At 48.7% G+C, this 121896-nt stretch overlaps 2 protein-coding genes across 3 annotated transcripts; both read left to right on the top strand.

The window, feature by feature from the left end:
* Positions 1-306: 306 nt before the first annotated feature.
* On the top strand, positions 307-98622 carry LOC143793382 (gastrula zinc finger protein XlCGF66.1-like). The gene is made up of 7 exons (XM_077280298.1): positions 307-512; positions 71223-71369; positions 71683-71862; positions 73540-73663; positions 98081-98178; positions 98257-98335; positions 98618-98622. Exons 2-7 carry the CDS (start codon positions 71280-71282, stop codon positions 98620-98622), a joined length of 576 nt encoding a protein of 191 aa, XP_077136413.1. The 5' UTR covers positions 307-512; positions 71223-71279.
* Positions 98623-98801: 179 nt separating this feature from the next.
* Positions 98802-117166, top strand: LOC143793554 (uncharacterized). Of its 2 annotated transcripts, XR_013220149.1 has the most exons (4): positions 98802-98897; positions 99020-99137; positions 114764-116522; positions 116920-117166. XR_013220149.1 is itself a non-coding variant. In XM_077280624.1 (3 exons), the coding sequence occupies exons 2-3, from the start codon at positions 99071-99073 to the stop codon at positions 116461-116463; spliced, it is 1767 nt and encodes a 588-aa protein (XP_077136739.1). In that variant the 5' UTR covers positions 98802-98897; positions 99020-99070; the 3' UTR covers positions 116464-116800. The 2 variants fall into 2 exon arrangements, 1 of the variants encoding a protein (XP_077136739.1); XM_077280624.1 differs by lacking the exon at positions 116920-117166 and having other exon boundaries at positions 114764-116800.
* Positions 117167-121896: the final 4730 nt, after the last annotated feature.

Here is a 121896-nt window from a genome sequence, read left to right as displayed (position 1 = left end):
CCACACAGTACTCTACTGAGCTCCGCCCCTGATCACATGACAGTGACGTCACCACAGGTCCTTCACCCCACAGAGTACTCTACTGAGCTCCGCCCCTGATCACATGACAGTGACGTCACCACAGGTCCTTCACCCCACAGAGTACTCTACTGAGCTCCGCCCCTGATCACATGACAGTGACGTCACCACAGGTCCTTCACCCCACAGAGTACTCTACTGAGCTCCGCCCCTGATCACATGACAGTGACGTCACCACAGGTCCTTCACCCCACAGAGTACTCTACTGAGCTCCGCCCCTGATCACATGACAGTGACGTCGCCGAAGGTCCTGCAGATCATCCACCACAACAAATTGGTCCTAAAAGAGCAAAAATTACTCTCCCAGATATCAACCAATAACCTCAGCAGTGCGCCCAGCAGAGGCCGAATGTACAGAGAGCGGGAGGCGGCTCAGTACTGAGCGTGTACCAGCACCTGAGTGACGGCAGCACCGAGGAGCGACAGAGACTCCGGTACAGGATCCATCAGTCACTGACGTCTGTAGATGTGATCGGAGCCTTAGTTACTGGATCCATCGGTCGTGGTCGGTGACGTCTTGTAGATGTGATCGGAGCCTTAGTTACAGGATCCATCGGTCGCGGTCGGTGACGTCTTGTAGATGTGATCGGAGCTTTAGTTACAGGATCCATCGGTCGTGGTCGGTGACGTCTTGTAGATGTGATCGGAGCCTTAGTTACCGGATCCATCGGTCATGGTCGGTGACGTCTTGTAGATGTGATCGGAGCCTTAGTTACAGGATCCATCGGTCGTGGTCGGTGATGTCTTGTAGATGTGATCGGAGTCTTAGTTACAGGATCCATCGGTCGTGGTCGGTGACGTCTTGTAGATGTGATCGGAGCCTTAGTTACAGGATCCATCGGTCGTGGTCGGTGACGTCTTGTAGGTGTGATCGGAGCCTTAGTTACAGGATCCATCAGTCACTGACGTCTTGTAGATGTGATCGGAGCCTTAGTTACAGGATCCATCGGTCGTGGTCAGTGACATCTTGTAGATGTGATCGGAGCCTTAGTTACAGGATCCATCGGTCGTGGTCGGTGACGTCTTGTAGGTGTGATCGGAGCCTTAGTTACAGGATCCATCAGTCGTGGTCGGTGACGTCTTGTAGATGTGATCGGAGCCTTAGTTACAGGATCCATCGGTCGTGGTCGGTGACGTCTTGTAGATGTGATCGGAGCCTTAGTTACAGGACCCATCGGTCGTGGTCGGTGATGTCTTGTAGATGTGATCGGAGCCTTAGTTACAGGATCCATCGGTCGTGATCGGTGATGTCTTGTAGATGTGATCGGAGCCTTAGTTACAGGATCCATCGGTCTTGGTCGGTGACGTCTTGTAGATGTGATCGGAGCCTTAGTTACAGGATCCATCGGTCGTGGTCGGTGATATCTTGTAGATGTGATCGGAGCCTTAGTTACAGGATCCATCGGTCGTGGTCGGTGACGTCTTATAGATGTGATCGGAGCCTTAGTTACAGGATCCATCGGTCGTGGTCCGTGACGTCTTGTAGATGTGATCGGAGCCTTAGCTACAGGATCCATCGGTCGTGGTCGGTGACGTCTTGTAGATGTGATCGGAGCCTTAGTTACAGGATCCTTCGGTCGTGGTCGGTGACGTCTTGTAGATTTGATCGGAGCCTTAGTTACAGGATCCATCGGTCGTGGTCGGTGACGTCTTGTAGATGTGATCGGGGCCTTAGTTACAGGATCCATCGGTCGTGGTCGGTGACGTCTTGTAGATGTGATCGGAGCCTTAGTTACAGGATCCTTCGGTCGTGGTCGGTGACGTCTTGTAGATTTGATCGGAGCCTTAGTTACAGGATCCATCGGTCGTGGTCGGTGACGTCTTGTAGATGTGATCGGAGCCTTAGTTACAGGATCCATCGGTCGTGGTCGGTGACGTCTTGTAGATGTGATCGGAGCCTTAGTTACAGGATCCATCGGTCGTGGTCGGTGACGTCTTGTAGATGTGATCGGAGCCTTAGCTACAGGATCCTTCGGTCGTGGTCGGTGACGTCTTGTAGATGTGATCGGAGCCTTAGTTACAGGATCCATCGGTCGTGGTCGGTGACATCTTGTAGATGTGATCGGAGCCTTAGTTACAGGATCCATCGGTCGTGGTCGGTGACGTCTTGTAGATGTGATCGGAGCCTTAGTTACAGGATCCATCGGTCGTGGTTGATGATGTCTTGTAGATGTGATCGGAGCCTTAGTTACAGGATCCATCGGTCGTGGTCGGTGACGTCTTGTAGATGTGATCGGAGCCTTAGTTACAGGATCCATCGGTCGTGGTCGGTGACGTCTTGTAGATGTGATCGGAGCCTTAGTTACAGGATCCATCGGTCGTGGTCGGTGACGTCTTATAGATGTGATCGGAGCCTTAGTTACAGGATCCATCGGTCGTGGTCGGTGACGTCTTGTAGATGTGATCGGACCCTTAGTTACAGGATCCATCGGTCGTGGTCGGTGACGTCTTGTAGATGTGATCGGAGCCTTAGTTACAGGATCCATCGGTCGTGGTCGGTGACGTCTTGTAGATGTGATCGGAGCCTTAGTTACAGGATCCATCGGTCGTGGTCGGTGACGTCTTGTAGATGTGATCGGAGCCTTAGTTACAGGATCCATCGGTCGTGGTCGGTGACGTCTTGTAGATGTGATCGGAGCCTTAGTTACAGGATCCATCGGTCGTGGTCGGTGACGTCTTGTAGATGTGATCGGAGCCTTAGTTACAGGATCCATCGGTCGTGGTCGGTGAGGTCTTGTAGATGTGATCGGAGCCTTAGTTACAGGATCCATCGGTCGTGGTTGGTGTCGTCTTGTAGATGTGATCGGAGCCTTAGTTACAGGATCCATCGGTTGTGGTTGGTGACGTCTTGTAGATGTGATCGGAGCCTTAGTTACAGGATCCATCGGTCGTGGTCGGTGATGTCTTGTAGATGTGATCGGAGCCTTAGTTACAGGATCCATCGGTCGTGGTCGGTGATGTCTTGTAGATGTGATCGGAGCCTTAGTTACAGGATCCATCGGTCGTGGTCGGTGATGTCTTGTAGATGTGATCGGAGCCTTAGTTACAGGATCCATCGGTCGTGGTCGGTGACGTCTTGTAGATGTGATCGGAGCCTTAGTTACAGGATCCATCGGTCGTGGTCGGTGACGTCTTGTAGATGTGATCGGAGCCTTAGCTACAGGATCCTTCGGTCGTGGTCGGTGACGTCTTGTAGATGTGATCGGAGCCTTAGTTACAGGATCCATCGGTCGTGGTCGGTGACATCTTGTAGATGTGATCGGAGCCTTAGTTACAGGATCCATCGGTCGTGGTCGGTGACGTCTTGTAGATGTGATCGGAGCCTTAGTTACAGGATCCATCGGTCGTGGTCGGTGAGGTCTTGTAGATGTGATCGGAGCCTTAGTTACAGGATCCATCGGTCGTGGTTGGTGTCGTCTTGTAGATGTGATCGGAGCCTTAGTTACAGGATCCATCGGTTGTGGTTGGTGACGTCTTGTAGATGTGATCGGAGCCTTAGTTACAGGATCCATCGGTCGTGGTCGGTGATGTCTTGTAGATGTGATCGGAGCCTTAGTTACAGGATCCATCGGTCGTGGTCGGTGACGTCTTATAGATGTGATCGGAGCCTTAGTTACAGGATCCATCGGTCGTGGTCCGTGACGTCTTGTAGATGTGATCGGAGCCTTAGCTACAGGATCCATCGGTCGTGGTCGGTGACGTCTTGTAGATGTGATCGGAGCCTTAGTTACAGGATCCTTCGGTCGTGGTCGGTGACGTCTTGTAGATTTGATCGGAGCCTTAGTTACAGGATCCATCGGTCGTGGTCGGTGACGTCTTGTAGATGTGATCGGGGCCTTAGTTACAGGATCCATCGGTCGTGGTCGGTGACGTCTTGTAGATGTGATCGGAGCCTTAGTTACAGGATCCTTCGGTCGTGGTCGGTGACGTCTTGTAGATTTGATCGGAGCCTTAGTTACAGGATCCATCGGTCGTGGTCGGTGACGTCTTGTAGATGTGATCGGAGCCTTAGTTACAGGATCCATCGGTCGTGGTCGGTGACGTCTTGTAGATGTGATCGGAGCCTTAGTTACAGGATCCATCGGTCGTGGTCGGTGACGTCTTGTAGATGTGATCGGAGCCTTAGCTACAGGATCCTTCGGTCGTGGTCGGTGACGTCTTGTAGATGTGATCGGAGCCTTAGTTACAGGATCCATCGGTCGTGGTCGGTGACATCTTGTAGATGTGATCGGAGCCTTAGTTACAGGATCCATCGGTCGTGGTCGGTGACGTCTTGTAGATGTGATCGGAGCCTTAGTTACAGGATCCATCGGTCGTGGTTGATGATGTCTTGTAGATGTGATCGGAGCCTTAGTTACAGGATCCATCGGTCGTGGTCGGTGACGTCTTGTAGATGTGATCGGAGCCTTAGTTACAGGATCCATCGGTCGTGGTCGGTGACGTCTTGTAGATGTGATCGGAGCCTTAGTTACAGGATCCATCGGTCGTGGTCGGTGACGTCTTATAGATGTGATCGGAGCCTTAGTTACAGGATCCATCGGTCGTGGTCGGTGACGTCTTGTAGATGTGATCGGACCCTTAGTTACAGGATCCATCGGTCGTGGTCGGTGACGTCTTGTAGATGTGATCGGAGCCTTAGTTACAGGATCCATCGGTCGTGGTCGGTGACGTCTTGTAGATGTGATCGGAGCCTTAGTTACAGGATCCATCGGTCGTGGTCGGTGACGTCTTGTAGATGTGATCGGAGCCTTAGTTACAGGATCCATCGGTCGTGGTCGGTGACGTCTTGTAGATGTGATCGGAGCCTTAGTTACAGGATCCATCGGTCGTGGTCGGTGACGTCTTGTAGATGTGATCGGAGCCTTAGTTACAGGATCCATCGGTCGTGGTCGGTGAGGTCTTGTAGATGTGATCGGAGCCTTAGTTACAGGATCCATCGGTCGTGGTTGGTGTCGTCTTGTAGATGTGATCGGAGCCTTAGTTACAGGATCCATCGGTTGTGGTTGGTGACGTCTTGTAGATGTGATCGGAGCCTTAGTTACAGGATCCATCGGTCGTGGTCGGTGACGTCTTGTAGATGTGATCGGAGCCTTAGTTACAGGATCCATCGGTCGTGGTCGGTGTCGTCTTGTAGATGTGATCGGAGCCTTAGTTACAGGATCCATCGGTCGTGGTCGGTGACGTCTTGTAGATGTGATCGGAGCCTTAGTTACAGGATCCATCGGTCGTGGTTGGTGTCGTCTTGTAGATGTGATCGGAGCCTTCGTTACAGGATCCATCGGTCGTGGTCAGTGACGTCTTGTAGATGAGATCGGAGCCTTAGTTACAGGATCCATCGGTCGTGGTCGGTGACATCTTGTAGATGTGATCGGAGCCTTAGTTACAGGATCCATCGGTCGTGGTCGGTGACATCTTGTAGATGTGATCGGAGCCTTAGTTACAGGATCCATCGGTCACTGACGTCTTGTAGATGTGATCGGAGCCTTAGTTACAGGATCCATCGGTCGTGGTCGGTGACGTCTTGTAGATGTGATCGGAGCCTTAGTTACAGGATCCATCGGTCGTGGTCGGTGACGTCTTGTAGATGTGATCGGAGCCTTAGTTACAGGATCCATCGGTCGTGGTCAGTGACGTCTTGTAGATGTGATTGGAACCTTAGTTACAGGATCCATCGGTCGTGGTCGGTGACGTCTTGTAGGTGTGATCGGAGCCTTAGTTACAGGATCCATCGGTCGTGGTCGGTGACGTCTTGTAGATGTGATCGGAGCCTTAGTTACAGGATCCATCGGTCGTGGTCGGTGACGTCTTGTAGATGTGATCGGAGCCTTAGTTACAGGATCCATCGGTCGTGGTCGGTGACATCTTGTAGATGTGATCGGAGCCTTAGTTACAGGATCCATCGGTCGTGGTCGGTGACGTCTTGTAGATGTGATCGGAGCCTTAGTTACAGGATCCATCGGTCGTGGTCGGTGACGTCTTGTAGATGTGATCGGAGCCTTAGTTACAGGATCCATCGGTCGTGGTCGGTGATGTCTTGTAGGTGTGATCGGAGCCTTAGTTACAGGATCCATCGGTCGTGGTCGGTGACGTCTTGTAGATGTGATCGAAGCCTTAGTTACAGGATCCATCGGTCGTGGTCGGTGACGTCTTGTAGATGTGATCGGAGCCTTAGTTACAGGATCCATCGGTCGTGGTCGGTGACATCTTGTAGATGTGATCAGAGCCTTAGTTACAGGATCCATCGGTCGTGGTCGGTGACGTATTGTAGATGTGATCGGAGCCTTAGTTACAGGATCCATCGGTCGTGGTCGGTGACGTCTTGTAGATGTGATCGGAGCCTTAGTTACAGGATCCATCAGTCACTGACGTCTTGTAGATGTGATCGGAGCCTTAGTTACAGGATCCATCGGTCGGTGACGTCTTGTAGATGTGATCAGAGCCTCAGTTACAGGATCTATCGGTCGTGGTCGGTGACGTCTTGTAGATGTGATCGGAGCCTTAGTTACAGGATCCATCAGTCACTGACGTCTTGTAGATGTGATCGGAGCCTTAGTTACAGGATCCATCGGTCGTGGTCAGTGATGTCTTGTAGATGTGATCGGAGCCTTAGTTACAGGATCCATCGGTCGTGGTCGGTGACGTCTTGTAGATGTGATCGGAGCCTTAGTTACAGGATCCATCGGTCGTGGTCGGTGACGTCTTGTAGATGTGATCGGAACCTTAGTTACAGGATCCATCGGTCGTGGTCGGTGACGTCTTGTAGATGTGATCGGAGCCTTAGTTACAGGATCCATCGGTCGTGGTCGGTGACGTCTTGTAGATGTGATCGGAGCCTTAGTTACAGGATCCATCGGTCGTGGTCGGTGACGTCTTGTAGATGTGATCGGAGCCTCAGTTACAGGATCCATCGGTCGTGGTCAGTGACGTCTTGTAGATGTGATCGGAGCCTTAGTTACATGATCCATCGGTCGTGGTCGCTGACGTCTTGTAGATGTGATCGGAGCCTTAGTTACAGGATCCATCGGTCGTGGTCGGTGACGTCTTGTAGATGTGATTGGAGCCTTAGTTACTGGATCCATCGGTCGTGGTCGGTGACGTCTTGTAGATGTGATCGGAGCCTTAGTTACAGGATCCATCGGTCGTGGTCGGTGACGTCTTGTAGATGTGATCGGAGCCTTAGTTACAGGATCCATCGGTCGTGGTCGGTGACGTCTTGTAGATGTGATCGGAGCCTTAGTTACAGGATCCATCGGTCGTGGTCGGTGACGTCTTGTAGATGTGATCGGAGCCTTAGTTACAGGATCCATCGGTCGTGGTCGGTGACGTCTTGTAGCTGTGATCGGAGCCTTAGTTACAGGATCCATCGGTCGTGGTCGGTGACGTCTTGTAGATGTGATCGGAGCCTTAGTTACAGGATCCATCGGTCGTGGTCGGTGACGTCTTGTAGATGTGATCGGAGCCTTAGTTACAGGATCCATCGGTCGTGGTCGGTGACGTCTTGTAGATGTGATCGGAGCCTTAGTTACAGGATCCATCGGTCGTGGTCGGTGACGTCTTGTAGATGTGATCGGAGCCTTAGTTACAGGATCCATCGGTCGTGGTTGATGACGTCTTGTAGATGTGATCGGAGCCTTAGTTACAGGATCCATCGGTCGTGGTCGGTGACGTCTTGTAGATGTGATCGGAGCCTTAGTTACAGGATCCATCGGTCGTGGTCGGTGACGTCTTGTAGATGTGATCGGAGCCTTAGTTACAGGATCCATCGGTCGTGGTCGGTGACGTCTTGTAGATGTGATCGGAGCCTTAGTTACAGGATCCATCGGTCGTGGTCGGTGACGTCTTGTAGATGTGATCGGAGCCTTAGTTACAGGATCCATCGGTCGTGGTCGGTGACGTCTTGTAGATGTGATCGGAGCCTTAGTTACAGGATCCATCGGTCGTGGTCACTGACGTCTTGTAGATGTGATCGGAGCCTTAGTTACAGGATCCATCGGTCACTGACGTCTTGTAGATGTGATCGGAGCCTTAGTTACAGGATCCATCGGTCATGGTCGGTGATGTCTTGTAGATGTGATCGGAGCCTTAGTTACAGGATCCATCGGTCACTGACGTCTTGTAGATGTGATCGGAGCCTTAGTTACAGGATCCATCGGTCGTGGTCGGTGATGTCTTGTAGATGTGATCGGAGCCTTAGTTACAGGATCCTTCGGTCGTGGTCGGTGATGTCTTGTAGATGTGATCGGAGCCTTAGTTACAGGATCCATCGGTCGTGGTCACTGACGTCTTGTAGATGTGATCGGAGCCTTAGTTACAGGATCCATCGGTCGTGGTCGGTGACGCCTTGTAGGTTTGATCGGAGCCTTAGTTACAGGATCCATCGGTCGTGGTCGGTGACGTCTTGTAGATGTGATCGGAGCCTTAATTACAGGATCCATCGGTCGTGGTCGGTGACGTCTTGTAGATGTGATCGGAGCCTTAGTTACAGGATCCATCGGTCGTGGTCGGTGACGTCTTGTAGATGTGATCGGAGCCTTAGTTACAGGATCCATCGGTCGTGGTCACTGACGTCTTGTAGATGTGATCGGAGCCTTAGTTACAGGATCCATCGGTCGTGGTCGGTGACGTCTTGTAGGTTTGATCGGAGCCTTAGTTACAGGATCCATCGGTCGTGGTCGGTGACGTCTTGTAGATGTGATCGGAGCCTTAATTACAGGATCCATCGGTCGTGGTCGGTGACGTCTTGTAGATGTGATCGGAGCCTTAGTTACAGGATCCATCGGTCGTGGTCAGTGACGTCTTGTAGATGTGATCGGAGCCTTAGTTACAGGATCCATCGGTCGTGGTCAGTGACGTCTTGTATATGTGATTGGAGCCTTAGTTACAGGATCCATCGGTCGTGGTTGGTGACGTCTTAAACATGTGATCGGAGCCTTAGTTACAGGATCCATCGGTCACTGACGTCTTGTAGATGTGATCGGAGCCTTAGTTACAGGATCCATCGGTCGTGGTCGGTGACATCTTGTAGATGTGATCGGAGCCTTAGTTACGGATCCATCGGTCGTGGTCGGTGACGTCCTGTAGATGTGATGTTACAGGATCCATCGGTCATGGTCGGTGACGTCTTATAGATGTGATCGGAGCCTTAGTTACAGGATCCATCGGTCGTGGTCGGTGACGTCTTGTAGGTGTGATCGGAGCCTTAGTTACAGGATCCATCGGTCGTGGTCGGTGACATCTTGTAGATGTGATCGGAGCCTTAGTTACAGGATCCATCGGTCGTGGTCGGTGACGTCTTGTAGATGTGATCGGAGCCTTAGTTACAGGATCCATCGGTCGTGGTCGGTGACGTCTTGTAGATGTGACCGGAGCCTTAGTTACAGGATCCATCGGTCGTGGTCGGTGACGTCTTGTAGATGTGATCGGAGCCTTAGTTACAGGATCCATCGGTCGTGGTCGGTGACGTCTTGTAGATGTGATCGGAGCCTTAGTTACAGGATCCATCGGTCGTGGTCAGTGACGTCTTGTATATGTGATAGGAGCCTTAGTTACAGGATCCATCGGTCGTGGTTGGTGACGTCTTAAACATGTGATCGGAGCCTTAGTTACAGGATCCATCGGTAACTGACGTCTTGTAGATGTGATCGGACCCTTAGTTACAGGATCCATCGATCGTGGTTGGTGACGTCTTGTACATGTGATCGGAGCCTTAGTTACAGGATCCATCGGTCACTGACGTCTTGTAGATGTGATCGGAGCCTTAGTTACAGGATCCATCGGTCGTGGTCGGTGACGTCTTGTAGATGTGATCGGAGCCTTAGTTACAGGATCCATCGGTCGTGGTCGGTGACGTCTTGTAGATGTGATCGGAGCCTTAGTTACAGGATCCATCGGTCGTGGTCGGTGACGTCTTGTAGATGTGATCGGAGCCTTAGTTACAGGATCCATCGGTCGTGGTCGGTGAGGTCTTGTAGATGTGATCGGAGCCTTAGTTACAGGATCCATCGGTCGTGGTCGGTGACGTCTTGTAGATGTGATCGGAGCCTTAGTTACAGGATCCATCGGTCGTGGTCGGTGACGTCTTGTAGATGTGATCGGAGCCTTAGTTACAGGATCCATCGGTCGTGGTCGGTGACGTCTTGTAGATGTGATCGGAGCCTTAGTTACAGGATCCATCGGTCGTGGTCGGTGACATCTTGTAGATGTGATCGGAGCCTTAGTTACAGGATCCATCGGTCGTGGTCGGTGACATCTTGTAGATGTGATCGGAGCCTTAGTTACAGGATCCATCGGTCACTGACGTCTTGTAGATGTGATCGGAGCCTTAGTTACAGGATCCATCGGTCGTGGTCGGTGACGTCTTGTAGATGTGATCGGAGCCTTAGTTACAGGATCCATCGGTCGTGGTCGGTGACGTCTTGTAGATGTGATCGGAGCCTTAGTTACAGGATCCATCGGTCGTGGTCGGTGACATCTTGTAGATGTGATCGGAGCCTTAGTTACAGGATCCATCGGTCGTGGTCGGTGACATCTTGTAGATGTGATCGGAGCCTTAGTTACAGGATCCATCGGTCACTGACGTCTTGTAGATGTGATCGGAGCCTTAGTTACAGGATCCATCGGTCGTGGTCGGTGACGTCTTGTAGATGTGATCGGAGCCTTAGTTACAGGATCCATCGGTCGTGGTTGGTGTCGTCTTGTAGATGTGATCGGAGCCTTCGTTACAGGATCCATCGGTCGTGGTCAGTGACGTCTTGTAGATGAGATCGGAGCCTTAGTTACAGGATCCATCGGTCGTGGTCGGTGACATCTTGTAGATGTGATCGGAGCCTTAGTTACAGGATCCATCGGTCGTGGTCGGTGACATCTTGTAGATGTGATCGGAGCCTTAGTTACAGGATCCATCGGTCACTGACGTCTTGTAGATGTGATCGGAGCCTTAGTTACAGGATCCATCGGTCGTGGTCGGTGACGTCTTGTAGATGTGATCGGAGCCTTAGTTACAGGATCCATCGGTCGTGGTCGGTGACGTCTTGTAGATGTGATCGGAGCCTTAGTTACAGGATCCATCGGTCGTGGTCAGTGACGTCTTGTATATGTGATAGGAGCCTTAGTTACAGGATCCATCGGTCGTGGTTGGTGACGTCTTAAACATGTGATCGGAGCCTTAGTTACAGGATCCATCGGTAACTGACGTCTTGTAGATGTGATCGGACCCTTAGTTACAGGATCCATCGATCGTGGTTGGTGACGTCTTGTACATGTGATCGGAGCCTTAGTTACAGGATCCATCGGTCACTGACGTCTTGTAGATGTGATCGGAGCCTTAGTTACAGGATCCATCGGTCGTGGTCGGTGACGTCTTGTAGATGTCATCGGAGCCTTAGTTACAGGATCCATCGGTCGTGGTCGGTGACGTCTTGTAGATGTGATCGGAGCCTTAGTTACAGGATCCATCGGTCGTGGTCGGTGAGGTCTTGTAGATGTGATCGGAGCCTTAGTTACAGGATCCATCGGTCGTGGTCGGTGACGTCTTGTAGATGTGATCGGAGCCTTAGTTACAGGATCCATCGGTCGTGGTCGGTGACGTCTTGTAGATGTGATCGGAGCCTTAGTTACAGGATCCATCGGTCGTGGTCGGTGACGTCTTGTAGATGTGATCGGAGCCTTAGTTACAGGATCCATCGGTCGTGGTCGGTGACGTCTTGTAGATGTGATCGGAGCCTTAGTTACAGGATCCATCGGTCGTGGTCGGTGACGTCTTGTAGATGTGATCGGAGCCTTAGTTACAGGATCCATCGGTCGTGGTCGGTGACGTCTTGTAGATGTGATCGGAGCCTTAGTTACAGGATCCATCGGTCGTGGTCGGTGACATCTTGTAGATGTGATCGGAGCCTTAGTTACAGGATCCATCGGTCGTGGTCGGTGACATCTTGTAGATGTGATCGGAGCCTTAGTTACAGGATCCATCGGTCACTGACGTCTTGTAGATGTGATCGGAGCCTTAGTTACAGGATCCATCGGTCGTGGTCGGTGACGTCTTGTAGATGTGATCGGAGCCTTAGTTACAGGATCCATCGGTCGTGGTTGGTGTCGTCTTGTAGATGTGATCGGAGCCTTCGTTACAGGATCCATCGGTCGTGGTCAGTGACGTCTTGTAGATGAGATCGGAGCCTTAGTTACAGGATCCATCGGTCGTGGTCGGTGACATCTTGTAGATGTGATCGGAGCCTTAGTTACAGGATCCATCGGTCGTGGTCGGTGACATCTTGTAGATGTGATCGGAGCCTTAGTTACAGGATCCATCGGTCACTGACGTCTTGTAGATGTGATCGGAGCCTTAGTTACAGGATCCATCGGTCGTGGTCGGTGACGTCTTGTAGATGTGATCGGAGCCTTAGTTACAGGATCCATCGGTCGTGGTCGGTGACGTCTTGTAGATGTGATCGGAGCCTTAGTTACAGGATCCATCGGTCGTGGTCAGTGACGTCTTGTATATGTGATAGGAGCCTTAGTTACAGGATCCATCGGTCGTGGTCGGTGACATCTTGTAGATGTGATCGGAGCCTTAGTTACAGGATCCATCGGTCACTGACGTCTTGTAGATGTGATCGGAGCCTTAGTTACAGGATCCATCGGTCGTGGTCGGTGACGTCTTGTAGATGTGATCGGAGCCTTAGTTACAGGATCCATCGGTCGTGGTCGGTGACGTCTTGTAGATGTGATCGGAGCCTTAGTTACAGGATCCATCGGTCGTGGTCGGTGACGTCTTGTAGATGTGATCGGAGCCTTAGTTACAGGATCCATCGGTCGTGGTCGGTGACGTCTTGTAGATGTGATCGGAGCCTTAGTTACAGGATCCATCGGTCGTGGTCGGTGACGTCTTGTAGATGTGATCGGAGCCTTAGTTACAGGATCCATCGGTCGTGGTCGGTGACGTCTTGTAGATGTGATCGGAGCCTTAGTTACAGGATCCATCGGTCGTGGTCGGTGACGTCTTGTAGATGTGATCGGAGCCTTAGTTACAGGATCCATCGGTCGTGGTCGGTGACGTCTTGTAGATGTGATCGGAGCCTTAGTTACAGGATCCATCGGTCGTGGTTGATGACGTCTTGTAGATGTGATCGGAGCCTTAGTTACAGGATCCATCGGTCGTGGTCGGTGACGTCTTGTAGATGTGATCGGAGCCTTAGTTACAGGATCCATCGGTCGTGGTCGGTGACGTCTTGTAGATGTGATCGGAGCCTTAGTTACAGGATCCATCGGTCGTGGTCGGTGACGTCTTGTAGATGTGATCGGAGCCTTAGTTACAGGATCCATCGGTCGTGGTCGGTGACGTCTTGTAGATGTGATCGGAGCCTTAGTTACAGGATCCATCGGTCGTGGTCGGTGACGTCTTGTAGATGTGATCGGAGCCTTAGTTACAGGATCCATCGGTCGTGGTCACTGACGTCTTGTAGATGTGATCGGAGCCTTAGTTACAGGATCCATCGGTCACTGACGTCTTGTAGATGTGATCGGAGCCTTAGTTACAGGATCCATCGGTCATGGTCGGTGATGTCTTGTAGATGTGATCGGAGCCTTAGTTACAGGATCCATCGGTCACTGACGTCTTGTAGATGTGATCGGAGCCTTAGTTACAGGATCCATCGGTCGTGGTCGGTGATGTCTTGTAGATGTGATCGGAGCCTTAGTTACAGGATCCTTCGGTCGTGGTCGGTGATGTCTTGTAGATGTGATCGGAGCCTTAGTTACAGGATCCATCGGTCGTGGTCACTGACGTCTTGTAGATGTGATCGGAGCCTTAGTTACAGGATCCATCGGTCGTAGTCGGTGACGCCTTGTAGGTTTGATCGGAGCCTTAGTTACAGGATCCATCGGTCGTGGTTGGTGACATCTTGTAGATGTGATCGGAGCCTTAGTTACAGGATCCATCGGTCGTGGTCGGTGACGTCTTGTAGATGTGATCGGAGCCTTAATTACAGGATCCATCGGTCGTGGTCGGTGACGTCTTGTAGATGTGATCGGAGCCTTAGTTACAGGATCCATCGGTCGTGGTCGGTGACGTCTTGTAGATGTGATCGGAGCCTTCGTTACAGGATCCATCGGTCGTGGTCAGTGACGTCTTGTAGATGAGATCGGAGCCTTAGTTACAGGATCCATCGGTCGTGGTCGGTGACATCTTGTAGATGTGATCGGAGCCTTAGTTACAGGATCCATCGGTCGTGGTCGGTGACATCTTGTAGATGTGATCGGAGCCTTAGTTACAGGATCCATCGGTCACTGACGTCTTGTAGATGTGATCGGAGCCTTAGTTACAGGATCCATCGGTCGTGGTCGGTGACGTCTTGTAGATGTGATCGGAGCCTTAGTTACAGGATCCATCGGTCGTGGTCGGTGACGTCTTGTAGATGTGATCGGAGCCTTAGTTACAGGATCCATCGGTCGTGGTCAGTGACGTCTTGTATATGTGATAGGAGCCTTAGTTACAGGATCCATCGGTCGTGGTTGGTGACGTCTTAAACATGTGATCGGAGCCTTAGTTACAGGATCCATCGGTAACTGACGTCTTGTAGATGTGATCGGACCCTTAGTTACAGGATCCATCGATCGTGGTTGGTGACGTCTTGTACATGTGATCGGAGCCTTAGTTACAGGATCCATCGGTCACTGACGTCTTGTAGATGTGATCGGAGCCTTAGTTACAGGATCCATCGGTCGTGGTCGGTGACGTCTTGTAGATGTCATCGGAGCCTTAGTTACAGGAACCATCGGTCGTGGTCGGTGACGTCTTGTAGATGTGATCGGAGCCTTAGTTACAGGATCCATCGGTCGTGGTCGGTGACGTCTTGTAGATGTGATCGGAGCCTTAGTTACAGGATCCATCGGTCGTGGTCGGTGAGGTCTTGTAGATGTGATCGGAGCCTTAGTTACAGGATCCATCGGTCGTGGTCGGTGACGTCTTGTAGATGTGATCGGAGCCTTAGTTACAGGATCCATCGGTCGTGGTCGGTGACGTCTTGTAGATGTGATCGGAGCCTTAGTTACAGGATCCATCGGTCGTGGTCGGTGAGGTCTTGTAGATGTGATCGGAGCCTTAGTTACAGGATCCATCGGTCGTGGTCGGTGACGTCTTGTAGATGTGATCGGAGCCTTAGTTACAGGATCCATCGGTCGTGGTCGGTGACGTCTTGTAGATGTGATCGGAGCCTTAGTTACAGGATCCATCGGTCGTGGTCGGTGACGTCTTGTAGATGTGATCGGAGCCTTAGTTACAGGATCCATCGGTCGTGGTCGGTGACATCTTGTAGATGTGATCGGAGCCTTAGTTACAGGATCCATCGGTCGTGGTCGGTGACATCTTGTAGATGTGATCGGAGCCTTAGTTACAGGATCCATCGGTCACTGACGTCTTGTAGATGTGATCGGAGCCTTAGTTACAGGATCCATCGGTCGTGGTCGGTGACGTCTTGTAGATGTGATCGGAGCCTTAGTTACAGGATCCATCGGTCGTGGTTGGTGTCGTCTTGTAGATGTGATCGGAGCCTTCGTTACAGGATCCATCGGTCGTGGTCAGTGACGTCTTGTAGATGAGATCGGAGCCTTAGTTACAGGATCCATCGGTCGTGGTCGGTGACATCTTGTAGATGTGATCGGAGCCTTAGTTACAGGATCCATCGGTCGTGGTCGGTGACATCTTGTAGATGTGATCGGAGCCTTAGTTACAGGATCCATCGGTCACTGACGTCTTGTAGATGTGATCGGAGCCTTAGTTACAGGATCCATCGGTCGTGGTCGGTGACGTCTTGTAGATGTGATCGGAGCCTTAGTTACAGGATCCATCGGTCGTGGTCGGTGACGTCTTGTAGATGTGATCGGAGCCTTAGTTACAGGATCCATCGCTCGTGGTCAGTGACGTCTTGTATATGTGATAGGAGCCTTAGTTACAGGATCCATCGGTCGTGGTCGGTGACGTCTTGTAGATGTGATCGGAGCCTTAGTTACAGGATCCATCGGTCGTGGTCGGTGACGTCTTGTAGATGTGATCGGAGCCTTAGTTACAGGATCCATCGGTCGTGGTCGGTGACGTCTTGTAGATGTGATTGGAACCTTAGTTACAGGATCCATCGGTCGTGGTCGGTGACGTCTTGTAGGTGTGATCGGAGCCTTAGTTACAGGATCCATCGGTCGTGGTCGGTGACATCTTGTAGATGTGATCGGAGCCTTAGTTACAGGATCCATCGGTCGTGGTCGGTGACGTCTTGTAGATGTGATCGGAGCCTTAGTTACAGGATCCATCGGTCGTGGTCGGTGACGTCTTGTAGATGTGATCGGAGCCTTAGTTACAGGATCCATCGGTCGTGGTCGGTGATGTCTTGTAGGTGTGATCGGAGCCTTAGTTACAGGATCCATCGGTCGTGGTCGGTGACGTCTTGTAGATGTGATCGAAGCCTTAGTTACAGGATCCATCGGTCGTGGTCGGTGACGTCTTGTAGATGTGATCGGAGCCTTAGTTACAGGATCCATCGGTCGTGGTCGGTGACATCTTGTAGATGTGATCAGAGCCTTAGTTACAGGATCCATCGGTCGTGGTCGGTGACGTATTGTAGATGTGATCGGAGCCTTAGTTACAGGATCCATCGGTCGTGGTCGGTGACGTCTTGTAGATGTGATCGGAGCCTTAGTTACAGGATCCATCAGTCACTGACGTCTTGTAGATGTGATCGGAGCCTTAGTTACAGGATCCATCGGTCGGTGACGTCTTGTAGATGTGATCAGAGCCTCAGTTACAGGATCTATCGGTCGTGGTCGGTGACGTCTTGTAGATGTGATCGGAGCCTTAGTTACAGGATCCATCAGTCACTGACGTCTTGTAGATGTGATCGGAGCCTTAGTTACAGGATCCATCGGTCGTGGTCAGTGATGTCTTGTAGATGTGATCGGAGCCTTAGTTACAGGATCCATCGGTCGTGGTCGGTGACGTCTTGTAGATGTGATCGGAGCCTTAGTTACAGGATCCATCGGTCGTGGTCGGTGACGTCTTGTAGATGTGATCGGAACCTTAGTTACAGGATCCATCGGTCGTGGTCGGTGACGTCTTGTAGATGTGATCGGAGCCTTAGTTACAGGATCCATCGGTCGTGGTCGGTGACGTCTTGTAGATGTGATCGGAGCCTTAGTTACAGGATCCATCGGTCGTGGTCGGTGACGTCTTGTAGATGTGATCGGAGCCTCAGTTACAGGATCCATCGGTCGTGGTCAGTGACGTCTTGTAGATGTGATCGGAGCCTTAGTTACATGATCCATCGGTCGTGGTCGCTGACGTCTTGTAGATGTGATCGGAGCCTTAGTTACAGGATCCATCGGTCGTGGTCGGTGACGTCTTGTAGATGTGATCGGAGCCTTAGTTACAGGATCCATCGGTCGTGGTCGGTGACGTCTTGTAGATGTGATCGGAGCCTTAGTTACAGGATCCATCGGTCGTGGTCGGTGACGTCTTGTAGATGTGATCGGAGCCTTAGTTACAGGATCCATTGGTCGTGGTCGGTGACGTCTTGTAGATGTGATCGGAGCCTTAGTTACAGGATCCATCGGTCGTGGTCGGTGACGTCTTGTAGATGTGATCGGAGCCTTAGTTACAGGATCCATCGGTCGTGGTCGGTGACGTCTTGTAGATGTGATCGGAGCCTTAGTTACAGGATCCATCGGTCGTGGTCGGTGACGTCTTGTAGATGTGATCGGAGCCTTAGTTACAGGATCCATCGGTCGTGGTCGGTGACGTCTTGTAGATGTGATCGGAGCCTTAGTTACAGGATCCATCGGTCGTGGTCGGTGACGTCTTGTAGATGTGATCGGAGCCTTAGTTACAGGATCCATCGGTCGTGGTCGGTGACGTCTTGTAGATGTGATCGGAGCCTTAGTTACAGGATCCATCGGTCGTGGTTGATGACGTCTTGTAGATGTGATCGGAGCCTTAGTTACAGGATCCATCGGTCGTGGTCGGTGACGTCTTGTAGATGTGATCGGAGCCTTAGTTACAGGATCCATCGGTCGTGGTCGGTGACGTCTTGTAGATGTGATCGGAGCCTTAGTTACAGGATCCATCGGTCGTGGTCGGTGACGTCTTGTAGATGTGATCGGAGCCTTAGTTACAGGATCCATCGGTCGTGGTCGGTGACGTCTTGTAGATGTGATCGGAGCCTTAGTTACAGGATCCATCGGTCGTTGTCGGTGACGTCTTGTAGATGTGATCGGAGCCTTAGTTACAGGATCCATCGGTCGTGGTCACTGACGTCTTGTAGATGTGATCGGAGCCTTAGTTACAGGATCCATCGGTCACTGACGTCTTGTAGATGTGATCGGAGCCTTAGTTACAGGATCCATCGGTCATGGTCGGTGATGTCTTGTAGATGTGATCGGAGCCTTAGTTACAGGATCCATCGGTCACTGACGTCTTGTAGATGTGATCGGAGCCTTAGTTACAGGATCCATCGGTCGTGGTCGGTGATGTCTTGTAGATGTGATCGGAGCCTTAGTTACAGGATCCTTCGGTCGTGGTCGGTGATGTCTTGTAGATGTGATCGGAGCCTTAGTTACAGGATCCATCGGTCGTGGTCACTGACGTCTTGTAGATGTGATCGGAGCCTTAGTTACAGGATCCATCGGTCGTGGTCGGTGACGCCTTGTAGGTTTGATCGGAGCCTTAGTTACAGGATCCATCGGTCGTGGTCGGTGACGTCTTGTAGATGTGATCGGAGCCTTAATTACAGGATCCATCGGTCGTGGTCGGTGACGTCTTGTAGATGTGATCGGAGCCTTAGTTACAGGATCCATCGGTCGTGGTCGGTGACGTCTTGTAGATGTGATCGGAGCCTTAGTTACAGGATCCATCGGTCGTGGTCACTGACGTCTTGTAGATGTGATCAGAGCCTTAGTTACAGGATCCATCGGTCGTGGTCGGTGACGTCTTGTAGGTTTGATCGGAGCCTTAGTTACAGGATCCATCGGTCGTGGTCGGTGACGTCTTGTAGATGTGATCGGAGCCTTAATTACAGGATCCATCGGTCGTGGTCGGTGACGTCTTGTAGATGTGATCGGAGCCTTAGTTACAGGATCCATCGGTCGTGGTCAGTGACGTCTTGTAGATGTGATCGGAGCCTTAGTTACAGGATCCATCGGTCGTGGTCAGTGACGTCTTGTATATGTGATTGGAGCCTTAGTTACAGGATCCATCGGTCGTGGTTGGTGACGTCTTAAACATGTGATCGGAGCCTTAGTTACAGGATCCATCGGTCACTGACGTCTTGTAGATGTGATCGGAGCCTTAGTTACAGGATCCATCGGTCGTGGTCGGTGACATCTTGTAGATGTGATCGGAGCCTTAGTTACGGATCCATCGGTCGTGGTCGGTGACGTCCTGTAGATGTGATGTTACAGGATCCATCGGTCGTGGTCGGTGACGTCTTATAGATGTGATCGGAGCCTTAGTTACAGGATCCATCGGTCGTGGTCGGTGACGTCTTGTAGGTGTGATCGGAGCCTTAGTTACAGGATCCATCGGTCGTGGTCGGTGACATCTTGTAGATGTGATCGGAGCCTTAGTTACAGGATCCATCGGTCGTGGTCGGTGACGTCTTGTAGGTGTGATCGGAGCCTTAGTTACAGGATCCATCGGTCGTGGTCGGTGACATCTTGTAGATGTGATCGGAGCCTTAGTTACAGGATTCATCGGTCGTGGTCGGTGACGTCTTGTAGATGTGATCGGAGCCTTAGTTACAGGATCCATCGGTCGTGGTCGGTGACATCTTGTAGATGTGATCGGAGCCTTAGTTACAGGATCCATCGGTCGTGGTCGGTGACATCTTGTAGATGTGATCGGAGCCTTAGTTACAGGATCCATCGGTCGTGGTCGGTGACGTCTTGTAGATGTGACCGGAGCCTTAGTTACAGGATCCATCGGTCGTGGTCGGTGACGTCTTGTAGATGTGATCGGAGCCTTAGTTACAGGATCCATCGGTCGTGGTCGGTGACGTCTTGTAGATGTGATCGGAGCCTTAGTTACAGGATCCATCGGTCGTGGTCAGTGACGTCTTGTATATGTGATAGGAGCCTTAGTTACAGGATCCATCGGTCGTGGTTGGTGACGTCTTAAACATGTGATCGGAGCCTTAGTTACAGGATCCATCGGTAACTGACGTCTTGTAGATGTGATCGGACCCTTAGTTACAGGATCCATCGATCGTGGTTGGTGACGTCTTGTACATGTGATCGGAGCCTTAGTTACAGGATCCATCGGTCACTGACGTCTTGTAGATGTGATCGGAGCCTTAGTTACAGGATCCATCGGTCGTGGTCGGTGACGTCTTGTAGATGTCATCGGAGCCTTAGTTACAGGATCCATCGGTCGTGGTCGGTGACGTCTTGTAGATGTGATCGGAGCCTTAGTTACAGGATCCATCGGTCGTGGTCGGTGATGTCTTGTAGATGTGATCGGAGCCTTATTTACAGGATCCATCGGTTGTGGTCGGTGACGTCTTTTAGATGTGCTCGGAGCCCTAGTTACAGGATCCATCGGTCGTGGTCGGTGACATCTTGTAGGTGTGATCGGAGCCTTAGTTACAGGATCCATCGGTCGTGGTTGGTGACGTCTTGTAAATGTGATCGGAGCCTTAGTTACAGGATCCATCGGTCACTGACGTCTTGTAGATGTGATCGGAGCCTTAGTTACAGGATTCATCGGTCGTGATTGGTGACGTCTTGTAGATGTGATCGGAGTCTTAGTTACAGGATTCATCGGTCATGGTCGGTGATCTCTTGTAGATGTGATCGGATCCTTAGTTACAGGATCCTCTGGTCGTGGTTGGTGACGTCTTGTAGACGTGATCGGAGCCTTAGTTACAGGATCCATCGGTCGTGGTCGGTGACGTCTTGTAGATGTGACCGGAGCCTTAGTTACAGGATCCATCGGTCGTGGTCAGTGACGTCTTGTAGATGTGATCGGAGCCTTAGTTACAGGATCCATCGGTCGTGGTCGGTGACGTCTTGTAGATGTGATTGGAGCCTTAGTTACAGGATCCATCGGTCGTGGTCGGTGACGTCTTGTAGATGTGAGTGGAGCCTTAGTTACAGGATCCATCGGTTGTGGTCGGTGACGTCTTGTAGATGTGATCGGAGCGTTAGTTACAGGATCCATCGGTTGTGGTCGGTGACGTCTTGTAGATGTGATCGGAGCCTTAGTTATGGATCCATCGGTCGTGGTCGGTGACGTCCTGTAGATGTGATGTTACAGGATCCATCGGCCGTGGTCGGTGACGTCTTGTAGATGTGATCGGAGCCTTAGTTACGGATCCATCGGTCGTGGACGGTGACGTCTTGTAGATATGATCGGAGCCTTAGTTACAGGAGCCATCGGTCGTGGTCGGTGACGTCTTGTAGATGTGATCGGAGCCTTAGTTACGGGATCCATCGGTCGTGGTCGGTGACGTCTTGTAGATGTGATTGGAGCCTTAGTTACAGCACCCATCGGTCGTGGTCGGTGAAGTCTTGTAGATGTCATCAGAGCCTTAGTTACAGGATCCATCGGTCGTGGTCGGTGACGTCTTGTAGATGTGATCGGAGCCTTAGTTACGGATCCATCGGTCGTGGTCGGTGACGTCCTGTAGATGTGATGTTACAGGATCCATCTGTCGTGGTCGGTGACGTCTTGTAGGTGTGATCGGAGCCTTAGTTACAGGATCCATCGGTCGTGGTCAGTGACGTCTTGTTTATGTGATAGGAGCCTTAGTTACAGGATCCATCGGTCGTGGTTGGTGACGTCTTAAACATGTGATCGGAGCCTTAGTTACAGGATCCATCAGTAACTGACGTCTTGTAGATGTGATCGGACCCTTAGTTACAGGATCCATCGATCGTGGTTGGTGACGTCTTGTACATGTGATCGGAGCCTTAGTTACAGGATCCATCGGTCACTGACGTCTTGTAGATGTGATCGGAGCCTTAGTTACAGGATCCATCGGTCGTGGTCGGTGACGTCTTGTAGATGTCATCGGAGCCTTAGTTACAGGATCCATCGGTCGTGGTCGGTGACGTCTTGTAGATGTGATCGGAGCCTTAGTTACAGGATCCATCGGTCGTGGTCGGTGATGTCTTGTAGATGTGATCGGAGCCTTATTTACAGGATCCATCGGTTGTGGTCGGTGACGTCTTTTAGATGTGCTCGGAGCCCTAGTTACAGGATCCATCGGTCGTGGTCGGTGACATCTTGTAGGTGTGATCGGAGCCTTAGTTACAGGATCCATCGGTCGTGGTTGGTGACGTCTTGTAAATGTGATCGGAACCTTAGTTACAGGATCCATCGGTCACTGACGTCTTGTAGATGTGATCGGAGCCTTAGTTACAGGATTCATCGGTCGTGATTGGTGACGTCTTGTAGATGTGATCGGAGTCTTAGTTACAGGATTCATCGGTCATGGTCGGTGATCTCTTGTAGATGTGATCGGATCCTTAGTTACAGGATCCATCGGTGGTGGTCGGTGACATCTTGTAGATGTGATCGGAGCCTTAGTTACAGGATCCTCTGGTCGTGGTTGGTGACGTCTTGTAGACGTGATCGGAGCCTTAGTTACAGGATCCATCGGTCGTGGTCGGTGACGTCTTGTAGATGTGACCGGAGCCTTAGTTACAGGATCCATCGGTCGTGGTCAGTGACGTCTTGTAGATGTGATCGGAGCCTTAGTTACAGGAGCCATCGGTCGTGGTCGGTGACGTCTTGTAGATGTGATCGGAGCCTTAGTTACGGGATCCATCGGTCGTGGTCGGTGACGTCTTGTAGATGTGATGTTACAGGATCCATCGGCCGTGGTCGGTGACGTCTTGTAGATGTGATCGGAGCCTTAGTTACGGATCCATCGGTCGTGGACGGTGACGTCTTGTAGATATGATCGGAGCCTTAGTTACAGGAGCCATCGGTCGTGGTCGGTGACGTCTTGTAGATGTGATCGGAGCCTTAGTTACGGGATCCATCGGTCGTGGTCGGTGACGTCTTGTAGATGTGATTGGAGCCTTAGTTACAGCACCCATCGGTCGTGGTCGGTGAAGTCTTGTAGATGTCATCAGAGCCTTAGTTACAGGATCCATCGGTCGTGGTCGGTGACGTCTTGTAGATGTGATCGGAGCCTTAGTTACGGATCCATCGGTCGTGGTCGGTGACGTCCTGTAGATGTGATGTTACAGGATCCATCTGTCGTGGTCGGTGACGTCTTGTAGGTGTGATCGGAGCCTTAGTTACAGGATCCATCGGTCGTGGTCGGTGACATCTTGTAGATGTGATCGGAGCCTTAGTTACAGGATCCATCGGTCGTGGTCGGTGACGTCTTGTAGATGTGATCGGAGCCTTAGTTACAGGATCCATCGGTCGTGGTCGGTGACGTCTTGTAGATGTGATCGGAGCCTTAGTTACAGGATCCATCGGTCGTGGTCGGTGACGTCTTGGAGATGTGATCGGAGCCTTAGTTACAGGATCCATCAGTCGTGGTCGGTGACATCTTGTAGATGTGATCGGAGCCTTAGTTACAGGATCCATCAGTCGTGGTCAGTGACGTCTTGTAGATGTGATCGGAGCCTTAGTTACGGATCCATCGGTCGTGGTCGGTGACGTCTTGTAGATGTGATTGGAGCATTAGTTACAGGATCCATCAGTCGTGGTCGGTGACGTCTTGTAGATGTGATCGGAGCCTTAGTTACGGATCCATCGGTCGTGGTCGGTGACGTCCTGTAGATGTGATGTTACAGGATCCATCGGTCGTGGTCGGTGACGTCTTGTAGATGTGATCGGAGCCTTAGTTACGGATCCATCGGTCGTGGTCGGTGACGTCCTGTAGATGTGATGTTACAGGATACATCGGTCGTGGTCGGTAACGTCTTGTAGATGTGATCGGAGCCTTAGTTACAGGATCCATCGGTCGTGGTCGGTGACATCTTGTAGATGTGATCGGAGCCTTAGTTACAGGATCCATCGGTCGTGGTCGGTGACGTCTTGTAGATGTGATCGGAGCCTTAGTTACAGGATCCATCGGTCGTGGTCGGTGACGTCTTGTAGATGTGATCGGAGCCTTAGTTACAGGATCCATCGGTAGTGGTCGGTGACGTCTTGTAGATGTGATCGGAGCCTTTGTTACAGGATCCATCGGTCGTAGTCGGTGATGTCTTGTAGATGTAATCGGAGCCTTAGTTACAGGATCCATCGGTCGTGGTCGGTGACGTCTTGTAGATGTGATCGGAGCCTTAGTTACAGGATCCATCGGTCGTGGTCGGTGACGTCTTGTAGATGTGATCGGAGCCTTAGTTACAGGATCCATCGGTCGTGGTCGGTGACGTCTTGTAGATGTGATCGGAGCCTTAGTTACAGGATCCATCGGTCGTGGTCGGTGACGTCTTGTAGATGTGATCGGAGCCTTAGTTACAGGATCCATCGGTCGTGGTCGGTGACGTCTTGTAGATGTGATCGGAGCCTTAGTTACAGGATCCATCGGTCGTGGTCGGTGACGTCTTGTAGATGTGATCGGAGCCTTAGTTACAGGATCCATCGGTCGTGGTCGGTGACGTCTTGTAGATGTGATCGGAGCCTTAGTTACAGGATCCATCGGTCGTGGTCGGTGACGTCTTGTAGATGTGATCGGAGCCTTAGTTACAGGATCCATCGGTCGTGGTCGGTGACGTCTTGTAGATGTGATCAGAGCCTTAGTTACAGGATCCATCGGTCGTGGTCGGTGACGTCTTGTAGATGTGATCGGAGCCTTAGTTACAGGATCCATCGGTCGTGGTCGGTGACGTCTTGTAGATGTGATCGGAGCCTTAGTTACAGGATCCATCGGTCGTGGTCACTGACGTCTTGTAGATGTGATCGGAGCCTTAGTTACAGGATCCATCGGTCACTGACGTCTTGTAGATGTGATCGGAGCCTTAGTTACAGGATCCATCGGTCATGGTCGGTGATGTCTTGTAGATGTGATCGGAGCCTTAGTTACAGGATCCATCGGTCGTGGTCGGTGATGTCTTGTAGATGTGATCGGAGCCTTAGTTACAGGATCCTTCGGTCGTGGTCGGTGATGTCTTGTAGATGTGATCGGAGCCTTAGTTACAGGATCCATCGGTCGTGGTCACTGACGTCTTGTAGATGTGATCGGAGCCTTAGTTACAGGATCCATCGGTCGTGGTCGGTGACGTCTTGTAGGTTTGATCGGAGCCTTAGTTACAGGATCCATCGGTCGTGGTCGGTGACGTCTTGTAGATGTGATCGGAGCCTTAATTACAGGATCCATCGGTCGTGGTCGGTGACGTCTTGTAGATGTGATCGGAGCCTTAGTTACAGGATCCATCGGTCGTGGTCGGTGACGTCTTGTAGATGTGATCGGAGCCTTAGTTACAGGATCCATCGGTCGTGGTCGGTGATGTCTTGTAGATGTGATCGGAGCCTTAGTTACAGGATACATCGGTCGTGGTCACTGACGTCTTGTAGATGTGATCGGAGCCTTAGTTACAGGATCCATCGGTCGTGGTCGGTGACGTCTTGTAGGTTTGATCGGAGCCTTAGTTACAGGATCCATCGGTCGTGGTCGGTGACGTCTTGTAGATGTGATCGGAGCCTTAATTACAGGATCCATCGGTCGTGGTCGGTGACGTCTTGTAGATGTGATCGGAGCCTTAGTTACAGGATCCATCGGTCGTGGTCAGTGACGTCTTGTAGATGTGATCGGAGCCTTAGTTACAGGATCCATCCGTCGTGGTAAGTGACGTCTTGTATATGTGATTGGAGCCTTAGTTACAGGATCCATCGGTCGTGGTTGGTGACGTCTTAAACATGTGATCGGAGCCTTAGTTACAGGATCCATCGGTCACTGACGTCTTGTAGATGTGATCGGAGCCTTAGTTACAGGATCCATCGGTCGTGGTCGGTGACATCTTGTAGATGTGATCGGAGCCTTAGTTACAGGATCCATCGGTCGTGGTCAGTGACGTCTTGTAGATGTGATCGGAGCCTTAGTTACAGGATCCATCGGTCGTGGTCAGTGACGTCTTGTATATGTGATTGGAGCCTTAGTTACAGGATCCATCGGTCGTGGTTGGTGACGTCTTAAACATGTGATCGGAGCCTTAGTTACAGGATCCATCGGTCACTGACGTCTTGTAGATGTGATCGGAGCCTTAGTTACGGATCCATCGGTCGTGGTTGGTGACGTCCTGTAGATGTGATGTTACAGGATCCATCGGTCGTGGTCGGTGACGTCTTATAGATGTGATCGGAGCCTTAGTTACAGGATCCATCGGTCGTGGTCGGTGACATCTTGTAGATGTGATCGGAGCCTTAGTTACAGGATCCATCGGTCGTGGTCGGTGACGTCTTGTAGATGTGATCGGAGCCTTAGTTACAGGATCCATCGGTCGTGGTCGGTGACGTCTTGTAGATGTGACCGGAGCCTTAGTTACAGGATCCATCGGTCGTGGTCGGTGACGTCTTGTAGATGTGATCGGAGCCTTAGTTACAGGATCCATCGGTCGTGGTCGGTGACGTCTTGTAGATGTGATCGGAGCCTTAGTTACAGGATCCATCGGTCGTGGTCAGTGACGTCTTGTATATGTGATAGGAGCCTTAGTTACAGGATCCATCGGTCGTGGTTGGTGACGTCTTAAACATGTGATCGGAGCCTTAGTTACAGGATCCATCGGTCACTGACGTCTTGTAGATGTGATCGGACCCTTAGTTACAGGATCCATCGATCGTGGTTGGTGACGTCTTGTACATGTGATCGGAGCCTTAGTTACAGGATCCATCGGTCACTGACGTCTTGTAGATGTGATCGGAGCCTTTGTTACAGAATCCATCGGTCGTGGTCGGTGACGTCTTGTAGATGTCATCGGAGCCTTTGTTACAGAATCCATCGGTCGTGGTCGGTGATGTCTTGTAGATGTGATCGGAGCCTTATTTACAGGATCCATCGGTTGTGGTCGGTGACGTCTTTTAGATGTGCTCGGAGCCCTAGTTACAGGATCCATCGGTCGTGGTCGGTGACATCTTGTAGGTGTGATCGGAGCCTTAGTTACAGGATCCATCGGTCGTGGTTGGTGACGTCTTGTAAATGTGATCGGAGCCTTAGTTACAGGATCCATCGGTCACTGACGTCTTGTAGATGTGATCGGAGCCTTAGTTACAGGATCCATCGGTCACTGACGTCTTGTAGATGTGATCGGAGCCTTAGTTACAGGATTCATCGGTCGTGATTGGTGACGTCTTGTAGATGTGATCGGAGTCTTAGTTACAGGATTCATCGGTCATGGTCGGTGATCTCTTGTAGATGTGATCGGATCCTTAGTTACAGGATCCTCTGGTCGTGGTTGGTGACGTCTTGTAGACGTGATCGGAGCCTTAGTTACAGGATCCATCGGTCGTGGTCGGTGACGTCTTGTAGATGTGACCGGAGCCTTAGTTACAGGATCCATCGGTCGTGGTCAGTGACGTCTTGTAGATGTGATCGGAGCTTTAGTTACAGGATCCATCGGTCGTGGTCGGTGACGTCTTGTAGATGTGAGTGGAGCCTTAGTTACAGCACCCAACGGTCGTGGTCGGTGACGTCTTGTAGATGTGATCGGAGCGTTAGTTACAGGATCCATCGGTTGTGGTCGGTGACGTCTTGTAGATGTGGTCGGAGCCTTAGTTACGGATCCATCGGTCGTGGTCGGTGACGTCCTGTAGATGTGATGTTACAGGATCCATCGGCCGTGGTCGGTGACGTCTTGTAGATGTGATCGGAGCCTTAGTTACGGATCCATCGGTCGTGGACGGTGACGTCTTGTAGATATGATCGGAGCCTTAGTTACAGGAGCCATCGGTCGTGGTCGGTGACGTCTTGTAGATGTGATCGGAGCCTTAGTTACGGGATCCATCGGTCGTTGTCGGTGACGTCTTGTAGATGTGATTGGAGCCTTAGTTACAGCACCCATCGGTCGTGGTCGGTGAAGTCTTGTAGATGTCATCAGAGCCTTAGTTACAGGATCCATCGGTCGTGGTCGGTGACGTCTTGTAGATGTGATCGGAGCCTTAGTTACGGATCCATCGGTCATGGTCGGTGACGTCCTGTAGATGTGATGTTACAGGATACATCGGTCGTGGTCGGTGACGTCTTGTAGGTGTGATCGGAGCCTTAGTTACAGGATCCATCGGTCGTGGTCGGTGACATCTTGTAGATGTGATCGGAGCATTAGTTACAGGATCCATCGGTCGTGGTCGGTGACGTCTTGTAGATGTGATCGGAGCCTTAGTTACAGGATCCATCGGTCGTGGTCGGTGACGTCTTGTAGATGTGATCGGAGCCTTAGTTACAGGATCCATCGGTAGTGGTCGGTGACGTCTTGTAGATGTGATCGGAGCCTTTGTTACAGGATCCATCGGTCGTGGTCGGTGACGTCTTGTAGATGTGATCGGAGCCTTAGTTACAGGATCCATCAGTCGTGGTCGGTGACGTCTTGTAGATGTGATCGGAGCCTTAGTTACGGATCCATCGGTCGTGGTCGGTGACGTCTTGTAGATGTGATTGGAGCATTAGTTACAGGATCCATCAGTCGTGGTCGGTGACGTCTTGTAGATGTGATCGGAGCCTTAGTTACGGATCCATCGGTCGTGGTCGTTGACGTCCTGTAGATGTGATGTTACAGGATCCATCGGTCGTGGTCGGTGACGTCTTGTAGATGTGATCGGAGCCTTAGTTACGGATCCATCGGTCGTGGTCGGTGACGTCCTGTAGATGTGATGTTACAGGATCCATCGGTCGTGGTCGGTGACGTCTTGTAGATGTGATCGGAGCCTTAGTTACAGGATACATCGGTCGTGATCGGTGACGTCTTGTAGATGTGATCGGAGCCTTAGTTACAGGATCCATCGGTCGTGGTCGGTGACATCTTGTAGATGTGATCGGAGCCTTAGTTACAGGATCCATCGGTCGTGGTCGGTGACGTCTTGTAGATGTGATCGGAGCCTTAGTTACAGGATCCATCGGTCGTGGTCGGTGACATCTTGTAGATGTGATCGGAGCCTTAGTTACAGGATCCATCGGTCGTGGTCGGTGACGTCTTGTAGATGTGATCGGAGCCTTAGTTACAGGATCCATCGGTCGTGGTCGGTGACGTCTTGTAGATGTGATCGGAGCCTTAGTTACAGGATCCATCGGTAGTGGTCGGTGACGTCTTGTAGATGTGATCGGAGCCTTTGTTACAGGATCCATCGGTCGTAGTCGGTGACGTCTTGTAGATGTGATCGGAGCCTTAGTTACAGGATCCATCAGTCGTGGTCGGTGACATCTTGTAGATGTGATCGGAGCCTTAGTTACAGGATCCATCAGTCGTGGTCGGTGACGTCTTGTAGATGTGATTGGAGCATTAGTTACAGGATCCATCAGTCGTGGTCAGTGACGTCTTGTAGATGTGATCGGAGCCTTAGTTACGGATCCATCGGTCGTGGTCGGTGACGTCTTGTAGATGTGATTGGAGCATTAGTTACAGGATCCATCAGTCGTGGTCAGTGACGCCTTGTAGATGTGATCGGAGCCTTAGTTACGGATCCATCGGTCGTGGTCGGTGACGTCCTGTAGATGTGATCGGAGCCTTAGTTACGGATCCATCGGTCATGGTCGGTGACGTCTTGTAGATGTGATCGGAGCCTTAGTTACAGGATCCATCGGTCGTGGTCGGTGACGTCTTGTAGATGTGATCGGAGCCTTAGTTACAGGATCCATCGGTCGTGGTCGGTGACGTCTTGTAGGTGTGATCGGAGCCTTAGTTACAGGATCCATCAGTCGTGGTCGGTGATGTCTTGTAGATGTGATCGGAGCCTTAGTTACAGTATCCATCGGTCGTGGATGGTGATGTCCTGTAGATGTGATCGGAGCCTTAGTTACAGGATCCATCGGTCGTGGTCGGTGATGTCTTGTAGATGTGATCGGAGCCTTAGTTACAGTATCCATCGGTCGTGGTTGGTGATGTCCAGTAGATGTGATCGGAGCCTTAGTTACAGGATCCATCGGTCGTGGTCGGTGACGTCTTGTAGATGTGATCGGAGCCTTAGTTACAGGATCCATCGGTCGTGGTCGGTGACGTCTTGTAGATGTGAGTGGAGCCTTAGTTACAGCACCCAACGGTCGTGGTCGGTGACGTCTTGTAGATGTGATTGGAGCGTTAGTTACAGGATCTATCGGTCGTGGTCGGTGACGTCTTGTAGATGTGATCGAAGCCTTAGTTACAGGATCCATCGGTCGTGGTCGGTGACGTCTTGTAGATGTGACCGGAGCCTTAGTTGCAGTATCCATCGGTCGTGGTCGGTGACGTCCTGTAGATGTGATGTTACAGGATCCATCGGTCGTGGTCGGTGACGTCTTGTAGATGTGATCGGAGCCTTAGTTACGGATCCATCGGTCGTGGACGGTGACGTCTTGTAGATATGATCGGAGCCTTAGTTACAGGAGCCATCGGTCGTGGTCGGTGACGTCTTGTAGATGTGATCGGAGCCTTAGTTACGGGATCCATCGGTCGTGGTCAGTGACGTCTTGTAGATGTGATTGGAGCCTTAGTTACAGCACCCATCGGTCGTGGTCGGTGAAGTCTTGTAGATGTCATCAGAGCCTTAGTTACAGGATCCATCGGTCGTGGTCGGTGACGTCTTGTAGGTGTGATCGGAGCCTTAGTTACAGGATCCATCGGTCGTGGTCGGTGACATCTTGTAGATGTGATCGGAGCCTTAGTTACAGGATCCATCGGTCGTGGTCGGTGACGTCTTGTAGATGTGATCGGAGCCTTAGTTACAGGATCCATCGGTCGTGGTCGGTGACGTCTTGTAGATGTGATCGGAGCCTTAGTTACAGGATCCATCGGTCGTGGTCGGTGACGTCTTGTAGATGTGATCGGAGCCTTTGTTACAGGATCCATCGGTCGTGGTCGGTGACGTCTTGTATATGTGATCGGAGCCTTAGTTACAGGATCCATCAGTCGTGGTCGGTGACATCTTGTAGATGTGATCGGAGCCTTAGTTACAGGATCCATCAGTCGTGGTCGGTGACGTCTTGTAGATGTGATCGGAGCCTTAGTTACGGATCCATCGGTCGTGGTCGGTGACGTCTTGTAGATGTGATCGGAGCGTTAGTTACAGGATCCATCAGTCTTCGTCGGTGACGTCTTGTAGATGTGATCGGAGCCTTAGTTACGGATCCATCGGTCGTGGTCGGTGACGTCCTGTAGATGTGATGTTACAGGATCCATCGGTCGTGGTCGGTGACGTCTTGTAGATGTGATCGGAGCCTTAGTTACAGGATCCATCGGTCGTGGTCGGTGACGTCTTGTAGATGTGATCGGAGCCTTAGTTACAGGATCCATCGTTCGTGGTCGGTGACGTCTTGTAGGTGTGATCGGAGCCTTAGTTACAGGATCCATCAGTCGTGGTCGGTGACGTCCTGTAGATGTGATCGGAGCCTTAGTTACAGGATCCATCGGTCGTGGTCGGTGATGTCTTGTAGATGTGATCGGAGCCTTAGTTACAGTATCTGTCGGTCGTGGTTGGTGATGTCCTGTAGATGTGATCGGAGCCTTAGTTACAGGATCCATCGGTCGTGGTCGGTGACGTCTTGTAGATGTGATCGGAGCCTTAGTTACAGGATCCATCGGTCGTGGTCGGTGACGTCTTGTAGATGTGATCGGAGCCTTTGTTACAGGATCCATCGGTCGTGGTCGGTGACGTCTTGTAGATGTGATCAGAGCCTTAGTTACAGGATCCATCAGTCGTGGTCGGTGACATCTTGTAGATGTGATCGGAGCCTTAGTTACAGGATCCATCGGTCGTGGTCGGTGACGTCTTGTAGATGTGATCGGAGCCTTTGTTACAGGATCCATCGGTCGTGGTCGGTGACGTCTTGTAGATGTGATCGGAGCCTTAGTTACAGGATCCATCAGTCGTGGTCGGTGACATCTTGTAGATGTGATCGGAGCCTTAGTTACGGATCCATCGGTCTTGGTCGGTGACGTCTTGTAGATGTGATCGGAGCGTTAGTTACAGGATCCATCGGTCGTGGTCGGTGACGTCTTGTAGATGTGATCGGAGCCTTAGTTACAGGATCCATCAGTCGTGGTCGGTGACATCTTGTAGATGTGATCGGAGCATTAGTTACAGGATCCATCGGTCGTGGTCGGTGACGTCTTGTAGATGTGATCGGAGCCTTAGTTACGGATCCATCGGTCGTGGTCGGTGACGTCCTGTAGATGTGATGTTACAGGATCCATCGGTCGTGGTCGGTGACGTCTTGTAGATGTGATCGGAGCCTTAGTTACAGGATCCATCGGTCGTGGTCGGTGACGTCTTGTAGATGTGATCGGAGCCTTAGTTACAGGATCCATCGGTCGTGGTCGGTGACGTCTTGTAGGTGTGATCGGAGCCTTAGTTACAGGATCCATCAGTCGTGGTCGGTGACGTCTTGTAGATGTGATCGGAGCCTTAGTTACAGTATCCATCGGTCGTGGATGGTGATGTCCTGTAGATGTGATCGGAGCCTTAGTTACAGGATCCATCGGTCGTGGTCGGTGATGTCTTGTAGATGTGATCGGAGCCTTAGTTACAGTGTCCATCGGTCGTGGTTGGTGATGTCCAGTAGATGTGATCGGAGCCTTAGTTACAGGATCCATCGGTCGTGGTCGGTGACGTCTTGTAGATGTGAGTGGAGCCTTAGTTACAGCACCCAACGGTCGTGGTCGGTGACGTCTTGTAGATGTGATTGGAGCGTTAGTTACAGGATCTATCGGTCGTGGTCGGTGACGTCTTGTAGATGTGATCGAAGCCTTAGTTACGGATCCATCGGTCGTGGTCGGTGACGTCCTGTAGATGTGATGTTACAGGATCCATCGGTCGTGGTCGGTGACGTCTTGTAGATGTGATCGGAGCCTTAGTTACGGATCCATCGGTCGTGGACGGTGACGTCTTGTAGATATGATCGGAGCCTTAGTTACAGGAGCCATCGGTCGTGGTCGGTGACGTCTTGTAGATGTGATCGGAGCCTTAGTTACGGGATCCATCGGTCGTGGTCAGTGACGTCTTGTAGATGTGATTGGAGCCTTAGTTACAGCACCCATCGGTCGTGGTCGGTGAAGTCTTGTAGATGTCATCAGAGCCTTAGTTACAGGATCCATCGGTCATGGTTGGTGACGTCTTGTAGGTGTGATCGGAGCCTTAGTTACAGGATCCATCGGTCGTGGTCGGTGACATCTTGTAGATGTGATCGGAGCCTTAGTTACAGGATCCATCGGTCGTGGTCGGTGACGTCTTGTAGATGTGATCGGAGCCTTAGTTACAGGATCCATCGGTCGTGGTCGGTGACGTCTTGTAGATGTGATCGGAGCCTTAGTTACAGGATCCATCGGTCGTGGTCGGTGACGTCTTGTAGATGTGATCGGAGCCTTTGTTAGAGGATCCATCGGTCGTGGTCGGTGACGTCTTGTATATGTGATCGGAGCCTTAGTTACAGGATCCATCAGTCGTGGTCGGTGACATCTTGTAGATGTGATCGGAGCCTTAGTTACAGGATCCATCAGTCGTGGTCGGTGACGTCTTGTAGATGTGATCGGAGCCTTAGTTACGGATCCATCGGTCGTGGTCGGTGACGTCTTGTAGATGTGATCGGAGCGTTAGTTACAGGATCCATCAGTCGTGGTCGGTGACGTCTTGTAGATGTGATCGGAGCCTTAGTTACGGATCCATCGGTCGTGGTCGGTGACGTCCTGTAGATGTGATGTTACAGGATCCATCAGTCGTGGTCGGTGACGTCTTGTAGATGTGATCGGAGCCTTAGTTACAGGATCCATCGGTCGTGGTCGGTGACGTCTTGTAGATGTGATCGGAGCCTTAGTTACAGGATCCATCGGTCGTGGTCGGTGACGTCTTGTAGGTGTGATCGGAGCCTTAGTTACAGGATCCATCAGTCGTGGTCGGTGACGTCTTGTAGATGTGATCGGAGCCTTAGTTACAGTATCCATCGGTCGTGGTTGGTGATGTCCTGTAGATGTGATCGGAGCCTTAGTTACAGGATCCATCGGTCGTGGTCGGTGACGTCTTGTAGATGTGATCGGAGCCTTAGTTACAGGATCCATCGGTCGTGGTCGGTGACGTCTTGTAGATATGATCGGAGCCTTTGTTACAGGATCCATCGGTCGTGGTCGGTGACGTCTTGTAGATGTGATCAGAGCCTTAGTTACAGGATCCATCAGTCGTGGTCGGTGACATCTTGTAGATGTGATCGGAGCCTTAGTTAGAGGATCCATCGGTCGTGGTCGGTGACGTCTTGTAGATGTGATCGGAGCCTTTGTTACAGGATCCATCGGTCGTGGTCGGTGACGTCTTGTAGATGTGATCGGAGCCTTAGTTACAGGTTCCATCAGTCGTGGTCGGTGACATCTTGTAGATGTGATCGGAGCCTTAGTTACGGATCCATCGGTCGTGGTCGGTGACGTCTTGTAGATGTGATCGGAGCGTTAGTTACAGGATCCATCGGTCGTGGTCGGAGACGTCTTGTAGATGTGATCGGAGCCTTAGTTACGGATCCATTGGTCGTGGTCGGTGACGTCCTGTAGACGTGATGTTACAGGATCCATCGGTCGTGGTCGGTGACGTCTTGTAGATGTGATCGGAGCCTTAGTTACAGGATCCATCGGTCGTGGTCGGTGACGTCTTGTAGATGTGATCGGAGCCTTAGTTACAGGATCCATTGGTCGTGGTCGGTGACGTCTTGTAGGTGTGATCGGAGCCTTAGTTACAGGATCCATCAGTCGTGGTCGGTGACGTCTTGTAGATGTGATCGGAGCCTTAGTTACAGTATCCATCGGTCGTGGTTGGTGATGTCCTGTAGATGTGATCGGAGCCTTAGTTACAGGATCCATCGGTCGTGGTCGGTGACGTCTTGTAGATGTGATCGGAGCCTTAGTTACAGGATCCATCGGTCGTGGTCAGTGACGTCTTGTAGATGTGATCGGAGCCTTAGTTACAGGATCCATCGGTCGTGGTCGGTGACGTCTTGTAGATGTGATCGGAGCCTTTGTTACAGGATCCATCGGTCGTGGTCGGTGACGTCTTGTAGATGTGATCGGAGCCTTAGTTACAGGATCCACCAGTCGTGGTCGGTGACATCTTGTAGATGTGATCGGAGCCTTAGTTACGGATCCATCGGTCGTGGTCGGTGACGTCTTGTAGGTGTGATCGGAGCGTTAGTTACAGGATCCATCGGTCGTGGTCGGTGACGTCTTGTAGATGTGATCGGAGCCTTAGTTACGGATCCATCGGTCGTGGTCGGTGACGTCCTGTAGATGTGATGTTACAGGATCCATCGGTCGTGGTCGGTGACGTCTTGTAAATGTGATCGGAGCCTTAGTTACGGATCCATCGGTCGTGGTCAGTGACGTCCTGTAGATGTGATGTTACAGGATCCATCGGTCGTGGTCGGTGACATCTTGCAGATGTGATCGGAGCCTTAGTTACGGATCCATCTGTCGTGGTCGGTGACGTCTTGTAGATATGATCGGAGCCTTAGTTACAGGATCCATCGGTCGTGGTCGGTGACGTCTTGTAGATGTGATCGGAGCCTTAGTTACAGGATCCATCGGTCGTGGTCGGTGACGTCTTGTAGATGTGATCGGAGCCTTAGTTACAGGATCCATCGGTCGTGGTCGGTGACGTCTTGTAGATGTGACCGCAGCCTTAGTTACAGGATCCATCGGTCGTGGTCAGTGACGTCTTGTAGATGTGATCGGAGCCTTAGTTACAGGATCCATCGGTCGTGGTCGGTGACGTCTTGTAGATGTGAGTGGAGCCTTAGTTACAGCACCCATCGGTCGTGGTCGGTGACGTCTTGTAGATGTGATCGGAGCCTTAGTTACAGGATCCATCGGTCGTGGTCGGTGACGTCTTGTAGATGTGATCGGAGCCTTAGTTACAGGATCCATCAGTCGTGATCAGTGATGTCTTGTAGATGTGATCGGAGCCTTGGTTACAGGATCCATCGGTCACTGATGTCTTGTAGATGTGATCAGAGCCTTAGTTACAGGATCCATCGGTCGTGGTCGTTGGCGTCTTGTAGATGTGATCGGAGCCTTAGTTGCAGGATCCATCGGTTGTGGTCGTTGGCGTCTTGTAGATGTGATCGGAGCCTTAGTTACAGGATCCATCGGTCACGGTAGGTGACGTCTTGTAGATGTGATTGGAGCCTTAGTTACAGGATCCATCGGTCGTGGTCGTTCGCGTCTTGTAGATGTGATCGGAGCCTTAGTTACAGGATCCATCGGTCACGGTCGGTGACGTCTTGTAGATGTGATCGGAGCCTTAGTTACAGGATCCATCGGTCGTGGTCGGTGACGTCTTGTAGATGTGATCGGAGCCTTAGTTACAGGATCCATCGGTCGTGGTCAGTGACGTCTTGTAGATGTGATTGGAGCCTTAGTTACAGGATCCATCGGTCGTGGTTGGTGACGTCTTAAACATGTGATCGGAGCCTTAGTTACAGGATCCATCGGTCACTGACGTCTTGTACATGTGATCGGAGCCTTAGTTACAGGATCCATCGGTCACTGACGTCTTGTAGATGTCATCGGAGCCTTTGTTACAGGATCCATCGGTCGTGGTCGGTGATGTCTTGTAGATGTGATCGGAGCCTTAGTTACAGGATCCATCGGTCGTGGTCGGTGACGTCTTGTACATGTGATCGGAGCCTTAGTTACAGGATCCATCGGTCGTGGTCGGTGACGTCTTGTAGATGTGAGTGGAGCCTTAGTTACAGCACCCATCGGTCGTGGTCGGTGACGTCTTGTAGATGTGATCGGAGCGTTAGTTACAGGATCTATCGGTCGTGGTCGGTGACGTCTTGTAGATGTGATCGGAGCCTTAGTTACGGATCCATCGGTCGTGGTCGGTGACGTCCTGTAGATGTGATGTTACAGGATCCATCGGTCGTGGTCGGTGACGTCTTGTAGATGTGATCGGAGCCTTAGTTACGGATCCATCGGTCGTGGTCGGTGACATCTTGTAGATATGATCGGAGCCTTAGTTACTGGCGCCATTGGTTGTGGTCGGTGACGTCTTGTAGATGTGATCGGAGCCTTAGTTACAGGATCCATCGGTCGTGGTCGGTGACATCTTGTAGATGTGATCGGAGCCTTAGTTACAGGATCCATCGGTCGTGGTCGGTGACGTCTTGTAGATGTGATCGGAGCCTTAGTTACAGGATCCATCGGTCGTGGTCGGTGACGTCTTGTAGATGTGATCGGAGCCTTAGTTACAGGATCCATCGGTCGTGGTCGGTGACGTCTTGTAGATGTGATCGGAGCCTTTGTTAGAGGATCCATCGGTCGTGGTCGGTGACGTCTTGTATATGTGATCGGAGCCTTAGTTACAGGATCCATCAGTCGTGGTCGGTGACATCTTGTAGATGTGATCGGAGCCTTAGTTACAGGATCCATCAGTCGTGGTCGGTGACGTCTTGTAGATGTGATCGGAGCCTTAGTTACGGATCCATCGGTCGTGGTCGGTGACGTCTTGTAGATGTGATCGGAGCGTTAGTTACAGGATCCATCAGTCGTGGTCGGTGACGTCTTGTAGATGTGATCGGAGCCTTAGTTACGGATCCATCGGTCGTGGTCGGTGACGTCCTGTAGATGTGATGTTACAGGATCCATCGGTCGTGGTCGGTGACGTCTTGTAGATGTGATCGGAGCCTTAGTTACAGGATCCATCGGTCGTGGTCGGTGACGTCTTGTAGATGTGATCGGAGCCTTAGTTACAGGATCCAGCGGTCGTGGTCGGTGACATCTTGTAGGTGTGATCGGAGCCTTAGTTACAGGATCCATCAGTCGTGGTCGGTGACGTCTTGTAGATGTGATCGGAGCCTTAGTTACAGTATCCATCGGTCGTGGTTGGTGATGTCCTGTAGATGTGATCGGAGCCTTAGTTACAGGATCCATCGGTCGTGGTCGGTGACGTCTTGTAGATGTGATCAGAGCCTTAGTTACAGGATCCATCGGTCGTGGTCGGTGACGTCTTGTAGATATGATCGGAGCCTTTGTTAAAGGATCCATCGGTCGTGGTCGGTGACGTCTTGTAGATGTGATCAGAGCCTTAGTTACAGGATCCATCAGTCGTGGTCGGTGACATCTTGTAGATGTGATCGGAGCCTTAGTTAGAGGATCCATCGGTCGTGGTCGGTGACGTCTTGTAGATGTGATCGGAGCCTTTGTTATAGGATCCATCGGTCGTGGTCGGTGACGTCTTGTAGATGTGATCGGAGCCTTAGTTACAGGTTCCATCAGTCGTGGTCGGTGACATCTTGTAGATGTGATCGGAGCCTTAGTTACGGATCCATTGGTCGTGGTCGGTGACGTCCTGTAGACGTGATGTTACAGGATCCATCGGTCGTGGTCGGTGACGTCTTGTAGATGTGATTGGAGCCTTAGTTACAGGATCCATCGGTCGTGGTCGGTGACGTCTTGTAGATGTGATCGGAGCCTTAGTTACAGGATCCATTGGTCGTGGTCGGTGACGTCTTGTAGGTGTGATCGGAGCCTTAGTTACAGGATCCATCAGTCGTGGTCGGTGACGTCTTGTAGATGTGATCGGAGCCTTAGTTACAGTATCCATCGGTCGTGGTTGGTGATGTCCTGTAGATGTGATCGGAGCCTTAGTTACAGGATCCATCGGTCGTGGTCGGTGACGTCTTGTAGATGTGATCGGAGCCTTAGTTACAGGATCCATCGGTCGTGGTCAGTGACGTCTTGTAGATGTGATCGGAGCCTTAGTTACAGGATCCATCGGTCGTGGTCGGTGACGTCTTGTAGATGTGATCGGAGCCTTAGTTACAGGATCCACCAGTCGTGGTCGGTGACATCTTGTAGGTGTGATCGGAGCGTTAGTTACAGGATCCATCGGTCGTGGTCGGTGACGTCTTGTAGGTGTGATCGGAGCGTTAGTTACAGGATCCATCGGTCGTGGTCGGTGACGTCTTGTAGATGTGATCGGAGCCTTAGTTACGGATCCATCGGTCGTGGTCGGTGACGTCCTGTAGATGTGATGTTACAGGATCCATCGGTCGTGGTCGGTGACGTCTTGTAAATGTGATCGGAGCCTTAGTTACGGATCCATCGGTCGTGGTCAGTGACGTCCTGTAGATGTGATGTTACAGGATCCATCGGTCGTGGTCGGTGACATCTTGCAGATGTGATCGGAGCCTTAGTTACGGATCCATCTGTCGTGGTCGGTGACGTCTTGTAGATATGATCGGAGCCTTAGTTACAGGCGCCATCGGTCGTGGTCGGTGACGTCTTGTAGATGTGATCGGAGCCTTAAGGTACCGTCACACTAAGCAACGTCGCCAGCGATCTGTGACGTTGCAGCGTCCTAGGGAGCGATATCGCTGTATTTGACACGCAGCAGCGATCAGAATCCCGCTGTGAAATTGCTGGTCACTGCTAGAAGGTCTGCACATTATTTGGTCGCTAGGTCGCCGTGTATCGCCGTGTTTGACAGCAAAAGCAACCATACCAGCGATATTTTACACTGGTAACCAGGGTAAACATCGGGTTACTAAGCGCAGGGCCGCGCTTAGTAACCCGATGTTTACCCTGGTTACCAGCGTAAAAGTTAAAAAAACAAACAGCACATACTCACCAGCGCGTCCCCCAGCGTCTGCTTCCTGACACTGACTGAGCGCCGGCCCTAAACTGAAAGTGAAAGCACAGCGGTGACGTCACCGCTGTGCTGTTAGGGCCGGAGCTCAGTCAGTGTCAGGAAGCAGAGGCTGGGGGACGCGCTGGTGAGTATGTGCTGTTTGTTTTTTTAACTTTTACGCTGGTAACCAGGGTAAACATCGGGTTACTAAGCGCGGCCCTGCGCTTAGCAACCCGATGCTTACCCTGGTTACCCGGGGACCTCGGCATCGTTGGTCGCTGGAGAGCGGTCTGTGTGACAGCTCTCCAGCGACCAAACAGCGACGCTGCAGCGATCGGCATCGCTGTCGCTATCGCTGCAGCGTCGCTTAATGTGACGGTACCTTTAGTTACAGGATCCATCGGTCGTGGTCGGTGACGTCTTGTAGATGTGATCAGAGCCTTAGTTACAGGATCCAACGGTCGTGGTCGGTGACGTCTTGTAGATGTGACCGGAGCCTTAGTTACAGGATCCATCGGTCGTGGTCAGTGACGTCTTGTAGATGTGATCGGAGCCTTAGTTACAGGATCCATCGGTCGTGGTCGGTGACGTCTTGTAGATGTGAGTGGAGCCTTAGTTACAGCACCCATCGGTCGTGGTCGGTGACGTCTTGTAGATGTGATCGGAGCCTTAGTTACAGGATCCATCGGTCGTGGTCGGTGACGTCTTGTAGATGTGATCGGAGCCTTAGTTACAGGATCCATCGGTCGTGATCAGTGATGTCTTGTAGATGTGATTGGAGCCTTGGTTACAGGATCCATCGGTCACTGATGTCTTGTAGATGTGATCAGAGCCTTAGTTACAGGATCCATCGGTCGTGGTCGTTGGCGTCTTGTAGATGTGATCGGAGCCTTAGTTGCAGGATCCATCGGTTGTGGTCGTTGGCGTCTTGTAGATGTGATCGGAGCCTTAGTTACAGGATCCATCGGTCACGGTAGGTGACGTCTTGTAGATGTGATTGGAGCCTTAGTTACAGGATCCATCGGTCGTGGTCGTTCGCGTCTTGTAGATGTGATCGGAGCCTTAGTTACAGGATCCATCGGTCACGGTCGGTGACGTCTTGTAGATGTGATCGGAGCCTTAGTTACAGGATCCATCGGTCGTGGTCGGTGACGTCTTGTAGATGTGATCGGAGCCTTAGTTACAGGATCCATCGTTCGTGGTCAGTGACGTCTTGTAGATGTGATTGGAGCCTTAGTTACAGGATCCATCGGTCGTGGTTGGTGACGTCTTAAACATGTGATCGGAGCCTTAGTTACAGGATGCATCGGTCACTGACGTCTTGTAGTTGTGATCGGAGCCTTAGTTACAGGATCCATCGATCGTGGTTGCTGACGTCTTGTACATGTGATCGGAGCCTTAGTTACAGGATCCATCGGTCACTGACGTCTTGTACATGTGATCGGAGCCTTAGTTACAGGATCCATCGGTCACTGACGTCTTGTAGATGTCATCGGAGCCTTTGTTACAGGATCCATCGGTCGTGGTCGTTGATGTCTTGTAGATGTGATCGGAGCCTTAGTTACAGGATCCATCGGTCGTGGTCGGTGACGTCTTGTACATGTGATCGGAGCCTTAGTTACAGGATCCATCGGTCGTGGTCGGTGACGTCTTGTAGATGTGAGTGGAGCCTTAGTTACAGCACCCATCGGTCGTGGTCGGTGACGTCTTGTAGATGTGATCGGAGCGTTAGTTACAGGATCTATCGGTCGTGGTCGGTGACGTCTTGTAGATGTGATCGGAGCCTTAGTTACGGATCCATCGGTCGTGGTCGGTGACGTCCTGTAGATGTGATGTTACAGGATCCATCGGTCGTGGTCGGTGACGTCTTGTAGATGTGATCGGAGCCTTAGTTACGGATCCATCGGTCGTGGTCGGTGACATCTTGTAGATATGATCGGAGCCTTAGTTACTGGCGCCATTGGTTGTGGTCGGTGACGTCTTGTAGATGTGATCGGAGCCTTAGTTACAGGATCCATCTGTCATGGTCGGTGACGTCTTGTAGATGTGATTGGAGCCTTAGTTACAGCACCCATCGGTCGTGGTCGGTGACGTCTTGTAGATGTCATCAGAGCCTTAGTTACAGGATCCATCGGTCGTGGTCGGTGACATCTTGTAGATGTGATCGGAGCCTTAGTTACAGGATCCATCTGTCATGGTCGGTGACGTCTTGTAGATGTGATTGGAGCCTTAGTTACAGCACCCATCGGTCGTGGTCGGTGACGTCTTGTAGGTGTGATCGGAGCCTTAGTTACAGGATCCATCGGTCGTGGTCGGTGACATCTTGTAGATGTGATCGGAGCCTTAGTTACAGGATCCATCGGTCGTGGTCGGTGACTTCTTGTAGATGTGATCGGAGCCTTAGTTACAGGATCCATCGGTCGTGGTCGGTGACGTCTTGTAGATGTGACCGGAGCCTTAGTTACAGGATCCATCGGTCGTGGTCAGTGACGTCTTGTAGATGTGATCGGAGCCTTAGTTACAGGATCCATCGGTCGTGGTCGGTGACGTCTTGTAGATGTGAGTGGAGCCTTAGTTACAGCACCCATCGGTCGTGGTCGGTTATGTCTTGTAGATGTGATCGGAGCGTTAATTACAGGATCCATCGGTCGTGGTCGGTGACGTCTTGTAGATGTGATCGGAGCCTTAGTTACGGATCCATCGGTCGTGGTCGGTGACGTCCTGTAGATGTGATGTTACAGGATCCATCGGTCGTGGTCGGTGACGTCTTGTAGATGTGATCGGAGCCTTAGTTACGGATCCATCGGTCGTGGTCGGTGACGTCTTGTAGATATGATCGGAGCCTTAGTTACAGGAGCCATCGATCGTGGTCGGTGACGTCTTGTAGATGTGATCGGAGCCTTAGTTACAGGATCCATCGGTCGTGGTCGGTGACGTCTTGTAGATGTGATCGGAGCCTTAGTTACAGGACCCATCGGTCGTGGTCGGTGACGTCTTGTAGATGTGATCGGAGCCTTAGTTACAGGACCCATCGGTCGTGGTCGGTGACGTCTTGTAGATGTGATCGGAGCCTTAGTTACAGGATCCATCTGTCGTGGTCGGTGACGTCTTGTAGATGTGATCGGAGCCTTAGTTACAGGATCCATCAGTCGTGATCGGTGACGTCTTGTAGATGTGATCGGAGCCTTAGTTACAGGATCCATCTGTCGTGGTCGGTGACGTCTTGTAGATGTGATCGGAGCCTTAGTTACAGGATCCATCGGTCGTGATCGGTGATGTCTTGTAGATGTGATCGGAGCCTTAGTTACAGGATCCATTGGTCACTGACGTCTTGTAGATGTGATCAGAGCCTTAGTTACAGGATTCATCGATCATGGTCGGTGATCTCTTGTAGATGTGATCGGATCCTTAGTTACAGGATCCATCGGTGGTGGTCGGTGACATCTTGTAGATGTGATCGGAGCCTTAGTTACAGGATCGTCTGGTCGTGGTTGGTGACGTCTTGGAGATGTGATCGGAGTCTTAGTTACAGGATCCATCGGTCGTGGTCGGTGACGTCTTGTAGATGTGACCGGAGCCTTAGTTACAGGATCCATCGGTCGTGGTCAGTGACGTCTTGTAGATGTGATCGGAGCCTTAGTTACAGGATCCATCGGTCGTGGTCGGTGACGTCTTGTAGATGTGAGTGGAGCCTTATTTACAGCACCCATCGGTCGTGGTCGGTGACGTCTTGTAGATGTGATCGGAGCGTTAGTTACAGGATCCATCGGTCGTGGTCGGTGACGTCTTGTAGATGTGATCGGAGCCTTAGTTACGGATCCATCGGTCGTGGTCGGTGACGTCCTGTAAATGTGATGTTACAGGATCCATCGGTCGTGGTCGGTGACGTCTTGTAGATGTGATCGGAGCCTTAGTTACGGATCCATCGGTCGTGGTCGGTGACGTCTTGTAGGTGTGATCGGAGCCTTAGTTACAGGATCCATCGGTCGTGGTCGGTGACATCTTGTAGATGTGATCGGAGCCTTAGTTACAGGATCCATCGGTCGTGGTCGGTGACGTCTTGTAGATGTGATCGGAGCCTTAGTTACAGGATCCATCGGTCGTGGTCGGTGACGTCTTGTAGATGTGACCGGAGCCTTAGTTACAGGATCCATCGGTCGTGGTCAGTGACGTCTTGTAGATGTGATCGGAACCTTAGTTACAGGATCCATCGGTCGTGGTCGGTGACGTCTTGTAGATGTGAGTGGAGCCTTAGTTACAGCACCCATCGGTCGTGGTCGGTGACGTCTTGTAGATGTGTTCGGAGCCTTAGTTACAGGATCCATCGGTCGTGGTCGGTGACGTCCTGTAGATATGATGTTACAGGATCCATCGGTCGTGGTCGGTGACGTCTTGTAGATGTGATCGGAGCCTTAGTTACGGATCCATCGGTCGTGGTCGGTGACGTCTTGTAGATATGATCGGAGCCTTAGTTACAGGAGCCATCGGTCGTGGTCGGTGACGTCTTGTAGATGTGATCGGAGCCTTAGTTACAGGATCCATCGGTCGTGGTCGGTGACGTCTTGTAGATGTGATCGGAGCCTTAGTTACAGGACCCATCGGTCGTGGTCGGTGACGTCTTGTAGATGTGATCGGAGCCTTAGTTACAGGACCCATCGGTCGTGGTCGGTGACGTCTTGTAGATGTGATCGGAGCCTTAGTTACAGGATCCATCTGTCGTGGTCGGTGACGTCTTGTAGATGTGATCGGAGCCTTAGTTACAGGATCCATCGGTCGTGATCAGTGATGTCTTGTAGATGTGATCGGAGCCTTAGTTACAGGATCCATCGGTCACTGACGTCTTGTAGATGTGATCAGAGCCTTAGTTACAGGATCCATCGGTCGTGGTCGTTGGCGTCTTGTAGATGTGATCGGAGCCTTAGTTGCAGGATCCATCGGTTGTGGTCGTTGGCGTCTTGTAGATGTGATCGGAGCCTTAGTTACAGGATCCATTGGTCACGGTCGGTGACGTCTTGTAGATGTGATTGGGGCCTTAGTTACAGGATCCATCGGTCGTGGTCGGTGACGTCTTGTAGATGTGATCGGAGCCTTAGTTACAGGATCCATCGGTCGTGGTCGGTGACGTCTTATAGGTGTGATCGGAGCCTTAGTTACAGGATCCATCGGTCGTGGTCGGTGACATCTTGTAGATGTGATCGGAGCCTTAGTTACAGGATCCATCGGTCGTGGTCGGTGACTTCTTGTAGATGTGATCGGAGCCTTAGTTACAGGATCCATCGGTCGTGGTCGGTGACGTCTTGTAGATGTGATCGGAGCCTTAGTTACAGGATCCATCTGTCGTGGTCGGTGACGTCTTGTAGATGTGATCGGAGCCTTAGTTACAGGATCCATCGGTCGTGATCAGTGATGTCTTGTAGATGTGATCGGAGCCTTAGTTACAGGATCCATCGGTCACTGACGTCTTGTAGATGTGATCAGAGCCTTAGTTACAGGATCCATCGGTCGTGGTCGTTGGCGTCTTGTAGATGTGATCGGAGCCTTAGTTGCAGGATCCATCGGTTGTGGTCGTTGGCGTCTTGTAGATGTGATCGGAGCCTTAGTTACAGGATCCATTGGTCACGGTCGGTGACGTCTTGTAGATGTGATCGGGGCCTTAGTTACAGGATCCATCGGTCGTGGTCGGTGACGTCTTGTAGATGTGATCGGAGCCTTAGTTACAGGATCCATCGGTCGTGGTCGGTGACGTCTTGTAGGTGTGATCGGAGCCTTAGTTACAGGATCCATCGGTCGTGGTCGGTGACATCTTGTAGATGTGATCGGAGCCTTAGTTACAGGATCCATCGGTCGTGGTCGGTGACTTCTTGTAGATGTGATCGGAGCCTTAGTTACAGGATCCATCGGTCGTGGTCGGTGACGTCTTGTAGATGTGACCGGAGCCTTAGTTACAGGATCCATCGGTCGTGGTCAGTGACGTCTTGTAGATGTGATCGGAGCCTTAGTTACAGGATCCATCGGTCGTGGTCGGTGACGTCTTGTAGATGTGAGTGGAGCCTTAGTTACAGCACCCATCGGTCGTGGTCGGTTATGTCTTGTAGATGTGATCGGAGCGTTAATTACAGGATCCATCGGTCGTGGTCGGTGACGTCTTGTAGATGTGATCGGAGCCTTAGTTACGGATCCATCGGTCGTGGTCGGTGACGTCCTGTAGATGTGATGTTACAGGATCCATCGGTCGTGGTCGGTGACGTCTTGTAGATGTGATCGGAGCCTTAGTTACGGATCCATCGGTCGTGGTCGGTGACGTCTTGTAGATATGATCGGAGCCTTAGTTACAGGAGCCATCGGTCGTGGTCGGTGACGTCTTGTAGATGTGATTGGAGCCTTAGTTACAGGATCCATCGGTCGTGGTCGGTGACGTCTTGTAGATGTGATCGGAGCCTTAGTTACAGGACCCATCGGTCGTGGTCGGTGACGTCTTGTAGATGTCATCGGAGCCTTAGTTACAGGACCCATCGGTCGTGGTCGGTGACGTCTTGTAGATGTGATCGGAGCCTTAGTTACAGGATCCATCTGTCGTGGTCGGTGACGTCTTGTAGATGTGATCGGAGCCTTAGTTACAGGATCCATCAGTCGTGATCGGTGACGTCTTGTAGATGTGATCGGAGCCTTAGTTACAGGATCCATCTGTCGTGGTCGGTGACGTCTTGTAGATGTGATCGGAGCCTTAGTTACAGGATCCATCGGTCGTGATCGGTGATGTCTTGTAGTTGTGATCGGAGCCTTAGTTACAGGATCCATTGGTCACTGACGTCTTGTAGATGTGATCAGAGCCTTAGTTACAGGATTCATCGATCATGGTCGGTGATCTCTTGTAGATGTGATCGGATCCTTAGTTACAGTATCCATCGGTGTTGGTCGGTGACATCTTGTAGATGTGATCGGAGCCTTAGTTACAGGATCGTCTGGTCGTGGTTGGTGACGTCTTGTAGATGTGATCGGAGTCTTAGTTACAGGATCCATCGGTCGTGGTCGGTGACGTCTTGTAGATGTGACCGGAGCCTTAGTTACAGGATCCATCGGTCGTGGTCAGTGACGTCTTGTAGATGTGATCGGAGCCTTAGTTACAGGATCCATCGGTCGTGGTCGGTGACGTCTTGTAGATGTGAGTGGAGCCTTATTTACAGCACCCATCGGTCGTGGTCGGTGACGTCTTGTAGATGTGATCGGAGCGTTAGTTACAGGATCCATCGGTCGTGGTCGGTGACGTCTTGTAGATGTGATCGGAGCCTTAGTTACGGATCCATCGGTCGTGGTCGGTGACGTCCTGTAAATGTGATGTTACAGGATCCATCGGTCGTGGTCGGTGACGTCTTGTAGATGTGATCGGAGCCTTAGTTACGGATCCATCGGTCGTGGTCGGTGACGTCTTGTAGGTGTGATCGGAGCCTTAGTTACAGGATCCATCGGTCGTGGTCGGTGACATCTTGTAGATGTGATCGGAGCCTTAGTTACAGGATCCATCGGTCGTGGTCGGTGACGTCTTGTAGATGTGATCGGAGCCTTAGTTACAGGATCCATCGGTCGTGGTCGGTGACGTCTTGTAGATGTGACCGGAGCCTTAGTTACAGGATCCATCGGTCGTGGTCAGTGACGTCTTGTAGATGTGATCGGAACCTTAGTTACAGGATCCATCGGTCGTGGTCGGTGACGTCTTGTAGATGTGAGTGAAGCCTTAGTTACAGCACCCATCGGTCGTGGTCGGTGACGTCTTGTAGATGTGTTCGGAGCCTTAGTTACAGGATCCATCGGTCGTGGTCGGTGACGTCTTGTAGATGTGAGTGGAGCCTTAGTTACAGCACCCATCGGTCGTGTTCGGTGACGTCTTGTAGATGTGAGTGGAGCCTTAGTTAAAGCACCCATCGGTCGTGGTCGGTGACGTCTTGTAGATGTGATCGGAGCCTTAGTTACGGATCCATCGGTCGTGGTCGGTGACGTCCTGTAGATATGATGTTACAGGATCCATCGGTCGTGGTCGGTGACGTCTTGTAGATGTGATCGGAGCCTTAGTTACGGATCCATCGGTCGTGGTCGGTGACGTCTTGTAGATATGATCGGAGCCTTAGTTACAGGACCCATCGGTCGTGGTCGGTGACGTCTTGTAGATGTGATCGGAGCCTTATTTACAGGACCCATCGGTCGTGGTCGGTGACGTCTTGTAGATGTGATCGGAGCCTTAGTTACAGGACCCATCGGTCGTGGTCGGTGACGTCTTGTAGATGTGATCGGAGCCTTAGTTACAGGATCCATCTTTCGTGGTCGGTGACGTCTTGTAGATGTGATCGGAGCCTTAGTTACAGGATCCATCAGTCGTGATCGGTGACGTCTTGTAGATGTGATCGGAGCCTTAGTTACAGGATCCATCTGTCGTGGTCGGTGACGTCTTTTAGATGTGATCGGAGCCTTAGTTACAGGATCCATCGGTCGTGATCGGTGATGTCTTGTAGATGTGATCGGAGCCTTAGTTACAGGATCCATCGGTCACTGACGTCTTGTAGATGTGATCAGAGCCTTAGTTACAGGATCCATCGGTCGTGGTCGTTGGCGTCTTGTAGATGTGATCGGAGCCTTAGTTGCAGGATCCATCGGTCGTGGTCGTTGGCGTCTTGTAGATGTGATCGGAGCCTTAGTTACAGGATCCATCGGTCACGGTCGGTGACGTCTTGTAGATGTGATCGGGGCCTTAGTTACGGATCCTTCGGTCGTGGTCGGTGACGTCCTGTAGATGTGATGTTACAGGATCCATCGGTCGTGGTCGGTGACGTCTTGTAGATGTGATCGGAGCCTTAGTTACGGATCCATCGGTCGTGGTCGGTGACGTCTTGTAGATGTGATCGGAGCCTTAGTTACAGGACCCATCGGTCGTGGCCAGTGACGTCTTGTAGATGTGATCGGAGCCTTAGTTACAGGATTCATCGGTCGTGGTTGGTGACGTCTTGTAGATGTGATCTGTCATGATCTCCATGGCCAGAGAACTAGCATAAGCCTCTATAGGAACAAGCTCTTGGAAGATGTAACTATACTGACCATGAACTAAACCTACCGCATCATCTAGAAGTAGCCAGGTAGCATGTCCTACTTTTTATCCCTATATGCCCAGCGCCGGCCGGAGAACTAAATAATGCTAGCAGAGGGAAATATAAGACCTGACTCACCTCTAGAGAAATGCCCAAAAAAAAGGAGACAGAAGCCCCCCACATATATTGGCGGTGATATGAGATGAAACAACAAACGCAGCAGGAAAATAGTTTTAGCAAATTTGAGGTCCGCTTTCTAGATAGCAGAAGACAGAAAGCATACTTTCATGGTCAGTAGAAAACCCTAACAAAACACATCCAGAAATTACTTTAGGACTCTGGCATTAACTCATAATACCAGAGTGGCAATTCCTGATCAACAAGAGCTTTCCAGACACAGTAACGAAACTGCAGCTGTGAACTGGAACCAAAATACAAAAACAAAACATGGACGAATGTCCAACTTATCTAGTAGATGTCTGGGAGCAGGAACAAGCACAGAGAAGCTTCTGATAACATTGTTGACCGGCAAGCATCTAACAGAGAAGCCAGGTTATATAGCGACACCCAGATCTAATCAGAACAGGTGAACAGGGAAGATGATGTCACAAGTTCAATTCCACCAGTAGCCACCGGGGGAGCCCAGAATCCAAATTCACAACAGTACCCCCCCCTCAAGGAGGGGGCACCGAACCCTCACCAGAACCACCAGGGCGATCAGGATGGGCCCTATGAAAGGCACGAACCAGATCAGAGGCATGAACATCAGATGCAGTGACCCAAGAATTATCCTCCTGGCCATATCCCTTCCACTTGACCAGATACTGGAGTCTCCGTCTGGAAACACGGGAGTCTAGGATTTTTTCCACAACGTACTCCAACTCACCCTCAACCAACACCGGAGCAGGAGGCTCAACGGAAGGCACAACCGGTGCCTCATACCTGCGCAATAACGACCGATGAAAAACGTTATGAATAGAAAAGGATGCAGGGAGGTCCAAACGGAAGGAAACAGGGTTAAGAATCTCCAATATTTTATACGGACCGATGAACCGAGGCTTAAACTTAGGAGATGAGACCCTCATAGGGACAAAACGAGAAGACAACCACACCAAATCTCCAACACAAAGCCGAGGACCAACACGACGGTGACGGTTGGCAAAAAGCTGAGTCTTCTCCTGGGACAACTTTAAATTGTCCATCACCTGCCCCCAGATAAGATGCAATCTCTCCACCACCGCATCCACTCCAGGACAATCCGAGGATTCCATCTGACCGGAGGAAAATCGAGGGTGAAACCCCGAATTACAGAAAAACGGGGACACCAAGGTGGCAGAGCTGGCCCGATTATTGAGGGCGAACTCCGCCAATGGCAAAAAAGCAACCCAATCATCCTGGTCAGCAGACACAAAACACCTCAGATATGTCTCCAGGGTCTGATTAGTCCGCTCGGTCTGGCCATTAGTCTGAGGGTGAAAAGCAGACGAAAAAGACAAATCTATGCCCATCCTAGCACAAAATGCCCGCCAAAATCTAGACACAAATTGGGTTCCTCTGTCAGAAACGATATTCTCAGGAATACCATGCAAACGAACAACATTTTGAAAAAACAGGGGCACCAACTCGGAAGAAGAAGGCAATTTGGGCAGGGGAACCAAATGAACCATCTTAGAAAAACGGTCACACACCACCCAGATGACAGACATCTTCTGAGAAACAGGCAGATCTGAAATAAAATCCATCGAGATGTGTGTCCAAGGCCTCTTAGGAATAGGCAAGGGCAACAATAATCCACTAGCCCGAGAACAACAAGGCTTGGCCCGAGCACAAACGTCACAAGACTGCACAAAGCCTCGCACATCTCGTGACAGGGAAGGCCACCAGAAGGATCTTGCCACCAAATCCCTGGTACCAAAAATTCCAGGATGACCTGCCAACGCAGAAGAATGCACCTCAGAGATGACTTTACTGGTCCAATCATCAGGAACAAACAGCCTATCAGGCGGACAACGATCCGGTCTATCCGCCTGAAACTCCTGCAAGGCCCGCCGCAGGTCTGGAGAAACGGCTGACAAGATAACTCCCTCCTGAAGAATACCTGTGGGGTCAGAGTTGCCAGGTGAATCAGGCTCAAAACTCCTAGAAAGGGCATCCGCCTTAACATTCTTAGAACCTGGTAGGTACGATACCACAAAATTAAACCGAGAAAAAAATAATGACCAGCGCGCCTGTCTAGGATTCAGGCGCCTGGCGGTCTCAAGATAAATCAAATTTTTGTGGTCAGTCAATACCACCACCTGATGTCTGGCCCCCTCGAGCCAATGGCGCCACTCCTCAAACGCCCACTTCATGGCCAAAAGCTCCCGATTCCCAACATCATAATTCCGCTCAGCGGGCGAAAATTTACGGGAAAAGAAGGCACAAGGCCTCATCACGGCGCAGTCAGAACTTTTCTGCGACAACACTGCCCCAGCTCCGATCTCAGAAGCGTCGACCTCAACCTGAAAAGGAAGAGTCACATCAGGCTGACGCAACACAGGGGCAGAAGAAAAACAGCGCTTAAGCTCCTGAAAGGCCTCCACAGCATCAGGGGACCAATTAGCAACATCAGCACCCTGTCTAGTCAAATCGGTCAATGGCTTAACGACATCCGAAAAACCAGAAATAAATCGACGATAAAAGTTGGCAAAGCCCAAAAATTTCTGAAGACTTTTAAGAGAAGAGGGCTGCGTCCAATCACAAATAGCTTGAACCTTGACAGGATCCATCTCAATGGAAGAGGGAGAAAAAATATATCCCAAAAAGGAAATTCTCTGAACCCCAAAAACGCACTTAGAACCCTTGACACACAGAGAATTAGACCGCAAAACCTGAAAAACCCTCTTAACTTGCCGGACATGAGAGTCCCAGTCATCCGAAAAAATCAGAATATCATCCAGATACACTATCATAAATTTATCCAAAAAATCGCGGAAAATATCATGCATAAAGGACTGGAAGACTGAAGGGGCATTAGAAAGACCAAAAGGCATCACCAAATACTCAAAGTGGCCCTCGGGCGTATTAAATGCGGTTTTCCACTCATCCCCCTGCCTGATCCGCACCAAATTATACGCCCCACGGAGATCAATCTTAGAGAACCACTTGGCCCCCTTTATGCGAGCAAACAAATCAGTCAGCAACGGCAATGGGTATTGATATTTAACCGTGATTTTATTCAAAAGCCGATAATCAATACATGGTCTCAAAGAGCCGTCTTTTTTTGACACAAAGAAAAAACCGGCTCCTAAGGGAGATGACGATGGACGAATATGTCCCTTTTCCAAGGACTCCTTTATATATTCTCGCATAGCAGTATGTTCAGGCACAGACAGATTAAATAAACGACCCTTTGGGTATTTACTACCCGGAATTAAATCTATAGCACAATCGCACTCACGGTGCGGAGGTAGTGAACCAAGCTTGGGTTCTTCAAAGACGTCACGATAGTCAGACAGGAACTCAGGGATTTCAGAGGGGATAGATGATGAAATGGACACCAAAGGTACGTCCCCATGAGTCCCCTTACATCCCCAGCTCAACACAGACATAGCTCTCCAGTCAAGGACTGGGTTGTGAGACTGCAGCCATGGCAATCCCAGCACCAAATCCTCATGTAGATTATACAGCACTAGAAAACGAATAGTCTCCTGGTGATCCGGATTAATACACATAGTCACTTGTGTCCAGTATTGTGGTTTATTATTAGCCAATGGGGTGGAGTCAATCCCCTTCAGAGGAATAAGAGTTTCCAAAGGCTCTAAATCATACCCACAACGATTGGCAAAGGACCAATCCATAAGACTCAAAGCGGCGCCAGAGTCGATATAGGCGTCCGTAGTAATAGATGACAAAGAGCAAATCAGGGTCACAGACAAAATAAATTTAGACTGTAAAGTGCCAATGGAAACAGATTTATCAAGCTTTTTAGTACGTTTAGAGCATGCTGATATAACATGAGTAGAATCCCCACAATAGAAACACAACCCATTTTTCCGTCTAAAATTCTGCCGCTCGCTTCTGGACAGAATTCTATCACACTGCATGCTTTCTGGCGTCTTCTCAGTGGACACCGCCAGATGGTGCACTGGTTTGCGCTCCCGCAGACGCCTATCGATCTGAATGGCCATTGTCATGGACTCATTCAGACCCGCAGGCACAGGGAACCCCACCATAACATCCTTAATGGCATCAGAGAGACCCTCTCTGAAAGTAGCCGCCAAGGCACACTCATTCCACTGAGTAAGCACAGACCATTTACGGAATCTTTGGCAGTAAATTTCAGCTTCATCTTGCCCCTGCGATAGGGACATCAAAGTTTTTTCTGCCTGAAGTTCCAAATGAGGTTCCTCATACAGCAAGCCCAAGGCCAAAAAAAACGCATCCACATTGCGCAACGCAGGATCCCCTGGTGCCAATGCAAAAGCCCAGTCTTGAGGGTCGCCCCGGAGCAAGGAAATCACAATCCCAACCTGCTGTGCAGGGTCTCCAGCAGAACGAGATTTCAGGGACAAAAATAACTTGCAATTATTTCTAAAATTCTGAAACCCAGATCTATTCCCTGAGAAGAATTCCGGCAAAGGAATTCTCGGCTCAGATACCGGAGCATGAATAATAAAATCTTGCAAATTTTGTACTTTCGTGGTGAGATTATTCAAACCTGCAGTTACACTCTGAAGATCCATTATTAACAGGTGAACACAGAGCCATTCAAAGATTATAAGGAGAGAGAAAAAAAAGAAAGACTGCAGCATAGACAGACTGGCAAGTGATCCAATTAAGAGCACAGAAAAAAAAAAAAAAAAAAAAAAAACTCTCAGCAGACTTCTTATTTCTCTCCTTTCTCAGCCAAGGATTTTAACCCTTTAGTGGGCCGGTCAAACTGTCATGATCTCCATGGCCAGAGAACTAGCATAAGCCTCTATAGGAACAAGCTCTTGGAAGATGTAACTATACTGACCATGAACTAAACCTACTGCATCATCTAGAAGTAGCCAGGTAGCATGTCCTACTTTTTATCCCTATATGCCCAGCGCCGGCCGGAGAACTAAATAATGCTAGCAGAGGGAAATATAAGACCTGACTCACCTCTAGAGAAATGCCCAAAAAAAAGGAGACAGAAGCCCCCCACATATATTGGCGGTGATATGAGATGAAACAACAAACGCAGCAGGAAAATAGTTTTAGCAAATTTGAGGTCCGCTTTCTAGATAGCAGAAGACAGAAAGCATACTTTCATGGTCAGTAGAAAACCCTAACAAAACACATCCAGAAATTACTTTAGGACTCTGGCATTAACTCATAATACCAGAGTGGCAATTCCTGATCAACAAGAGCTTTCCAGACACAGTAACGAAACTGCAGCTGTGAACTGGAACCAAAATACAAAAACAAAACATGGACGAATGTCCAACTTATCTAGTAGATGTCTGGGAGCAGGAACAAGCACAGAGAAGCTTCTGATAACATTGTTGACCGGCAAGCATCTAACAGAGAAGCCAGGTTATATAGCGACACCCAGATCTAATCAGAACAGGTGAACAGGGAAGATGATGTCACAAGTTCAATTCCACCAGTAGCCACCGGGGGAGCCCAGAATCCAAATTCACAACAGTGATCGGAGCCTTAGTTACAGGATTCATCGGTCGTGGTCGGTGACGTCTTGTAGATGTGATCGGAGCCTTAGTTACAGGACCCATCGGTCGTGGTCGGTGACGTCTTGTAGATGTGATCGGAGCCTTAGTTACAGGATCCATCTGTCGTGGTCGGTGACGTCTTGTAGATGTGATCGGAGCCTTAGTTACAGGATCCATCAGTCGTGATCGTTGACGTCTTGTAGATGTGATCGGAGCCTTAGTTACAGGATCCATCTGTCGTGGTCGGTGACGTCTTGTAGATGTGATCGGAGCCTTAGTTACAGGATCCATCGGTCGTGATCGGTGATGTCTTGTAGATGTGATCGGAGCCTTAGTTACAGGATCCATCGGTCACTGACGTCTTGTAGATGTGATCAGAGCCTTAGTTACAGGATCCATCGGTCGTGGTCGTTGGCGTCTTGTAGATGTGATCGGAGCCTTAGTTGCAGGATCCATCGGTCGTTGGCGTCTTGTAGATGTGATCGGAGCCTTAGTTACAGGATCCATCGGTCACGGTCGGTGACGTCTTGTAGATGTGATCGGGGCCTTAATTACAGGATCCATTGGTCGTGGTCGTTGGCGTCTTGTAGATGTGATCGGAGCCTTAGTTACTGGATCCATCGGTCACGATCGGTGACGTCTTGTAGATGTGATCGGAGCCTTAGTTACAGGATCCATCGGTCGTGGTCGGTGACGTCTTGTAGATGTGATCGGAGCCTTAGTTACAGGATCCATCGGTCGTGGTCAGTGACGTCTTGTAGATGTGATTGGTGCCTTAGTTACAGGATCTATCGGTCGTGGTTGGTGATGTCTTAAACATGTGATCGGAGCCTTAGTTACAGGATCCATCGGTCACTGACGTCTTGTAGATGTCATCGGAGCCTTTGTTACAGGATCCATCGGTCGTGGTCGGTGATGTCTTGTAGATGTGATCGGAGCCTTAGTTACAGGATCCATCAGTCGTGGTCGGTGACGTCTTGTAGATGTGATCGGAGCCTTAGTTACAGGATCCATCGGTCGTGGTCGGTGACGTCTTGTAGATGTGAATGGAGCCTTAGTTACAGCACCCATCGGTCGTGGTCGGTGAAGTCTTGTAGATGTGATCGGAGCGTTAGTTACAGGATCTATCGGTCGTGGTCGGTGACGTCTTGTAGATGTGATCGGAGCCTTAGTTACGGATCCATCGGTCGTGGTCGGTGACATCCTGTAGATGTGATGTTACAGGATCCATCGGTCGTGGTCGGTGACGTCTTGCAGATGTGATCGGAGCCTTAGTTACGGATCCATCGGTCGTGGTCGGTGACGTCTTGTAGATATGATCGGAGCCTTAGTTACAGGCGCCATCGGTTGTGGTCGGTGACGTCTTGTAGATGTGATCGGAGCCTTAGTTACAGGATCCATCTGTCATGGTCGGTGACGTCTTGTAGATATGATTGGAGCCTTAGTTACAGCACCCATCGGTCGTGGTCGGTGACGTCTTGTAGATGTCATCAGAGCCTTAGTTACAGGATCCATCGGTCGTGGTCGGTGACGTCTTGTAGATGTGATCGGAGCCTTAGTTACGGATCCATCGGTCGTGGTCGGTGACGTCCTGTAGATGTGATGTTACAGGATCCATCGGTCGTGGTCGGTGACGTCTTGTAGGTGTGATCGGAGCCTTAGTTACAGGATCCATCGGTCGTGGTCGGTGACATCTTGTAGATGTGATCGGAGCCTTAGTTACAGGATCCATCGGTCGTGATCGGTGACGTCTTGTAGATGTGATCGGAGCCTTAGTTACAGGATCCATCGGTTGTGATCGGTGACGTCTTGTAGATGTGACCGGAGCCTTAGTTACAGGATCCATCGGTCGTGGTCAGTGACGTCTTGCAGATGTGATCGGAGCCTTAGTTACAGGATCCATCGGTCGTGGTCGGTGACGTCTTGTAGATGTGAGTGGAGCCTTAGTTACAGCACCCATCGGTCGTGGTCGGTTATGTCTTGTAGATGTGATCGGAGCGTTAGTTACAGGATCCATCGGTCGTGGTCGGTGACGTCTTGTAGATGTGATCGGAGCCTTAGTTACGGATCCATCGGTCGTGGTCGGTGACGTCCTGTAGATGTGATGTTACAGGATCCATCGGTCGTGGTCGGTGACGTCTTGTAGGTGTGATCGGAGCCTTAGTTACAGGATCCATCGGTCGTGGTCGGTGACATCTTGTAGATGTGATCGGAGCCTTAGTTACAGGATCCATCGGTCGTGATCGGTGACGTCTTGTAGATGTGATCGGTCGTGGTTGGTGACGTCTTAAACATGTGATCGGAGCCTTAGTTACAGGATCCATCGGTCACTGACGTCTTGTAGATGTCATCGGAGCCTTTGTTACAGGATCCATCGGTCGTGGTCGGTGATGTCTTGTAGATGTGATCGGAGCCTTAGTTACAGGATCCATCAGTCGTGGTCGGTGACGTCTTGTAGATGTGATCGGAGCCTTAGTTACAGGATCCATCGGTCGTGGTCGGTGACGTCTTGTAGATGTGAATGGAGCCTTAGTTACAGCACCCATCGGTCGTGGTCGGTGACGTCTTGTAGATGTGATCGGAGCGTTAGTTACAGGATCTATCGGTCGTGGTCGGTGACGTCTTGTAGATGTGATCGGAGCCTTAGTTACGGATCCATCGGTCGTGGTCGGTGACGTCCTGTAGATGTGATGTTACAGGATCCATCGGTCGTGGTCGGTGACGTCTTGCAGATGTGATCGGAGTCTTAGTTACGGATCCATCGGTCGTGGTCGGTGACGTCTTGTAGATATGATCGGAGCCTTAGTTACAGGCGCCATCGGTTGTGGTCGGTGACGTCTTGTAGATGTGATCGGAGCCTTAATTACAGGATCCATCTGTCATGGTCGGTGACGTCTTGTAGATGTGATTGGAGCCTTAGTTACAGCACCCATCGGTCGTGGTCGGTGACGTCTTGTAGATGTCATCAGAGCCTTAGTTACAGGATCCATCGGTCGTGGTCGGTGACGTCTTGTAGATGTGATCGGAGCCTTAGTTACAGGATCCATCGGTCGTGGTCGGTGACGTCTTGTAGGTGTGATCGGAGCCTTAGTTACAGGATCCATCGGTCGTGGTCGGTGACATCTTGTAGATGTGATCGGAGCCTTAGTTACAGGATCCATCGGTCGTGGTCGGTGACGTCTTGTAGGTGTGATCGGAGCCTTAGTTACAGGATCCATCGGTCGTGGTCGGTGACATCTTGTAGATGTGATCGGAGCCTTAGTTACAGGATCCATCGGTCGTGGTCGGTGACGTCTTGTAGGTGTGATCGGAGCCTTAGTTACAGGATCCATCGGTCGTGGTCGGTGACGTCTTGTAGGTGTGATCGGAGCCTTAGTTACAGGATCCATCGGTCGTGGTCGGTGACATCTTGTAGATGTGATCGGAGCCTTAGTTACAGGATCCATCGGTCGTGATCGGTGACGTCTTGTAGATGTGATCGGAGCCTTAGTTACAGGATCCATCGGTCGTGGTCGGTGACGTCTTGTAGATGTGACCGGAGCCTTAGTTACAGGATCCATCGGTCGTGGTCGGTGACGTCTTGTAGATGTGACCGGAGCCTTAGTTACAGGATCCATCGGTCGTGGTCGGTGACGTCTTGTAGATGTGATCGGAGCCTTAGTTACAGGATCCATCGGTCGTGGTCGGTGACGTCTTGTAGATGTGAATGGAGCCTTAGTTACAGCACCCATCGGTCGTGGTCGGTGACGTCTTGTAGATGTGATCGGAGCGTTAGTTACAGGATCTATCGGTCGTGGTCGGTAACGTCTTGTAGATGTGATCGGAGCGTTAGTTACAGGATCTATCGGTCGTGGTCGGTGACGTCTTGTAGATGTGATCGGAGCCTTAGTTACGGATCCATCGGTCGTGGTCGGTGACGTCCTGTAGATGTGATGTTACAGGATCCATCGGTCGTGGTCGGTGACGTCTTGCAGATGTGATCGGAGCCTTAGTTACGGATCCATCGGTCGTGGTCGGTGACGTCTTGTAGATATGATCGGAGCCTTAGTTACAGGCGCCATCGGTTGTGGTCGGTGACGTCTTGTAGATGTGATCGGAGCCTTAATTACAGGATCCATCTGTCATGGTCGGTGACGTCTTGTAGATGTGATTGGAGCCTTAGTTACAGCACCCATCGGTCGTGGTCGGTGACGTCTTGTAGATGTCATCAGAGCCTTAGTTACAGGATCCATCGGTCGTGGTCGGTGACGTCTTGTAGATGTGATCGGAGCCTTAGTTACAGGATCCATCGGTCGTGGTCGGTGACGTCTTGTAGGTGTGATCGGAGCCTTAGTTACAGGATCCATCGGTCGTGGTCGGTGACATCTTGTAGATGTGATCGGAGCCTTAGTTACAGGATCCATCGGTCGTGGTCGGTGACGTCTTGTAGGTGTGATCGGAGCCTTAGTTACAGGATCCATCGGTCGTGGTCGGTGACATCTTGTAGATGTGATCGGAGCCTTAGTTACAGGATCCATCGGTCGTGTTCGGTGACGTCTTGTAGGTGTGATCGGAGCCTTAGTTACAGGATCCATCGGTCGTGGTCGGTGACGTCTTGTAGGTGTGATCGGAGCCTTAGTTACAGGATCCATCGGTCGTGGTCGGTGACATCTTGTAGATGTGATCGGAGCCTTAGTTACAGGATCCATCGGTCGTGATCGGTGACGTCTTGTAGATGTGATCGGAGCGTTAGTTACAGGATCTATCGGTCGTGGTCGGTGACGTCTTGTAGATGTGATCGGAGCCTTAGTTACGGATCCATCGGTCGTGGTCGGTGACGTCCTGTAGATGTGATGTTACAGGATCCATCGGTCGTGGTCGGTGACGTCTTGCAGATGTGATCGGAGCCTTAGTTACGGATCCATCGGTCGTGGTCGGTGACGTCTTGTAGATATGATCGGAGCCTTAGTTACAGGCGCCATCGGTTGTGGTCGGTGACGTCTTGTAGATGTGATCGGAGCCTTAATTACAGGATCCATCTGTCATGGTCGGTGACGTCTTGTAGATGTGATTGGAGCCTTAGTTACAGCACCCATCGGTCGTGGTCGGTGACGTCTTGTAGATGTCATCAGAGCCTTAGTTACAGGATCCATCGGTCGTGGTCGGTGACGTCTTGTAGATGTGATCGGAGCCTTAGTTACAGGATCCATCGGTCGTGGTCGGTGACGTCTTGTAGGTGTGATCGGAGCCTTAGTTACAGGATCCATCGGTCGTGGTCGGTGACATCTTGTAGATGTGATCGGAGCCTTAGTTACAGGATCCATCGGTCGTGGTCGGTGACGTCTTGTAGGTGTGATCGGAGCCTTAGTTACAGGATCCATCGGTCGTGGTCGGTGACATCTTGTAGATGTGATCGGAGCCTTAGTTACAGGATCCATCGGTCGTGGTCGGTGACGTCTTGTAGGTGTGATCGGAGCCTTAGTTACAGGATCCATCGGTCGTGGTCGGTGACGTCTTGTAGGTGTGATCGGAGCCTTAGTTACAGGATCCATCGGTCGTGGTCGGTGACATCTTGTAGATGTGATCGGAGCCTTAGTTACAGGATCCATCGGTCGTGATCGGTGACGTCTTGTAGATGTGATCGGAGCCTTAGTTACAGGATCCATCGGTCGTGGTCGGTGACGTCTTGTAGATGTGACCGGAGCCTTAGTTACAGGATCCATCGGTCGTGGTCGGTGACGTCTTGTAGATGTGATCGGAGCCTTAGTTACAGGATCCATCGGTCGTGGTCGGTGACGTCTTGTAGATGTGAATGGAGCCTTAGTTACAGCACCCATCGGTCGTGGTCGGTGACGTCTTGTAGATGTGATCGGAGCGTTAGTTACAGGATCTATTGGTCATGGTCGGTGACGTCTTGTAGATGTGATCGGAGCGTTAGTTACAGGATCTATCGGTCGTGGTCGGTGACGTCTTGTAGATGTGATCGGAGCCTTAGTTACGGATCCATCGGTCGTGGTCGGTGACGTCCTGTAGATGTGATGTTACAGGATCCATCGGTCGTGGTCGGTGACGTCTTGCAGATGTGATCGGAGCCTTAGTTACGGATCCATCGGTCGTGGTCGGTGACGTCTTGTAGATATGATCGGAGCCTTAGTTACAGGCGCCATCGGTTGTGGTCGGTGACGTCTTGTAGATGTGATCGGAGCCTTAATTACAGGATCCATCTGTCATGGTCGGTGACGTCTTGTAGATGTGATTGGAGCCTTAGTTACAGCACCCATCGGTCGTGGTCGGTGACGTCTTGTAGATGTCATCAGAGCCTTAGTTACAGGATCCATCGGTCGTGGTCGGTGACGTCTTGTAGATGTGATCGGAGCCTTAGTTACAGGATCCATCGGTCGTGGTCGGTGACGTCTTGTAGGTGTGATCGGAGCCTTAGTTACAGGATCCATCGGTCGTGGTCGGTGACATCTTGTAGATGTGATCGGAGCCTTAGTTACAGGATCCATCGGTCGTGGTCGGTGACGTCTTGTAGGTGTGATCGGAGCCTTAGTTACAGGATCCATCGGTCGTGGTCGGTGACGTCTTGTAGATGTGATCGGAGCCTTAGTTACAGGATCCATCGGTCGTGGTCGGTGACGTCTTGTAGGTGTGATCGGAGCCTTAGTTACAGGATCCATCGGTCGTGGTCGGTGACGTCTTGTAGGTGTGATCGGAGCCTTAGTTACAGGATCCATCGGTCGTGGTCGGTGACATCTTGTAGATGTGATCGGAGCCTTAGTTACAGGATCCATCGGTCGTGATCGGTGACGTCTTGTAGATGTGATCGGAGCCTTAGTTACAGGATCCATCGGTCGTGGTCGGTGACGTCTTGTAGATGTGACCGGAGCCTTAGTTACAGGATCCATCGGTCGTGGTCAGTGACGTCTTGTAGATGTGATCGGAGCCTTAGTTACAGGATCCATCGGTCGTGGTCGGTGACGTCTTGTAGATGTGAGTGGAGCCTTAGTTACAGCACCCATCGGTCGTGGTCGGTTATGTCTTGTAGATGTGATCGGAGCGTTAGTTACAGGATCCATCGGTCGTGGTCGGTGACGTCTTGTAGATGTGATCGGAGCCTTAGTTACGGATCCATCGGTCGTGGTCGGTGACGTCCTGTAGATGTGATGTTACAGGATCCATCGGTCGTGGTCGGTGACGTCTTGTAGATGTGATCGGAGCCTTTGTTACGGATCCATCGGTCGTGGTCGGTGACGTCTTGTAGATATGATCGGAGCCTTAGTTACAGGAGCCATCGGTCGTGGTCAGTGACGTCTTGTAGATGTGATCGGAGCCTTTGTTACAGGATCCATCGGTCGTGGTCGGTGACGTCTTGTAGATGTGATCGGAGCCTTAGTTACAGGACCCATCGGTCGTGGTCGGTGACGTCTTGTAGATGTGATCGGAGCCTTAGTTACAGGACCCATCGGTCGTGGTCGCTGACGTCTTGTAGATGTGATCGGAGCCTTAGTTACAGGACCCATCGGTCGTGGTCGGTGACGTCTTGTAGATGTGATCGGAGCCTTAGTTACAGGATCCATCTGTCGTGGTCGGTGACGTCTTGTAGATGTGATCGGAGCCTTAGTTACAGGATCCATCAGTCGTGATCGGTGACGTCTTGTAGATGTGATCGGAGCCTTAGTTACAGGATCCATCTGTCGTGGTCGGTGACGTCTTGTAGATGTGATCGGAGCCTTAGTTACAGGATCCATCGGTCGTGATCGGTGATGTCTTGTAGATGTGATCGGAGCCTTAGTTACAGGATCCATCGGTCACTGACGTCTTGTAGATGTGATCAGAGCCTTAGTTACAGGATCCATCGGTCGTAGTCGTTGGCGTCTTGTAGATGTGATCGGAGCCTTAGTTGCAGGATCCATCGGTCGTGGTCGTTGGCGTCTTGTAGATGTGATCGGAGCCTTAGTTACAGGATCCATCGGTCACGGTCGGTGACGTCTTGTAGATGTGATCGGGGCCTTAGTTACGGATCCATCGGTCGTGGTCGGTGACGTCCTGTAGATGTGATGTTACAGGATCCATTGGTCGTGGTCGGTGACGTCTTGTAGATGTGATCGGAGCCTTAGTTACGGATCCATCGGTCGTGGTCGGTGACGTCTTGTAGATATGATCGGAGCCTTAGTTACAGGAGCCATCGGTCGTGGTCGGTGACGTCTTGTAGATGTGATCGGAGCCTTAGTTACAGGATCCATCGGTCGTGGTCGGTGACGTCTTGTAGATGTGATCGGAGCCTTAGTTACAGGATCCATCGGTCGTGGTCGGTGACGTCTTGTAGATGTGATCGGAGCCTTAGTTACAGGACCCATCGGTCGTGGTCGGTGACGTCTTGTAGATGTGATCGGAGCCTTAGTTACAGGACCCATCGGTCGTGGTCGGTGACGTCTTGTAGATGTGATCGTAGCCTTAGTTACAGGATCCATCTGTCGTGGTCGGTGACGTCTTGTAGATGTGATCGGAGCCTTAGTTACAGGATCCATCAGTCGTGATCGGTGACGTCTTGTAGATGTGATCGGAGCCTTAGTTACAGGATCCATCTGTCGTGGTCGGTGACGTCTTGTAGATGTGATCGGAGCCTTAGTTACAGGATCCATCGGTCGTGATCGGTGATGTCTTGTAGATGTGATCGGAGCCTTAGTTACAGGATCCATCGGTCACTGACGTCTTGTAGATGTGATCAGAGCCTTAGTTACAGGATCCATCGGTCGTGGTCGTTGGCGTCTTGTAGATGTGATCGGAGCCTTAGTTGCAGGATCCATCGGTCGTGGTCGTTGGCGTCTTGTAGATGTGATCGGAGCCTTAGTTACAGGATCCATCGGTCACGGTCGGTGACGTCTTGTAGATGTGATCGGGGCCTAAGTTACAGGATCCATTGGTCGTGGTCGTTGGCGTCTTTTAGATGTGATCGGAGCCTTAGTTACAGGATCCATCGGTCACGATCGGTGACGTCTTGTAGATGTGATCGGAGCCTTAGTTACAGGATCCATCGGTCGTGGTCGGTGACGTCTTGTAGATGTGATCGGAGCCTTTGTTACAGGATCCATCGGTCGTGGTCAGTGACGTCTTGTAGATGTGATTGGAGCCTTAGTTACAGGATCCATCGGTCGTGGTTGGTGACGTCTTAAACATGTGATCGGAGCCTTAGTTACAGGATCCATCGGTCACTGACGTCTTGTAGATGTGATCGGAGCCTTAGTTACAGGATCCATCGATCGTGGTTGGCGACGTCTTGTACATGTGATCGGAGCCTTAGTTACAGGATCCATCGGTCACTGACGTCTTGTAGATGTGAACGGAGCCTTAGTTACAGGATCCATCGGTCGTGGTCGGTGACGTCTTGTAGATGTCATCGGAGCCTTTGTTACAGGATCCATCGGTCGTGGTCGGTGATGTCTTGTAGATGTGATCGGAGCCTTAGTTACAGGATCCATCGGTTGTGGTCGGTGACGTCTTTTAGATGTGCTCGGAGCCTTAGTTACAGGATCCATCGGTCACTGACGTCTTGTAGATGTGATCGGAGCCTTAGTTACAGGATTCATCGATCATGGTCGGTGATCTCTTGTAGATGTGATCGGATCCTTAGTTACAGGATCCATCGGTGGTGGTCGGTGACATCTTGTAGATGTGATCGGAGCCTTAGTTACAAGATCGTCTGGTCGTGGTTGGTGACGTCTTGTAGATGTGATCGGAGTCTTAGTTACAGGATCCATCGGTCGTGGTCGGTGACGTCTTGTAGATGTGACCGGAGCCTTAGTTACAGGATCCATCGGTCGTGGTCACTGACGTCTTGTAGATGTGATCGGAGCCTTAGTTACAGGATCCATTGGTCGTGGTCGGTGACGTCTTGTAGATGTGAGTGGAGCCTTATTTACAGCACCCATCGGTCGTGGTCGGTGACGTCTTGTAGATGTGATCGGAGCGTTAGTTACAGGATCCATCGGTCGTGGTCGGTGACGTCTTGTAGATGTGATCGGAGCCTTAGTTACGGATCCATCGGTCGTGGTCGGTGACGTCCTGTAGATGTGATGTTACAGGATCCATCGGTCGTGGTCGGTGACGTCTTGTAGATGTGATCGGAGCCTTAGTTACGGATCCATCGGTCGTGGACGGTGACGTCCTGTAGATGTGATGTTACAGGATCCATCGGTCGTGGTCGGTGACATCTTGTAGATGTGATCGGAGTCTTAGTTACAGGATTCATCGGTCATGGTCGGTGACCTCTTGTAGATGTGATCGGATCCTTAGTTACAGGATCCATCAGTGGTGGTCGGTGACATCTTGTAGATGTGATCGGAGCCTTAGTTACAGGATCCATCGGTCGTGGTCGGTGACGTCTTGTAGATGTGACCGGAGCCTTAGTTACAGGATCCATCGGTCATGGTCAGTGACGTCTTGTAGATGTGATCGGAGCCTTAGTTACAGGATCCATCGGTCGTGGTCGGTGACGTCTTGTAGATGTGAGTGGAGCCTTAGTTACAGCACCCATCGGTCGTGGTCGGTGACGTCTTGTAGATGTGATCGGAGCGTTAGTTACAGGATCCATCGGTCGTGGTCGGTGACGTCTTGTAGATGTGATCGGAGCCTTAGTTACGGATCCATCGGTCGTGGTCGGTGACGTCCTGTAGATGTGATGTTACAGGATCCATCGGTCGTGGTCGGTGACATCTTGTAGATGTGATCGGAGCCTTAGTTACGGATTTATCGGTCGTGGTCGGTGACGTCTTGTAGATATGATCGGAGCGTTAGTTACAGGAGCCATCGGTCGTGGTCGGTGACGTCTTGTAGATGTGATTGGAGCCTTAGTTACAGCACCCATCGGTCGTGGTCGATGACGTCTTGTAGATGTCATCAGAGCCTTAGTTACAGGATCCATCGGTCGTGGTCGGTGACGTCTTGTAGATGTGATCGGAGCCTTAGTTACGGATCCATCGGTCGTGGTCGGTGACGTCCTGTAGATGTGATGTTACAGGATCCATCGGTCGTGGTCGGTGACGTCTTGTAGATGTGATCGGAGCCTTAGTTACAGGATCCATCGGTCGTGGTCGGTGACGTCTTGTAGGTGTGATCGGAGCCTTAGTTACAGGATCCATCGGTCGTGGTCGGTGACATCTTGTAGATGTGATCGGAGCCTTAGTTACAGGATCCATCGGTCGTGGTCGGTGACGTCTTGTAGATGTGATCGGAGCCTTAGTTACAGGATCCATCGGTCGTGGTCGGTGACGTCTTGTAGATGTGACCGGAGCCTTAGTTACAGGATCCATCGGTCGTGGTCGGTGACGTCCTGTAGATGTGATGTTACAGGATCCATCGGTCGTGGTCGGTGACGTCCTGTAGATGTGATATTACAGGATCCATCGGTCGTGGTCGGTGACGTCTTGTAGATGTGATCGGAGCCTTAGTTACGGATCCATCGGTCGTGGTCGGTGACGTCTTGTAGATATGATCGGAGCCTTAGTTACAGGCGCCATCGGTCGTGGTCGGTGACGTCTTGTAGATGTGATCGGAGCCTTAGCTACAGGATCCATCGGTCGTGGTCGGTGACGTCTTGTAGATGTGATTGGAGCCTTAGTTACAGCACCCATCGGTCGTGGTCGGTGACGTCTTGTAGATGTCATCAGAGCCTTAGTTACAGGATCCATCGGTCGTGGTCGGTGACGTCTTGTAGATGTGATCGGAGCCTTAGTTACGGATCCATCGGTCGTGGTCGGTGACGTCCTGTAGATGTGATGTTACAGGATCCATCGGTCGTGGTCGGTGACGTCTTGTAGATGTGATCGGAGCCTTAGTTACAGGATCCATCGGTCGTGGTCGGTGACGTCTTGTAGGTTTGATCGGAGCCTTAGTTACAGAATCCATCGGTCGTGGTCGGTGACATCTTGTAGATGTGATCGGAGCCTTAGTTACAGGATCCATCGGTCGTGGTCGGTGACGTCTTGTAGATGTGATCGGAGCCTTAGTTACAGGATCCATCGGTCGTGGTCGGTGACGTCTTGTAGATGTGACCGGAGCCTTAGTTACAGGATCCATCGGTCGTGGTCAGTGACGTCTTGTAGATGTGATCGGAGCCTTAGTTACAGGATCCATCGGTCGTGGTCGGTGACGTCTTGTAGATGTGAGTGGAGCCTTAGTTACAGCACCCATCGGTCGTGGTCGGTGACGTCTTGTAGATGTGATCGGAGCGTTAGTTACGGGATCCATCTATCGTGGTCGGTGACGTCTTGTAGATGTGATCGGAGCCTTAGTTACGGATCCATCGGTCGTGGTCGGTGACGTCCTGTAGATGTGATGTTACAGGATCCATCGGTCGTGGTCGGTGACGTCTTGTAGATGTGATCGGAGCCTTAGTTACGGATCCATCGGTCGTGGTCGGTGACGTCTTGTAGATATGATCGGAGCCTTAGTTACAGGAGCCATCGGTCGTGGTCGGTGACGTCTTGTAGATGTGATCGGAGCCTTAGTTACAGGATCCATCGGTCGAGGTCGGTGACGTCTTGTAGATGTGATCGGAGCCTTAGTTACAGGACCCATCGGTCGTGGTCGGTGACGTCTTGTAGATGTGATCGGAGCCTTAGTTGCAGGACCCATCGGTCGTGGTCGGTGACGTCTTGTAGATGTGATCGGAGCCTTAGTTACAGGATCCATCTGTCGTGGTCGGTGACGTCTTGTAGATGTGATCGGAGCCTTAGTTATAGGATCCATCAGTCGTGATCGGTGACGTCTTGTAGATGTGATCGGAGCCTTAGTTACAGGATCCATCTGTCGTGGTCGGTGACGTCTTGTAGATGTGATCGGAGCCTTAGTTACAGGATCCATCGGTCGTGATCGGTGATGTCTTGTAGATGTGATCGGAGCCTTAGTTACAGGATCCATCGGTCACTGACGTCTTGTAGATGTGATCAGAGCCTTAGTTACAGGATCCATCGGTCGTGGTCGTTGGCGTCTTGTAGATGTGATCGGAGCCTTAGTTGCAGGATCCATCGGTCGTGGTCGTTGGCGTCTTGTAGATGTGATCGGAGCCTTAGTTACAGGATCCATCGGTCACGGTCGGTGACGTCTTGTAGATGTGATCGGAGCCTTAGTTACAGGATCCATCGGTCGTGGTCGGTGACGTCTTGTAGATGTGATCGGAGCCTTAGTTACAGGATCCATCGGTCGTGGTCAGTGACGTCTTGTAGATGTGATTGGAGCCTTAGTTACAGGATCCATCGGTCGTGGTTGGTGACGTCTTAAACATGTGATCGGAGCCTTAGTTACAGGATCCATCGGTCACTGACGTCTTGTAGATGTGATCGGATCCTTAGTTACAGGATCCATCGATCGTGGTTGGTGACGTCTTGTACATGTAATCGGAGCCTTAGTTACAGGATCCATCGGTCACTGACGTCTTGTAGATGTGATCGGAGCCTTAGTTACAGGATCCATCGGTCGTGGTCGGTGACGTCTTGTAGATGTCATCGGAGCCTTTGTTACAGGATCCATCGGTCGTGGTCGGTGATGTCTTGTAGATGTGATCGGAGCCTTAGTTACAGGATCCATCGGTTGTGGTCGGTGACGTCCTTTAGATGTGCTCGGAGCCCTAGTTACAGGATCCATCGGTCGTGATTGGTGACGTCTTGTAGATGTGATCGGAGCCTTAGTTACAGGATTCATCGGTCGTGATTGGTGACGTCTTGTAGATGTGATCGGAGTCTTAGTTACAGGATTCATCGGTCATGGTCGGTGATCTCTTGTAGATGTGATCGGATCCTTAGTTACAGGATCCATCGGTGGTGGTCGGTGACATCTTGTAGATGTGATCGGAGCCTTAGTTACAGGATCCTCTGGTCGTGGTTGGTGACGTCTTGTAGATGTGATCGGAGCCTTAGTTACAGGATCCATCGGTCGTGGTCGGTGACGTCTTGTAGATGTGACCGGAGCCTTAGTTACAGGATGCATCGGTCGTGGTCAGTGACGTCTTGTAGATGTGATCGGAGCCTTAGTTACAGGATCCATCGGTCGTGGTCGGTGACGTCTTGTAGATGTGAGTGGAGCCTTATTTACAGCACCCATCACTTGTGGTCGGTGACGTCTTGTAGATGTGATCGGAGCGTTAGTTACAGGATCCATCGGTCGTGGTCTCTGACGTCTTGTAGATGTGATCGGAGCCTTAGTTACGGATCCATCAGTCGTGGTCGGTGACGTCCTGTAGATTTGATGTTACAGGATCCATCGGTCGTGGTCGGTGACGTCTTGTAGATGTGATCGGAGCCTTAGTTACAGGATCCATCAGTCGTGGTCGGTGATGTCTTGTAGGTGTGATCGGAGCCTTAGTTACAGGATCCATCGGTCGTGGTCGGTGACATCTTGTAGATGTGATCGGAGCCTTAGTTACAGGATCCATCGGTCGTGGTCGGTGACGTCTTGTAGATGTGATCGGAGCCTTAGTTACAGGATCCATCGGTCGTGGTCGGTGACGTCTTGTAGATGTGACCGGAGCCTTAGTTACAGGATCCATCGGTCGTGGTCAGTGACGTCTTGTAGATGTGATCGGAGCCTTAGTTACAGGATCCATCGGTCGTGGTCGGTGACGTCTTGTAGATGTGAGTGGAGCCTTAGTTACAGCACCCATCGGTCGTGGTCGGTGACGTCTTGTAGATGTGATCGGAGCCTTAGTTACGGATCCATCGGTCGAGGTCGGTGACGTCCTGTAGATGTGATGTTACAGGATCCATCGGTCGTGGTCGGTGACGTCTTGTAGATGTGATCGGAGCCTTAGTTACGGATCCATCGGTCGTGGTCGGTGACGTCTTGTAGATATGATCGGAGCCTTAGTTACAGGATCCATCGGTCGTGGTCGGTGACGTCTTGTAGATGTGATCGGAGCCTTAGTTACGGATCCATCGGTCGTGGTCGGTGACGTCCTGTAGATGTGATGTTACAGGATCCATCGGTTGTGGTCGGTGACGTCTTGTAGATGTGATCGGAGCCTTAGTTACGGATCCATCGGTCGTGGTCGGTGACGTCTGGTAGATGTGATCGGAGCCTTAGTTACAGGATCCATCGGTCGTGGTCGGTGACGTCTTGTAGATATGATCGGAGCCTTAGTTACAGGAGCCATCGGTCATGGTCGGTGACGTCTTGTAGATGTGATCGGAGCCTTAGTTACAGGATCCATCGGTCGTGGTCGGTGACGTCTTGTAGATGTGATCGGAGCCTTAGTTACGGATCCATCGGTCGTGGTCGGTGACGTCTTGTAGATATGATCGGAGCCTTAGTTACAGGATCCATCAGTCGTGATCGTTGACGTCTTGTAGATGTGATCGGAGCCTTAGTTACAGGATCCATCAGTCGTGATCGGTGACGTCTTGTAGATGTGATCGGAGCCTTAGTTACAGGATCCATCAGTCGTGTTCGGTGACGTCTTGTAGATGTGATCGGAGCCTTAGTTACAGGATCCATCGGTCGTGGTCGGTGACGTCTTGTAGATGTGATCGGAGCCTTAGTTACGGATCCATTGGTCGTGGTCGGTGACGTCTTGTAGATATGATCGGAGCCTTAGTTACAGGATCCATCGGTCGTGGTTGGTGACGTCTTGTAGATGTGATCGGAGCCTTAGTTACGGATCCATCGGTCACTGACGTCTTGTAGATGTGATCGGAGCCTTAGTTACAGGATTCATCGGTCATGGTCGGTGATCTCTTGTAGATGTGATCGGATCCTTAGTTACAGGATCCATCGGTGGTGGTCGGTGACATCTTGTAGATGTGATCGGATCCTTAGTTACAGGATCCATCTGTCGTGGTCGGTGACGTCTTGTAGATGTAATCGGAGCCTTAGTTACAGGATCCATCGGTCGTGGTCGGTGACGTCTTGTAGATGTGATCGGAGCCTTAGTTACAGGATCCATCGGTCGTGGTCGGTGACGTCTTGTAGATGTGATCGGAGCCTTAGTTACAGGATCCATCGGTCGTGGTCGGTGACGTCTTGTAGATGTGATCGGAGCCTTAGTTACAGGATCCATCGGTCGTGGTCGGTGACATCTTGTAGATGTGATCGGAGCCTTAGTTACAGGATCCATCGGTCGTGGTCAGTGACGTCTTGTAGATGTGATCGGAGCCTTAGTTACAGGATCCATCGGTCACTGACGTCTTGTAGATGTGATCGGAGCCTTAGTTACAGGATCCATTGATCGTGGTTGGTGACGTCTTGTACATGTGATCGGAGCCTTAGTTACAGGATCCATCGGTCACTGACGTCTTGTAGATGTGATCGGAACCTTAGTTACAGGATCCATCGGTCGTGGTCGGTGACGTCTTGTAGATGTCATCGGAGCCTTTGTTACAGGATCCATCGGTCGTGGTCGGTGATGTCTTGTAGATGTGATCGGAGCCTTAGTTACAGGATCCATCGGTCGTGGTCGGTGATGTCTTGTAGATGTGATCAGGGCTTTAGTTACATTGTCATATTCACTTCAGAATGAGTGATAGAAATCCAGAATCCAGGGCTGCAGACTTCCTTTATTTTTGGTAGCTCTATTAGTCCAGAAAAATCAGCACGTTTTGGCCTCACAATGCATTTATCTAACCATATAAATAGAGATATGTGCATTCTGCATCTCACGTTATATTGTCTCCTATATTTTCTATCTTCTCCTTTATCATGAAGACGCCGGCAGGACGAGATCCCTCCAGCTGATCCAGTGTTCATCCCTCCTCCTCCTGAATGACCCCGAGGATGGACGAGGACAGGGATGAGACCACCAGAAGATTATTCCACTTCGCCCTGGAGATCGTCTCCCTGCTGAGCGGAGAGGTAACTCCTCTACATTTCAGCTTTATTGTGTTCTGTGACAAGTCCGACATCGGGAGGAGGAAATCCAGAATAGAGAGAAGGATTCTTTCCTGTAAGAGCAGTGATTGTGTGGAGCTCTCTGCCCGGAGGAGTTGTCATGGGGATTCCCTATAAGAACTGTAGAGGGGCCGGGATGTCTGTCCGGAGGGGAATAATATTCCCGGTTATGGCCCCAGATTACTGGAGACGGTTATTGATCCCGGGATTTCTACTGATTGTCAGATCTGGAGTCGGGAAGGAATTCTTCTCCCTAAGTGTCTCTCTTTATACACAGGATTACACAATAGTGAGGAAGACACCGGGGGACGGTGTGACTCCCATCATCCATCTCCAGGAGTCAGGAGGGCGGAGCCCGGGCCCCATCACAGAACCTCCCCCGCACTCCCTGCTACATGAGAGGAACAAGAAGATCCTGGAGCTCAGCAACAAGATGATTGAGCTGCTGAGCGGAGAGGTGACTGCTGGGACATTATACAGGACTGGAGGATTCTGGGTGATGAGCGGAGAGGTGACTGCTGGGACATTATACAGGACTGGAGGATTCTGGGTGATGACAGGAGAGATGACTGCTGGGACATTATACAGCACTGGGGGATTCTGGGTGATGAGCGGAGAGGTGACTGCTGGGACATTATAAAGCACTGGAGGATTCTGGGTGATGAGCGGAGAGGTGACTGCTGGGACATTATACAGGACTGGAGGATTCTGGGTGATGAGCGGAGAGGTGACTGCTGGGACATTATACAGGACTGGAGGATTCTGGGTGATGAGCGGAGAGGTGACTGCTGGGACATTATACTGGACTGGAGGATTCTGGGTGATGAGCGGAGAGGGGACTGCTGGGACATTATATAGGACTGGAGGATTCTGGGTGATGAGCGGAGAGGTGACTTCTGGGACATTATACAGCCCTGGAGGATTCTGGGTGATGAGCGGAGAGGTGACTGCTGGGACATTATACAGCACTGGAGGATTCTGGGTGATGGAGAGGTAACTGCTGGGACATTATACAGGACGGCACTGGAGGATTCTGGGTGATGAGCGGAGAGGTGACTGCTGGGACATTATACAGGACAGCACTGGAGGATTCTGGGTGATGAGCGGAGAGGTGACTGCTGGGACATTATACAGGACAGCACTGGAGGATTCTGGGTGATGAGCGGAGAGGTGACTGCTGGGACATTATACAGGACAGCACTGGAGGATTCTGGGTGATGAGTGGAGAGGTGACTGCTGGGACATTATACAGCACTGGAGGATTCTGGGTGATGAGCGGAGAGGTGACTGCTGGGACATTATACAGGACAGCACTGGAGGATTCTGGGTGATGAAAGGAGAGGTGACTGCTGGGACATTATACAGGATGGCACTGGAGGATTGTGGGTGATGAGCGGAGAGGTGACTGCTGGGACATTATACAGCACTGGAGGATTCTGGGTGATGAGCGGAGAGGTGACTGCTGGGACATTATACAGCACTGGAGGATTCTGGGTGATGAGCGGAGAGGTGACTGCTGGGACATTATACAGGACTTCACTGGAGGATTCTGGGTGATGAGCGGAGAGGTGCCTGCTGGGACATTATACAGCACTGGAGGATTCTGGGTGATGAGCGGAGAGGTGCCTGCTGGGACATTATACAGCACTGGAGGATAACTGGGTGATGAGCGGAGAGGTGACTGCTGGGACATTATACAGGACTGGAGGATTCTGGGTGATGAGCGGAGAGGTGACTGCTGGGACATTATAAAGGACCGCACTGGAGGATTCTGGGTGATGAGCGGAGAGGTGCCTGCTGGGACATTATATAGCACTGGAGGATTCTGGGTGATGAGCGGAGAGGTGACTGCTGGGACATTATAAAGGACCGCACTGGAGGATTCTGGGTGATGAGCGGAGAGGTGACTGCTGGGACATTATACAGGACGGCACTGGAGGATTCTGGGTGATGAGCGGAGAGGTGACTGCTGGGACATTATACAGCACTGGAGGATTTTGGGTGATGAGCGGAGAGGTGACTGCTGGGACATTATACAGGCCTGGAGGATTCTGGGTGATGAGCGGAGAGGTGACTGCTGGGACATTATACAGCACTGGAGGATTCTGGGTGATGATGGTGTCGTCATTGTCAGGTTCCTATAAGGTGTCAGGACGTCGCTGTCTATCTCTCCATGGAGGAGTGGGAGTATCTAGAAGGACACCAGGATCGGTACCAGGACGTGATGATGGAGGAGCTCCGGCCTCTTACACCACGAGGTGAGAAGCGAGGCTCCTTGTTGGCTCCGGTGGATGTGATGACGTCTCTAGGGGTATGTGTCCACGTTCAGGATTGCATCAGGATTTGGTCAGTATTTTACATCAGTATTTGTAGCCAAAACCAGGAGTGGGTGATAAATGCAGAAGTGGAGCAGATGTTTTTATTATACTTTTCCTCTATTTGTTCCACTCCTGGTTTTGGCTACAAATACTGATGTAAAATCCTGACCAAATCCTGATGCAATCCTGAACGTGGACACATACCCTAAAGCGTCTTCCTATAATATAGTTATATATGATTAAGTTGCGGTGGTTTCAGGTATTATACCTTCTCTATGTTGCAGTAATATGTTGGCCTTTACACAATGTTTCACCTCTCATTAGCCCATCTTAAATGGCAAATAATAAGCAGAGTGGTCTTTTACCTTGGATGCTGGTGAGAAAGTCCTGATGATAAAGGTGCCTCCGTGTATGAGGTAGATGTCCTTCTGACACAATGCAGAGTCCTGATAAAAAAGGTGCTTGCATGCGTTAAATAACCTGTGTAGTAGGTCTGAGTTGAATAAGGCTACTTTCACACTAGCGTTAACTGCAATACGTCGCAAATGCGTCGTTTTGCCGAAAAAACGCATCCTGCAAAAGTGCTTGCAGGATGCGTTTTTTTCTGCATTGACTTACATTAGCGACGCATTTGCGACGCATTGACATACGCGCATGCGCGTGCGCGGCCGGAACTCCGCCCCCACCTCCCCGCACTTCCCCGCACCTCACAATGGGGCAGCGGATGCGCTGAAAAAATGCATCCGCTGCCCCCGTTGTGCGGCGGAGACAACGCTAGCGACGCTAGTGTGAAAGTAGCCTAAGTCACATGGATTAGTCTCCGATGACTTGTGGATGCGAAGATTAGAAAGCACTGTCGCGGCCAGTGACAGGCGCTTGGTACGGTGTCCACGTGTGTGCTCACAGGACCTGTGTGACGTCACCAGTCACGTGACACTAAGCGGTCATGTGGTACATACTCTTAGTTACGATGGACAGATAGGACCAATTCCTACGCGTCTCGGAAAATGCCATTTTCTTTCAGTCCTTAAGACTGTCGTGGATTGTTACTCAGCAGAGTGAGGGTTAATTTATGGGTGATTTGCCAGCTAATCCGCTGTTGCTCGTCCGTCCCTCAGAATCGGTTCTGGCTCAATGTCGTCGTCATTGGGTGTTTGGCTCCCCCTTCTTGACTGACACTTGTGTGACCTTTCTTGGACTCCGTACCGCAAGTCAGCAGGAGTGGAGTGATGAGACTACTTGTCCCATTAGCCTATGTCTGCTGTCACTGATATCAGTGATGGCAGTAACCGATGATCGGCGCCTGTGCTCACAGGACTAAAACAAACAAACAAACAGAAAAACATGTAAAATAATTACATACATATTCAAATAAAAATAAAAAATCCATTATACTCACCTAACACCAAATCCCCGATGCCCTTGTCTCCTAGAAATAATGTAAAATAATAAACCACCATATACTGTTAGGTTTAGGATTCTCTCTCTGCACAGGATGGATCCCAAGCCTTATCTTCTCCTGTAGTCTCCCTTTCAGTCTCGACCGCAGTGGATGCTGCTCAGCCAGGACGTCAGTCTCAGCATCTTGCTCAGACTCGGGCTGTGCGCATTGTCACTGCTGCCTCTCCAGGTTCAGCTATGGTAACTAAGGCTACGTTCACATTTGCGTTGTTGGGTGTTGCGTCGGGGACGCAACGCACAACGCATGCAAAACGCATGCACAACGCATTGTTTTGTGACGCATGCGTCCATTTTTGGCATGATTTTTGGAGCAAAAAAACTGCATCATGCAGCGTCCTCTGCACCCTGATGCTTGCGCCAATAATGACGCATGCGTCACAAAACGCAAGACAACGCATGTCCATGCGCCCCCATGTTAAATATAGGGGCACATGCGTCGCCGAACCTGCGCCCGATGCAACGCAAATGTGAACGTAGCCTAACAATAGACAGCAGCGAGCAGCCATTCCTGAGACTAAGTCCAGGATTCGCTCTACTGAGCATGCTCGTGAGGTGGCGACCTCTCATTGGTGGTTGGTCGTCAGCTGGTCAGGTTCTGTGCCGGCTCCGGATTGGCCCGCGAGCAAGGTCCTATCTGATTGGCACAGTCTATAAAAAGATCTTTGGCGCGCCCATCGGTGCGCTAAGATCATGTGTGTTTGCTGTGTGTGTAGGTGGGACAGTTACCACCCAGTATGAACATGTGCCTCTATTAGCACCACAGGTGCGTTTCTAGTCAGGCAATGTAGGGTGGGAACTCCCGCTTGAACCTACCATCTACACCGGGCATCTTCAGGCGCAGTGCTCAAAAGCCACTGGGTGTTAGAGTAGGTTCAATCACTAGCATAGTGGGGGGGAGTTTACGGTGCTTTCTCGCAGCTACATTCCGCCATTGTCCTCTAGCTGCGGTTTTTCCATCACCGCACGGTGGACCCCGGGTTGCAATCGTCCACGTAATCCTGAGTGTCCCACGGTGATCTCATGTGTAGAACAGTCACATCGGGAGATCAACCCTGAGGAAGGAGACAGGAGTCTCCGAAACGCGTTGGTTTTTGATCCCATCCGCACTCCGTACTTCACCTTCTGAGAACTACGGTCACGTGACCAAGCGCGTCACGCAGGTCCTGCACACTTGCACATCGCTCGCACTTACCGCTGGAACACCTCGCGGCATTGATTCTGCCGGACCCTGCTTTTCATAGGAGGTTAGTTAGTGGTGGCTTGCTGCCGGCCGGGGCAGCCACCTGTTTCTACCTTACTCTCTGTCGGATATCAGACCGAAAGCAGAAACGCTGCGGACTCCCATCTACCTACGGAGGTAGGAAGACTCTCATATTTATTCTTTTATTTATACTTATCCTTTATTTATTAGAGGTCTAGTTTGCTGTTCATTTTTATTGTCCCACCTCACCATCGCATGGTTGGACATCGTAACAATAGGTCACTATCCTGTGAAGGAGGCTTATAGTCTTTTTATGATTGTGCTTTTCTCTGCGTGTACCTGTATACACTTGGTGGTATACTATTACTGATATTTGTATTATTCCACAAACCGTTAGTGGAGGTTTGTTTGGTAGGGCTGCAGGAAACCTATACTAGCACACATACTCTGCGCCACCTTTTTGATTTTTTACATCGGGAGATGTGACTGCTCTACCCAGCCGCCGGCAATACACTGACAGGAGGTAATCGCTCTCCCAGTGTAAAGTGCTGAGCTGCTGTGAGAGAGGTCACACGAGTTCATGATGAACTGTTGAATTTTCTCACGCAGCGGTGGTGCCATAAGTGAGATCATCGGAGCCAATCAGCTGATGAGCTGTGGTGACCTCGCTCATTCACAGCAGCTCAGTGCTATACACTGCAGGAGCGATTACCTCCTGTCAGCGTATCGACGGCTGTCTTTGAGAGTAGGATCGTTGTGGGACATTATGGATTATCTTCTTTACGGACAGGTGAGGAATATTGTGGTTTATTATTTTATTTTTGTTGCAGGAGACGTTGGCGTCAGTGGATTAGGCATTCGGTGAGTATGGTTTAATTTAGATTCAATAAAGGAGTGTCAGAGACAGTATTTCTTCTCCTACTCAGGCTTTTCTATGTCTTAGGTACCCAAGAAGAATATAACAGCAAGACACACACTGTTGTCTGTCTGAATAATCTCTGTCTATTATTGGATATGGTGATAAGTTGGATCGCCCCCTGGCGCAGGGCAGTGGGGTACTCGGCACTAGGTCCCTCTGTCTCAGTTCTGCGGATGTCACGGTGGCCCGACCCGGTCCATGGCCCTGCTAAGGGGCGTCCAATTAAAGGTGTAGATGAGAGTTTGTCAAGTGTTCGTGACGCCACCTGTGGTATTCGGTCATGATGACCGACTGTTGTGATCCGGTGACCCTGGAGCCGCATGAGACTTTCTCTGGAGTAGGTGGTACCTGTACTGACTGCAAACCCTAAACTGACACCGCAACTAGAAGTAGCCGTGGGGTGTACCTAACACGTCCTAGACACCTCGACACAGCCGGAGGACTAAATACCCCTATAGATGGAAATGGGAATTCTATCTTGCCTCAGAGCAGAACCCCAAAGGATAGGCAGCCCCCCACAAATATTGACTGTGAGTATAAGAGGAAAGACACACGCAGGCAGAAAGCAGGATTTAGCACAAGAGGCACTTCTAGCTAAATAGAAAAGGATAGGACAGAATTCTAAGCGGTCAGTATTAAAACCCTAAAAATATCCACAGCAGATAATACAAAATATTCTACATCTAACTAAAGACATAGAATGTATATCTGCATCTCCAGAAAATCCAGCATGACTGAAAAATCCAAACAAAGTCTAAGCTGGACAAAAACACAATGAATTGCACTGAATTGTAAAGCACACTGCATGTGTGCTACAGAGACAAAAAAACAGACACTTATCTTAGCTGAATTGACAGCAGGGCATGAGGAGCCAGACAGAGATGCAATCCCTCCAAGAACAATGGACAACTGGCAGGGACTCATGGATCCTGCACACCTAAATACCTAGTAGAGCTGCAATCAGCAGAAACACCTGCCCTGGATTACAACCCAGAGACAACTGCACTACCACCAACAACCACCGGAGGGAGCCCAAGAGCCGAATTCACAACAGTACCCCCCACCCTTGAAGAGGGGTCACCGAACCCTCACCAGAGCCCCCAGGCCGATCAGGATGAGCCAGATGAAAGGCACGGACCAAATCAGCAGCATGGACATCAGAGGCAAAAACCCAAGAATCATCCTCCTGGCCAAAACCCTTCCATTTGACAAGATACTGAAGCTTCCGCCTCGAAAAACGAGAATCCAAAATCTTCTCAACCACATACTCCAACTCCCCATCAACCAACACAGGGGCAGGAGGATCAACAGAGGGAACAACGGGCACCACATATTTCCGCAATAAAGATCTATGGAAAACATTATGGATGGCAAAAGAGGCCGGAAGGGCCAAACGAAAAGACACCGGATTGATAATCTCAGAAATCCTATAAGGACCAATAAACCGAGGCTTAAACTTAGGGGAAGAAACCTTCATAGGAACATGACGGGAAGACAACCAGACCAAATCCCCAACTCGAAGCCGGGAACCAACACACCGACGACGGTTAGCAAAACGCTGAGCCTCCTCCTGAGACAACACCAAATTGTCCACCACATGAGCCCAAATCTGCTGCAACCTGTCAACCACAGAATCCACACCCATCCATGCCCAGCCTAGCACAAAAGGCCCGCCAAAACCTAGAAACAAACTGGGAACCTCTGTCGGACACAATATTCTCCGGAATACCATGCAAACGAACCACATGCTGAAAAAACAACGGAACCAAATCAGAAGAGGAAGGCAATTTAGGCAAAGGCACCAAATGAACCATCTTAAGGAACCGGTCACAAACCACCCAGATAACCGACATCCTCTGGGAAACCGGAAGATCTGAAATAAAATCCATAGAAATATGCGTCCAGGGCCTCTCAGGGACCGGCAAAAGCAACCCACTAGCACGGGAACAACAAGGCTTGGCCCGCGCACAAGTCCCACAGGACTGCACAAAAGAACGCACATCACGCAACAAAGAAGGCCACCAAAAGGACCTACCAACCAAATCTCTGGTACCAAAAATACCAGGATGGCCAGCCAACACAGAACAATGAACCTCAGAAATCACTCTACTAGTCCATCTATCAGGAACAAACAGTTTCCCCACTGGACAACGGTCAGGTTTGTCAGCCTGAAATTCCTGAAGAACCCGTCGTAAATCAGGGGAAATGGCAGAAAGGACCACCCCTTCCTTCAGAATGCCGACCGGTTCAAGGACCTCAGGAGAATCAGGCAAAAAACTCCTAGAGAGGGCATCAGCCTTAATATTCTTAGAACCCGGAAGATACGAGACCACGAAATCAAAACGGGAGAAAAACAGGGACCATCGAGCCTGTCTAGGGTTCAACCGCTTGGCCGACTCGAGGTAAATCAGATTTTTATGATCGGTCAAGACCACAATACGGTGCTTGGCTCCCTCAAGCCAATGTCGCCATTCCTCAAACGCCCACTTCATAGCTAACAACTCCCGATTGCCGACATCATAATTGCGTTCAGCAGGCGAAAACTTACGGGAAAAGAAGGCACATGGTTTCATCAAGGAACCATCAGAATTCCTCTGAGACAAAACGGCCCCTGCCCCAATCTCAGAAGCGTCAACCTCAACCTGAAACAGAAGTGAAACATCCAGCTGACGCAACACCGGGGCAGAAGTAAATCGGCGTTTAAGCTCCTGAAAGGCAGAGACAGCCGCAGAGGACCAATTCGTCACATCAGCGCCTTTCTTCGTCAAATCGGTCAGGGGTTTAACCACACTGGAGAAGTTAGCAATGAAACGGCGATAAAAATTAGCAAAGCCCAAAAATTTCTGAAGGCTCTTCACGGATGTGGGCTGAATCCAATCATGAATGGCCTGAACCTTAACCGGATCCATCTCTATAGATGAGGGAGAAATAATGAAGCCCAAAAAAGAAACCTTCTGCACTCCAAAGAGACACTTAGACCCCTTCACAAATAAAGCATTATCACGAAGGATCTGAAATACCATCCTGACCTGTTTCACATGAGACTCCCAATCATCGGAAAAAATCAAAATGTCATCCAAATATACAATCATGAATTTATCAAGATAATTCCGGAAGATATCATGCATGAAGGACTGAAAAACAGATGGAGCATTAGAGAGCCTGAATGGCATCACAAGGTATTCAAAATGGCCTTCGGGCGTATTAAACGCAGTTTTCCATTCGTCACCCTGCTTAATACGAACAAGATTATATGCCTCTCGAAGGTCAATCTTAGTAAACCAACTAGCCCCCTTAATCCTAGCAAACAAATCGGAAAGCAAAGGCAAAGGGTATTGAAACTTGACCGTGATCTTATTCAAGAGGCGATAATCAATACAGGGTCTCAAGGAGCCATCCTTCTTAGCAACAAAAAAAAATCCCGCTCCCAACGGTGAAGAAGATGGCCGAATATGCCCCTTCTCCAAAGAATCCTTAACATAACTCCGCATGGCGGTATGTTCAGGCACAGACAGGTTGAAAAGTCGGCCCTTAGGAAACTTACAGCCTGGAATCAAGTCAATAGCACAATCACAGTCCCTATGCGGTGGAAGGGAACTGGACTTGGGCTCATCGAATACATCCTGAAAATCAGACAAAAACTCTGGAATTTCAGAAGAGGAGGAAGAGGAGATTGACATCAAAGGAACGTCATTATGAACCCCCTGACAACCCCAACTAGTCACAGACATAGATTTCCAATCCAACACCGGATTATGTACCTGCAACCATGGAAAACCCAGCACAATAGCATCATGCAAATTATGCAACACCAGAAAACGACAATTGTTGTGAACTATATTTCTTGGCTCCCTCTTGTGGTCACTAGCGGTATTACACTTGGATCATCTTTCTCCAGGTTGGTACCCACCTGGTTCGTTAGGCCTTGGGTGTTCCTATTTAGACTTCCTGGAAACTCAGTCTAGTGCCTGGAATCGATGTAGTCAGTCTATGTCTGTTTGCTCCTGTCTCCTGGTCTCCTGTTCTTTGCAAGATAAGCTAAGTCCTGCTTCCTTATTTTTTGTTAGGCGCATTGCTACTATTTTGTTCCAGCTTGTTAATAATGTGATTCCTGATTTTGGCTGGAAGCTCTAGGGGGCTGATATCCTCCCCCCACACCGTTAGTCGGTGCGGGGGTTCTTGGATATTCAGCGTGGATATTTTTGTAGGGTTTTTGCTGACCGCATAAGTCTGCTTCCTATTTTCTGCTATTAATTAGTGGGCCTCTCTTTGCTAAATCTAGTTCATACTTACGTTTGTCTTTTCTTCTTACCTCACCGTTATTATTTGTTGGGGGCTTGTATTTTAACTTTGGGGTCCTTTCTCTTGAGGCAAGTGAGGTCTTATTTTCTCTGAAAGGGTTAGTTAGTTCTCCGGCTGGTGCGAGACGTCTAGAACCAACGTAGGTACGTTCCCCGGCTACTTCTAGTTGTTGTGCTAGGATCAGGTATATGGTCAGCCAAGTTACCACCTCCCTATGAGCTGATTTTTGTGTTTGCGGACTTAGCTGGTACTTCTGAGATCCTCTACCACTAGGATCATAACAGTATTCCAGGCCAAAAAGTGAATATTTAATGCATTGCAGAAGCGGGATTAAAAGAAAAGAAGTTCTGAGTTTTTTTTTTCTTCTTCCCCTTTTTCCTCTGAGTGGCTTGAAGCTCTGCTGCAGACATGAATGTTCAGACTCTGATTACTAGTGTGGATCAGCTTGCTGCACGAGTGCAGGGCATTCAGGATTTTGTTACTAGTAGTCCTATGTCAGAGCCTAAGATACCTATTCCGGAGCTTTTCTCTGGTGATCGATTTAAATTTGGGAATTTCAGGAATAATTGTAAATTGTTTCTATCTTTGAGACCGCGTTCGTCTGGAGACTCAGCTCAGCAAGTTAAAATTGTTATCTCTTTCTTGCGTGGCGACCCTCAGGATTGGGCTTTTTCATTGGCGCCAGGAGATCCGGCATTGGCAAATATTGATGCGTTTTTTCTGGCGCTCGGATTTCTTTATGAGGAGCCCAATCTTGAAATTCAGGCAGAAAAAGCGTTGCTGGCTATCTCTCAGGGCCAGGATGAGGCTGAAGTGTATTGCCAAAAATTTCGGAAATGGTCCGTGCTTACTCAATGGAATGAGTGTGCTCTGGCCGCAAATTTCAGAAATGGCCTTTCTGAAGCCATTAAGAATGTGATGGTGGGTTTTCCCATTCCTACAAGTCTGAGTGATTCTATGGCTCTGGCCATTCAGATAGATCGGCGTTTGCGGGAGCGCAAATCTGCTAATCCTCTGGCAGTGTTGTCTGAACGGACACCTGACTCAATGCTATGTGATAGAATTCAGACTAGAACTGAACGACAAAATCATAGACGTCAGAATGGGTTTTGTTTTTACTGTGGTGATTCTACACATGTTATCTCAGCATGCTCTAAACGTCTAACAAAGATGGTTAGTCCTGTCACCATTGGTAATTTGCATCCTAAGTTTATTTTGTCTGTAACTCTAATTTGTTCATTGTCTTCCTACCCTGTTATGGCATTGGTGGATTCAGGTGCTGCCCTGAGTCTTATGGACTTGTCGTTTGCCAAGCGCTGTGGTTTTGTTCTGGAGCCTTTGAAAAATCCTATTCCTCTTAGAGGAATTGATGCTACGCCATTGGCGGAGAATAAACCGCAGTATTGGACACAAGTGACCATGTGCATGACTCCTGAACATCGGGAGGTGATTCGTTTTCTTGTTCTGCATAAAATGCATGATTTGGTCGTTTTAGGTCTGCCATGGTTACAGACCCATAATCCAGTTTTGGATTGGAAGGCAATGTCTGTGTCAAGTTGGGGTTGTCAGGGAATTCATTGCGATTCCCCGTCGGTGTCTATTGCTTCTTCTACTCCTTCTGAAGTTCCGGAGTATTTGTTGGACTATCAGGATGTATTCAGTGAGTCCAGGTCCAGTGCCCTTCCTCCTCATAGGGACTGTGACTGCGCTATAGATTTGATTCCTGGTAGTAAATTTCCTAAGGGACGATTATTTAATCTATCTGTACCTGAGCATGCCGCAATGCGTTCTTATATAAAGGAGTCTTTGGAGAAGGGACATATTCGTCCATCCTCTTCCCCTCTTGGTGCGGGATTCTTTTTTGTAGCCAAGAAAGACGGGTCTTTGAGACCTTGTATAGACTATCGGCTTCTGAATAAAATCACGGTCAAATTTCAGTATCCTTTGCCACTATTGTCGGACTTGTTTGCTCGGATTAAGGGTGCCAAGTGGTTCACCAAGATAGATCTTCGTGGTGCGTACAACCTTGTGCGCATTAAGCAGGGAGATGAATGGAAAACTGCGTTTAATACGCCCGAAGGCCATTTTGAGTACTTGGTGATGCCTTTTGGGCTCTCGAATGCTCCTTCAGTGTTTCAGTCCTTTATGCATGACATCTTCCGGAAGTATCTAGATAAATTTATGATTGTTTATCTGGATGATATTCTGGTTTTTTCTGATGATTGGGATTCTCATGTAAAGCAAGTCAGGATGGTGTTTCAGGTTTTGCGTGATAATGCTTTGTTTGTGAAGGGCTCAAAGTGTCTCTTTGGAGTGCAGAAGGTTTCCTTTCTGGGTTTCATTTTCTCCCCTTCTACAGTAGAGATGGACCCAGTCAAGGTCCGAGCTATTCATGATTGGACTCAACCCACGTCTGTTAAGAGTCTTCAGAAGTTCTTGGGTTTTGCTAACTTCTACCGTCGTTTTATTGCTAATTTCTCTAGCGTTGTTAAACCTTTGACGGATATGACCAAGAAAGGTTCTGATGTGGCTAATTGGGCTCCGGCAGCCGTGGAGGCTTTCTGGGAGCTGAAGCGCCGGTTTACTTCGGCGCCTGTTTTGTGCCAGCCTGATGTCTCACTTCCCTTTCAGGTGGAAGTGGACGCTTCTGAGATCGGTGCAGGGGCTGTTTTGTCGCAGAAAGGCTCTGGTTGCTCTGTGATGAGACCTTGTGCTTTTTTTTCTAGGAAATTTTCGCCTGCGGAGCGGAACTATGATGTTGGTAATCGGGAGTTGTTGGCCATGAAGTGGGCATTTGAGGAGTGGCGTCATTGGCTCGAGGGAGCTAAGCATCGTGTGGTGGTCTTGACTGATCACAAAAATTTGATGTATCTCGAGTCTGCTAAGCGCCTGAATCCTAGACAGGCTCGTTGGTCGTTGTTTTTCTCCCGTTTTGACTTTGTGGTCTCGTACCTGCCTGGTTCGAAGAATGTGAAGGCTGATGCTCTTTCTAGGAGTTTTGTGCCTGACTCTCCGGGAGTCTCAGAGCCAGCTGGTATTCTTAAAGAGGGAGTAATCTTGTCGGCCATTTCTCCTGATTTGCGTCGTGTGTTGCAGAGATTTCAGGCTGGTAGACCTGACCCTTGCCCACCTGATAGACTGTTTGTTCCTGATAAATGGACCAGCAGAGTTATCTCCGAGGTTCACTTCTCAGTGTTGGCAGGGCATCCTGGGATTTTTGGTACCAGAGATTTGGTAGCTAGGTCCTTTTGGTGGCCTTCCTTGTCACGGGATGTGCGTTCTTTTGTGCAGTCCTGTGGGATTTGTGCTCGGGCTAAGCCTTGCTGTTCTCATGCCAGCGGGTTGCTTTTGCCCTTGCCCGTCCCGAAGAGGCCCTGGACACACATTTCCATGGATTTCATTTCAGATCTTCCGGTGTCTCAAGGTATGTCTGTCATCTGGGTGGTGTGTGATCGCTTTTCCAAGATGGTCCATCTGGTGCCCTTGCCTAAGTTGCCTTCCTCTTCTGATCTGGTTCCTTTGTTCTTTCAGAATGTGGTTCGTTTGCATGGCATTCCTGAGAATATCGTGTCTGACAGAGGATCCCAGTTTGTGTCCAGATTCTGGCGATCTTTTTGTGCTAAGATGGGCATTGATTTGTTGTTTTCATCTGCCTTTCATCCTCAGACTAATGGCCAAACGGAGCAAACTAATCAGACGCTGGAGGCTTATTTGAGATGTTTTGTTTCTGCGGATCAGGATGATTGGGTGACCTTCTTGCCATTGGCTGAGTTTGCCCTCAATAATCGGGCTAGTTCCGCTACTTTGGTTTCGCCATTTTTCTGCAACTCTGGTTTTCATCCTCGTTTTTCCTCGGGTCATGTTGAACCTTCTGACTGTCCTGTGGTGGATTCCGTGGTGGATAGGTTGCAGCGGATTTGGAATCATGTGGTGGACAACTTGAAGTTGTCACAGGAGAAGGCTCAGCGTTTTGCCAACCGCCGCCGCGGTGTGGGTCCCCGACTTCGTGTTGGGGATTTGGTTTGGTTATCTTCTCGGTATGTCCCTCTGAAGGTTTCCTCTCCTAAGTTTAAGCCTCGCTTTATTGGTCCTTATAAAATTTTGGAAGTCCTTAATCCGGTGTCTTTTCGTTTGGATCTTCCGGTGTCATTTGCCATTCACAATGTGTTCCATAGGTCTTTGTTGCGGCGGTACGTTGTGCCTGTGGTTCCTGCTGTTGACCCTCCGGCTCCGGTCTTGGTTGAGGGCGAGTTGGAGTACGTGGTGGAGAAGATCTTGGATTCTCGTCTCTCTAGACGGAGGCTTCAGTATCTGGTCAAATGGAAGGGCTATGGTCAGGAGGATAATTCCTGGGTGGTCGCCTCTGATGTTCATGCGGCCGATTTGGTTCGTGCCTTTCACGCTGCTCATCCTGATCGCCCTGGTGGTCTTGGTGAGGGTTCGGTGACCCCTCCTTTAAGGGGGGGTACTGTTGTGAACTATATTTCTTGGCTCCCTCTTGTGGTCACTAGCGGTATTACACTTGGATCATTCTTCTCCAGGTTGGTACCCACCTGGTTCGTTAGGCCTTGGGTGTTCCTATTTAGACTTCCTGGAAACTCAGTCTAGTGCCTGGAATCGATGTAGTCAGTCTATGTCTGTTTGCTCCTGTCTCCTGGTCTCCTGTTCTTTGCAAGATAAGCTAAGTCCTGCTTCCTTATTTTTTGTTAGGCGCATTGCTACTATTTTGTTCCAGCTTGTTAATAATGTGATTCCTGATTTTGGCTGGAAGCTCTAGGGGGCTGATATCCTCCCCCAACACCGTTAGTCGGTGCGGGGGTTCTTGGATATTCAGCGTGGATATTTTTGTAGGGTTTTTGCTGACCGCATAAGTCTGCTTCCTATTTTCTGCTATTAATTAGTGGGCCTCTCTTTGCTAAATCTAGTTCATACTTACGTTTGTCTTTTCTTCTTACCTCACCGTTATTATTTGTTGGGGGCTTGTATTTTAACTTTGGGGTCCTTTCTCTTGAGGCAAGTGAGGTCTTATTTTCTCTGAAAGGGTTAGTTAGTTCTCCGGCTGGTGCGAGACGTCTAGAACCAATGTAGGTACGTTCCCCGGCTACTTCTAGTTGTTGTGCTAGGATCAGGTATATGGTCAGCCAAGTTACCACCTCCCTATGAGCTGATTTTTGTGTTTGCGGACTTAGCTGGTACTTCTGAGATCCTCTACCACTAGGATCATAACAGGCAATCTTCCTGATGGGCTGGCGCCATGCACATGGTCGCCTGTGTCCAAAACTGGGGTTTATTTTTAGCCAAAGGTGTAGCATCAATGCCCCTTAAAGGAATAGTGTTCTGCAAAGACTGCAAAGGGAAACCACAACGCCTGGCAAATTCAAAGTCCATTAAGTTCAAAGCGGCGCCTGAATCCACAAACGCCATGACAGAAAATGACGACAATGAGCAGATCAAGGTCACAGATAACAGAAATTTAGGTTGTACAGTACTGATGGTAACTGAACTAGCGATTCTCTTTGTACGCTTAGGGCAGACTGAAATGACATGAGAAGCATCACCACAATAAAAACACAACCTATTCTGACATCTGAATCCTTGTTGTTCCGTTCTAGACAGAATTCTATCACACTGCATTGGCTCAGGCATCTGCTCTGAGGACAACGCCACAGCGCGCACAGTTCTGCGCTCCCGCAAGCACCGATCAATCTGAATGGCCAGAGACATAGAATCACTCAGACCGACAGGCGTGGGAAACCCCACCATAACATCTTTAACGGATTCAGAAAGACCCTTTCTGAAAATTGCCGCCAAAGCATCATCAGTCCATTTAGTCAACACAGACCATTTTCTAAACTTCTGACAATACAATTCTGCCGCTTCTTGACCCTGAGACAGGGCCAACAAGGTCTTCTCCGCTTGATCCACAGAATTTGGTTCATCATATAATAATCCTAAAGCCTGAAAAAAGGCGTCTACATTAAGCAAGGCCGGATTCCCAGATTCCAGGGAAAATGCCCAATCCTGAGGATCGCCACGCAGCAGGGAGATGACAATTTTAACCTGCTGAATGGGATCACCAGAGGATCGAGGTCTCCGAGAAAAAAACAGTTTACAGTTGTTTTTAAAACTCAAGAATTTGGACCTGTCCCCAAAAAACAAATCAGGAGTAGGAATCCTAGGCTCTAAAACCGGAGTCTGAATAATATAATCAGAAATACCCTGTAACCTAGCAGCAAGCTGGTCTACACGAGAAGCTAATCCCTGAACATCCATGCTAGCACAAAACTCCTCAGCCACCCAGAGAAAAAGAGGGAAGGAAAGACAAAGTAGGCTACAGAAAAAAAAATGGCTCAACACCTTTCTTCCCTTCTTCTGAGATGCATTTAACTCATTGTTGGCCAGTTGTACTGTTATGATCTGGTGACCTTGGAGCCGCATGAGACTTTCTCTGGAGTAGATGGTACCTGTACTGACCGCAAACCCTAAACTGACACCGCAACTAGAAGTAGCCGTGGGGTGTACCTAACACATCCTAGACACCTCGACACAGCCGGAGGACTAAATACCCCTAAAGATGGAAATGGGAATTCTATCTTGCCTCAGAGCAGAACCCCAAAGGATAGGCAGCCCCCCACAAATATTGACTGTGAATATAAGAGTAAAGACACACACAGGCAGAAAACAGGATTTAGCAAAAGAGGCACCTTTAGCTAAATAGAAAAGGATAGGACAGAGTACTAAGCGGTCAGTATTAAAATCCTAAAAATATCCACAGCAGATTATACCAAAATACCACATTTAACTAAAGACATGGAATGTATATCTGCATCTCCGGAGAATCCAACATGACTGAAAAATCCAAACACAGTCTAAGCTGGACAAATAAACACAATGAATTGCACTGAATAATAAAGCACACAGCATGTGTGCTGCAGAGACAAAAACAGAAACTTATCTTAGCTGAATTGGCAGCAGAGCAGGAGGAACCAGACAGAGATGTAACACCTCCAAGAACAATGGGCAACTGGCAAGGGCTAATGGATCCTGCACACCTAAATAGCCCAGTCAGAGCTGCAATCAGCAGAAACACCTGCCCAGGATTGCAACCCAGAGGCAACTGCACTACCACCAACAACCACCGGAGGGAACCCAAGAGCAGAATTCACAACAATACTGTACCCACTAAAGGCATGCTATATAACTCTAAAGTATAACTTAACATTTTCTTTATTTTTCTAAGTGCAAGATCTATCAACTATCTATCTATGGCTTTCTGGAGGACTCACTAACCCCGACGGGTTCACTTTATTGAAATTCAGCTTTCAACTTTCCCCTGTCCTCAATTTCTGAAGTACGTTATTAAACATTTCTTATTACTAGTTACATACTATCTCTATGTAAAACATTATCACTATCTAACTTTCTTAAGGCAACATTATGTTTTGGCTAAGTGCAACAATTGAACATTCCCTTTAAGAGGGACATCTCAAGTCTCTTTGAGGTAGTGCAAACTATCAATTTGCAAGTCCGTTTAAAGCAAGAACTTCTGCGCTGTAATCAGGAACAGTCTCTTCAAAAATGAGAAACAAAAGAAAATTGCGGCAGCACTCACCGAATTGTGTGATTCTGGCTTTTATTGAAACTGGTTCAGCGTGACATGTCCACGGCTCGGGGGAGTGCTGGAGATAGGAGGTGAGCAGGGGTGACGATGATCGTTTCGCGCTAACAGAGCGCTTCCACGGGTCTGAGGTGAGTCTCTTCTAAAAGCTCTTCTTTTTGTAAAACCAGTAGGGAGCACCTTTAAGAAGGTGCAAACTATGTACAGCAACAGTTTGTGAATCATTCACCGTCCATGATTCGGTAGTCTGTTAGAACAATGATGAACTTGTGCAAACTGGAAACAATAGGGATCCCGGGTCAACAAAGGGATCCCTTTAAGAAGAATAACCCTGGACGGGTTTAAAGCAGCAAAAACAGGAAAACAAACAGTTAACTATTTACATACTCAGGTTTCCGAGGTTTATTCTCATAGTAGGCTGCAAGGCATCAGTTGATAACGAACACTCCCTGACCGGGGAATCTTCGGTTCCGTGTTCTCATCTGATGCGGTGCCAGTGTCATTGGTTCGTCTCTCAGGTGCGGTCAGGTCACCAGGGGTCTGGATTCGGATGTCAGTTTTGGTAGCAAGTTCAGTAGCGGCAATAATGCACACTGTGGTAGTAGTATTAGGGTTTGTCAAGTCCGAGTTAGTCGTGTTTAGGGCAGCAGGTGGCGCTATTGCGGGCTCGCATCGCTTAACATTCAGAGTGCACCAGCCTTGTGCACTCCGTTGGCGAGTGTAGGTCACCTGGTCCCCTCTGCGTAAGATTCGGTTCCGATAGCCATTGCGGAATTGGACCTCCACGTCATAGCTGGCAACGAAGACGTCGGACAGTAGTCCCGGTTCTTGTATCAAGCCCCAACCCCGTTTCGGGTGAAAGGCTAGTACCATTCCCTGTTTTACCAAGTTCTTATTACCGCGATCGGTCTTTGGTTTTTGTACTCTCGGTGGGTCTCGTTGTTCTGTCTCTTTTCGTTTTTTTCCAGTGTGAAATTAGGCATTGTTGGTACTGCTCCCAAGTGAGCGCAGCAATATAGATCCCTTCTTCTCGGGACCCATCTGGTCTAGTCCTTGGTGCGTCCCATTGGAAGATCACCCCCTCAGAGCTCACGTCTAGTGGTTCTCCCATAGCTGTTGGTAACGGGGGCACTGTCTTCTCCACGGTGTCAAGAGCCACCACGACGAGCTCAGCGGCGGGGAATCGGTCATTGCCGGGACGGGGAGCGGTCACGGGAGCGGGATCGGTCGGTAGAGCAGGGGCGCTTTCCATACCTGCGTCTGATGTGGCTCCACCGATGCCGATCTGTTCCATTGATGAGGACACTGGAATCGGCTGCGGCCCAGGCTGCGGTTCTTCCCAGGCGGTCTTCTGGCATAGTTCCGACTTCCATTTCCTCGCTGCTGTCGGCTTCGTGTCTGGGATTGGTTGGTTCGGCTCCTCCAGCTGCGGATCCAAGGAGTCCAGACTCTCCAGCTGTGGCAGGTTCGGGTCCACCCCCGGTCGGCTGAGGCAGTCCTGGGTCACTTCGTCGTCGTTCAGGTACTCGCTGGTCGCCCTCGCTGTTTCGAGGTCTGCGCCCACACATGCACATGGCTACGCCATTTTCTCGGGGTGGAGCTCCTTCTTCCCCTCGTTCCCGCTGTTGCAAATCAGGGGGCGGTTCTCCTCTGCTTCGGGGCAGGTCGTCATCTTGCAGCAGTAGTCGGAGGGGGCGGTCGTTACTTTTGGCGCCGCTTTGGTAGTCTCCTCCCATGGCATGCCCTTCTTCTTCTCCTGCGCTCCTCGTGGCGATGTAATGGCGGCGGTTTTGGCGGGAATTTTGGCGGCAAATGGCAATACACAGTCTTTGCAATAAATCACAGTTCAAGCACGATTCTGACACAGTTCCAAGGCACACATGACCTGATTCTCAGGCTTAAGTAGATCCTGTTCGTGACGCCAAAGTTGGATTGCCCCCAGGCGCAGGGCAGTGGGGTACTCGGCATGGGGTCCCTCTGTCTCAGTTCTGCGGATGTCACGGTGGCCCGACCCGGTTCGTTGCCCTGCTAAGGGGCGTCCAATTAATGGTGTAGATGAGAGTTTGTCAAGTGTTCGTGACGCCACCTGTGGATTTCGGTCAGGATGACCGACGCTGCTTAGGGGTCCGCTGGAGTGATGGAATGGCAGCTAGATGGTATACCTTCCCACAGGTGAAGTATGTCCCCAGGGCTTCCCAGTAAGGTAGATGATGATGGTGTAGGTCGCAGTGAATAACGAAGACAAAAAGGTTGCAGTCTCTTTACCTTTTACTGTAGACTTCAGCATCCACAATCCAGAGCACTGCTAACAGGGCTGGCTGAATCCGGCCGGTCCGAAGGCACATCCAGAGTTCCCTTTGCAGGTGGAAATCAGTAGCGTTCCTACTAGCGCCTGTGTGTTGTAGTACCTCCCTGCTGAGCACCACGGGATAGTTTTCACAACTCTTGTGTATGTTTCTGATGTTCTCTCCGTCCCCCAGATGGTATGGACAGGACGCACCCGTATGACGGGGTAGGCCTGGAGTTAATTTATAGGGACCCTAGTGACACCCCTCTCCCACAATTGCCTCCGTTGTCTTCTTTAGGTGAAAAGGTGAGACAGCCAACCTAGAGTTAACTGCCCTGCCGTTGTCTGGAGTAATGCGTAGAGTCAGCACTCCCTCGGTGTTCCGGCCACCGGCTACGCGCCTCGGAAGGATGTTGCCATGATCTTAAGGCAGGACTCCTCCTGGTATTATCTCCTAGTGCTGTGATCTCGTTTCTCACTTCTCCACAATATACTTCACTTCTTGTCCTTTCTTAGGATGCTGCCGCAATGAGGTGCAGGCGCAGCTCCGTAACGATCTATCTCTTGCTAGGTCACTGTCAGGATCCCACCCCTGACAGGGACCTCCCTGGGTCTCCCCAGTCAGCTTTCTCTCTCTGACTCGATGTTCTTGGGGCAGAGCCCAGTCAGCTTCTCTCTAACTTCCTATCCGACCACCAGTTTTACCCGTGTGTGAGGAGTGGCCTAATCGATAGAACCTTTCGCTCCCCCTGGTGGCCGGAGTGTGAAGTGTAGTGTGTGACTGTGATACCTGGTCAGGTGAACTCCTTTAGTACAATCAGACGTACCATCACTCCCCCTGGTGGAAGAGCGACAATACTGCACGACCAGGACTCTGGGGCGCTGCACTTTTATAGTACAAGATCAAAGGGAATTGAGGCATTACACAATAATTTGGCAGAAATATGAGTTATACAATTGGTTGTCAAACACATCCTGGGATACAAAATAAATTACATGAGTTAATGTGGAGGAACTTTCCTTATGTCAGTGTGCCCTGGTCCAAAAGTTGAAGTTCTCATTGGGCTGAATCCACAGGTTTTTTATGTGGTTATCCTATATCATCATTATATTTGGAAACCACAATGTGTCCTTGACAATTTCTGTGAATTGTAAGTAAAACCATCAGGCCATAAAAATGTCTGTGCATAGATAGATGATAACTGGAACATAGGCCATTCTTGCGTAAGACTATTTTCTTGTACTTTTTTCAGTTTAAGAAACAGAGCAGAAATTAACCATTTCCTTAACAGGAGTCTGTGTTAGGAGTCGAGTTCCCGCTGCTGCACAGGGGGAATATCGAGCCATGTCTGCTGCGGTCTCTCATTCTGCATCGGCCGCAGTGGAGCCTGCTCAGCAGAGACGTCGGTACTAGCGTCTCACTGAGTCTGATACTGTGCAAAGGGTTACTGCTGTCTCTCCAGGCTCTGCTATTGTACCCTGCACTGATCTGCGGTGAGCAGGCTTTTCTGGGACTAAGTCCTGCTTTGCACATACTGAGCATGCCCAGGGTAAGATCTCTCAGTGGAGATCAAGGGTCACATGCTCAGGTACTGCAGCCACTTCCATTGGTCCTCCAGGAAGGTCCTGTACCTGATCAAGTTCTGTGGCTGCCTTCCATTGGTCCTTCTTGGAAGGTCCTCTTGGTGCTGCAGCTATGAAAGGTTCTCATGACCGCACGGCCATGCGCTAGTATCAAATATATACAAGCTCAGCGCCAGTGTGGTCGTGTGTGTGGTCAGGGACCCGGCTGAAATAAGCCCATAGAATGCTGGCACCTCCGGCGAGGAGTTTATGTGTGTATTCAGGGCTGGCTAATAGCCAATAGAATTCCGGTTCCACCGGAGAGGAGCTGCGTGTTGGATGGACTGCATGACCACTGTCGGCTCTACACAATAGCTGTGTCCCCTGTGAGTTAAACAGGGCACAGCGTTCTCTTTACTACGGGCTCTGTGAAGTAACAGAGTTCGTTTATTCTAATTTGCTTCGCCGCCTTACTTAGCAGCAGGTTCTTTCCTGCACGGTGGATCCCGGGTTGCGAACGCACCTATCCCATCTAATAAATATATTCGGTGCGTTCCGCCAACCCTAACAGTCTGTTTCAGTATTTCAAATAAAGAACTTTATTCTGGGTGTCTGTGTTTTTTAATATCACTATGGCTTTAGTAATGGGGACAATATCAATGACCCCTTTCTAGGCTATTTATATCAGCCCTCAGTGGTTAGCCTAGCCTTTGCTGGTTAGATTTTTATAGGGGGACCCTATGTCATTTTTTTACTGGGAATTCCCCTGTAAACTAGCCAGTAAAGGCTAAAAAAACAGCTGTGAGTTGATATTAATAGCCTGGGAACCTTTATGGCTATTGGATCCTTCCCAGAATATTAACATCAGCCGTCGTCTTTCCCTCTGCTGGTTATGAAAATTATGCAGGAGCCCACGCAATTTTTTTTTTCTTTAAATTAAGAGTTGTAGTTTGGTTACAGCCTATGTATGTCCATTCTGTTAATGCTCCTACATAGGCTGGTGACAATGTGTGTGTTTGTGTTTACTTATTGACTTATTAATGAGAGTGTCGTGCTGACACCTTTTCATTACTAATCTTAGGGCTAGGTGTCAATGACAGCTGTTAACATCAAGCCCTAATACCATTACCCTGATGCTACTGCATCAGTATCAAAAAGGTGGTGTTGAACCAATAAATTACATCACAAAACTTTTTTTACAATATCTTTATTTAGCTCATAATGCCATCATTGCTGTACAAAAATGAATGCAAAAAACATACAAAATGCGACAAAAACACACCCAAAATCACGGCAAAACGCGCCTTTTTGACACTGTTTTTGCTGCCAAGAAATGCAGAAACCTTGCAGAAGTTTCTGCAAGCAAATATTCAATGTGCGCACATAACCTTAGCGTTAAGGCTTTGTTAGGGTTGGAGTTAGAATTGGGGGGTTTCCACTGTTTAGGCATGTCTGGGGGTCTCCACATACGACATGGTGCCCGCCATCGATTCCAGCCAATTTTGCATTCAAAAAGTCCAACGGTGCTCCCTCCCTTCTGAGCCCTGCCATACAGTGCATTTTTCCCCACATATGGGGTATCTGTATACTCAGGAGAAATTGCACAACAAATTCTGTGGTCCATTTTCCCCTTATACCCTTGTGAAAATAAAAAAAAATTGGGTCTAAATTTTTGCCAAATTTCCATTTTGTTTTCATAAATAAACGCAAGTCCTATCGAAGAAATGTTACTACTACCATGAAGTACAATATGTTACAAACAAAAAAAGCTCGGAATCAGTGGGATCCGTTGAAGTGTCCCAGAGTTATTACCACATAAAGTGACAGTGGTCAGAACTGTAAAAATTGGCCCTGTCATTAAGGTCAAAATTGGCTTGGTCACTAAGGGGTTAAAATATCAGTCCTTTCCCTGAGACCCATCACTTTATCTTCTGTTATCGGAGCTACGTGACGGCTTCTCTTCTTGAATGCAGCGCTGACCTTTTTATGGGACCATTTTGGGGCATCTGTGACTTTTTGATTGTTGTGTTTTCATTGCATTTTTGGGGAGGTGTATGTGCTGTTTTTGATATGTTTATTCTTATGGTGTTTACCGTGTGGGATAAATCCTCATGTGACAATGACGAATATGTTGATTTATACTTTTTTTTTTTTGTTCTTATTTTTGGAGACAACAAAACTAATGAGGACTTCAACCTGAGATCCTGTTCTTACCGGGCTTCATAGGAAAACCTTGGTGGCAGACACAGTGGTCTTCTGGAGGCCACAGGTCGTCACAGCCAGCTCTATTGCTGAGCCATTTGTCAGTCAGTGCCGGCTCTAATGCTGAGCTGGCTGTCAGTCAGTGCCGAGGCCACGGTAACAGCCGCCACTCTCTATACACTGATCGGTGACTGTAGCTGCTCCTGCTGAAACTCCATGACTGAAAGCCGAACGCTGCCGAGTGAGACTAAAGTTCATTTCCTCCTGGCAGCGGGGCTCTCAGTGCTGACACCGGGCAGGTTCAATATGTTATTAACCTGCAGGTTAACCCCATGTCTGCAGGTTATTACCATTATTTTACATGACAGGTTCCCTTTAACCACTTCACTGCTGCTGACAGTTCCATTTAAGTAGCAGAAATCTGAGCTCGCTCCACAGACGCGCACCTGGAATCCTCCATGCATGAACATAAGATATCAGGAAGGGGTTAACGAGCCTTATCACATGATGCCAGAATGCACGGATGGGGTGTCCTAGCCTCAAGGGCTGAACGACAGCAAAATGTCAGGGGGTCCGCTCTTCCTCTTCATGGGGTCTGATGAGAACAATGTAAGTGGGATGGTAACGCAGGTGTTGGCCCTTCAGATACATTGGGCAGCACAATGGTGATAATAACACAGGTCAACAAAAAAAAATTTTTTTTCTGGTGTCCAAAATATTTTAATGAATTTGGGGTATTTTTGGGGTGCTGATTCTGAATATGTCATCAGTTTTGCCAGATTGGCTCAAGTTTTTGAGATTTTTGGTATCTTATTTATAGCACTTGTTGGTAAATGCGACGCATCATCTCATTAATTTCTTTGGATTAGTACTTGAACTGAGCAGTTCTCAATATAGTTTTGTGTTAATTAGTGTTCTAAAAGTTTGTTCATAGCTTGATTTTTGCACTAACTTTATGTTGTTGTCTGTTTTCCAGTGAAAAGCATGAACTCATCAAGAAGAAGTTGTCTTAACGATCCAGACTCATTCTGTTACATTTGTGGTGAATACACACTGCCAAAACATAGAAGAAACATAACAGACTTCGTAAAAAAAAGTGTATTTTGCCTATTTTGGGGTTATGCTTGGGGACCAAGACAAGTTTTGGGCACCACACATAGTGTGCAAAGCATGTATCGAATTATTACGAAAATGGAGCAAAGGACAAAGAAAAAGCTTCAAATTTGGTGTTCCAATGGTGTGGAGAGAGCCAAAAAATCATCATGATGACTGTTATTTCTGTGCAGTGCAAGTGCAAGGATTCAATAAGCATAAGAAACGAAAATGGGAGTAACATGGAATCTGCAAGAAGGCCTGTCCCTCATTGTGAAGATGTGCCTGTACCTGTGTTTACCATAAATAACAGTCATCATGATGATTTTTTGGCTCTCTCCACACCATTGGAACACCAAATTTGAAGCTTTTTCTTTGTCCTTTGCTCCATTTTCGTAATAATTCGATACATGCTTTGCACACTATGTGTGGTGCCCAAAACTTGTCTTGGTCCCCAAGCATAACCCCAAAATAGGCAAAATACACTTTTTTTATGAAGTCTGTTATGTTTCTTCTATGTTTTGGCAGTGTGTATTCACCACAAATGTAACAGAATGAGTCTGGATCGTTAAGACAACTTCTTCTTGATGAGTTCATGCTTTTCACTGGAAAACAGACAACAACATAAAGTTAGTGCAAAAATCAAGCTATGAACAAACTTTTAGAACACTAATTAACACAAAACTATATTGAGAACTGCTCAGTTCAAGTACTAATCCAAAGAAATTAATGAGATGATGCGTCGCATTTACCAACAAGTGCTATAAATAAGATACCAAAAATCTCAAAAACTTGAGCCAATCTGGCAAAACTGATGACATATTCAGAATCAGCACCCCAAAAATACCCTAAATTCGATGAAATATCTTTGGCACCAAAAATGCTGTTGACCAGTGTAATCAGTGTAAGTCTCCCTTAATGGGTTGTTTATTCAGATGAATATGTATTACGGGGCTTTGTGGAATCTGACCAGACAATCTCTCTTTGGCTCCCCATGTACATGCCTGCGGTGCCTGCTCTTTAGTTGACCTTTCTATACATTGATAGGCACTAACCGCTGCGTATCGGGGTCTCCCCACAACATTGTCCTCCCGTGCCCTGTGACTACATTCGTTAGCTGTACACGTGCACTTTCCTCCTTCAGAGACAAATTCAGAACTTTCCGCACACTCGTCTTTTAATAGGGGGACAGCAGGTTCTCTCTTCTTAGAGTGATCCCAGAGGATCCTGTCCAGGAGAGAGGTCGTGTCCTCATGGTGACCTCATGAGCTCTCAGAAAACAATCACCGGTAAATGGTAACCGTCCTTCCCCCAATCTCCATAACGGTGAATTAGGAGAGAAAAAAACGCTGGATAGAAATGTGGCGCTTTCTCCAGCTTCTCTGTGGTTCCATCCCTGGTGGATAGGAAACTTGGAGAAGTTGTGTTTCTTAGTGCGGCTCCTCGATCTGACTGACGAGGGTCTTCTCTGTCCCCCTTCTCAGGGTCCTCATCCTCCAGGGCAGAGCAGAGAACATTAGGCTTTGGCCTCGCTGATTATCATTTCATACTTGATCCCACAATGTGCTGGGAGCTCGGTACCGGTGGTGAGGACCACAACAATGTAATTTAGTCCCTGATACATAAACCTAGAATTACCGGTTCTGAGAGACGTGTCTCATATATAGACAGATACACGGCCGGTCATGTATTCAGTCTGTGTGTCTCCACAGATGGATCCAGGAGGAGAAATCCACCAGAGAGATGTCCCCGTCCTCTGCATCCCCAGGACTATCCGGAGGAGAATCACAACATCCCGGAGGATCATCAGGTAGATGACACTGAAGCCCCCACAACATCTGACCATGAAGTGATGGGACCTGAGCTCATCTTACATTTTTCTTTTTAGGGTGAAGATCTGGTTGATATTAAGGTTGAGGTTATACATGGAGGACAAGAGGCGATCGCAATATGGGCCGGTCAGCAGGGTGAGGAGGGGAGACTGTCATGTCTGTTCTGTGGTCATCTACTACTACTCCCATCATCTCATCATCACATGACATAATCTATTCCATCACTGTGTGTTTCCTACAGATGGAGTTGTGGAAATAAATCCACCAGAGAGATGTCCCCGTCCTCTGCATCCCCAGGACTATCCGGAGGAGAATCACAACATCCCGGAGGATCATCAGGTAGATGACACTGAAGCCCCCACAACATCTGACCATGAAGTGATGGGACCTGAGCTCATCTTACATTTTTCTTTTTAGGGTGAAGATCTGATTGATATTCACGTTGAGGTTATACATGGAGCACAAGAGGCGATTGCAATATGGGCCGGTCAGGGTGAGGAGGGGAGACTGTCATGTCTGTTCTGTGGTCACCTACTACTACTCTCATCATCTCATCATCACATGACACAATCTATTCCATCACTGTGTGTTTCCTATAGATGGATCCAGGAGGAGAAATCCACCAGAGAGATGTCCCCGTCCTCTGTATCCCCAGGACTGTCCGGAGGAGAATCACAACATCCCGGAGGATCATCAGGTAGACGGTGCTGAGCCCTGTACCGGATCTGTATATGGGGGGACATTTCTCATCGAGGTCATAGATGTCACAGATTTTGGTGGTTTCTTGTATTGTGCTGATTGTAACATCTGATATATCAGGAGGAAGATCCGACTAAGAATAAAGTGAAGGAGGAGACAGAAGAAGAAGTGATGACGAGGGGGGATCAGCCGTATGTGAGTGACGGGAAGGAGGAGATTCCGGGAGATGTTTCCACAGGTATGTAATAATTGTAATAATGACCGGCATGATGATGACTTGTGTGTGATGATGATGACCAGCGTGTGGTAATGATGATGACTGGTGTGTGATGATGATGATGGCCGGCGTGTGATGATGATGACTGGTGTGTGATGATGATGACTGGTGTGTGATGGTCATGACCGGCGCGGGATGGTGATGACTGGCGCGTGATGGTGATGAGCGCCGCGTGATGATGATGATGACTATGAACGGTGCGTGATGATGATGATGACGTTGACTGGCACGTGATGATTATGACCAGCACATGATGATGACCGGCGCGTGATGATAATGATGATATCCGGAGTGTGATGATGACGTCCGACATGTGATGAGGACGTCCGGCGTGTAATGGTTAATGATGACTTGCGTGTCATGATGAAGATGACCTACATGTCATCATGATAATGATCGGCGTGTGATGATGATTATGATGACCAGCGTGTGATGATTGGAGTGTGATATCGTGTGGAGTCTATGGTGCAGTGAAGCTTTATCCGCTGTTCACATCACAGCAGAAGCATCCGGTGATGGCGCAGCTACTCCTGTAGAGTCTGGTGGTGCACCGATGAATAACAGGGCCACCTTCTGTTCCTAGTGTCATACACTAGGGGACATCTCACATTCAAATAGCATCTAGTGTGTTATAGATGCCTGATCCAGAGGCCACAAAAGTTCTGTTCCTAATGTCAGACAGTAGGAGACCTGAATTTAAAATAGTTTGCAGCATCTAGTGTGTTATAGAGGCCTGACCCAGAGGCCACCAAAAAATTCTTGTGTTCCTAACGTCTAAGGCTACTTTCACACTAGCGTCGTGCACTGCACGTCGCTATGCGTCGTTTTGTAGAAAAAACGCATCCTGCAAAAGTGCTTGCAGGATGCGTTTTTTCTCCATAGACTTGCATTAGCGACGCAGTGCGACACATTGCCACACATCGCAACCGTCGTGCGTCCGTTGCGTTGCATTGCGTCGGTCCGTCGCCACCAAAAAAACGTTGCATGTAACGTTTTTTGGTGCGTCGAGACCGTCTTTTCCGACCGCGCATGCGCGGCTGGAACTCCGCCCCTGCCTCCCCGCACATCACAATGGGGCAGCGGATGCATTGAAAAACAGCATCCGCTGCCCCCGTTGTGCGGCGCTTTCACTGCTTGCGTCGGTAAGTCGCAACGACGCAATTCGTACGACGCTAGTGTGAAAGTAGCCTTACAGTAGGGGACATCTGACTTTCAAATTGTTTGTAGCATATATTCTTTGTCATACAGGCCTCATCCACACTCAAACAATTATTTTTTTCTGTGACTAACACGACACAACACGCCATATTTCAACTTGGGATTTACTGTTGCTGAAGTTCAGCTGTTTGCAGAGTTGGTGCAGAGTTTAAAATCTAATTTTTTGTTGCTAATACTGTGCTCCTATCACACTATCTGAAAAACATGACTGAGAAAAAGCGAGGCTGTGGTGGAAGGGGAATTAGGCTTCGTGTTCAATAGTACGTGGGGTAGGTGTTAATGTTTGTGAAAGCACTAGTGAAGCAATGTCACATCCTATGCAACTGACAACTTCTGTTACTGGACGGGCTACTCCACTACCTTTCTTTGACAGATGCACAGTGGTACGCATTGTTGATGAGGCCCAGAAAGAGCATGTGCTCGAGTGGATGGCAAGCGCAGTTTTAAGTGGCTTCGCCTTAACATCACACCCCGAACAGTCCACAGAGGTGGCACCCAAATTCCCCTTGCTTCCCCTCGCGTCCCAACTCTCCAACCGTACAACTGACTGTACGGAACCACAGATGGGTGAGTCTGAAAAGCTGTTCACACATTCTATGCCATGGTCATCAGAAGTGTACTCAAAAGCTTCACAGAATCAAGAGGAGGAAATCTGCACCAATCCCCCAATTTTTTTTTTACTTGGATCCAGGTCAGGGCAAAGTAGGGTCCGAACAGCATCCTGACCCTCGTCATAAGACTTTAACCCCGGGGGAGGAGGTGATCCTGATGAGACTCATATCTAAGGCTCACGTAGACTGTACTGTGCTGTTAGAGCAGGAAGAGGAGGAGGGTGACTCCAAGGGCATGAAATGTGATAGCACAGAGGATGATGATGAGGTGTTAGATCCCAGTTGGCGTAAACATAGAGGGACACAGCTGAGTAGGTCATCTGAGGAGGAAGACAAGGAGGTCACGGAAATGCTGCCTTTCCACCTGGTAGGTACAGACGGTTTCCAAAAGCTCCTGGCTGTCGCAGTCCCCCAGTACAAATTGCCCAATTGCCATTACTTTTCTAAGAAAGCTGTGCCTGAGCTACAACAGCATGTTGCAGACAACATCACCCGTTCCTTGACTAAATCTCTGTCTGCCAGGGTGCATTACACCACAGACACTTGGACAAGTAAGCATGGCCAAGGGCGTTACATCTCGCTGACTGGGCACTGGGTGACTCTGGTGGCTGTGTGGGCAGGCCATGTCCGATAACAGTGCAAACCCTATGGCGAGGCAAGCTCACACACATGCTTTGCATGGCTCGTGTCCTCAACCTGGTGGTACAGCATTTTCTCCACCATTATCCTGGCCTGGGTGAGCTTCTCCCGAAAGCACGTTAGCTTTGTGCTTATTTCTGCCATTAGCACCCCTCTGGTCATTGACTTACATCGATACAAAGGTCTTTGTCAATGCCAAGTTAACAGGTTGATATGCCGACACGGTGGAAATCCACTCTGCACATGTTGCAGGGACTGTGTCAGCAGCAACGAACCCTGATGCAGTGTGTTATGTTGTATAGCCTGGGCCAACGCAGTACGAACGTAGCGCACATCACATTTACAGAATGGGCACAGATTAAAGGGAACCTGTCACCCTCCCCTGTCGTTTTTAACTAAAAGAGCCTCCTTGTGCAGCACTAATGCTGCATTCTGTCAAGGTGGCTCTTTTATTTGGGGTCCCTTCCAATGCTGCAATATTGGTTTTTATTATTTGCCCGCCATACCTGTATTCTGTCCGGGGGGCAGGTCTTTTACCCCCGGACACAAATGCCTCCCAGCCATCGCTCAGCCCCTCTGGACACCGCCTCCTGTGCCTTCATTAACGTCCCCGGCGCCTGCGGGCCGGGGACCAGCTCATGCACCAGCACAACAGAGTCCAAATCTTACACGTGGTGAACAAATGGAAAGGATGGTGCAGGAGTATCTAGAACTGATTATAAATACAATCAATGAGGGTTTGGACCCTTTCACATTTTGGTCTTCCAAAATGAATGAGTGGCCTGAGCTCGCCTCACACGCCGTGGAGGTTTTATCGTGCCCAGCAGTCAGCGTTCTCTCAGAACGTGTCTTCAGCGCTGCTGGTGGTGTCCTGACAGATAAGCGCAGTTGGCTGTCCCCTGAATGTGTAGACCACCTAACTTTCATCAAGATGAACAAGTCATGGATCTCCAAAGACTTTTGCACCCCAATCGCAGACTGTACAGACTAGGTGATATTGCATATTTTAGTGTGATGCCACACTATTTCTACTGTGGTGAAATTGATGCCACTTTGTTGGTGTCTGCCAATAATTTTTGGAAAAGTGAACACTCCTGGTTGGGTGTCCTTCATGCGTGTTACCTGTAGCAGTAGGCCTCTGAGACCATCAGGCCTCCACCTCCTTGGATTCAACTACTCGTGTTACTATCCTTAAATTTTTCTGACAATGGTAGTCTACAAAACTGATATTTTTGCCACCTGAGTGTGGCTCAGCATGAAAGCACGTAGAAATGTTGCATGTGGTATCAGGGATCCCAGCAAAGGAGGCCTACACCGATCCCCACCTCGTCTTACTGTGACGTTCAATTGAAAGCTGTAAATGCTGTCCCAGACCCCAATACCTCATGTCTGGCTGATTGCTGCAGTTCTATGCTAAAATTTGTACTGTTGGTGAATTGATGCCACTTTCCTGATGTCTGTCCCTCATTTGAGGTGTTTTGGCAGCATTTGGGGCAGTTCTAAGGTGTTTTGCATGCGTTTGTTTTTGCCTACCATTGACATGAATGGCGTTCAGATTTTTACAGCAAATATTCGTCGAATTATTCGGCGAATATTGGAATTCGGCGTTAGTAATCCAAACCGAACATTGCAATATTCTCTCATCTCTTGTAAAAATGTATTTTTTTCCTCACAGTTCAATGGTATAGCATTTTGTGAAACCATACCTCTAGACATATTCCTTGCGGGGTAGAAAGACGAAACAGCAAAAATGATTAAAATGTTTATAAGTTTATTGAAAGATAATTAAAAACATATAAAATACCAAAAATTAAGCTATAAGAACCACACATGACAGAGCACACAAACAGGGACTTCTGAAAAAATCAATATACATGTACCAAGCCAGGTATGCTTTAAAGAATTAATGCCTTATGAAAAGCATATTTATAAATAAATAAATATGATTAACTGTGCTGTTAATTATATATTACACTTAATTATATGTGCAAAAAATGCGCCCCCATAGAGGAAGCATTAGCGAAACGGCGCTGTCGGGGTGAGAGCACACGCTGAATCTGGGACCGTGCTTATTTATAGCCAGGTATGATTATATGTTTCTGCTACATTACGTTCACGGGGTAAGCTGGATCCTTGCTGACATAATTTTGTAATAGCACATTGTGCGGTATACATTTGCACTAAGCACTCAGCACTTTAGATCGGATCCATACTGTGGCTACTCGGTAATGACACACGTGCATAGCAGGTGCTTTACATTGGACACTTAGCATTTTATGCGAGATCTGTGGACATTATGCCCTTGCACTGAACATGTAGCACTTCATGCTGGATTTATTTTGTTGTAATTTTGTAATGGCACATTCATGCATTATGCGCTTGCACTGAGTATCCAGCACTTTATGATTATCTAGTTATATATACATGCAATTTATACTAGGACACTTTAGGTCATCCACAAGGTCACATTTATTATTCATTTATTTATTTATTTTTTATATATATAATTAATGGATATTTATTTATTAGCACTTTATGTAGCATTTTTTGCACATATAATTAAGTGTAATATATAATTAACAGCACAGTTAATCATATTTATTTATTTATAAATATGCTTTTCATAAGGCATTAATTCTTTAAAGCATACCTGGCTTGGTACATGTATATTGATTTTTTCAGAAGTCCCTGTTTGTGTGCTCTGTCATGTGTGGTTCTTATAGCTTAATTTTTGGTATTTTATATGTTTTTAATTATCTTTCAATAAACTTATAAACATTTTAATCATTTTTGCTGTTTCGTCTTTCTACTCTGTATTTAAGTAGTAGTGTGTATTTATTACAGTTTTTGACGTTTTGCAAAAAAATCCTTTTCTATAAGACTGTGTTTAACATATTCCTTGCGGGGCCTAGTTTCCAAAATAGGGTCAGTTGTGGGGGTTTCCACTGCTTAGGCACAGCAGGGGCTCTGCAAACACTACGTGGCGTCCGCTATCTATTTTCTCCGATTTTGCGCTCCAAAAGTCAAATGGTTCTCCTTCTTTTCTGATCACTGCTATGCTCCCAAACAGTATACAGGTCCTTCTCAAAAAATTAGCATATAGTGTTAAATTTCATTATTTACCATAATGTAATGATTACAATTAAACTTTCATATATTATAGATTCATTATCCACCAACTGAAATTTGTCAGGTCTTTTATTGTTTTAATACTGATGATTTTGGCATACAACTCCTGATAACCCAAAAAACCTGTCTCAATAAATTAGCATATCAAGAAAAGGTTCTCTAAACGACCTATTACCCTAATCTTGTGAATCAACTAATTAACTCTAAACACATGCAAAAGATACCTGAGGCTTTTAAAAACTCCCTGCCTGGTTCATTACTCAAAACCCCCATCATGGGTAAGACTAGCGACCTGACAGATGTCAAGAAGGCCATCATTGACACCCTCAAGCAAGAGGGTAAGACCCAGAAAGACATTTCTCAACAAATAGGCTGTTCCCAGAGTGCTGTATCAAGGCACCTCAATGGTAAGTCTGTTGGAAGGAAACAATGTGGCAGAAAACGCTGTACAACGAGAAGAGGTGACCGGACCCTGAGGAAGATTGTGGAGAAGGACCGATTCCAGACCTTGGGGAACCTGAGGAAGCAGTGGACTGAGTCTGGTGTGGAAACATCCAGAGCCACCGTGCACAGGCGTGTGCAGGAAATGGGCTACAGGTGCCGCATTCCCCAGGTAAACAGCGGCAGAAGCGCCTGACCTGGGCTACAGAGAAGCAGCACTGGACTGTTGCTAAGTGGTCCCAAGTACTTTTTTCTGATGAAAGCAAATTTTGCATGTCATTCGGAAATCAAGGTGCCAGAGTCTGGAGGAAGACTGGGGAGAAGGAAATGCCAAAATGCCTGAAGTCCAGTGTCAAGTACCCACAGTCAGTGATGGTGTGGGGTGCCATGTCAGCTGCTGGTGTTGGTCCACTGTGTTTCATCAAGGGCAGGGTCAATGCAGCTAGCTATCAGGAGATTTTGGAGCACTTCATGCTTCCATCGGCTGAAATGCTTTATGGAGATGAAGATTTCATTTTTCAGCACGACCTGGCACCTGCTCACAGTGCCAAAACCACTGGTAAATGGTTTACTGACCATGGTATTACTGTGCTCAATTGGCCTGCCAACTCTCCTGACCTGAACCCCATAGAGAATCTGTGGGATATTGTGAAGAGAAAGTTGAGAGACGCAAGACCCAACACTCTGGATGAGCTTAAGGCCGCTATTGAAGCATCCTGGGCCTCCATAACATCTCAGCAGTGTCACAGGCTGATTGCCTCCATGCCACGCCGCATTGAAGCAGTCATTTCTGCCAAAGGATTCCCGACCAAGTATTGAGTACATAACTGAACATTATTATTTGATGTTTTTTTGTTTGTTATTAAAAAACACTTTAATTTGATTGGACGGTTGAAATATGCTAATTTATTGAGACAGGTTTTTTGGGTTATCAGGAGTTGTAGGCCAAAATCATCAGTATTAAAACAATAAAAGACCTGACAAATTTCAGTTGGTGGATAATGAATCTATAATATATGAAAGTTTAATTGTAATCATTACATTATGGTAAATAATGAAATTTAACACTATATGCTAATTTTTTTAGAAGGACCTGTATTGGCATGCTCAGGAGAAATTGCACAACAAGTTGTATGGTGCATTTACTTTTGATAAAATTAAAAATGTGGAGCTAAAGCAACATTTTTTGGGGGGAAAAATTAAAATGTTTGTTTTTTCCCTCCACATTGCTTTAAATCCTGTGAAGATCCTAAAGGGTTAATAAACTTCTTCAATGTGGTTTTGAGCACCTTGAGTGGTGCAGTTTTTCGAATGGTGCCACTTTTGGTATTTTCTGTCACATAACCCCTTTCTGCCATTGGACGTACTATTCCGTCCATGTGGGGTGGGCCTTACTTCCCAAGGACGGAATAGTATGTCCAGAGCGATCGGCCGCGCTCACAGGGGGAGCGCGGCCTATCGCAGCCGGGTGTCAGCTGACTATTGCAGCTGAAATCCGGCACTATGTGCCAGGAGCGGTCACGGACCTCCCCGGCACATTAACCCCCGGCACACTGTGATCAAACATGATCGCAGTGTTCCGGCGGTACAGGGAAGCATTGCGCAGGGAGTGCTTCCCGGATCCAAAATGGCCACGGGGCTGCATCCGGGTCCTGCAGGGAGGTGGCTTCACAGTGCCTGCTCAGAGCAGGCGCCGGGAAGCCTCCCTGCTGTGCATGTCAGATCACTGATCTGACACAGTGCACAGCAAAGTGTCAGATCAGCGATTTGTCACTTTACTGTGATGTCCCCCCCCCCCCCCCCCCCGGGGCAAAGTAAAAAAAGTAAAAAAAAAAAATTACATGTGTGAAAAAAAAAACTAAATAAATAATAATAAAAAAAAAATATTGTTCCAATAAATACATTCCTTTATCTAAATTAAAAAAAAACAACAATAGAAGTACACATATTTAGTATCGCCACGTCCGTAACGACCCGACCTATAAAACTGTCCTACTAGTTAACCCCTTCAGTGAACACCGTTAAAAAAATAAAAAACAAGGCAAAAAAACAACGCTTTATTATCATACCGCCGAACAAAAAGTGCAATAACACGCGATCAAAAATACGGATATAAATAACCATGGTACCTCTGAAAACGTCATCTTGTCCCGCAAAAAACGAGCCGCCATACAGCATCATCAGCAGAAAAATAAAAAAGTTATAGTCCTCAGAATAAAGCGATGCAAAAATAATTATTTTTTCTATAAAATAGTTTTTATCGTATAAAAGCGCAAAAACATAGAAAAAGATATAAATGAGATATCGCTGTAATCGTACTGACCCGACGAATAAAACTACTTCATCCATTTTACCAAATGCGGAACGGTATAAATGCCCCCTCCCCAAAAGAAATTCATAAATAGCTTGTTTTTGGTCATTCTGCCTCACACAAATTGGAATAAAAAATGATCAAAAAAGTCACGTGCCCGAAAATGTTACCAATAAAAACGTCAACTCGTCCCGCAAAAAACAAGACCTCACATGACTCTGTGGACCAAAATATGGAAAAATTATAGCTCTCAAAATGTGGTAACGCAAAAAATATTTTTTGCAATAAAAAGCATCTTTTAATGTGTGACGGCTGCCAATCATAAAAATCCGCTAAAAAACCCGCTATAAAAGTAAATCAAACCCCACTTCATCATCATTAATTAAATTTAAGAGGGGACTGGATACGTTTCTGGAAAAGTATAATGTTACAGGGTATATACACTAGATTCCTTGATAGGGCGTTGATCCAGGGAACTAGTCTGATTGCCGTATGTGGAGTCGGGAAGGAATTTTTTCCCCAATGTGGAGCTTACTCTTTGCCACATGGTTTTTTTTTGCCTTCCTCTGGATCAACATGTTAGGGCATGTTAGGTTAGGCTATGGGTTGAACTAGATGGACTTACAGCCTTCCTTCAACCTTAATAACTATGTAACTATGTAACTATGTAACCCCCTTAGTTAGGGAAAAATTAAAAAATTAAAAAAATGTATTTATTTCCATTTTCCCGTTAGGGCTAGGGTTAGGGTTGGGGCTAAAGTTAGGTTTGGGGCTAAAGTTAGGGTTAAGGTTTGGATTACATTTACGGTTGGGATTAGGGTTAGGGGTGTGTCAGGGTTAGGGGTGTGGTTAGGGTTACTGTTGAGATTAGGGTTAGGGGTGTGTTTGGATTAGGATTTCAGTTATAATTGGGGGGTTTCCACTGTTCAGGCACATCAGGGGCTCTCCAAATGCGACATGGCATCCGATCTCAATTCCAGCCAGTTCTGTGTTGAAAAAGTAAAGCAGTGCTCCTTCCCTTCCGAGCGCTCAAACAGGGGTTTACCCCAACATATGGGGTATCAGCGTACTCAGGACAAATTGGACAACAACTTTTGGGGTCCAATTTCTCCTGTTACCCGTGGGAAAATACAAAACGGGGGGCTAAAAAATAATTTTTGTGGAAAAAAAAGTTTTTTTATTTTCATGGCTCTGCGTTATAAACTGTAGTGAAACACCCTGGGGCTTCAAAGTTCTCACAACACATCTAGATAAGTTCATTGGGGGGTCTAGTTTCCAATATGGGGTCACATGTGGGGGGTTTCTACTGTTTAGTTACATCAGGGGCTCTGCCAATGCAACGTGACGCCTGCAGACCAATCCATCTAAGGGTACCGTCACACAGTGCCATTTTGATCGCTACGACGGCACGATCCGTGACGTCGCAGCGATCGTATGGTTATCGCTCCAGCGTCGTAGACTGCGGTCACACGTTGCAATCACGGCGCTGGAGCGATGCCGAAGTCCCTGGGTAACCAGGGTAAACATCGGGTTACTAAGCGCAGGGCCGCGCTTAGTAACCCGATGTTTACCCTGGTTACCAGCGTAAACTTAAAAAAAAACAACAGTACATACTCACATTCCGGTGTCTGTCCCCCGGCGTTCTGCTTCTCTGCACTGTGTAAGCACAGCGGCCAGAAAGCACAGCGGTGACGTCAGACGTCACCGCTGTGCTCGCTTTCCAGCTGGCCGGCGCTCACAGTGCAGAGAAGCTGAGACGCCGGAGGACAGACACCGGAATGTGAGTATGTACTGTTTGTTTTTTTTACGGTTACGCTGGTAACCACGGTAAACATTGGGTTACTAAGCGCGGCCCTGCGCTTAGTTACCCGATGTTTACCCTGGTTACAAGCGAACACATCGCTGGATCGCTGTCACACACAACGATCCAGCGATGTCAGCGGGTGATCAAGCGACGAAAGAAAGTTCCAAACGATCTGCTACGACGTACGATTCTCAGCAGGATCCCTGATCGCTGCTGCGTGTCAGACACTGCGATATCGTATTGATATCGCTAGAACGTCACGAATCGTACCGTCGTAGCGATCAAAATGGCACTGTGTGACAGTACCCTAAGTCTGCATTCCAAATGGCGCTCCTGCCCTTCTGAGCTCTGCCATGCACCCAAACGGTGGTTCCCCCCCCACATATTGGGTATCAGCGTACTCATGACAAATTGGACAACAACTTTTAGGGTTCAATTTCAACTGTTACCCTTGGAAAAATACAAAATTGGGGGCTAAAATATAATTTTTGTGGAAAAAAAAGGATTTTTTATTTTCACGGCTCTGCGTTATAAACTGTAGTGAAACACTTGGGAGTTCAGAGTTCTCACAACACATCTAGAGAAGTTCCTTGGGGGTCTAGTTTCCAATTTCTTCTGTTACCCTTGGGAAAATACAAAACTGGGGGCTAAAAAATAATTTTTGTGGGAAAATTGTTTTTTATTTTTACGGCTCTACCTTATAAACTTCTGTGAAGCACTTGGTGGGTCAAAGTGCTCACCACACATCTAGATAAGTTCCTTAGGGGGTCTACTTTCCAAAATGGGGTCACTTGGGGGTTTCAATATTTAGGCACATCAGGGGCTCTCCAAACGCAACATGGCGTCCCATCTCAATTCCAGTAAATTTTGCATTGAAAAGTCAAATGGCGCTCCTTCCCTTCCGAGCTCTCCCTTGTGCCCAAACAGTGGTTTACCCCCACATATGGGGTATCAGCGTACTCAGGACAAATTGTACAACATCTTGAGGGGTCCAATTTCTTCTCTTACCCTTGGGAAAATAAAAAATTGGGGGAGAAAAGATCATTTTTGTGAAAAAATATGATTTTTTATTTTTACGACTCTGCATTACAAACTTCTGTGAAGCACTTGGTGGGTCAAAGTGCTCACCACACATCTAGATAAATTCCTTCCTTTGTTTAGGCACATCAGGGGCTCTCCAAATGCAACATGGCGTCCCATCTCAATTCCAGTAAATTTTGCATTGAAAAGTCAAACGGCGCTCCTTCCCTTGCGAGCTCTGCCATGCGCCAAAACAGTGGTATCCGCGTACTCAGGACAAATTGGACAACAACTTTTGGGGTCTATTTTCTCCTGTTACCCTTGGTAAAATAAAACAAATTGGAGCTGAAATAAATTTTTTGTGAAATAAAGTTAAATGTTCATTTTTTTAAACATTCCAAAAATTCCTGTAAAACACCTGAAGGGTTAATAAACTTCTTGAATGCGGTTTTGAGCACCTTGAGGGTTGCAGTTTTTAGAATGGTGTCACACTTGGGTATTTTCTATCATATAGACCCCTCAAAATGACTTCAAATGAGATGTGGTCCCTAAAAAAAATGGTGTTGTAAAAATGAGAAATTGCTGGTCAACTTTTAACCCTTATAACTCCCTAACAAAAAAAAATTTTGGTTCCAAAATTGTGCTGATGTAAAGTAGACATGTGGGAAATGTTACTTATTAAGTATTTTGTGTGACATATCTCTGTGATTTAAGGGCATAAAAATTCAAAGTTGGAAAATTGCAAAATTTTCAAAATTTTTGCCAAATTTATTTTTCACAAATAAACTCAGGTAATATCAAAGAAATTTTACCACTAACATGAAGCCCAATATGTTACGAGAAAACATTGCCAGAAGCACCGGGATCCGTTGAAGCATTCCACAGTTATAACCTCATAAAGGGACAGTGGTCAGAATTGTAAAAATTGGCCCGGTCATTAACATGCAAACCACCCTTGGGGGTAAAGGGATTAAAGTCACTTTAAATGTAAGGTGGTCTCTAAATAAATAAGGTTTGGTAAATTTTGTTGGAAGAAAGAGAAATTGCTGATAAATTTTTAACCCTACTAACTTTCTAACAAAAAAATTTTGTTTCAAACATGATTCTGATGTAAATTAGAAATGTGGGAAATGTTATTTATTAACTATTTTTGATCATTTCACTATATGGTTTAAGGGGATTAAAAAAATGTCAAATTTTTGAAGTTTTCATAAGTGAACGCAAATAATGACGGCCACAATTTACCACAAACGTGAAGTACAATATGTCACAAAAAACAATCTCAGAATCAGTGGGATGTGTGCAAGCTCCAGCGTTATTACCACATAAAGTGAAAGTGGTCAGAATGAGTCATTCAGAATGGTCATTCACGTACGTAATTTACAAAGTGGCTTGGTTAATGTGCCTTCAGAGCTATTGCAGTCTTCTATTGTTTCTTATCATGCCCTTACACATACTGAGGCCATGATTAAAGTGGTTGGAGCTTGACTGCTCCTGGGTGTAAGGTCACCTTTGTGACTAGTCAATCTCATTTGCATACAGTACTGAAATATTAAAACTCCATTTTTAATTGCGTGAACTCTTTTCTGCACTAGGTACTTTTTGGCAGGGCCGGTTTTAGACAAAGTGGGGCCCTAGGCAAAATTCAAATTGGGGCCCCAAATTCTGAAACATTGCACTAACAACCACACTACAGTCAATTCAGTGCATTGAAGTGAGTTTTTAACTAGTAGCAACATCTTTAACCCCCAAGAAGCCACTAAATAACAAAGACAAAATTTCTGTCCAAGGAGTAAAACATGGTGCGGGCCCGCACAGCGATAGAGTAACTGAACCTGCGTCTCAGAGGCGGGTTCAGTTACTGCACAGGCAGAAACCTGCCACTGGGGCCGGGAGCAGAAGAGATGGGGCCCAATGCGGTGTCATTAGGATAATCATCGCAATTATCTTGCATGAGAGAATATACACTAGTGTGAGCGACCCCTATAAGGATATATGCACACGTTGTGGATTTGGCTGCGGATCTGCAGCAGACTTGGCCCTGCGGATTCGCAGCAGTTTTCCATGTGATGTACAGTACTATGTAAACCTATGGAAAACCAAATCCGCTGTGCCCATGCTGTGGAAAATTCCACACGGAAATGCTGCGGTTTATTTTCCGCAGCGTGTCAATTCTTTGTGCGGATTCTGCAGCGTTTTACACGTATTCCATAATAGGAATACAAAGGTGTAAAAACGCAGGTGGAATCCGAACAAAATCTGCATAAAATCCGCAGATAATCCGCGTTGAATCTGCAGATAAAACGCAGGGGTTTTACCTGCTGAGTCTTCAGAATCCACGTGGAAAAATCCGCAATGGAATCCGCAAAGTGTGCACATATAGCCTCACAGAACAAAGTGGTCCCGTGGCTAGCGATCAGTGACATCATCACTCCTGGTGCCAGCGCACACTGCAGAGCGGCCTGTGCAGGATGCTGACTAGTGACAGTAGGTATCATTCATTTTTTTAATATCACTTTTTTTTTTTCATTTCTTTTTTACGTTACTTACATTGTAGTTTTGCACAAATCGGAGAACCATGAGTCAAAGAATAGCCAAAAACAGTTATAACAAAATATACAAAAATGTATTGAAGGCACATCACTGCCATAGGTAAAATATTACCAAATTACACCAAAGTAATAAAGTGACTAAATCCGTGGTTACAATAGTGACTTGAGAGCACCAGTATGGGACAATACAATCATTGATTTGTGAACATGCAATAAATATGCTGTCAACAGAATGCACTTAAGGCTATCCGCCAAACACTGGCAGCCCGGCTAAGTAAATGTAAAAATATGCATCAGTGTTACAATGGTAGCCAAGAGCCAAAATGCACACAATACAAATAGAGAGATCAGTTACCCATGTGGGATGAAGTAGAGGTCCCGTCCGGATTCCAGTCACATACCCCAACGCGCGTTTCGCGTTTGAACGTTACCGCTTCCTCAGGGGGATCCGGACGGGACCTCTACTTCATCCCACATGGGTAACTGATCTCTCTATTTGTATTGTGTGCATTTTGGCTCTTGGCTACCATTGTAACACTGATGCATATTTTTACATTTACTTAGCCGGGCTGCCAGTGTTTGGCGGATAGCCTTAAGTGCATTCTGTTGACAGCATATTTATTGCATGTTCACAAATCAATGATTGTATTGTCCCGTACTGGTGCTCTCAAGTCACTATTGTAACCACGGATTTAGTCACTTTATTTACTTTGGTGTAATTTGGTAATATTTTACCTATGGCAGTGATGTGCCTTCAATACATTTTTGTATTTTTTGTTATAACTGTTTTTGGCTATTCTTTGACTCATGGTTCTCCGATTTGTGCAATATTTATGGTTGAGTCGCCATTCTTTTTTATACACGGCTGATGTTCCTTTATGTACATTGTAGTTTTGGTTGCGTTGCTGACTGCGCAGACTGCAGTGTGTGACTGGTGTGGTAGTGCAGACAGTTGAAAAAAACTCACCAGTAAGCAATGAAGTGTCTTCTATATGATATGGGAACACTTGTCTTCTGGGTGGCAGCACAGCTCCTGCATTTTTGTGTCCCTGACAGGGGCTGCTGAATGCTGTGCAGTGTCAGGACAACGTCAGTGGTCAGGTCACCGTGTCACATAGGAAGGTCCTGCCGCTGAACAGCAGCTGCCAGCCCAGGACACAGTATAAATTATAACCTGAAGCCTGCTGCACAGTGAGGGTGGACGGCCACAGCGGAAGAACAGGAGAACATGCAGAGCGCAGGTCAGGTCTGTATAACACGCCTGACTGCTTCTGCCTCAGGGATTGCAGCCGCTGAGCCGACATAGATAACACAGACAAGGCAGTGCAGCCAGCGCCGCCAGGAAACACTCACAATTGCAGAACAGATAAGAGACAGATGCACTTATGTCTGCCTCTTCTGCAAAGCAAAGCACTGCCTTGTGTTATTTTAATTGTAAGCAAGCTCCATTGTGGTCATGGAACCAGCAGGGGGCCCTTGGAGGAGCGGGGGCCCCAGGCAGCTGCCTGGTCTGCCTGTGCTTAACGCCGGCCCTGCTTTTTGGCATGATAGGAAGCTTGACAGAGTGAAATGGAGCTGTTGGTATATTAAGGAGGTAAATTCTGATGGCAGGTTCCCTTTAAGAAGTGTCTGTCTATTTTCTGTTTAATCTCTGCCACCTCTGACTTGTGCCAATGTCACCAGTTTATAAGTGTTCTTCACATTACCCATCATCATGTTAATGTTATGGCATGTAGATGTCTTCCTTATTACTGATCCTTTCACTGATGAGGGTCTTTAATGTGAGCTCCATAAAGTAAATGTAGAAATCCCTTTTGTGTTGTAGATTGGATGTGATTTTTTTCTATTTTTCATCCTTATAGGAAATTCTTTTGAGAATAATGGTTTATCACTAAATTGTAAAAAAGATGTCCCGAAGCACTATAGTGGAGAAAACCTCATTACCATTCATGTGCATCCTGGACTTCACAGTACTTCACTTTCTTATAATCCTCCTAATCATGAGGAAACCTCTCCTGATCAATCTCTCATTGTTACCACAATTTCAGGTAACAAAGTGGATACAAGATTTCAGTGTGACAAGCAAATTACTAGAAGCTCAGATTTTTTAACACAAGGAAAACACAAAGCAGAGAAGCCATACACCTGTTCAGAATGTGGGAAATGCTTTACAAAGAAATCAAAATTTGTTAGACATGAGAGAAGTCACACAGGAGAAAAGCCATATTCATGTTTGGAATGTGAGAAGTCCTTCACAGATAAATGGACTCTTATTACACATCAGAGAATTCATACAGGTGAGAAGCCATATTCATGTTTGGAATGTGGGAAATGCTTTACAGATAAAGGACATCTTACTAAACATCAGAGAATTCATACAGGAGAGAAGCCGTATTCATGTTCAGAATGTGTTAAGGCCTTCACAGATAAAGGTGATCTTATCAGACATCAGAGAATTCATACAGGAGAAAAGCCATACTCCTGTTTGGAATGTGGAAAATGCTTTACAGATAAAGGGCATCTTACTAAACATCAGAGAATTCACAAAGGAGAAAAGCCATTTTCATGTTTGGAATGTGAGAAGTCATTCGCAGATAAAGGCTGTCTTATTAGACATCAGAGAATTCATACAGGAGTGAAGCCATACTCCTGTTCAGAATGTGGGAAATGCTTTACAATTAAATCAAAATTTGTTATACATCAGAGAATTCACAAAGGAGAAAAGCCATTTTCATGTTTGGAATGTGGGAAATCCTACACAGATAAAGAGAGTTTTCTTACACATCAGAAAATTCACACAGGAGAGAAGCCTTATTCATGTTCAGAATGTGGGAAGTTCTTCACAGGTAAAAGGAGTCTTATTAAACATCAAAGAATTCATGCAGGAGAGGCTCCATATTCATGTTTAGAATGTGGGAAATGTTTTTTATATAAATCAGAAGTTGCAATGCATGAGAGAATTCACACAGGAGAAAAGCCGTTTTCATGTTCAGAATGTGAGAAAGCCTTCACTGATAAAGGGAGTCTTATTAAACATCAGAGAATTCACAAAGGAGAGAAGCCATATTCATGTTCAGAATGTGGGATGTTCTTCACAGCTAAAAGGAGTCTTATTAAACATCAGAGAATTCACGCAGGAGATAAGCCATTTTCTTGTTCAGAATGTGGGAAATGTTTTTTATATAAATCACAAGTTGCTATGCATGAGAGAATTCACACAGGAGAAAAGCCATTTTCATGTTCAGAATGTGAAAAGGCCTTCACAGATAAAGGGAGTCTTATTAAACATCAGAGAATTCACACAGGAGAGAAGCCATTTTCATGTTCAGAATGTGGGAAATGTTTTTTATATAAATCACAAGTTGCTGTGCATGAGAGAATTCACACAGGAGCAAAGCCATTTTTATGCGTGGAATGTGGGAAGTCCTTCACATATAAAGGGTATCTTATTATACATCAAAGAATTCACACAGGAGAGAAGCCATATTCATGTTCAGAATGTGGAAAGTCCTTTAGAGATAAAGGGAGTCTTAGTAGACATCAGAGCATTCATACTGGATAGACTCCATATTCATGTTAAGAATGTGGAAATGTGTTAGAGATAAATCACATCTTGTTAAGGTACCTTCACACTCAGCAACTTTACAACGAGAACGACAACGATCCGTGACGTTGCAGCGTCCAGGATAGCGATCTCGTTGAGTTTGACACGCAGCAGTGATCTGGATCCCGCTGTGATATCGCTGGTCGGAGCTAGAAGTACAGAACTTTATTTGGTCGTCAGGTCGGCGTGTATCGTCATGTTTGACAGCAAAAGCAACAATGTCAGCAATGTTTTACATGGAGCTAACGACCTGTGAGAACGATAAGTGAGTCACCATTACGTCACAGGATCGCTCCTGCATCGTTGTGGAGCTGCTGTGTTTGACGTCTCTACAGCGACCTAATCAGCGACGCTGCAGCGATCTGCTCGTTGTCTATATCGCTGCAGAGTCGCTGAGTGTGACAGTACCTTAAGACATCAAATAATTCACATGGGGAGAAACCATTTTCATGCTTACAATGTGGAATGTACTTTCCAAAAAAATCAAGTTTCGTGAGCCTGGAGAGAAATCACGCATTGAAACATGTTCAGAATGTGGTAAATCTTTCATACATAAATCATATATCTTGTAAAACATGAGAGAAGGTATGCAGGAAAGATAATGTAATTATGTTCTCTGTGTTTTATACATTTTTAATAAACATTGCTCAGTATAAATGAGTACACCCCCTTTGATAAGATTTAATTAATATCTCACTGAACTTCAGAACAATTTCTAACATTTTGCCAACACTAAATTTCATAGAACATTTTGTGTGGGGGGGAATATGATGTAGAAGAGCTATGTGGAGGGGGAATATGACGTAGAGGAGTTGTTTGGAATATAATGGATCTGAGCTGTGTGTGGGGGAATGTAACAGAGGAGCTGTGTGGGGGAAATATAATGGAGAGGATTTGTGTGTGTGGGGTATATCTTTATCTATATCTTAGAGGATCTTTATGTGTGGGAGAATAGGATGGAGAGGAGCTGTGTGTGGGGGGCTATAACGGAGAGGAGCTGTGTGGGCAGGAATATAACAGAGAGGAGCTGTGTGTGTGGAGGATATAACAGGAGCTGTGTGGGCGAGAATATAACAGGCAGTAGCGTAGCTACCAGGAGGGCAGAGGGTGCAGCCGCCCCGGGCCCACCGCTCACAGGGGCCCACCTGGAGCTACTGCCAATGCCAACTATATCGGCGTGCACAGCACGCCGATATAGTTAAGCTCCACTGTAGTGCAGGGAGACATGATCTTACTGCACTACAGCTGTCTGTTCTATAGACCGGGGATGCTGAATGCCGGCCCGGATCTGTACCTCTAAGCTGCTGGGGTCAAACTGCAGACACACCCACATTGCACGATGTGTCTGCAGGAAAGACCTGACTGCGCAGGGCTTCTTCCTGCTGAGAGGAGCAGGAGAAAGGACAGACTGTGGCGCTGTAAGTAGGAGCTCAGGCTGCTGCCTGCACCCGGGGGCTCGGAGGTCTCTGTAGTTAGGAGGGGGCAGGAAGCTGATCATCTGACAAGTCCCAGATTATTTCTTATCTTGTGTTTGGGATCTTGCTATCTGAAGCACAGTGGATTTAAGGTACCTTCACACGAAACGACATCGCTAGCGATCCGTGACGTTGCAGCGTCCTGGCTAGCGATATCGTTTCGTTTGACACGCAGCAGCGATCAGGATCCTGCTGTGAGGTCGCTGAATAAAGTTCAGAACTTTATTTGGTCGTCCGATCGCCGTGTATCGTTGTGTTTGAAAGCAAAAGCAACAATGCCAGCGATGTTTTACACTGGTAACCAGGGTAAACATCGGGTTACCAAGCGCAGGGCCGCGCTTAGTAACCCGATGTTTACCCTGGTTACCAGCGTAAAAGTAAAAAAAACAAACAGTACATGCTCACCTGCGCGTCCCCCAGCGTCTGCTTCCTGACACTTACTGAGCGCCGGCCCTAAAGTGAAAGTGAAAGCACAGCGGTGACGTCACCACTGTGCTGTTAGGGCCGGAGCTCAGTCAGTGTCAGGAAGCGGACGCTGGGGGACGCGCAGGTGAGCATGTACTGTTTGTTTTTTTTACTTTTACGCTGGTAACCAGGGTAAACATCGGGTTACTAAGCACGGCCCTGCGCTTAGCAACCCGATGTTTACCCTGGTTACCCGGGGGCCTCGGCATCGTTGGTCGCTGGAGAGCGGTCTGTGTGACAGCTCTCCAGCGATCAAACAGCGACGCTGCAGCGATCGGCATGGTTGTCGCTATCGCTGCAGCGTCGCTTCGTGTGAAGGTACCTTTATAGAGGCTGGTTGAACTTTTAAACAGATAGGTGTCTGTCAATTGAAATCGCTGGAGCATCACCATATCTGTTAAAGAGTTCAATGCAGCCGCCATAAATCTCTTTGTGCCCCAGATAGAGACTGACATGAGTAGTCAGTATCATGCCCTGCAGTGACAGACGTGACCCCGGCTGCAGGACAGCACGGATTAGAATATGTCTCTTTCCCTCTTCCTATATATATACTGTATATAGATAAATGTAAAAATGTATAGTTGCAAAAAAATGAAAACTGAACACCATTGACAAAATGAAAAAAAGTGTCTTAACCCCTTCACCCCCGGAGCTTTTTCCGTTTTCGTTTTTCGCTCCCCTCCTTCCCAGAGCCATAACTTTTTTATTTTTCCGTCAATTTGGCCATGTGAGGGCTTATTTTTTGCGGGACGAGTTGTACGTTTGAACGACATCATTGGTTTTACCATGTCGTGTACTAGAAAACGGGAAAAAAATTCCAAGTGCAGTGAAATTGCAAAAAAAGTGCAATCCCACACTTGTTTTTTGTTTGCCTATTTTGCTAGGTTCACTAAATGCTAAAACTGAGCTGCCATTATGATTCTCCAGGTCAGTACGAGTTCATAGACACCTAACATGACTAGGTTATTTTTTATCTAAGTGGTGAAAAAAAATTCCAAACTTTGCAAAAAACAAAACAAAACAAAATTGCGCCATTTTCCGATACTCGTAGCGTCTCCATTTTTCGTGATCTGGGGTCAGGTGAGGGCTTATTTTTTGTGTGCCGAGCTGGCATTTTTAATGATAGCATTTTGGTGCAGATACGTTCTTTTGATCGCCCGTTATTGCATTTTAATGCAATGTCGTGGCGACCAAAAAAACGTAAATCTGGCGTTTCGATTTTTTTTCTCATTACGCTGTTTAGCGATCAGGTTAATGCTTTTTTTTTATTGATAGATCGGGCGATTCTGAACGCGGCGATACCAAATATGTGTAGGTTGGGGGTTTTTTTTATTGATTTATTTTGATTGGGGCGAAAGGGGGGTGATTTAAACTTTTATATTTTTTTTATTTTTTTCACATTTTTTTTTACTTTTTTTTTTAACTTTTACCATGCTTCTATAGCCTCCATGGGAGGCTAGAAGCAGGCACAGCCCGATCGGCTCTGCTACATAACAGCGATCATCAGATCACTGTTATGTAGCTAAAATGCAGGTGTGCTGTGAGCGCCGACCACAGGGGGGCGCTCACAGCCACCGGCGATCAGTAACCATAGAGGTCTCCAGGACCTCTATGGTTACAATGTACAAGCATCGCCGACCCCCGATCATGTGACGGGGGTCGGCGATGCGCTCATATCCGGCCGCCCGGCCGGATGCGGTAGTTAAATGCCGCTGTCTGCGTTTGATAGCGGCATTTAACTAGTTAATAGCGGCGGGTGATCGCGATTTCACCCGCCGCTATTGCGCGCGCATGTCAGCTGTAAAAAACAGCTGACATGTCGCGACTTTGATGTGCGCTCACCGCCGTCACATGTCGAGAAGGGGTTAATAGCCTATTGGGGCTCAGCGACATTTTGGGTCTACTGAGAACCTTTTTCCAGGAGAACCGAAACACTATTTTGTCATTTTGTCTACCGTATATACTTGAGTATAAGCCGACCCGAGTATAAGCTGAGACCCCTAATTTTGCCACAAAAAACTGGGAAAACTTATTGACTCGAGTATAAGCCTAGGGTGGAAAATGCATCAGGTACCAGTAAATGTCAAAAATCAAAATAGATACCAATAAAAGTAAAATTAATTGAGACATCAGTAGGTTGTGTTTTTGAATATCCATATTGAATCAGGAGCCCCATATAATGCTCCATACAGTACATGATGGGCCCCATATAATGCTCCATACAAAGTACGCCCCATATAATGCTGCATACAGTTCATGATTGGCCCCATAAGATGCTCCATATTGAAATATACCCCATATAATGCTGCACAAATGCTGATTATGGCCCCATAAGATGCTCCATACAGACATTTGCACCATATAATGCTGCATAAATGCTGATTATGGCCCCAGAAGATGCTCCATATACACATTTGCCCCATATAATGCTGCACAAATGCTGATTATGGCCTCATAAGATGCTCCATAAAGATATTTGCCCCGTATAATGCTGCACAAATGCTGATTATGGCCCCATAAGATGCTCCATCTAGTCATTTGCCCCCATATAATGCTGCACAAATGCTGATTATGGCCCCAGAAGATGCTCCGTAGACACATTTGCCCCATATAATGCTGCACAAATGCTGATTATGGCCCCATAAGATGCTCCATATACACATTTGCCCAATATAATGCTGCACAAATGCTGATTATGGCCCCAGAAGATGCTCCGTAGACACATTTGCCCCATATAATGCTGAACAAATGCTGATTATGGCCTCATAAGATGCTCCATAAAGATTTGCCCCGTATAATGCTCCACAAATGCTGATTATGGCCCCATAAGATGCTCCATAGAGATATTTGCCCCATACAATGCTGCACATGGCCCCATAAGATGCTCCATAGAGATATTTGCCCCATATAATGCTGCACATGGCCCCATAAGATGCTCCATAGAGATATTAGCCCCATATAACGCTGCACATGGCCCCATAAGATGCCCCATAGAGATATTTGCCCCATATAACGCTGCACATGGCCCCATAAGATGCTCCATGGAAATATTTGCCCCATATAACGCTGCACATGGCCCCATAAGATGCCCCATAGAGATATTTGCCCCCATATAACGCTGCACATGGCCCCATAAGATGCTCCATGGAAATATTTGCCCCATATAATGCTGCACATGGCCCCAGAAGATGCTCCATAGAGATATTTGCCCCATATGCTGTTGCTGCGATTTAAAAAAAAAAATCACATACTCACCTTTCGTCGCTCAGTCCCCCGGCACTTTTATTATTATTATACATTTTTATAGCGCCATTTATTCCATGGTGCTTTACACGTGAACGGGGCAAAGATAGACAAGTACAATAAACATGAGTAAAACAAGGCACACACAAGTACAGGAGGAGAGAGGACCCTGCCCGCGAGGGCTCACAGTCTACAGGGGATGGGTAAG

This window comes from Ranitomeya variabilis, chromosome 1, assembly GCF_051348905.1.
Source record: "Ranitomeya variabilis isolate aRanVar5 chromosome 1, aRanVar5.hap1, whole genome shotgun sequence".
Classification (NCBI taxonomy): Eukaryota; Metazoa; Chordata; class Amphibia; order Anura; family Dendrobatidae; genus Ranitomeya; species Ranitomeya variabilis.
This window is presented reverse-complemented; position numbering and strand designations above follow the sequence as displayed.

Bases quoted from the DNA above. Each gene is read 5' to 3' on its own strand.
- LOC143793554 (XM_077280624.1), top strand. From the start codon at position 99,071: ATGACGAGGGGGGATCAGCCGTATGTGAGTGACGGGAAGGAGGAGATT. The intron at 99,138-114,763 runs GTATGTAATAAT...TCATCCTTATAG, and splicing joins TCCGGGAGATGTTTCCACAG to GAAATTCTTTTGAGAATAAT.
- LOC143793382 (XM_077280298.1), top strand. From the start codon at position 71,280: ATGACCCCGAGGATGGACGAGGACAGGGATGAGACCACCAGAAGATTA. The intron at 71,863-73,539 runs GTGACTGCTGGG...CGTCATTGTCAG, and splicing joins TTGAGCTGCTGAGCGGAGAG to GTTCCTATAAGGTGTCAGGA. The intron at 73,664-98,080 runs GTGAGAAGCGAG...GTGTCTCCACAG, and splicing joins CCGGCCTCTTACACCACGAG to ATGGATCCAGGAGGAGAAAT.